This window comes from Ceratotherium simum, chromosome 8, assembly GCF_057802395.1.
Source record: "Ceratotherium simum simum isolate JZ-2026a chromosome 8, ASM5780239v1, whole genome shotgun sequence".
Lineage (NCBI taxonomy): Eukaryota > Metazoa > Chordata > Mammalia > Perissodactyla > Rhinocerotidae > Ceratotherium > Ceratotherium simum.
Window position 1 is genome coordinate 53,829,037 of NC_141907.1, and position 133,532 is coordinate 53,962,568.

The following is a 133,532-nucleotide window of genomic DNA, read 5'->3' on the forward strand; positions in this document are numbered from 1 at the left end:
ACAGGTAACAACATGGATGAATCCTACACTGAATGAAAGAAGCAGCCACAAAAGAATACAGTATGATTCGACTTATATAAAGTTCAAAAACTGTCAAAAGTAAACTGTATTGTTTAGGTACATACATACATGGTAACACTATAAATAAAAACAAAGACATAGTTATTACAAAAGATAGGCTAGTGGTGACTGCTAGAGGGTATGTGTAGGGAAGCTGCTTGTGATCGGGCAGGGACTACACAGGGAGTTTCTGGGCTGCTGTCAATGTTCTATGGATTTGAGAGCTGGTTATACAGTTACCTTAAAATGATTCCTTAAATTGTGTATTTATATTTTATGTACTCTTTTGAATACATATTTTTTGCATATTTATTTCTCAGTTAAAAAAACAAAGCTAGGACATGGCAAGAGAAAAATGAACACAGACAAATTAACTACTGATTACTTACTGTTATCCCCAAGATCTCAACTTCCTGTTTTTGAATTTGTTAAAAGAGTTGAACCCATACCTAGTGATTGTAATCTAAATAATTATATATTTACAATTATAATAATAATCTAAATAATTACATACTTACAATTATAATAAGTTTTTGGTAATATTCATTATGGTTGAAAGAATTATTAGGTCAAGAGATTTTTCCTCAAGATCTCAAGAGAATAATTTTCTTTCTGTCTTCATTTTTTTTGTGTGTGAGGAAGATCAGCCCTGAGCTAACATCCATGCCAATCCTATTTTTACTGAGGAAGACTGGCCCTGGGCTAACATCTGTGCCCATCTTCCTCCACTTTATATGGGACGCCGCCACAGCACGGCCTGACAAGCAGTGCATTGGTGCATGCCCAGGATCCGTGCCACCAGCAGTGGAGCGCACGCACTTAACCGCTACGTCACAGGGCCAGCCCCTGTCTTCATTTTATTAATTATAAAATAGTGGACTCTAAACACTTGTCAATTTTTTTTATGCCTTGTCATGGCACCATCAGGGAGTACCATAATAGAAAAAATATAAAAATAAAGATACACATCTATTTCAAAGTTCTACCTTTGGACAATTTAGAGGAACTTAAAGACGAACTTAACGTAACTGCTTTGAACTCTAAAAAGGAATGGACTTTAGAAATCCCCAACCAACAGTCTGGAATTTACCAGATCTTCTAGGTTTTACATGGTTACCATCACTTCCCCCTAATTGTTTTAATGGAATTTCCAGGAGCCAAAAGCACTTTGAAGTAATGTCCCTCCACATGCAGTGACTTTTATCTCCATGACTGCAAAACTTGAAAATGAGGAAAACACCAAAGCAACATTACTCACAAAATGAACATCAAAATTGGAATATCTGAAGTCAACTATGGAACAGGATTTACAAATATACTGTCAAATTTCTTAATATATTTTTAATCAGTAAAAAATTAATCAGCGGTACCGTACAAAATCAAATCATTAATTTTTGCACCTGGTATTTCAATACCAACAGTGATCTTATGGTACAGAAATAAACAAAACAGACAATGAAAAAAATTGTTGTTAACTTCACCCTGGCTTTCCAGCTTAGTACAACCAAACAGAAGAAATTAACGGCAATAGCCATTACCTACAGAAAAAAAAAGCAATGACAAGTTGGGTTAAGGTTTAATCACAAATGAACTTAATCCTTGTTGATTTTGTTTGTATCTGCTAAAGCACTGATCTGTATAAATAAAAACTGACAGCATGGTTCTAAATTTACCTTCAAAGAGATATGGAGATTTAGATCAAATATAAGCAAGCTATTAGACCACAGCTGAGTATTACTGAAGGGCTACCTGGAAAATACCAGTTACCGTCATAGAATACAAAACAAAGTGAAGGTGAAAGTGGGGAAAAGGCTTCTTAAAGAAAAGTCCTTTTATTATTCCCAGCCTCCAAAGTTTCAAGCCATAGAGCTTTGATACTCCTGGATTCAATTTTAAGTATTCAATTTTAAGTAAAATTAATTTTAAGCATTACATTTGCAATATGCACAATGGGAGAGGTTAGGGTATGGTGAACAAAAACTGCTTATTTCGAAGGTAGCCATTTCCTTCAAACTCATCCTGTCCACTTCTCCCCACCTCCCAATGCACAGATTATCCTTTAATCACACGAATTCACCCTCCACCTCCAAATATATTTTCCCAACTGGATGATACTTTTACAAAAGAATAGAACAATACAGCTGCTTGACAAAGTAATTTAAACTATTTGTAAATGAAATAAAAGGAAGGTTAAGTAGAGTACAAAAAGATACCAAATTGGAGTAATACTGATGTGAATCTAATTTTTAATTTATCAAAGTACCTATTAATGGTCTGAGCAGCAGAGCAGAAGAAAAATAGCTAGAGGGAAATGACTTCCTGTGGTTATAAAATGCCAATTGCTTTAGAATGCATGATAGGCTTAGAAATAAAAGAAACAATTGCTCTTTTCACTGAGTTTACAGTGTTGAGTACACGTCATGTCATTTTAATGTAAGCACTTACATGAACATCTGCAATAGCTCCTATTAGAAAACAGAAAGTTTCTATTAATAAAGACTAAAAAAATAAATTTTTATCTTCATCAACTCCCTTTCTAGGAATACAGAATAAAATAATAAGTTTCTCTTTAAAATAAAATATTAAATTATTTTTTTCTGCCCATTAGGTTGCTGGAAGAAAAAAAATCAAGACTCAACTAGTGATGATTTTCTAATTTCTAGTTTTCATCTACTTCTAAGAACACTACCTTTACAAAATCTTTTAGTTTTATATGCTATGAGAATCAGGTTTAGAGTTCCAAATAAATAAAATAGCCATATTAGGTGTATTGAAGAATCAAATGATTAGCCACATTTATCTGTTCACATTCACAGAATCTCTAAGAGGGTTGCCAGAGTCCATATAATACTGTTAACACTAAGTCCAAGTTAACATGTGTCATCTGACCTACTGCTCATGGCTTACCGATGCTATCAACAAAGATCTTGATTTTGGGGAGACAGTAATATAACAAACTCTGGTTAAACTAGCAGAGGTAATAGGACAGCAAACTGTAACTGTACAATTTACAATGTCTACTCTTCATCTGCTGCTACCATCCCTCTTCTTCCCACTGGTGGTAAATTCAAAGCCTCATCATGAGAGGTGCAAGATGCCAAACACTCTTCGTATAAAAAAATGGGCCTCAAATACTAAACAAAGAAATTCATAAAATAGGATTAAACTTTTTGGATAGTTGCATTTGTTGTTTTCAATTTCTTGATCTTTTATGTCTTCTGGTCATAGACACATTTTTTCCTTCTTTTCATCCAGGGAGGTTAATACACAAATTTGATGTAAGCATTATAAAACGGCATTCCAGTTGAAAGTTCCTTGTGATCGTATCCACATATAAAGCACTAGACAAGTGTATACTATGCTCCAAAATGTTTTGCAATCCTTCAGTGTAGTTTCCTATTTAATATTTAAGGGCTATTTCTCTTAAATTAAGGCTTCCTCAAAGAGAAATCCATAGTATTATGAGGTGATTTTTTTTAGCTTCTGAATTAAGTGTACTCTTTCCAAAATCAAGTAGTCCTGGAGTAACTTTAAGACAACCTCTGTTAATCAGTGTCATGACTAAAGTAGTATCTTACTGGAGGTCCAGGCAAATCTTCATCTCCATCAGTGTCTGGGGCAAATGACACAGTAAGATCCACATATTTCTTTTCAGTAGAGGGTTTCACAAGTTTATGCATTCTAAGAAAAATAAGCAAGGATAAATAACGTGGTAAATTCTGTAAAATGAGAGACTTATTTGCTGACTAATGTTGTCCAGAGAATCTGGACTTGTATTTAGACTTTAAATTCCTTTTTAAATCTAATAATCCATCTGCTTTCATATATTCATTTTTCCTTCCTGAGAGCTCTAAAGTCAAGACACTCAATTACCTAACAGTGAATCAAATTGGACCACTACTAGTGCAGATAAATAATACAGACCACTTATTAAAAGACATAAAAAACCACAAAACCCCCCAAAATGTAAGTAATGCTTTTAAAAAATGAATTCTCCTCCTATACTCCCTATAAAGTTTGGAAGCATCATAAATTCTTCTCAAGCATTTCTCTGTAAAGAGTAGAAAGTAAGCTAGGTTTAAATCTTCAAACGTAAGCTAGAAACATCACAGTAAAAGACATTCTTAAGTTTTACCTTTCCCTTATATCCTATTTAATAAAAAACCACCTAGTTTTTGCTGTTGTCACTGCAACTGTCTTAAATCAAGTCATCATCTATATGTCCCTCAGATTATTGCATTAGCTTCAAGCCAGCTGTCTCTAGTTTTTCTCCTCCCTCCAATCTACTCTGCTGCCAGAATTCTCTTAAAACATAAATTTGATGTTATTCTCCTGCCTAATAACGTTATCTATCATTATCGTGTACCTTTCTTATGCCACGCTCTGAACTACACAGTCATGCGTTGCTTAATGACGGCAATGTGTTCTGAGAAACGTGTCATCAGGCCATTTCCTTGTTGTACGAACATCACAGCGTGTGCTTATACAAACCTAGACAGTATGGCCTACTACACACCTAGGCTATATGGTACTAAACTTATGGGACGACTGTCATATATGCAGTCCATTGTTGACTGAAATGCATTACAGTGCATGACTGTAATCTACTTAATCCTCAATAACAGCTCTTTCCATTTTACAAAGATATTTTCTCCCATATACTACTTTTCATTCTTTCCACCATTCCTTCTCACCACCTCATCCTTGAGTCATTCTAAAATACTTCATATCCCAAATAGATCATGCATGCTCTTTATTATTAGCTGCATGCTTTTGGACAAACTATTGCTTTTGCCTGATATACTCCTTTTTCAAAGGTAGCTACCCTAATTTCAAATGAAATCTACCTTAAGCTGAAGGTTTGAGTTAGTAGTCCCCATAATACCTGTAAAAACATCTATTATAATTATTTAACTACAGTTTAATTATTGATTAATATGTCACTTTCTCTCAGTAGACTATGAACTCCTTGAGCGTAAGGTCTATTTGATAAAGATGATGACAAAATATTAACAGGAGTACCATTTATGGAATACTTCTTATGGGCACACACAATCATCCCTATTTGTGGATTGAAAACCAAGTTTCAAAAAAGTTTAGCAAGTTACTTAGTGTGACAAAACAAGTAAGTAGCTGAGCAAGGATGTGAACCCAAGTCTTTCTGAAGCCAACCTTGTCCAGGCAATTCATAGCTACTCAATAAATATCTGCTAAATAAACAATGTAATAAATGAGAAATATCATTTACAAAACATATCATGCTGGAGGTTTCAAATACTGGCCAACTCTATAAAGTATTTTTGTGAATTATTTGTAGCAAATTTTAAATTCCACTAATCAATACACTTCAGGGCCATACATTCTACTCTCATCTAGGTAGCATACAATCAAGGAATTCTAAATACTACTCTTAATTTATCCAAAAGATACTTAGGGATCCTAATGAAAAAACAAATATAAAGCAATATAACAGTATCAGCTAATATAATAGTAATTTTGTTTTTTAACCTCATTAATTGATAATGACATTTAAAGCTGACGTATCTGTTAAAGCACCACATGAAGTGATTTATTTATTTAGCTGACAAATATTTACTGATGCCTATTATGTGCCAGGCACTGGTCTAGGTGCTTGAAGTATATCAATGACCAGATCAAATAAGATTAATGCCCTTTTGAAGCTTACGGACTAGTAGGGGGAGACCGGTAATACATAATAAACATAAAATATATAGTAGTTATAAGACAGTAGTAAGTTCTATGAAAAAGAGAAAAAGTAGAGCAGAGTAACGGGGATTGGGTGTGCTAGGCTGGGACAGCTGACAGGCTGCGACAGCTGACAGGCTGCAGTATTAAATAGGGCTCAGGGAGCCCTCTTCAGGAAGTGCAAAGACAAGAGGAGAGAGTCAACCAGGTCACCATGTCAGAATGAGTTACAAGCAGAGGGAACAACTAGAGCAAAGGTCCCATGCTGCAGAATGACTGGAGTGTTCAACGCAAAGTAAGGAGGCCAGTATAGCTGGAGTTTTGTGAGCAAGGTGCGAGAAGTATGAAAGGAACTTAGAAGGGTAACTGGGAAGCAGATCATTTAAACCGTGTAGCCCACCGTAAAGACTGGCTCTTCTTGCTCCCCCTCTTCCTTCAGTTCTCTGCTCAAATGCCACCTTATCAGGTATTCCCTATGACAGGCAGAGGGAATACCTAGACTACTCGATATAACATAGCAACTTAACACTCCCTTATTCTGCTTTATTTTCTCCATAGCACTTACCACCATCTGACATACTTGTCTAGTTGTTATGGAAACTCCTCAAGTAGGGCAGGGACTTCACTTTGCTCATTGCTGTATCCCTAAAGCTTACAAAAGTACCTGGCACATAGCAGGCAGTCTTTAAAAAGAATCTGTTGATTAAATGAATGAAAATAACAATTTGGCATCTTTGTTTTATACTTCAGTCTCACAAGCCTGGTCATTATGTATGTGTTTTCACACAAAAGGTGGATATATTTTTACTCGGTATATTGACAAATTCAGGTTTCTAAGCCTATTAGCTGAAAAGCTGACTCTGAACTACGATAAATTCAGAAGGGTATTGTAATATGAATCTCCCTTGAGAGGTAATCTGTTGAGCTTGGTAGATTCACAGTCTTTATTACCGCCATTAGACAGGAGTAAATCACATATTTTTATCTGAACTTCGATAATCTCTGTTTAATTTTCCAGTGTGCATCCAGCTTATGTTTTAATTCTCGTGACTCTTTTGCATAATTCTTGTGACTCTTTTGCATATAATGTTTGATACTTACGTTAACTTCAGTCTTTTTGCATGACCCGGCATTACAGGAACATAAAGCATTTTGACACCCTGCACCACCATTGTTGGCTCAATTCCGTACTTCTCCTAACAGTGAATACCCAAAAGAGAAACAATCAAAGCTCCGTCCAAACATAAAATGCTGGGTGACAATGTTTTACGACCAGTAAAAAGAGAGCAAACAAACCCCTACCAAATAACATTTATAAAAACCTCCAATGAAATTATGTGTTAAAATCTAACAGACTCGGGGCCGGCCCTGTGGCATAGTGGTTAAGTGCGCGCGCTCTGCTGCTGGCAGCCTGGGGTTCGGATCCCAGGCGTGCACCGAAGCACCGCTTGTCAGGCCATGCTGTGGCAGTGTCCCACATAAAGTGGAGGAAGATCGGCACGGATGTTAGCCCAGGGCCAATCTTCCTCAGCAAAAAGAGGAGGATTGGCATGGATGTTAGCTCAGGGCTGACCTTCCTCACAAAAAAAAAAAATCTAACAGACTCAAAGTGACTAATGAACTGAGTAAATAAGTATCTCACTTTAACCGCATTTATGAAATCCAAGAGGGTGAAATCTTCTTTTCCATGTATAGTCCATCTGTCCCAAATTGTAAATGATATTCCATTTCTGTTATAGAAAAATATTCAGAACAAAAAAATTTTATTTTTCTTCCCTTTAGTAATAATAAAAAAACCCACCAGTCCATTATATGTGATTTAGCTAGATATTAATGTGGGGGAAAAAAGGAAAATACAACTTCTGAAATATTCCATAATTTTATTTCCCCATCATACCACACAGGTAAACATTTTTATCAGTACCTTGTTAATCCTTCCAGTGTCTCACTATAAATCAGTATGTCTTAGTGAGAAAGTTTTCTTTCTCTCTTTTTACACAGCTGCATGGGTTTCACTGGGAGGACATTCCAGTCCCCTATTACTGGGCACTTGGGTTGTTTCAATCTTTGGCTCTGATAAACAATGCCAGAATGAATATCTTGTCCATCTATCATTTGAGATGAGTGTAAATGTATCTGCAAATTTGAAATATAGTGCCGTTTTTCCCTTATTATGGGTTATACTATTTTATACTCTCATCAGTAATATATGAGAGTACTTTCCCACACTCTTGCCAAGATAGGTGTTTTAAAATTTTTGATTGTTGCCAATCTGAAAAGTGAAAAATGCGCGTCCAGGGGAATTGTTCTGCTTTGTCACATAGCTTTTGGAATTAGACTCTAAATCTCATGATCCATTAGTCAGACACTAGAGTGCTTTCTAATTCATCTAAGTTATATAAACATAGATGAAACCATAAGAAAGTACACTGCTAAATAGTATGGCAGATTAAGTGTTGTGAGCGTTTTATGGCTAGTCTAGCCAGAAGTGCTTCATGAAGATGGGGTTTTGAACTGGTCTTGAAGTGATGGCAAGGATTTATATATATAGAAGAAAAGGAGAGGGGGAGCTAGTATTTTTCCCCTTTAAAAGGTAAAAATTTTATTTCATTCTCATTATGCAAGAGAAACAGATCTTCGTGCATACCTGATTTCAGTTTTTCTTACTTCAGATGTCTCTGTAAACACTATAACTGGAATGGCTAAGTTAAGGAAACAATTTTTGTAAGCTTCAAATGGATAGCCACCAGCTACTTTGATCATCTCCAATGCAACCTAGAGAAAAGATGATCTGATTATATAAATAGCTTTATTATTCATAACTTTAATTGCATCTATTTAATTTTCCTAAATTCTTCTCAAGCATTTCTCTGTAAAGACTAAAAGCAGCTATTGGATTGGAGTAATATAAATTTCTTGTAAGTTTCTCCACTCTTAGCACATTTAATACTTTTAAACTTTCAACCTGTTTTACATGTGGTGAACCATCGTATTCAAGAAAATATATTAATTTGACCATGTAATCTTCCTACTCTGAAACCAGAACTTAAGAAATTCAACAGTTTAAAATCATTTAATATAGGGGTAGATAATTACACAGTTACTAAGAATAACAGTGGAGGACAGTATAATAACTAGGGCCATCCTAAAGATTCTGAATCATTAAGGAACGATTAAATTTTAAGGAATCTGAATTACTAACAGGAATTACAATTTTTTTAGGCAAAGAACTAAAATCCAATATAATCAAAGAGCAAAGATTAGGGCAGTTCACATTATTTAAGAAACACAGAGTACCAGCTTTGTATGGAGGATACAAAGATGATTAAGAGGATTATTATGTGTAAGAAAAATTAGACTCTATCTTGACAAAGCTTATTTTTTATGTTAAAATATCTGTATACCTGTAAAACCTCAAAATGTAGATTATTGTATTTTCAGAAATATCTTGAAATTTTAAATTGTAAGCTCAATATATCTCTCTCCTTCTCTAAGATCGCTGAGTGACTGGTTGCGGGTAGTATACTGGGGAAGACAGGAAAGAGGTGATAAAAAGAAGGATTTTCATTCAAAGAATAATAAACTCACCAAGCCAGAAACTGCAGCAGTGGATGTTGCTATAGCAGGTATAATTTTACCAGCTATGCGCTTTGTTTTGAAACGGTCAGCTGGTTCAATGCTATACATTTTGGCACGAAGATTTGACGCAGCTGTGATGAAATCTATGTGTCCATTACTATCATCATCTTTTTCAAATGAAAGCACTGCCATCTGAAGGTCACCTGATCATAACAACCAGAAAAACAAAGTTTCCTAGTAAGTGGTAAAGGTTTTACTAGGTAAAAAGCAATGTGGGTTCACTACTCCTAAAGATTCTTTTTTGTTGTATGTGTTTAAACAACTGAAAAATATACGAAAAATCCAGGGAACTGAAGTTATTGAAGGATGTGAAAATGATGGCTTTAATACCTCTAAATTAGAGAAGTTTCTATATTAAAAAAAACTTTCTAAAAAATAGAAAAATAAGAAAGCCATGTACCACATCTGCTCTTAAGTGGTTTACAATAAAAAAGTCAACATTGGGTATTGTTCACAAATTGATTCCATAAATATTACTCTGAAACATTTTGCCTCTAATAACTAAGAATAGGGTCAACTGGTCAAATAAAAATATGTATCTTTTTGAAAGATTTCTAGATCAGTGGTTTCCAAAATCATTCTATAGACCGGTGTAGTTTGACCTGTGACGAAATAAGAAAGTAAAAAACAGCAGTAAGTTTTTTCTAGAACTATAATTATTAAAATAAGATGATAACTTTCTGTTTGCAAATAAATGGTTGGCTAATGTAGCTTGTTTTTTCTGAATTTTACTGGTCTGTGCATAAAATCCCAAAAGTTTGGAAATCACTGATTTATGTTATAAAAAGTGGTGAGCAGGTCTAAAAACATGAGCTAATAGCTCTGTTGTTAAGGAATTAAAAGTTCAGTTTCCCTATATTTAAAACCATTTAGCAAGGATGCATGTAGGTCAGTTCATATTCTATGTGTCATTACGGAGACTAAAAAGCCAAGAAGAAATCTGTCTATGGTTTTTTTATCCTAAAGTGACTTAACTGGGTCTAAGGGTTAGTCTCCACAAGGACTCCACTTTTTTGTTCGTTATCCTAGCCATAAGTTAAAAATGAATCACACAATAGAATCTCAAGGACTAAAACAATCAGAACAAAAACAACAGACTTACATTTCACTGAGGGTAGGGCAATGATGGAGAAAATTATGAATTTAGTCACAGTTAAATGAACAGTGACTTTCATATAATCATGAAATCAACTAATATTATTATTGTTGTTATCATTTAATCCCACAACCTTTTGGGTGTAGATCTTAGTGAAAATAAAAATCCCTCCAGTTCAAAACATCTTTATAAAGATTTCCCCTTACTTGTGGTAGCTTCATTAGATGAAATAGCCTTTTCTAGTTGGAAAACAGCATTCCTCTCATCTTCACTGCTAATAGGAACATGGTCTGGTTTCCTTGCAGTTTCATCTGTTTGAACAACCTTTAAATATATGTAAATATATTCAATAACGTTATCACATCCTACACCTAAGTTTGGTTACTGTATCTGTTTTATCAAATAAGTCACAAAGAGAAAATATTCCCTCCATCTAGTGCAATAAGATTATTAACCATTATGGTCCAATGTATTTTACATCTTCCATTAGTAAGTAATATTATGTTATTTATTTATTTGTTTTCTTTATTATCTATCTCTTCACACCGACATGTAAACTCTATGAGATCAGCAATCTTTATCTCGCTCACTGAGAGAACCTCAGTGAAAACAAACTTGCTCATAGTGAGTGCTAAAAATATTTACTGAATAGTTTATAAGACTTGAGTTCATATAGATCTTTTTAAAATTCTGCACTAAAATAAAGTTAATATTAACCAATAGTTTGTGATTCTCACAAATCTACTTCAAACCAAATTGCATAGCTCTAACTAGTGCAGAGCTGTTTTCTGCCTACAAAGAAACTGAAGAAATTCATAAAATATATAATATGGGCATCCTTTAAATATTTATTGATTGCTGACCAGAAGTTCTTTTCTAAAGAATATGTCTTCCTTCATACAGACGCATGCTTAGGGCAGCACATACAAGTAATTTATGCTTAACAAATTACTTATTAGACATTCCACGAGGGCAGTGAGGTTAATATTCTCAAACTCAGAAACTAGCTATATCATCAGTAATTAAAATACTATTTCTTATTAAAAAACACATCCAACTCATGTTTTTACAGATTAAATATTATTATAAGTATTTAAGAAATATTAAGGAGCAAGGAAGCAGAAACTTTTGTTTGCCAGAATGTCTAGCTGATATTTTTGGTTGTGGCATCTGTTAACTTGAAGTGCCAGACCCTGAAGCTTTGGTATGAGTTGCTTCAGGGAATTGTGAAAAAGCTTATAATTCGTGTTAAAATTAGGATCATGTATTATCCCCACACTTTGATACAGATAGAAGCAATTCAGACCAGAAAACATATTGAAGAGCAATAAAGACTAGTGAATAGTTACTGACGCATGTTTCCTTGGCTTCTGTCTAGCAGTATTGCACATTAGAAACATGGGCTAGGAACTTTCTTTATACAGGAATTCTGTTCATCCTTTCTGAACTTCTATTCTTAATAAGCTACAAGTCATGAAACATTTCATTCAGCAAACCCACCTACACGTACAAAATCTACTGCTTACAAGTTTTTCTTTTCGCTAAAATAAAAATGCAGAGTGGAAGACTGCACACACTACTTCTTTCTTGAATTTTGCAGGGAAGCAGTCATTACTTCACATTTTCCAGTACAGATATAGGGTAAGGGTAACAGAAGGTTGCTTTACGGATGATTTTTAGAAGGCATACAAAAAGGCATACAATGAACATGTGAAAAAGAAAAATACTTACAATTTTCAAACTTTCCTATTTAACTTCTCTAAATTTCATGTTCCATCTTTATTAATACTCCCTATCTCTTTCTCCTTCCAACATATTTGCCTGAAAAAATCCCAACCCTTGTATCCAATTTTCCATCTGTTCTACAGTAGCACCCAAGCATCTAATTGTCTTCTCTACAGCCACATTAAGTGGATTAATATTAAGTGGATCCTCAGTGCTGTCTGGAAATTCTACTACATCTTCTACTTAAGTGACTTTCCCACTCCCCTGAGCCATTATTTCACACCTTCTTTTCTCTGCTCAAACTTCTTTTATCTTCTTCTTCCCCTCACTCAGAGCTATTAAGCTTGCTTGTTATTTCAAATAAGAAAACAACAACCTTTTTTCTCTCTCACACTCCAATTCTAATCCCTTACAAATCCTGTCAGGGCTACTGCAAAATAAACACAGAATCCAACCCCTTATCACAACTTCCCTGTTACCTATTCCTTCTTTTAAACCATCATCATCTCTTGGCTATAGCCTCCTAATAGCTTTTCTTGCTTCCCCTCTTGTGTCCCACATAATCATTCTTAACACAACGAGCCAGAGTCATCCTTGTGAATATATCACATTGTATCCTCTGCTTAAAATCCTCCACTGGTTTCTTATCTCATAATAAAACACAAAGTCCTTATCATAATCCCAACTACCTCTCCAATCTCACCATCTACCACTCTCTTCTTGCATATTCTCCTCCAGAAAAATCGTGACCTTCAAATTCTTTCAAGGCTTTTCTCTGCACTTGTTCCCGCTGCCTGCATTGTTCTTTCACCAGATAATAGCATGGCTCACTGCCTCACTTCTTTCAGGCTTCTGCTCAAATGTTACCTTATCAGAGAGGCTTTCCCCTTTTATCCCATATGAAATGACACCAGCTCCATCACCCTTTATTTCTTTTCTTTGTTTTATTTTTTCTTCTTAGCACTTATGCCTACACTGAAACATTATATAATTACAGTCACGTGCTACATAACATGTTTCGGTCAACAACAGACTGCATATACGACTGTGGTCCCATAAAATTAGTACCATACAGCCTAGGTGTGTAGTAGGCTATAACATCTAGGTTTGTGTAGGTTTACTCTATGATGTTCGCATAAGGACAAAACCACCTAATGATGCATTTCTCAGAAAGCATCCTCGTCGTTAAGGGACACATGCTTTTATATATAAAAGCATGTGTTTTTATATATAAAAGCATGTGTTTTTATGGTCTTCCTCTGGCTCATTAGAATATAACTTCCACAAGAGCAAAAATTTTGTTTTGTTCATTGCAGAACTCTCCAGATTTAGAATGGGACTTGACACAAGTAGAAGTTCAATAACTATTTTTGAATGAAAGAATTTCTAAACATACCTTGTCGGAAGGTTTGAATTCCTGAATCTTTACTTCAGAAAGAATATTCAAGAGGGCATCTGCTGATAAGTCCTGTTTTTTAAAAAAGTAATTTTATTAACAAACATTTTTAAAATTCTGAATTCTAAAGCTAAAAACATCCTATAAAAGGTCCTTTATCATACTAAAATATTTGAATAATTTATCATCTGACTATTTAGTCCACATCCATTTGTGACATTTACCTTTATTTCTATAGGAATGTCAATCATAAATGCTGGGGGAAAGGGGTGGTATGTGTGAAAAAGTACTTATTAGTCAACAAACCTGAAATCTCAGTTCTTTCCACAAATCTTTCAAAAAGTAGTTTTAGGACTGGTTGTGAGTATTAGACTGAGTGCCTTGAGATCAGGGACTGTCTCTTCATTGTTCTACAAAGTTCCCTGCACAGTTATACTCGATAAATATTGACTCAATAAATAAAACAAATAAGTAAACAGAATTAATACCTTCAGAAGCAGGAAAATATTTAAATGGTTCAAGATGAACTTAGATGAATTAAGGCTATCAGATCCATATTCATTATTAAGAAGCTGCTTAGGAAAAACTGAGATACTGCTTTTGAGATCATCTATAATACTTACCACAAAATTACCACTCTTTTCACAAAGAGTACCAAACTGAATGCCACTATTTTTACCAGACATTTATGGTATATTTCACTGTGCATTAACTCCAAAAAGGATTAATCTATAACAGGTATTTTTATCTGGATCCAAAATAGCCAGTGTTAATTATGGATCTGGCTCATATTTCCTCATTCAGCTTGCCTAAAAGTATAGCAACTTATTTAGCGCCAATATGTACTTGTGAAGAAAAAGTCACTAACACAAATCTGCCTCTCAAGTAAAACTGTATTAGATCCCTTAGATGTTAGTCAGTGAACATGACGTCTAAGACAATGCATATGATAAGGGTTAAGAAATGTGAATATGGGGTAGAATTTTCAAATTTCCTGAAAAGCATATAGGTTAATATCACAAAATAAGCCAAATAAACGTTAATAAAGAGAATCTCTAAGGAATACTTTAAAATTGCTATGAAATAGTTTACTTTGGGTTTTCAGAGTAACTATGATAATTAAAGTTAACAGGTTATAAATGTTTTAAAAATAAAGTAAGACTGTTTTTACAAATATTTGTTTCCCTACTTAAATTCAGAAAGAAAAATTTGACTTTCTTCTACTTAGTAATGCTGCAACAAGATTTTAGTTTCTGCTATGTTAGAATGGGCAAAAACAGGACAAAATAAAAGCTTCTATTACAGAATGGTTCTCATAACATATAAACACATTTTGATGATGCAATTATCCGATAAGTGAACTATTCTAGCCTGGTTTTGTATCACTTGCTAGGGCTTGAAGAATATCTTACCTCTTCTGTAAATGGAATGCAATGGACTGTAGCATACAATTTTGCAGCATTCAGAAGGAAACTGAAGTGCCTTTTGAAATTAAAAAATAAAATGAAGTATGAATGCACTGTTTCAAAGATGTTTAATTCTTCAGAAACTATAGCTTTTAAAATGTTGAAGAAAAATAATCACAGAATCTTTGCTACAGAATTATTTTTTTTAAAACTTAAGCAATGAAATTCTGCTCCAGACCCAAGCATTGCAGAAGTATAAAAGAAAAAACACGAGATGCTTATGCTCATAAGCATGAATAGGTAGTGATCATGACTATATTGGGGAGAAAAGCAGCCAGAAGTACAAAAATTAGACTAGTGAAAGAAAATTCATTTTAACTCATAAGAAAATATTACGAATTTTTAGTTTTAAAAAGTGTATATCAGGTTCAAACTAAGCACATTTAGTTTTAAAAAGTGTGTATCAGGTTCAAACTAAGCAAATGAGTTTGTTTAAAAACAAAAAAAGGTAAGTTTTATAGGAGAAGCAGTCAGGATAAGGTGACTGGAAGCCTAAAACAAGCACTAGAGGAGTAACTAAGCATACAGTTATTTGTTGGAAGGAAAGTTAACAAGCTAAATGTTTAGTTAAAATAATACATATAAGTATGTGTGTGTGTATATGTGTGTGTATATAAATAAATGTATTTCTAATATAGATAGGGTATACAGGTATTCATTCAAAGATCAACTCCTTTGAAAATTAATTTGAGATTATTTAGGGAGATAGTAGTAGTAATCATTTTCCCCCTATACAACTAAAATTTCTTATAAACTGGCTTCATTATACAGAAAAACATTTGTTGTCATTTTACTTTTTTATGGAGAAAGTCAAAGAGGCGACACTTTGGTTTCACTCCAAAGAAGATAAAAATAATGTTATTTACCATAGAGAATAAATAAACAGATTGTGTGGAGAGAAGGGTTGTAGCTGGCTTTGTTGGCCAGACTATGTTAACTCTTAGATTAACAGGGATGCAACAATTTATCATTAAAGAACCTGAGATTTTCACCCTGCAATGTAAACCTATACACAGTTAAGAAATTTACCATGAAGGATGCATATAAAACTAAATACAAATACTTACAAAGGTTCATTTAAATCAAATTTTATTGGAGAGGGGGGCCTCTTTGGTGACTGCCAAAACAAACCTAACAAAAAATACCAATATTATTTTCAATGTAGGCAGCCAGTAATAAATTACATTAAACTTTCTTCTCAACACTTGGTTATACTTACTGCCATCTTTTAACCGTGTGTCCAGAGGAAAACAGTGAAGAAGCTGAAGAGCCTAAAAAAAAAATAATTAAAAAAATCACTACTTAATATCATCTGAAGTAAAAAAAAAAAAAAAAAGATCAAAATGCATAAAAAGATATACAGTGAAGTCTCCCAGCTACTCTTGTACTCCATCTGTTCATTCTCCTGTCACTGCCCCCTGTACCTGGAATATCTTGTATTGTTATTCTTCATCAACTCTTATAGTTTTTTTTTTTGGCATCGACAGCAAACACGAATACAGATGATTTCATCCCTTTTTACACAAATGGTGGCATATCTTACAAATTATTCTGCTCCTTTCAAAGAGCTAATTCTTAAAACAAAAATGAAACCAGTAAAAATACACAGCACTTTATATTTTGAAATGATATGATGTTTGAGATTTGCTTCAAATCATCTAGGGGAGAGTATATTGGGTGGGTTTATAGATGAAAACAAGATAATCTAGGAGTTGATAATTGTTAAACCTGAGTGACAGGTACATGAGGATTACAGGGGAGTTCATTATACTATTTTCTTTACATTTCTATGGTTGAGTTTTTCCATAATAAAAACCTACAGAAGATAAGGACGAAAGGAGTTCTTTAGATTTTGAAACACAAGGTCATTGATAATCTTGGTAAGAATAATTTGAACAGCAATGGGGAAAGAAGACACATTTACTGGAAGGGGAAATGGCAGCAGCTGAGTACAGACCACTTTTCCAAGAGGCAGAGTCAAGAAGGAAGTGAAAAGCAAGGATAACTGTAATCAAAAGATGTTTTTAAAAAGATGAACTTACTTTATATTCCAATAGGTACGAGCTTAAAGAGAGGGAGACTAAAGAGAGTGCAGGACACATTCTAGCAACTTTAAGTAATGGAAGCTAAGAGTAATATTTAGTGAGCATTTATGAGCCAGGTTTTGTTCTAATGCTTTACAAGTATTAACTCACTTGACCCTCACCACTGCCCTATGAATTAGGTACCAAATTATTATCCCCATTTTACAAACGAGGAAATAGACACAAAGTGCAATTATCAGATACAGGTGGCGAAGGAAAATTTCCAAAAAAATTTGTGACTGAATTATCTCTATTTTCTCAGTCTCTTGCTTTACTCTGAACAAGTTTCTTTCAGACTACTGATGAAATGTATTCCTTATTCTCTACATGGAACCTCTATCTAAAACCCAATTTTGCACACAGAAAGACAAGGATCAGTTAAATACATAACTAACAACTCAGTGGGTGGAGTGCAAGTGCATTCTTTAATCAATAACATCCAAGGAGAAATTAGTTGTGTGCCCAGCACTTGTTCTCACTTGTCTTACTATTTATTTCTGAAAAGAGTCCCCAAAGATAGAGTAAATATTTCACATTAATGGAATTAATTTGGTAGTAATTAAACGAGCCAAGTCAGACCTTTTCTTAATGTTTTATAATGCCTACTTACCTTATGGTTAAAATATTTTTCAAACTTTAATCTTGCTAATTCTACACACTGGGACCAATTTCTAGGTCTTCTGCTAAGTAACTTAATAACTTGAAAACAGCCTTCTAAACTGTGTCCAGTTTGTATCTTCTAGAATGAGAGAAAACAACAAAACAAAATGAATACATTTCCAACTAAACACACACACATTCCCAGGAAGTATTAGCCAAAGTATGAACTGCCAGCTCATGTGTCTTATGATTTCATTTTTTTCACCTTGAAATCCTTGTACTTTCCTTTCTCCTCTCCCTCTTTCTTTTCTTTTTTGGAAGGAGAACAGGAAAAGATAGCACACGAAATTTTAACTCTAAAGTTTATCTCACAAGTTATCCTCATGTCTTGCAAGCTGTAAGTTCTTAGTACTATACACGTACTTACATATGAAGTGCTATGAATAATATTTTATACTAAAAAGTTGGCATTTTTAGTAGAGGATTAAAGGAAAGGAGGAAAACATCTTTGAAGGTGCCCTCACCATGAGAGTATTAAGTCTGAGAGATTACTGTCCACGTATGAAATTTTCACTAGAACTCAAAGAGATTAAGTCGTTTTACTATCTGTAGCTCTCTTATTAGGCTGAATCATATGAATTGCTGTTTTTTTGCATCAAACATGGTCAAATATTGGCAATTCCATATAGTTCTACCAAACTAAAAAAAAAAAGTCATTTGTGATCTGCTAATTTCAAGATTGCTCATGTAATTACTACGGACAATAAAAATGTTATAATCTCTCCTTAAGGAGCTAAAATAAACCATTTGTAGGCAACTTGAAAATAAGATTACACTGACAGTGTTAAGTTTGTATTAAAATGTATTGATTTGTACCTGTAAGACTTCTTCCGCAGATGGATAGGTTTGCCAAAATTTGTTAAACAATGAAGGCTTGTGGGAAAAGGAACTTTCAAACTGTAAGAGAAAAGAGGAAAAAAGGTTAAAGTTGGAAATATCTTCTTTTCTACTTCAAAGAAAAATTCCTTGATAAAAGATCTTTATTACCTTATCTCTTGCCCATTGTATAGTATGCTCGATAGCAGCTGGAAAGGATTTGAGAGTACAAAACGGTATTTCCTCTTCTGGGGGATCCCGCTAGTTTACAAAATATGACAATAGATAGTTAAGAGAAGCAATGATGATTTTTTTTTTTTATGGTGAGGAAGACTGTCCTTGAGCTAACATCTGTGCCAATCTTCCTCTATTTTGTATATGGGACGCCACCACAGCATGGTTTGACAAGCAGTGTGTAGGTCTGTGCCCAGGATCCAAACCCGCGAACCCCAGACCACCGAAGCGGAGTGCATGAACTTAACCAGTACACCACCAGGCCGGCCCCAAATGATGATTTTCTTACTGACTGAATTTATTTGAACATTTTAAGGCCATTAAAAAATAAATTCAAAAACAATAAATCCAACATTTTTATGTCTTCTTTCTCCTAGGGAATAAGAGGAAAAGTTGATTCTTTTGACACTTAACCTATTTGTTAATAGCAATGTAATAACAAACATGAATTTTGTTATCACTTATCTGAGCACTCATTTGGTACCATGTAGTACTTATGGCAGATCACCATATGTAATTCATTTTTTTACTCGAAGAATTAAGGTAATATTTAAAACTTTATAAAACTCCCTACTTTGAAAAGAAATTCAAGAATCCCCAATATAGTGCTCAGATATCATGAATTTCTCCATGGAGGAAAAAACTGGGGAGAATGGTTATATCCTTGATGCTTTGTTTTTTGCAGAAAATTTGTATTAAATAAATGGCAAATGCCTATGTTGTCTCATGTGAAAAAGTACCACTGAAGAAATTCATGTTCTATTATAGGGTACATTTGGCCTAGGTTTCTTGGTTTACCCAATCTAAAATGACTCACTTTGTCTCTTTTCACTTAGAGATTTATATTTTAGTTTGTTGATCTATGAAATACCATGAAATATTTTATAAGCCAAAGTGGAAAGCCAGAAGAGTATTAAATTCTGGTTTCTGAGTATGAAGTCAGAGAACATAGGAGAAAGTTTGGGAAAGATGTAGTAGAATGACAGAATCAAGGGAACTTTTAGAATTTTATAACATTCCCTACTTTGAAAATCTTCCAATATGACACCCAGTATATCATGATTTTTCTCCATTTAATTTCCTTCAAATTAAAATTATCAATTTTGCCTACTATAATGTTTTTATTATATAAATTTCTGATTTCTTGAGAGTATAAGTGGGAAAACATTTAAAAAAATTAAAAAATTTTACTAAATCAAACATATCCATTAAAATAAAGGAATATTTACACTTATACAAAAATATTCTTCTGTCAACTTTACAACTTGGTTTATCTTTTTGTAAATCCTAAAGCCTACAATTATTTCCTAGGTCAGAGGTTTTCAACCTTGGCAGTACTTCAAAATTACTTGTGGGGGTTTAAAAAAAATTTATATCTATATCATTTATACACAATATATGTATATAGATAGACAGCTTGGTCCCTCCTATGGAGAAACTGATTCTTCAGTAAGATTTTGGGTAGGTCATCAGTTGAAAGGTGGTTAGAAAACTAACCAAGCAGCTCTGAGAAATAAATAGTAAACACAAGAATAAGACTCCAGAAAGACCAGAAACAAAATTTTGATGATTAAAAAAATAAGTTTAGCTATATTTTTAAAACTGTACACGCACACATGTATGGACATCATTGGCAGATCAAAAATAGAAGGATTAGGAAAGTTGAATCAAATTTGTTGACTGATGAAGACAAAAAAATTATGAGATATAAAGAAGAGAGACATTTACTTCAAAAAACTGGTTCACTTACATGACTATTATAGGATTCAGTCAAATGAGGTACAATAACTTCAGTGTGTCCCTTAGTGCCCATTGTTCCAGAATCTAAGAGGGGCCGTAGATTGGCTAAGCAACGACTATTTGAAAAGATAACACATAACAAACATAAAAATGAGCAATAACAATGTAAGCAGAGGACGTCCTACCACTTTCTATTGACCATTTCACACACTGATCACTCCTTGAATGTAATATTTTAGGAAAGAGGTACATTACTACTAAACAATCCATTCATCATTTCCATCCTCTTCCCCCCATAAATTTTGTTGCTCAACCTAATAATCTTTGTCTTTACCTTCTACTACTAGTATCAAATTTGGGGCTTCAACTTGTTTTCTGCTAGGTTAACTCTTAACTGTGTTACCCTTTCTTCTCTTGTTTCCTATTTCTTCTTTGGTTATTTTCTGACTATAAGTTCTATCCCACCGTATCTTCTTAACGTTTTCTTTATCCAAACAATATACCTTCTTCATCAATACTTACAACACCTATATTTTCTACACATGTTAATTTCTTAAAGTTTTTTTTATCTTCCTCTGCCCAAGATTACAAACTTTCCACTATACTCTCAAGTGGCAAATTTTCTTCTGTTAATACATCTGCTCTAGCACCCTAATATTAAAGAGTCATATAAAGTTGTAACAAAGATTTTGTAAGGTATACACATTATAGTCATTCATTCATCTACTTAACAGCTATTTACTGAATGACATCATGGGTTGGGCACTGAGGCTACAGTGATGGGAAAAATAAATGGTCCCTAAATAAATGATTTAGTGAGGAAACAAATATGAAATAAATATGTATACGTCTATCAATAAAAATAAGTGCTATGAAGGAAAAAGTACAGAGTGCTATGAAAGATTACCATAAAAGAGTCTAATTTAGAATTTGGGGGTTAAAGAAAGTCTGTTTGAAGAAAGACATTTAGGCTGAAACTGAAAGGATGAGGAAAAAAACTTAAGTAAGTAAAAGAGTAAGTAGGTAAATTTGGGGCTCAGAGTTTTGGAACAAGATAAATGTAACTTCCTGAGGCTGAAGGAGAGTATGTGCAAGTCCCTGAGGTAAAAAAAAATGCTGGATGCCCTCTAAGAACTGAAAGAAGGAATAAGTGTAGCTGGAATAAAGGGAGCCAGGGGGGAATGGGTAAATTTTAAACTGGGGTGGTGGACAGGAGGCAAATACCCTATTAAAAACATTTAGGCTATGTTAAAGATCTTGAATTTTATTCTAGGTATAATGAGAAATCATCAAAGGGTTTGGGTTTGAGAAGTACTATAATAGCAACACAAAGAATAATCAGAAAATCTGGTAACTTTTCAACAGGTGTGAGAGAAGTGAAAACAAGGCAATTCTTTATGAACCTGAATTTTAAGAACATACCTGTCAACATATCTCCTAGCTTCCACATTATCTAATGCTGTAATAATTATATCTTGTCTAGTATAGAACTCATCACTGTAAATAGCCTCAGTGGCTGGACATACTTTGTTCAAGTGTGCATCTATCTTTAATTGAGGATTTATTTTCAGGGTTGCATCAGCAGCAGTATAGCTTTTAGGTTTCTAAACAAATAAATAAAAAGAGAAGAAATAAATGTTAAAGATAGGCTATGACTGAACCTACACATTCTTACCACTGTAATATATGTATGAGGTGAGAATAATGAGACCAATTTTCATTTTTAATTTGTGGAAATTATATTCACTGTAGTCACACTACATTTAGTAATGCATACTAGTTGGAATAATTTGCACATTATTAATAAAACAACCCCTATTTTACAGATAAGTGCTTTAAAGTTCTTAAAATATTACTTAAAAGTCCAATTAAAAGTACATTTTTTCCCCAGTAATGAGGTTTGAATTGGATAAGTGCCTACAAAAAAAAGAGAACACATTCAGTGAAAATATTAGAAATCCAAATTTTGCAGAAAATGAGCTCTTAACAGGTATGGGAATCTAATGCTTTGGTACTGAAATCTTTTAAAAATATTACTATTACTGGATGGAAATATTTTAAAAATTATTATATATGTTTCAGTTTATAAAAAAGGATATCCTAAATATAATGCACTTAAAGATTAAGTGATCATTATTAAATCATTAGTGTTATCAAAGTTCATTTGGGAATACTGGCTCTGACACTAAATATCTATAGACCATTCTGTTTGAATTCAAGCATCTAGTTTTAGTGGTATTTCTGTCTCTTCTCACATTGCTAGGCTGACAAATTTTTACTTCTCAGCGCTGTTAGTGTATATACAAAGCACAAACTTTGTTAGAACTCCGTAAACTAAGAATAAACAGGCCTTTATAGTTTTTGTATAAATAAAATGTGCAAAGTTAAGTGAATGAATTTTGTGACATATATTTTAGTTCATAAGAGACCCTGTTACTTAGTTCTTTATATTTGGATAAGTGAGGCAATTAGGTTAACTATGCCACCTGCTTTAGTTACTTTTCTCTTCATGACATTCTTAAGCTTAGTTTACTAAGATAATGAATAAGCTGTTGAAAAATAAAGTGAAAAAACACTTCTAAAGTAAAAGCAAATTTGTTTGACTGACTAAACTGCTTCTTTTCCTGACAAATAATTTGCTCTCTATAAAAAAGATTGACAACAAGCATTATTTTACAGTAAAAAGGGATGCTAAATAGTCAAAAAAGATCAAAAGAGCACAAAATTCTAAGTGCTAAATGTTACCCATTTTGCACTAAAGGTCAAAAAGAAAAAGTGCCAAATTTGTGATCTATTAAAATTTCAAATTAGGAAACCTATTTCTATATCTATCTTTAGTTTGTAAAATTAAGTATGTAGACACACTTTGGTGACTACAAAACGAAAAAATACTGCCCATGATTCACAACTCAGATTTTAATATCCAAAATCAACACAAATATCCATTTTTACATTAAAAATAATTTATATTTTTCCCTATTGTCATTCCCATTATTTGATAATTGAGAGATTCTAATAAAATAAAGAACATACCATGCTTGTTTAAGCACCATTTTCTACTTATAAAAAAGAAAACTCTCTTCTTTTTTGTATCACACAATTGATGATTTAAATTTGAAACAGAATAGCAACACACCTGTATGTGATGAGGACGAAATAAGAACTGTCTATTCAAGTTGGATTTTTCTATCAAGTCAGGGTCTGTAACTGTAACCTGATATCACGAAAAGAAAACAGCTGAAATTACATAACATATAAATTAAATCTATTTTGCTTTTCTCAGGATGACTAAAATAACTCCCACAAGTTATTCTAAATTATTTTGGCTGGTAAAGGTTATAAGAATACAAATATTCAAAATGGTAACCAATACTACACTTTTTATACTTATACTTAATTATAATTAATGTTTAGCATAAGAACATATCTTATAGCTGAAGCAAACCAAAACTTTTTCTAATTATAACAAAATAGAGGTTAAAACATCACTATCACATATCATAAACATGTAATGAATTACCTACAGAGGAGCTAGCTCTTCTTTCTAAATTTATATTTATTCCCAATCTCAACTAATTTGGAAACGAGGCTTGCATGTTTCAATTTGAAAGGAACTCTTGCTAAAGCAGAGGTCTACAAACTACAGTGCAGGCAGGCAGCCTGTTTTTGTAAATAAAGTTTTATGGAACACTGTCACACTGTTTAGTTATGTCTATGGCTGTTTTCACGTTAAAATGGCAGAGCTGAGTAGTTGTGAACGAGACTTATGGTCTGCCAAGCCTAAAATAGTTGCAATCTGGCCTTTAATGCAGATCCTCATTTTAAAGGATGCAAGATGAAAGTAAACAGACCCAAGATAATCTGAAAAGTATTCATAATGTATTTGTCACTTAAGCTAGTATTTATAAACAAGATTTGACCAGGAGTAGTATTTCTTAGTGTGTTCCAGTTGTTAGATGTTGACTGGTGGTCACAGACATATTCATTTTCTTTTAGCTGGTATTTCCCTGATTTCTTTTGTTTTCAACGTTTCTATGTAATTATGTGTTAGAGGGTGTCTCTTTTAAATACAAAAAAAAAAAAAAAAAAGCCAAACAAAATGTCTTTTAACAAAAAGCTTAATCAATATACAATTACTGTGATTACTAATATAAGACTTTTTCTTCCATACACCCCAACCAAACTTTTTATCATCTCCCTTTTTTTTGGTCTTCTACTGGATTGATCAAGTTTTCTTGATTCCAATCTCTTCCTCCCTCTAACTGAACTGGTTTAGAAGTTAAACATCTATTTTTATGTGGTTGTACTCAAAATTTTAACACGCACATGTGACTTAAGATCCAAAATTAATTAAAATCTCTATCTTCCTCCTCAACAATTAGAGGATATTTGAACTCTTTCTTCTACTTTCCATGATATCAATGAACATGTTACTTATTTTTAATCATCACACTCCCAAATCAGACAATATTTTAATTATGTTTTAAGAATCAATGCTTATTTAAATCTAATAATGTTGACAAAAGCTTCTACTTCTACTTACTTTACGTATTGCCCACATTATCTAATGGTTCTTTCAGTTAGAACCAAGAAGTGCTAATTTTTCATCATTTTACTTGTCAGATATCTTTACTTCTCTTGAAAGATAATTTAACTGAGTAAGGAAATCTACGTTGATAGTAATTTGCTCTTGCACTATGAAGATATGCTTCCCTATCTTCACATGTGCATTTCTTGCTGATGAGAAGTCTATTAGGTAATCTCTCTTTTTATCTTTGCCTTTGATTTGCTTGGGGACTAGTTTACCTTTTCAATCTGAACACACTTATCTCTTCAACTCTGGAAACTTTTGTCATTATCCTTGGAATATACTGAAATTCTTACTTCACTTTTTATAAAAATTTCAGTGCCTTTTCCCCCTCATATTTCTATTCCTCTTTCTATATCTTTGGTCATTTTTAATATTATTTTAAAGTTTGTTTGCTCTATTTTCTGTAGCACTCCTTTTATTTATAGTTTTTAGAGGGCTAATTATTCTATTTTCCTTGGATGATTCTTCTTCCAGGTGGTACTTTTTTCTAGTGGACTGTCATTTTTAATTGTGAATTGTCTTGAATGGATGTTGATTTTTCTGCATAGTCCTGCATACTCTGGGTAAGTAAGTATCACCATGATGCAGTTTTGCATTTGTTTTAGTTAGAGCTCTGGAGGTCTCAATTATCGTAAGTCTGTTATATTCATTTCTCTGTGTGAATTCTTTATATGATGTAATTTGGGACCCCATACACCAGTGTATGCTCTGAGCTTCAATTTCTCACGAGTAACTTCCCTTCTATTTAATGTTTTGGACATATGTTCAAGATAGAAATACTTGTGATTCATCCCAGCTTTTAGCTCAGGAATTAATTTCTCTCTTGGTTCCCAGAACCTGGGGATTTCTCTTTCCTTCTTTCTAGTTAGTTTGGCTACATACGTAAACACTTAAAAAAAAAAATGTATACAAGACGTCTATGTGTTTGTAGTAGGATAGATATCTGTTCACATTATTTTACCTTGCTTTGTTACCTGAAGTCAGTAGGTTTGTTTACTATAGTTCTATTCCCGACCTTTACATGTTGATATGTATTGTGAATGTCTAAGGAGTTAAAGTATAGTCATGAGTTGCATAACGTTTCGGTCAACAATGGACCGCATATACAACGGTCGTCCCATAAGATTAGTACCATATAGCCTAGGTGTGTAGTAGGCTATACCATGTAGGTTTGTGTAAGCAGAAACTATAATGTTCGCACAACGACAAAATCTCCTAACGACACTTAGAATGTATCCCCATCGTTAAGTGAGGCATGACTGTATTCAGGTGATTCCCAAACTTATGTAACCAAGGATTTTTTCTTTTTAGAAATATCTTTTAAAACCACCTCAACTAACAGTGGTTTGTGGAACACAATTCAGGAAATGCTGGCCAGGAATAATATAAATGTAGAGCATCTGCCTGTAACTGAGAGTAATGAATACCCTTTTTAAATGGAATAATAAGCCAAGTTTAACAAACCATAAAATGTGAGCTATTATATAAACTTAACACATTTAATTACTCATTGTTAGTCATCATGATAAATCACTACTCTGGGAAGCTAGTTTACATCTTAAAGGCAAAACAGCACCAGTGAAATATATTTTTATTTAAACACATGGCATTGCTTCCCAATTAACTCACATTTATAGTCTTAAGAATATGAACTGTACATCGAAGTTCATAGTATTCCCTCTTCTTTTGATAATCACCAATTCTAACTATATCTGAGTACTCTGCAACTTTTTAATGTTAGCTTCTCCCATCTTTAAGATTTATTTAATAATTAGTAAGTACTATCTAACTGAAATAATAACAAGAACATTAATTTGCTTTATAGTTTGCACAGCCCTTTCACATTTGATCTGCACAATTACGTTATGAGATACGTAGTACAGTATGAGATAATATAGTATATTTTCACAGTATTAGAGAAAGAAAATGGGGAGCAGAGAATTAAAGTAAGTTGCCACAATGTCACATAACTTTTGAAAAGTGGTCAGAGTAGAATCAGAATTTTCCAATTTCTAGCTTAATGCTCTATCCTCAAAAATCTGTATTTCAGATCTATGCAGTCAAATACAGTTCAAAAATGGGCAGCAACAGAAATATAAACTTAACTCTCAATGATTTACATCTTACCATTCCCTTCTCTTTGCTTGTGCCAACACCAAGTAGAGCAAAATTTTTTAACATTTCACAGCCTATAGCTCCACATCCTACCTATGAAGAAGAAAAATGAAATGTATCAGATTAAATAAAATTAGAACTTCTACTAAAGAGCAATTTCTTCTTAACTTTCTTCAAATGCTAAGTTATAATAAATACATAGTTTTAAAATAATTTGAACACTGTGACTCATTTTACTTTAAAATATTTAACTGGTTTATGATGCCATTATAAGTCTCAGTTAAAGAAAAAAAAAAAAAGTATAAACCAAATAAGGAAAAGCATATTATTTACAATTCCTTTAAACAGAAGACATTTTAAAACTCCAAACAAAAGCCAAACATTAAGCTCATTTTTTATATTAGAAACAAACTGCACAAAACATGAGTGCAACATTTTAATGAAAAAGATTTCTTGTTTACAGACAATTTTCAAAACTCATTTGATGGCTATAACTATTCTAAGAGTTCTAGATTCCCCATGCACATAAAAGCTCAGCAATGGCTGATGATTTTCAAAACATTATTTTAAAAATGATTACTAAAAATCAGCAATATTTTCATGACTGATTATAATAATAAAAAAAAAATAAGTGGCAGGAAAAGGAGTTTTATGTTATTAGGGAGCGCTTCCCTACCAATGCACTAAGATATTTAAGAAAGCCAAATCCACCTACATATTGCTTCATTTGGTAAGAAAAAAATAACCAATTTTTAACATATTTCTAGAAAATCATTTGATGTTCTCAAAACTATTCCATTTGTATTTTAATTTTAAATGTATTAATTCTTTAAACTAGGGGTTGGTAAACTTTTTCTGTAAAAGGCCAGACAATAAATATTGTCAGTTTTGTAGGCCATATAATCTGTGTCACAACTCATCAACACCACTATTATAGCATGAAAGAAGCCATACACAATACAGAAATAAATGGGCTGGGCTGTGTTCCAGTGAAACTTTATTTACAACAACAGGCAACAGGATGGATTTGGCCTGTTGGCCATAGTTTGCAAACTCCTGTTTTAAAATTTACTGAATGTCTACTATGTTAGGAACTATACTTACTTAGAATTAAATTTGTTTTAATAAATTAACTTGATGATACACAATAGCAGTCTGAATGTACTATTTATTCTCATCATTATTCATACTTACTAAGAAGATACTCAAATTTTGTAGCTTCTGACACAAAGTGTCTCCAATACAGGCTCGTAAGGCATCATATCTATCTCCTCTGAAGAAAATAACACATACCAAGAAAACAGAAAGGCATAAAAAAAATTATTAAGATTAGTTTCATTATTGTTAATACCAATTTAATTTTGTACTTAGAATACTCTTTAAGAGTTTCCTCCAATAGATAAAGAGAAAGAGAAGAGACTCCATAAAGAAATCAGTTTTTCCTTTTTCCATTTGACTTAATATCCTAAGTCCAAGTGACTTAAGTGAAGGTGACTTTAGTTTATCTAGACAAAACAATTTTCTAAGGCAGGGATTTTTAATAAAGATTCTTAAGAGTAGTCTACAGATGGGCTTTGGAGTTGTTAACTCACTTAAATTAAAGGCAGAACTTTGGGTTATGTGTATTTTGAGAAGAATGAATCCATAAGATTTTAAGATTCTCTATCCATAAGCTTTTATCAGATTCTCAAAGAGATTTTTGACCCAAAAAGGTGAAGAGTGACTAATATAGTATTTTATAGCAAAAGTTTTCATCTAACATCAGAATGGTATTTTGAATGCTATCCTCATGATATACAATTCAAAATTTTATATTCATTATTTATAAAGTGGTCAAGAGAGATGGCATTATTATGACACTTAACCTCTAAGTAGAGAAGAAATGATTCCAGAATTAAAAGACTTAGGAGAAAAGATTATCTAAAACAAATGCATGTTTAGACAAAAACTCTTTTAATCTAGTTGCCTCTTATAAACATACAACGAAGGAAAAAAGCAACAGAAATTTCAGTCTTACCGTGGGAGAAATTCTTTTTGTTCAGGTTTGCCTAGGGATTCAACAATATCTTCTGCTTCAATGTATAACTGAAAAATAGAAAGTAAAAACACAACTTATTATGTATAAAACTTAAATTGCTAGAAAAAGTAGTTCTTTTGTAGTTATTTAATAATCATTAAGGAAAACAATGACAAAAATGCCAATTCAGAGTAAAATCATAGATTTAAAAATATAATTTTTTAATACAATATATAATCTATATTCTTTCATTAAAACAATGGTTAAACCTGAAGGAACTGTTAAAAGATACAATTTGATTTATGTCACTTAGCCATCTTAAAGATGATATATTCTAATTTTAATAAACGAAAGGAAATTTCACCTCCAAATCTATTTTTTATAACTACATTGAAAACTCTGGAAGCCCCATTCAATTTCAGCTACATTTGAATAAGTAATTTGATTACTTTTTGATAAGAAAGTACCTAGTCTGTATTTATTTTCCAGCTTGGGTGTATTATATGTCATTTATAACTACATATACTACTGAGGAAATGATCTAGGAAGCCACAACTTCAGCATTTTTAAAAATACCAAACAGAATTAGTTTCAAGTTAATGAAAAAAACAACTGTCTCACTCTCGTTTTCATTTAAGTAACTTATGTGGCTAAATTTGAACATGTCCAAATGGTTACTTATTTAATTATAACACCACACAATCCATACTAATAACATATATTTCCCATGCTGTTTAGTTGTATCTAAACCAGACTTTTACAACTGAACTTGTACTCTGTGTTAAAATAAACCAAATAATTCAGCAACAAAACAGCATTATGTGGGTATTTTTTAAAACCTAAAAAAAGATAAATGTTATATTCAAAATGTTTAAAGTGTTTCCAAAGAGAAAGAACCTGAAGAGTGTCCTTAGATACCCACCCTCTGCCAATTATTCCTTCTTGTAACAGAAAATGAAGGTTTTCATTCCATCTTCTGATGTTTATATAGTTCTCAAACTTACACCATCCCTATGCTTTTTACCTTCAGAAGTTTATATCTAGGAAGGGAATCTGAAGATTCATGATGACAAATGATTTCATGGAACAGTTCGAGTCCTGAGAGCCCATGAATGCTAAGCTAACAGTACTGGAAACTAAGTATAAAGATAGAAAATTCATTTCCTCACTTTCACAAATGAAAAAACTACATCCTGGAATGCAAATCGGCATTATATCCCAATAGCCTCAACAAATGATCTTGTTTCAGTTTCAATTACAGAACTAAGTTCTGGTGGCATATCGCAACTCTCTCAGGTATCAAAAAACATTTTAAGGTTGCTTTTATGATATATTAATCATACATTATGATTCATAACAGACATTCATTGTATGGGTGGATAATTCAACCTTAAATATAAAAAATTATTAAAATATAGAACTAACCCACTGGCACAAAGGAGAAAACTTTCCTGTCACAGCTTTCAATACTTCTTGGCTGGCAACACCTCCTACTACTGCAGCAAGTGGGGCTAAAAAGCCTTGAGCAGTCCAAGAGAGCCAACGCACAATGTCAACATTTATTTCAGGCTGAAACACAAGCCATGAAAGACAGTAATATTAACAGTATTCACATAGGACACTCAAAATTTCAATGACAATGTGAGAATTATTATAGCTTAACTTCTAAAAAAGCTACTCAATTTTCTTACCAACTAGTTTTTAAGTCCTAAAAAAGTCCCAATTCATAATAAAAGACTCAGTTGCATGACAGTTACTTTAAGCAATATTTCTCTTTACCAGTACTTGCCTATTTTCGCTTTTTGACTCTGTATGTTACACTAGGGCACCACTTAGAATTAACTGGAATATCTACCATTTACATTTTTTGTTAAAGAACAGTTCTGTGATGTCAGTCAATATTTAAAAATACCAGGATTAAAAAAAAAATGTTTTAATGAAAACTATGGAAAAACCTTGAACCTAGGTAAATGAAAATAAAAATAAAATGATCCATAAAAAATGATAAGGAACTATCTGTTTGTGCTCGAAGTGGTAAATAAAAAGCGCAAGTGTGAAAAACAATGAGACAAAACATTGTTTAAAAAGGCAGTCAGAGGCTGGCCCAGTGGCGTAGTAGTTAAGTTGATGCGTTCCACTTCAGTGGCCCGGGGTTCACTGGTTCAGATCCTGGGCACAGAGCTACTCACTGCTCATCAAGCCATGCTGAGGTGGCGTCCCATATAGAAGAGCTACAAGTCTACAACTATGATATACAACTATGTACTGGGGCTTTGGGGAGAAAAAAGATAAAAAAAAGAGGCAGATTGACAACAGATGTTAGTGCAGGACCAATCTTCCTTAAAAAAAAAAAAGCAGTAAAAAAAAAAAAGAGTAATGACTGACAAATAATAATGTACACCAGAAATTTCAGTGTTATGACCTCAATAAAATAATTAAAAAAAAAGAGTAATGGCACCTTTGCATACTAATCTAAGAGCCAATTATCACAAAGTTCTCATTATTATACTTAAAAACTGAAATGATATTTCTCAAAATAAGATTTATTAGTATTTCTAAGGAAATATTGGAGAACTGGATCTTGGAGCTATTGTTTCAGCACAATGTCTTATTTGTAACAAAGATCTCTTCATGAGCTGTGGCTTCTCTTTCTCTTCCTATTCTTTCAACATCAGTAACCTTAATCTTATACTCCTGAAATCCTTGTAAAATAACAGTACTTATGCATTTCGGGGGAAAAGGGAAAGATTTTATTACATTCTCAAAGATATCTGTGATACAAAAAAAGGGTACTATCTATTCACTATTCCACCCACTCCATTTCAATTTTCTGTACCTCATTATTTTTCAACTATTTAGCACTAACCTCAATTCAGATAGATTATGATTTTAAGCTGTGTCATTTTTGAACGCAGAGACTTTGTTGGTAGTGATAATATTAAAAACAATGATGAGATGCTAATAAAAGCAGGCAATTTGATTGAGCACCTACTGTGTGAGTTGTATATTAAGTCCTCATGTAATCTTCAAAATAATTCTAGGAAATATAATTCCTACCATACAAATTAGAAAACTGAAACTTTGAAAGATTAAGTAACTTACTCAAGGTTTTACAGCTAGTAAGTGGGGAGGCCAGGATCTGATCCTGAAAAGTCCAACTCCAAAGCTCTATTCTTACCATTAGGTTACACTATCTCCTAAGATTCTATTATTTTTTAATAAATAAACAAATATGCAAATCTGGGGTATTTTTGGTTGCCCTAGGATAATGATGATGGCCTAAATCTGAATTTCCCTACATAATCTCCAAAAAAAGATACATATCCAAAAGGAGAAATAAACCAGTGGCAGGACTCTTCAGCACTACCAGAAAACAGAGAATATTACAAAGTTTAAATTACCTGTAAATAGAGAAATAAATACAAAACTCCAACAGATCTATTTCTGGACTTCACCTTGCTGCAAACCTGCAGAAAGCAGGAAGCGTGTGACCAAAGAAAAGAGAATGAAAGGCCTAATGATGACAAAATCATCCTGAGAAAACAAAGTCCCACACTACGTGCAAAAAATCTTTTTTTAAAAAAAATTTTTTTATTTGTTTATTTTTCCCCCAAAGCCCCAGTAGATAGTTGTATGTCATAGCTGCACATCCTTCTAGTTGCTCTATGTGGGACGCGGCCTCAGCATGGCCGGAGAAGCAGTGCATTGGTGCACGCCTGGGATCCGAACCCGGGCCGCCCGTTAACGGAGCGCCCGCACTTAACCGCTAAGCCACGGGGCCGGCCCCAGTGCAAAAAATCTTGAATACAGGTATGAAATCTGGCAGATCTCAGCAGTGACTATGGCAAAAGAACTTCTCTGGGAGATAATGATGTAAATAGAAAGGGGGAGATATCCTTTGACAGACAAAGCTAAAGACAAAGTAAGAGGGAAGTTAAGGATTTGGCAGAAATCACAGAGATCCACAAGACACATTAACACCTATCCACCAAAAGAAATCATCCACTGAAGAAACTCCTTTTCAGTATCCTGAGAGAAGAGGGGTTCTAGAAGTAGAAATCTAAAACAGCACCCAAAACCTTACTCTGTCCAAAAAATAATCAGAAGAATCAGTTCACCATACAAAGTTAATATAAGAAGGAAACAGAAAATTAGAATCAAAACATTTTAGCTATTGAAAATTTCTCCTCTAAAATAATCACAAGGCAGAGGACATTTGACTGAGTGAATTAAATATCCTTAACAAACATTTGGAAATATGGGAAAACAAACACAAAAACCCCACCTTGAATCTGAAATTTAATAACTAAGAAGCAAAATAATCCATTCCACATCCCCCAAAAGGGAAGAAATAAATAAATAAAAGAAAATCTGAATCTACATATCAAAATGGGCTCATGGTGACCCTGGGAAAACTGACTGAATGATCAACCCTGAGATATAACCAGGTAAAACTATTAGATTTCAGGGATGAAAATACACAGAAGAAAAAATATACAGGGACTCAAGGCAAAACGATCAGATTACTCATAAGAGTAAGAAAATTAAGCTGGCATCATATTTTTCAACAATAAGACACAAAGCAAAATATCACCAAAGAAGGTAAGAGCCTAAAATTTTACATCCAGCCAAGCTGCCTTTGAAGTATAAGGGCTTCAAAAAAATTTAAAACATTTAAGAACTCAGGGAATATCATAATTCTAAGTTCTTTCTGAGGAATATACTAGAGACCAAACCTGATTTTGAGACTTACTATAAAGCTACAGTAATCAAGATAGGATAGTACTAGCAAAACGGCAGAAACAACTAATAGAAGATAATGGCAAGTTCACAAATAGCTCTACACCTATGCGGTCAATAAATTGTTGACAAAGATGCCAAGAAACCTGAATAAGGAAAGAACTGTCTTTTCAACAAATAGGCTAGAATTACTGGATATTCATTTACAAAAAAATTAACCTTGATTTATACCTGGTGTAAAAAAATGAACTCACAAAAGTACAAAACTGTACACAATAAATTCAAAATGTATAGTCATGGACACTTGATCTATACTTCGCATGGTATACAAAAATGAACTCACAAAAATATAAAACTTCTAGAAGAAAACATTGGAGAAAAGCTTTGTGATCTTGAGTTAAAAAAAGACATAAACCACAAAAAGAAAAATTATAAATTGAACTTTATCAAAATTAAAAACTTCTGCTCTTCAAAGACAGTGTAATGAATGCAAATGAAAAGACAATCCAGAGACTGGAAAAGAATATTTGTAAAACATGTATCTGATAAAGGACTCATATGCAGAACATGTAAAGAACTCTCTCAATCAAAAAGACAAGCTAATTAAAAAACAAGCAAAAATGTGAAAAGACAGTTTATCAAAGAAGAGATATGAATGGCAAATAAGCACGTGAAAACATACTCAAATTCATAGCCATTAATGAAATGCAAATTAGAACCACAATGAGATACCAATATGCACACTTTAAGATGGCTAAAATCAGATAATACAAAGTGCTGAAGAGAATGCAGAGCAACTGAAACTCTCAAACATTTCAGTTGCAAATGGTACGGCTACTCTGCAAAACAATTTGGCAGTTTCTAATAAAATTAAACATATACAGTCATGCACTGTATAACGACATTTCAGTCAAAGACGAACTGTACATATGTTGGTGGTCCCATAAGATTAGTATCTTATAGCCTAGGGGTATAGTAGGCTATACCATCTAGGTTTGTGTAAGTACACTCTATGATGTTTGTACAATGACGAAATCGCCTAATGACCATTTCTCAGAACATATCCCTGATGTTAAGGGACACATATCTGTACCTATGACTCTGTAATACACTACTAGATGTCTACCCAAGAGAAATGAAAACATATGTCCACCCTAAAATCTGTATGTATATGTTTGTAGCAGCTTTACTCATAACTGCCCAAACTGGAAACAATCCAAATGCCCATCAACTGGTGCAGGGACAAACAAACTGTGCCACATCTATGCAATGGAATACTACTCAGCAATAAAATGGAATGAATATGCAATGACATGGATGAAACTCAAATCCACTATATTTAGTAAAAGAAGCCAGACTCAAAAGGCTACATACTGCATGATTCCATTTATATGACATTCCGAAAAAGGCAAAACTGTAGTGGTTGCCATGGTTTGGTTGGTGGAAAGGGAGATGATTATAAAGAAGCATGAGAGAATGTTTTGGCATTATGGAAATGTTTTGTATGTTGATTGTAGTGATACATACATGACTGTATACTTAAGAGTTCATCATGTGCAGCTGAATTAATTGTGTACAGAATTTTGTGTAACTAACTGTACACCTAAAAAGGGTGAAATTTACTTTAGTTTTATCTCAATAAACCCTAATCACGTCCTTCCTTCTAATTATAGACCTCAACAATCTATTTCTAGCTTTTCATACTTTTCTATAACTACTAAATATGCAATAAAAGGTCTTTCATTTATGGCTAGTGATTCACTGTTTTCAGTATTTATTATTTCCTTTGTTTTAATTATATAAAATATGAGATCATATTATTCTTACTACTAATATTAAGACTTTCATTTCTCCCTCATTTTTACAAAATAAGATCAAAAACAATAAAATGTTCAAATAATTGCACAAACACTGCTATCTTGATATTTGCTAAAATGAAACTGTTGGCTGGCAGGCACTGGTACCATAACATAAAAAAAAACCATCTCTAGGTAAGTATGCCCAAATATGACATGCAGAATTGAGAGATATGAATATATAATGTATGAAAGAGATAATTTACAAAAAATTTACAACTTTAAATAGTGAGTTTTAGTGGGTTAACAAAACAAGTTTTGTTTTGTAAGTCAGAGAATAATAAAGAAGAATAATACTAATACTAAAAATATAGCAGCAGCAGCAGCAAGTCGTAATTACTATATGCCACATACTGTTCTAAGTACTTTACAAAATTAAATCATATAATGTTCACAACAACCCTATGAAGTAGGTTAACCCCATTTTACACATTTATAAACTAAACCAGAATGAAGTCAAGTAACTTGCCTACTGTCACAGAGTCAATAAGTAGGAAAGTGAAGATTTGAAGGATAAGAGAATATCAATATATAGAACATTTATATGTTACAAATCTTTTGATGGTCATAACTCTGAGTATTCACCTTCTCTTCCAAGGTTTCACTTATTGATGTTGCTAGTTTCAATAGTTCTTCTGAATCTTTTTGCCCTCTAGGATTCAAAACAAAGGACGCCAGTTTTAATTTTCTCAATTGCTATAAACAGTAGGTCATATTCAAAACTAAAATCTAAGAAATATTTAAAAAATCTAGAGTTTTTTCAACAGGTAGCACAAAGTGCTTCATTGACTTGAAGGTAATAGGCTTATTAAACACATGACTTCAAAATCATGCTCACCTAAGGACAGTATATAAATAAGGTTTAGTTTTAAATACACCAGGCAAAAACCTTTTGCAATAGTACTGACTTAGACTAGAAGGTAAAAAATTACATAATGGATTCATAACTCAATAATTCTCAGATTTTTTGTCTTAAGAAGTTGTACCTTTTGAAGACTTCAAAATGGGAAAATTCTTATTTAGTATAATTCCATTTTTCTAAATTGATCTCTCCACTCCCACCAGAAAAAAGACCAGAAGGTCAGAATAAATGTTTATCCAGTTTGGTGTCTCTAATAGTGTTGCAATTATAATGGGCTTAGTTACTTTCAAAAATTTTTAATCTATAATTTCTGAAATACTTCTCTTATAATAGGAAAAAAGTTATTCTAAACAAAGAACATTACCCAATATTTGGCTTGCGACTATAGCTCTCCTGAAACTGGTCCAAGGCAAGCATAGCTGTGTGAATCTGTAAAGGTGCCTATTTAGAACATTAAAAATTGGTTAATATTTATTGAGTGCTTAATATGTACCAGGCAGAGTGCTAATGCTTTTAAAACATTATTTAGTTTAATCCTTACAATAAATGTATTAGGTTAATACCATTATCTCTATTTAACAGATGAGGAAGCTGAGGGTTAGAGAAGTTCAATGACTTGACTTCAAGACCATAAAGCCGTATTTAAGCAACAGATTCAAGTTTCAATCCCAGGTAGTATGACTACTTTTTACTAGGTTATCCACAAGAAACTTAAGAGTAATATCGACTAAACAACAGCAACAAAATATTCGTATAAGATCACCCAGTCCGTTTCCTTACCAACATTTACAAATTTGGAAACTGTTAATATGATTCTTTCCTTATCACAAACACATTCACTGCCACAAAATTATGTCCAGTGATTTAAAAACATAGAATATATGCTTCCAAGGTTTTTTTGAAAGAAATATGTATTATATAAAACTCTACAGGGTTCAGAAAATCTTTTAATAAGATCACCTTTGCATAAATAATTGAAATAGTCTTTTAACCATCAAAGCTAGCAAATCATTATAAAAGTAAAAGCTCTTCCTATTATTCTAACACTTTTCACGATATAAATTCCTGTTTTTAATCCTTAAGTGTCAACTTTATATATGCGAATACAACCTTTATTAAAAATTTCTGACAGAAAAGTAGGGGCTGGCTCAGAGGCATAGTGGTTAAGTTCACGTGCTCTGCTTCGGTGGCCCAGGTTCCTGGGTTCTGATCCCGGGCGCGGATCTATGCACCGCTCATCAAGCCATGCTGTGGTGGCATCCCATATAAAAAATAGAGGAAGATGGGCACAGGTGTTAGCTCAGAGCTAATCTTCCTCAGCAAAAAGAGGAAGATTGGCAATGGATGTTAGCTCAGGGTCGATCTTCCTCACACACACACAAAAAATCTGACAGAAAAGTATATACATGGTTACTCCATTTTAACTTTTCACTTATTAATCCCCATCCCTGATTATGCTGCCTCTCTCAAACCTATGAAGTGTTTATTTACCTCAGGTTTGCTAAAATCCGCAATAAGGCACTTCGGGTGTTTTATCTGTCTCTCCAATGGTTCCTAACAGAAAAAACAAAAACCCCCCCAAAGTATTACTTCAGAGCAAGTGAGTGATTACTTGACAAAATACACTGTTATATGTCAGAGCACTAAAAGCAATGGATCTCTCCCAAAGGTCTGAAATAAGTAAGGTTGGGCTAATATGTTTTAACTGAAATATAAAATAGCTACCATTTCCCCTGTTATTCCTTGTCTTATTACCACACTTTATTTCTTTAATATTAAATGTAATAAACTGCTCCATATAGAAAATTTGGGAAAAATTGGTGAAAACATTTGTATACTCGAAAAAAATTTATTGTTTTAATCAAAAAGCTACCATATTTTCCAGATGTCAAGTTATCTAGAATTGTTACGCCTGACAAGACTTGAATAAATACTCAAAGTTAAAATTTTCTATGTGGAGAAAAGAATACACAAAGGCCAAAAAATGAACAAACAAAAACTCAACCAACAAACAATGCCCCCCTCCAAAAACACCAAAAACCCCAAACACCCACCCAATCTGAAATTTACTTGAGGCGTAAATTATCTAACTAAAGTTCGAACAGTGGCAAGAGAAAGTAATGTAGGGGCAGATTTGACTAGCTGTAGTATTTTAATCTATTGTTTTGTTCTAACTTTGGCTTGGACAAAGCCTTGCAGAGGATTAGAGTTAATAATAGCTCTGGAAAAGAAAAGGCAATCATGTTAAAATCTTGAGAACTTGCAAGAAAAAACAGAGATGTATTAGACAGCCTACAGTGAGAAGTGGCGTAAGGATTTAAGTAGCAGGAGACTTCTTATTCCCTGATACAAGTAGCCTCCACATTCTCTCTATTCAGATACTTACATTTTCCTTTCAATGCCAGTTTACAGGAATTATTTTACCCTTCCAATATATACACTGTTTCTTGAAATTTAAAAAATCAAAATTTAAAAACCTGGATTAACAAGTATGATGAATAAAAGAAATATTCTTTTACTTTAAAAATGTAAATAATTGAATAATAAAACAAACATACACTATTTCAGTGTTTGTTAAATCTTTCAAATACATATTAGTTTTATCTTTTGTCTTAGAAAGTAATTGTAAGAAGTATGATTAACTCTTTAAGTATATGCATATGGTATTCTAGCTGTAAATTTTTTCGTGGATACCAGTTTATTTACTTAGACTGATGCAATTTCCATCAAAGTGGGTGCAAATTAAAAAACAAAATCTGTTTGGACTTTAAATTAATTGTTTGGTTAACTGAGTATTTATTTATTACTTTTTCTCTTCTGCCATCTTCTTCTCTAAAGAAATATTTTTTAAGCAGAAAAAAAATACTTACAAAGCAAAATGTTTTAGGAGTCTTAACTTGGACAGCTATGCCTCCATGTAAATAAGGTTCCAGTTCTGTAGTATCACCAATGCTAAAAGAAAATGGTGATACCACTAAAAGAAAAAAAATAAGAAAACCATTATATAATGATATAGGTATTTAAATTTGAAGATTTACTGTCATAAGGATGTTAATTTTCCCTACTTTGCAAAATTAAGAAAATCCCATTATAAATCTTTTCGGGGATGGAGGTGGGAAGTGTGGGGAGCTAGACAGATTATTTTGCCAAGGTGAACTTTAGAACTTTAACAAAAATAGCCAAAAAAACTCAGAAGGGGAAAATAATGAGAAGTGTTTATTATTAGACATCAAAATATTTTATAAAGTCTCAAAAAATAACCTATTCATACTAATTATATACAATTAATAATAATTAATATAGTGTGGTACTGGCTCATGAATAGACAGGCAGACAAACGGAACAGATTAGAGAATTCAGAAATAGACCCACATGGGATACAATTAAGGTGGCACCTCAAACCAGTGAGGAAAAGATAAGATCATTCAATAAATCTTTTGGGAAAGAAACCATCTGAGAAAGTATCTATTTCAAATGGATAAAATCTTAAATGTCAAAAAAGATGCCAAAAAAATTATTAGACAAAAGCATGGGAGGAAAAAAAATCCTTTAAAACTTTGCAGTGAAGAAGGCTTTTCTAATCATAACTCAAAATAAAAGCTACAGAGGAAAAAAATGAAAAATTTGACTATATATCTATATAAAAAAAATGCACAGTAAAAACCCATCACAAGCAAAGTCAAAAGAAAAATGCCCAACTAGAAAAAATGTTTGCAACTCATATAAAAACCCTGGCAAATATGTCCTACATAGTAGTAGTTCCAAGGAATGGTGAAGAAAATGATCAACAACTCAACAGGGTTGAAGGGTGAAGGAGGTCAAAAGGTACAAACTTTGAATAAAAAGTAAGTCATAAGGATGTAATGTACAGCATGGTGACTATAGTTAATAATACTGTATTGCATATTCGAAAATTACTAAGAGAGTAGATCTTAAAAGTTCTCATCACAAGAAAAAAAATTATAACGACGTGTGGTGATAGATGTTAACCAGACTTATTGTGGTGATCATATCACAATACAAACATATAGCGAACCATTATGTTGTAAATCTGAAACTGATATAATGTCATACATCAATTATAACTCAAAAGAAAAAAAAGATCAATAACTCAACAGGAAAATGGTCAAAGGATCGCTGATTCACATTAAAGGAGAAACAGCGCTATAAACGTAAGATACTTAATCTCATGTAAAATGCAAATTAAAATTATATTGTCATACCATTTTCCTTCATAGCATGAACTACTATATGGTTGTAAAAGAATAACAAAAAGGATGTTCTGCAATTACCGCTGTAAAAAAATCTAGATATTTTGTTTAATGAAAAGGCAAAGGGCAACATGATGCAAGGGCAACATGACGCATAATATGTTGCCCTGTATGTAAAAAAGCAAAAGGAAACCTTGGAAGGACATACAAATAAGAACAGTGGATAAGTGAGAACTGAGGGGGAGCCACAGGTGGGCAGTAAACTTTTCACTATAAACATTTACCCTTTATTATTTTTGAACCATTTGCTTATTTAAAAAATTAAATAAACAGCAAGCCTTTCTTCCCACAAGCCTTATATACTAAGTAAAGAGAAAAAGTCAGGGGCTGGCCCAGTGGCGCAAGTGTTTGGTGCGCACACTCCACTGCGGTGGCCCGGGATTCGCCGGTTCGGATCCTGGGTGCGCACCAATGCACCCCTTGCTAAATCATGCTGTGGCGGTGTCCCATATAAAGTAGAGGAGATGGGCACAGATGTTAGCCCAAGGCCAGTCTTCCTCAGCAAAAAAAGAGGAGGATTGGCATTGGATGTTAGCTCAGGGCTGGTCCTCATCACAAAAAGAAAAAAAAAAAAAAACATAAAAAAAAAAAAGAGAAAAAGTCAGTAAACATCAAACTTAGCTGCTGCTACCTCTGGAGAGGGGGGGAAATTTACTCATTTTTTACTCTATTTGAACATACATATATATATTTAAAATAAGCATGTATTATTTTAGCTATTTAAAAATATTTTTCAAATAACAGAAAATTACCTTTGAGCAGTAAGTGCCAATTAATAAATGTTAACAAATAAAAAGTTTCATAAACAGCCACTCTATTTAAATATTGTCTCCTTGCCCAAAGAATTTTTGGTACAAAATGTGGGTTTTTATTTTCATTCCCTGATATCCAGTGGCTCCTCCTTTTACATGTAGCCTCAAGATTCTGATCCATCACCACAATCCACCATTGCATGGACCCCAAAATAACAAATGATAATCCCAAATGATTAGTTAAGTCAATTTTTGCAAAAACAGATACAAATTCTTCAATATCAATGATCTGAACCTGTATTTTAGATACTTAGATGCAGTCTGGGAAACAAAATCCAATAGCTTTTTTACCAAAGATACAAAGATATAGATCCAAAGTTGTTTTTATATTAAGAGTTCCTAACAGGGACTGATTTTTCCTCTCCTAAGGATCCATTTTGCAGTCATTTAAAAAAAAGTAATTCCTTTTATTAGTCTATACACTAATCACATAATTACACTTTCAAATGCCCTAAAGATAAAAGTGAATCACTCTCGCCTGAACAGGTGTAAACATGCTGTCTTTGAGTTACAGGATGTCTAGCATTGTCTTTAATTCTTTGAAACATGGCTGGAGGAAAATCACAAATATGCAGACTAATGCTGCTGTAAATTCATTATCTTCAACTTCAGATGGGCCCTAAATGATGCCTGATATCTCTTTTTTAAAATGAGTTTAAAAAGTCTCCTCAAACCTCTAGCCTCGGCACCTTTCCTCACCTAAAAAACCAGACTCCTTCAACTTCTTGCCAACGAACCCACAAACTTGCCTGCAATAACATCCATTCATTCCTTTTATCCAAGCCACTGAAGAACAACATATATCTCCACTTGAATACTTCATAGCTACCTTACTCAACAAGCCTAAACCATATTCATTATCTTAGCTCCAAAACCTGTGCCCTTTCTTGCATTCCCTAAGGGAATAAACAAGTTGCCCAAGTCAGAATCTTTGCTCACCTCCTATATGAGACAGCAAAGTTTCCTCCCAAATGTGTTAAGACTCTTGTTACCTCAACTCCCACTGCCAGCTGCCATATTATATCTTTCAGTTCCTTGAATTCTGTGTTGACTCTTACTGTTTGTCTCTGCACAGAATATTCTTTTAACTACCTTCCTAAGCCAACGCGATCTTCAAATTCCAATCAAGACATCCTGTCCCCACTGCTGCTGTCCCAAAACTTGGATAGGTTTCCTTGCTAAGTTTGGAGCTCCCAGAATGCCTGTACTCCCTTCATATCATCACTGTTTAATGCTGACATCTCCTCATTTGGATTGAATGTTTCGAGGCCAAGAGTTGGACCATGTCTGTCTGAGCTGATGTTGTGTTCTCAACACTGAGTATAGTGTCTATACTATAAATGTGCTGAATAATGAATAAGCATAAATGAATTAATAAAACACATCAACTTACCAGTTATTTGTTGTGTAGATCCATTTAAGCCTGTCATTCCATTAATTTCTCGAAATGTTAGGAATTGTCCTGTCTCAAGTTTGTGAGGATGATTTTCAAGGCAAGTCACAATGCCAGGATTAGCCTACAAATAAGAGTTATCTGCTAAAAAAGAAGTTTCACGTATTCTTTTTTTATACAAATTCCAAATCTCACACAAAAAGGACCAACCTCAAAACAATCAAAATCCAAGCCACTCTTCTCCTTCCTTAGCAAAAGCAAGCCTCTGTCACAAAGTAGTGATCAACTTACTATTTTTTTATTTTGAATGTTGAAAATATAATTTCTATGCTTGGGGGAGATGTTTAGAGATTCCACATAGGAGTTCAGATACTTCATACATTCAAAGATTCTTGTGACTTATGAAAAACATTCAAAGTTATCCAATATAAGTTTTAAAGTCATGTTATAAAAAACACCATGTGCATAAAAGATGACAGTCTAGCTTGAAGATCAAAAAAATGTAAGAAAGGAGGATGGAGATTTAAAGCCAGGAAACTGGTAGTTTAAAGGTTGCCTAACACTTTAAAGTAAAGAAATACCGTATAGCCCAGCTTATCAGAATAAACTTGGCTTATCTTTACCAAAGCGGATGGAAGAGATAGGTCAAAGGCTCTGAAATTTCCTAATTGCATATAAGCCTACACACTGCTCGAATAAGGTGATGATAATTTAATCTACATAAAACCTAATGGAATTATCATTCTCTTTCTTTCATAATTGTGTAGATTCTAATAATTCTTTTGCTGCTTAATGATTTGGATGAGAATAATAAAATTATGATCAGAAACGTAGATAAAATTAGTGTAATATGAGTTTGCTAATATATCAAGAAGAATAGAATTCATAAGGACTTCATTCAGGAGAAGTAATTTGCAGATAAGTTAAATGGGAACATTTATGATATTTTCTAATTCATTATGGAAAACCTCCATATTTCCTGCACTATTTAATAACTAAAAAGAAAATACCAATGCAATACAAGAATTCATATTATCCCTTGGAGTTTATTCTAACTGTATGACATTCTTAGGGACAAACTAAAAACAATTAGAGAAGGTAAGAGGTTGAATAATAAACCATTCTGTAAGTAGAAAGATACACAGAATGATTTTCCAATGAATTCTCCTTAAAAAGGGGTAAGAAAGGCAATATTACATTGGGTTTAAAAATAAAGCATAAAGATAGAAGCACAAATACTATTAGGTTAAAGTATATTATCATTCTCTTCTACTTGGCTTCTTTTGAGGTTTAATGAAAACTGATTGTAAAGAGTACACATAAAGTTAACGATTTAGGCCCAAAAGAAAGAGTAGTAAAAACAGATCATAATGATTTCTCCAATTCTTTTAGGAATAAAAAAAATTAAGCTTACATGATATCAAGAGACTGTGGTTAGACAATTCAGACTTTTTGACTTGAAGGTTAATTCTTAAATTTATTTTCCTTCTCCAAATAATGTTTTAGAAATATAACAAATTAGAAAAGCTTTTGTCTATGATGACTTAAGTGTGAATCTTCCTGGAGTCAGAGTGACTTACAACATACTTAGTACATCTATGATCTGACATAATAAAAAGTTCAGTAAACAGTGAATCACAATTCATGTCCCAAGGGAACATGATATAGACCAAAATTAAAATTAAAATTTATGACATAAGCAAATGTTGATCTATCAAATTATTAATGTTAGAAGGAATCCAGAATACTTTTAACTACTTAATATTCGAACGTCAATTTAGTTTTAATATAATGCAATCAAGAAATTAACAAAATATTCTCTCATGAATTACCTTAAGATATCATAAAACAATGAAAAATACTGCATATTACAATATTTTGCTAATACCGCCTTTTAAAAATAGTATTCACATCAACTTAAAAAAAATCAATCATATACACATATACAATAGTATAAATATAGAATCATACTTGCGTTATATTTGAAATGAAAATTTCTTTTGGTTCTTCTCCTGTTGTATCTAAAACTTCAAATTTATCACCAAAATCACAAAACAACCGTGACCAAATTCCATGTATATCTGCACTGATGAACTGTGAAATGATAAGAACAAGTTTAAGCTCATCAAATAGCTCATCTATTTATATAAAGAAAAAAAAAGGCTCAACTATCTTAGGCCCTTTCATGACAATTTCATTTATAATTAAGTATATCCTTTGGGATATAAAGTGAATAATGAATAAGATAAATTATTTGTCTGTAAATTGGTTTAGGAATCACAGATTTTGGGAGCTGGGATTGGATATCTAGTGTTACAAATTAGAACCAACATCAGCACATCATCATTATCCATTCTATGATTTTTAAATAAAAATTCCTGCCTTGCCCTAAAAATCAAGCATAGTGTATAAGAAACAGATATCTTGGTTTAATGGTCTAGCAGTGAATTCTTACTTTTTATATTAGAAGAGAAGAATGGAGTATCCATTCACCAAAAGCAGTAGAGTTAATGGAAAACAGAACAAAACTAAAAGTTGACAGTAGAGTCAAAAGAAAAGGGGCTGAGGAACTGACAGTGTACATCAAAGTCAGGAAAGGTAAAAATCAGATTCTTAAACAGAATCACAAACATTTTATTAAAAGCGATTTTTATAATACACTCTTTCCATTCTAAGGATCTGTAAAGAAAATGGTTTGTGCTCAAAATTACTTTTAGAGCTATTGATAATACAAGAAAAATTCTTATTTGTTAATACATATAATCTTGTATAAAGTGGTATTTTTCTAGGAAAAATTAAAATCTATTGATATTTGGGTATAAGAATGTAGCTCATTAAAACAACTTATACCATCTATTATATGAAGTAGTGAAATGACTAATAGAAGACTACCTCCTACTTGATCACGTCCTGTCTTTACTATTAAAGTAGGTATAGATACTATTTTTTATAAGACAAAAACTGAGCAGAAATTTAGTTTTTTTTAAGCTTAAAAGCTGTAAACTCGAGGACAATTCCTTTCTCTTCAAAACACTTTAAAGTAAGAATATATGTATCAATTACGTAAACAAAGATTTTAGTTTATAACCTAGTATAATTATTTCGTAAAACTTCTGCGCCGTTTTAAGTTTACTGACTATTCTGTCTTTCATCTGCTTAAATTATCCACCATAGCACAAATGTTCTACAGAGTGCAAATATGCTATATAAATACCAAAATCCAAAAATTTTCAGCACACCTATTTTATATAGTATGAGTATGGCTTGCTGCCTATCTCAAGGGAACAAATAGCTTTTTCCTTTTTCCAAAGAAACAAATGACCCCACAAAGGAGGTGGAGTTAGTAATATGTATTCAATTGCAGGGGAAGGATTTTTTCCCTCTAAACCTCTTTCCAGTCTTCCCAATGTAATACTACTCACCTAATTAATCTGGACAAAAATCTAGGAGTCATTCTTTCCTTCATAACTCACATTCATCCATTCTCAAGCTCTGTTAGCCTTTTTTACAAAAGATACTTCTAATTCAATGATTTCTCACAATCTCTATTCCTACCTCTCTTGAATAAGGCACCAGCATCTCTCACCTGGACTACTTCCTTGGCCCCTAATCAGTCTAGCTGCCTCTACTCTACTCTTATAATGAAACAATTTTCTTTCTTTTTGGTTTTGTGATTCTTTCACGTTCTTAAAAATTACTAAGGACTCAAAGAGTTTTTGTTTATGTGGGTTATACTATTGTTATTTACTGTTAGAAATTAAAACCGAGAAAAATTAAAAAAAAAAAGAATACATATACACATGTTCCATTAGCTGTCAGAGCAACGATATCACCACACATCACGTAGACTCTGGAAACTCCACAGTGCCCAGTAAGAGAATCAGAGTGAAAAAGGCAAATAATATTTCAGTAATATTAGGAACAGAGAGTTCAGAGACTCCACGAAAGGGTCTCCTTGGACCACACTTTGAAAATTGCTGCTATAGTCAATTCTTTTTTTTTTGTCAGCTTTTTTTTTTTTTGGTGAGGGAGATCAGCCCTGAGCTAACATCCGTGCTAATCCTCCTCTTTTTGCTGAGGAAGACCAGCTCTGAGCTAATATCTATTGCCAATCCTCCTCTTTTTTTTTTTTTCTTTCTTCCCCAAAGCCCCAGTAGATAGTTGTATGTCTATAGTCAATTCTCATTACAGCACAGCCAGAGTGATCTTTTAAAAACATAAATCAGATCAAAACTCACAGGCTTAAAACTCAATATCCTCAAAGATCTATAAGATTTGGCCCTCTACCTACTTCTCCAAACCTAATCTGTGGTATCTTTTACTCCCACTATCCTCTCCTCTTTACCCAAACTCCATTCTGGTCCTGCTTGGTTCTTGCTGTTCCTCAAACACACCAAGTTGATTTTTACACTTGCAAGTCTACACTTGCTGTTCTCTGTGCTTTGAACGCTCTTCCCCAGATCTTTATACAGCTGGCTCTTTCTTGGTATTCAGGGCTCTATTCAAATGTCATCTCCTCAGAGAGGACTTCTCTGACCTTCAATCTAAGAGAAACAACACTGGCCACCCGCATCCCAACATCATGCAGACATTATATTCTATTCTTTACCTAGCTTTTTTCTTCATAGGACTTGACACTATTTGAAAACACATCATGTATTTATCTGCTTGCTTACTGTGTACCTTCCCTACTAGAAGGTAATCTTCTTGAATAGGAAAATCTGTATGTCCTATTCACTAACGTATTCCTAGTACCCAGAATTGTATCTGGTACATACTAGATGTTCAATGACTATTTGTTTAAAAAAAAAACAAAACCAGTGAACCTCTTGAAAACCACCATCATACCATATTTAAATTTAGATGATGAACTCAATGTTTATCACCCTTTCCCTTCCTAATCTTAATTTTTCCTTAGTTGGCAATTTGCCTATAAACCAGATTTAGATCTTAGTTTTAAAAAATGGAAATGAATTATGCCAAATTAAAAAGAACAATACTATTGTGACTGCCCGAATGTAAAAAGAGCTTCTTACATAACCCACTGAAAAGCTACAAATTCTAACAGTGAAAGTGTTCTTCCTTTGGTTAACTACATGTCATTATTAAGTGATACTATTACCTTAATTGGAGGGTGCTGAGAACGGCAAAAGTCATTGATCTTCTTCTGCAATGCAAGTTTGATCTCAGTCAATATTACACACTGTTGAGAAAAATACAAGAAATTAAAGACTGGAAAAACCAAAATTATTCTGGTAATATGCAACTTCTAAATCAGAAGCATACAGTTTGCATTATACTAAAAATACATTGTTCTCTTTGTAAAAAAATACTACCCTACTGTAATCCATTCTAAGGTTAATACCTTCATAAGTACAGAACAGCAAAGTAAAAATAACATATACAGGGGAAAATACGCCCACATTAAACTCAATTACCAAAACAGGTTTCACAATTAGAAGCAAAACTTAATATCCTTCCTATGTGGTCTTTACGTACTCCAAATGATTGGAAATTTTATCTGTTACTGCCTTGGAAATACTAACCTAGTCACCAGAATATTAATTTAATGCTAGCTCAAAGGGGCACCAATTACATATATATTTTTTATATTTATTTCTTTTATGTATGTATGTATGTATGTATGTATGTATTTATCTTTTGTGAGGAAGATCAGCCCTGAGCTAACATCCATGCCAGTCCTCCTCTTGCTGAGGAAGACTGGCCCTGTGCTAACATCTGTGCCCATCTTACTCCACTTTATGTGGGACGCCACCACAGCACGGCCTGACAAGCAGTGTGATGGTGCGTGCTGGGATCCGAACACCGGTCGCCAGCAGCGGAGCACGTGCACTTAACCGCTGTGCCACCGGGCTGGCCCCGGGGTAACAATCATATTTTTAAAGAGGTACATTAGTTGGCTTAGTTTTCCTTTACTTCTGAGATTCAACAGACACAATATAACAAACTTTTGCTTTATGACTATGTCATTAGTGAAACCACCAAGTATTGTTATTTAAGATAGCAAATTATAATTTTCAATGTTTACTTCATTTGATTTTTATATGATCACCCTGTGAGATAAGTAAAAAAGGTTTTATAATCAGATTTTATCATAAGTAACTTAGACTCATATAGGTCAAATACTTTCTTAAAGTTACACATCTATCAAGTGGCAAGAGCAGAGCTAGACTCTTAGTCTAGAGCTTTTTTTGCTGCTAGTTTCCATGAATTGGATAACTTCGTTTCACTGCAAATATCCAAGTGTGAATTTAGTTTTATTTATCTAGCTCAGAATATGATGTGATTCCTGTAGGCAGATATACTCTCATAGGTCTGTCACTATATACATCTCACTGAATGCAAGGCTCTGACCATTTTTACCTGAGCTATTTCTCAGGATTGTATTTGCCTTGTGCAAACTTGAGGAATGAAGTAATGTCTTCCTCTGGGAGCAGGAGCAAGCTTATCTACTGCTTGCTATACAACAGCAGGTTCCCAAAGCTCAGCGTTGCTCTCCTCTAACGGAATCCACTAAATGTGCAGGCATCCACTGAGCTCTCTATATTGCACTAGTGGGATTTAGAGAGGAGGCAAAAGCAAACGAGGCAAATATGGTGCTCACACTTCTTATCATGCTCTGAGTAATAAAGTCCTTAGTCTCTGACCCAGAAATCTCATTTTTTTCTGCCAATATCCATGAAATAGTAACAGGTTAACTTATTAGCTTGTAAATGGGGTAAAATCAAATCCTAGACCCCACACATACTGAATCTCATTGAGTTTTAATTTTTAAGACTATATTTTCACTTCTAAAAGTTCTATTTGGTTATTTATCACATCTGCCTGATTGTTTGCAATAGTGTCCTATTTTCATATTGTATATTTAATCCCTTCTTTTAAGATTTAGTCAGTTTGACCTTTTATATTTTATAGTCACTATCCAATAATTCTATTATCTGAAATTCTTGGGGGTTAAATTCTATTGTTTGTTATATCCACTGACTCTTGATTATGCTGAACTTCTTTTTGCTGTCTTGTTGTTTGGTATTGTGAGCTTGTAACCACAGACCAGTTTAAACTGGCCCCATCTTATCAATGACAATGCTCAAGTTAGCCTGCAGGGGCATTTAGCCAAAACTGCAAGTCATGTAGCCAGAGGATGCGCAGAGGAGAAAATTTTGACCTGAAATAACACCTGGAACCAAAGACTCTCTCCCCATGAAACCAAAGGACTAGGACATGACCAGAACTCGAAAACTGGACTCTCTTCAGAAGCAAGGGGTCTGCTGTCCAGGAAGACCTGGTGTTAAAAGCCCCTTTCCACACTTTACCATAAATGATCTTGTTTAAAGTACTTCCAATCGAAACCTGTCAATCAGTGCTTCCACACACCAGCCTGCCCTCCCAAATCTCTTAAATTGTACCCCAAAGCCTGGATCAGGGAGACAGATTTGAGAGCCTTGTCTCCTGTCTCCTTGCCAGCTGACCCCACAACCAAGCCTTTTTTTTTCTCAAAAGCCAGTGCCACAGTATTGGCTTCTATGCACATCAAGCAGCGGGCCCCTGCCCGGTAACAAACATCTTCAGAGGAGTTTTATTTTTGGAATATCCTGTAGCCTAGTTGAGGGTATATTTCTCTACATCTGCAGAACTTTGTTTCTGTTTGGTATTCTGTGGTATATCACCAGCTTAGTACTACTTTTTATGTTAAGTTCTCAGCTTGGGAAATTTTAGACTACAAATGATCATAAAGTTGATCTCCAAATTTCTGTGAGGACAGGCCTATGGTTATGAATTCCCAGGGAAGATCTTCATTTTTTCATTCAGAGCTCAAGAGAAAACAAGACAAGCTTCTTGTTCTGATGGACAAAGATTGTTCTCAGCCACCCTTTCACTGAGGGTGTAGCTCTCTGAGGTTGCGGCTTTACAAAGAGGAGGTAGGTCTCAATTCCACTTCTCTCTCTCACGTAGACCTATTTTGTATCTTCTGTTTCTGGGTGACCATTAATTCCCAAGAAACGTGATTACTGAAACAGGCAACCCCTGTCCCTGAAAGTGTCCCATAGCCAATAGTTCACTGGTCTTTTTGCTACTTATTCATTTTTGGCCTCTGAGCACTTCCTTTACATTATTTTGAGCTCAGGCAGTCATTTAAAAGGAAGACTATTGGGGCCGGCCCCGTCGCGTAGCAGTTAAGTGTGTGCGCTCTGCTCCTGGCGGCCTGGGTTCGGATCCCTGGGTTCGGATCCTGGGCGCACACCGATGCACCGCTTGTCAGGCCATGCTGTGGCAGTGTCCCATATAAAGTAGAAGGAGGGGGGCGCAAATGTTAGCCCAAGGCCAATCTTCCTCAGCAAAAAGCGGAGGATTGGCATGGATGTTAGCTCAGGGCTGATCTTCCTCACAAAAAAAACAAAATAAAAGGAAGACTATTAAGCAATTGTATTGTAGGAAGTATATTAAGCATCTTTGTTTTTTTTGTTGTTGTTAGTGCCACTGGGTCGATTACAACTCCTAGCAACCCTGTGTATAGCAGAGCAAAACTCTGCTTGGTCTTTTTGCGCCATCCTCTCACCTTCTGGTGGAATATCAGACAACGCTCTGCTGCTATTCATTGGGTTTTCATGGCCAATTTTTTTAGAAGTGGGTGGCCAAGTCCTTCTTCCTAGTCTGTCTTAGTCTGGAAGTGCCACTGTAACCTGTCCACCATGGGTGATTCCGTTGGTATTTGAAATACCTGTGGTATAGCTTTCAGCATCACACCAACACAAAGCTGCCACATTATGATAACAGAGATGGGTGGCGTGGCTCCCCGACCGGGAAATGAACCTGGGCCTGGGTGGTGCGCCCCGAATGTTAACCACTAGACCATTGGGGCTAGCTAAGCATCTTTGTAGCAGGATGAATTTCAAGTTATCCAGTCCAGAATGGAAGTCTACACTAATTTTTAAATGGGTATGATGTGATTATAATAAGAAATACATATTTTGGTGGCCATATAAGGTTCCTGGCACATAGCTCCTAAAACTCTGGTAATTTCCTATATAAGAGCTACAGGGGCATCTTTTGTTATAATATTTAGTTTTGTCCCAGTTCCTGAAATGGCTCGAGGGATAAAGGTGAAATGGATGTCTTTTGTTATTCCTAACAAGCTCCTTTCAGCCACACTTGAGTTTATGTTTTGGAATGCCCCTAAGGATGGGAGCTGGTTGCCAGGGGATCAGTTTATGTTAAGGAGGTGACTTTTGGAAAGCCCTTAAGGATGAGAGCTGGTTGCCAGGGGAACCAATCTTGTAACTTGAGGGTCAGAACTTTCAGCCCCTTTCTCCTAGACCTCCAGGGAGGGGAGAGGGGTTAGAGACTGACTTAAACACTAATGGCCACTGATTTAATCATTTGTGCTTGCATAATGAAGACTCCAGAAAAATCCCTAAACTAGGGGCTCAGAGAGCTTCTGAGTTTGTGAACATGTGGAGGTGCTGGGAAGGCGGAATACCTGGAGAGGGTTTGGAAGCTCTGTGCCCCTTCTCCCATACCTTACCCTATGCACCTCTTTCATCTGGCTGTTCCTGAGATATATCCTTTTATAATAAACCAGTAATCTAGTAAGTAAACTTTTCCTGAGTTCTTTGAGCTGTTCTGGCAAATTAATTGAACCTGAGGAGGGGGTTGTGGGAACCTTTGATTTACAGCCAGTCCTCAGAAGCACAGGTAACAACCTGGACTTGCAACTGGCATTGGGAAGGGGAGAAGGGGAGCAGTTCTTGTGGGACTGAGCCCTTAACCTGTGGGATCTGAAGCTATCTCCAGGTATACAGTGTCAGAACTGAATTGAATTGTAGGATACTCAGCTAGGTGTCCACAGCATTGAACGCTTGGTGTGAGGGAAAAAGCCACACAAATATGATCACACAAGTGCCAGAAATATGGAGAATACAAAAGAAACACAGGAGTGTTTTTCCTAAACAATAGGCAACACCTTAATTTCTTCACAGGGAAAATCTGGGTCAATCTAGTCACTTTCAGAACATCCAAGGTGCTCACAACTTTTGTTGTTGTTATTTATGGTTACCTAAGGTAGACTGAATTGTTGATCAATATTTATTTACTCCTCTATAATTGAATTCTATATGTCACCCTTTGCCCGTGGCCTTAGGACAACAAGAGTGTACTTTCCTGCTCCTTGACTTCGGGCTTGACCATGTGACTTGCTTTGGCCAATGGAATATTAACAAAAATAACACTAACAGAAGCTTGAAATGTGCTTGGATGGCTGGACTTGCCCCTTTGTGTTTCTGCTATTGCCATGAGATCATATCCTAGGTAGCCTCCTAGTCCCAGAAGAGAGAACCATGGAGAGATCAGACTCTGGAGTTCAAGGTCAACCTAGAACATCTGATCTCCAACTGACATGTAGATGCATGAGAAAGAAAGAAAATGCATGTCACTATAAACCATTGAGTTTTAGGTAGTTTTTTATGCACGTTATTGTGAAAATAGCTGACTGATATAACTGCTCTGTGAGTAGTTCTTAGGCCCTTTCCCTAAAACGGAGCATTTGAAAGGTATTATTCTAAAGGAAGTCTTTTAATCCAAATTTTTTGGTTCTGCTCAACAGACTAGGTTAAATTAATTATACCATATTAATACTTAATGATTTGCCTTGGAATCTGTCAATAACGTCTACTATAAAATGGGGTACCAACCTGGTATTTATCTAAGAAGGAGAGATCCGTGGTTTCATTTAAAGGAATAGAAGATGATGTGACATGAACATATGGATTTAGTTCTGCAATACGTTGAAGCACAGCTTCCGCCCTAAAAAAATAAATAAATGACTTTTACTATTCTTTCATTCAATACACTCAATACACTCAAACTTGAACACTTTGATGACAACAGAGGAACTTGAATCTTATAAAATTTCAATGGAAAGTTAATAAACTATAGAGTAAGAGAAAAACTAAGATTTATCTTTATAGATAACTATACACTCTTGAGATGTAGCACACTATCGTATTCCATAGCAAGCCAAATAATCTCAAAGTGTACCCTTATGGTTCCAAGATCTAAGCTCCTTAAGCCTTTTAACGATAAAGATCTCCTTTAACAATCTTAAAGAAATTCATTCCTAGGTAGCAATGTGAGTGTATTAAAAATATGAGCAATAAATAATTAAATAAGTATATGTCAATACTTATTTATCTATGGTAACATGAATTTATGGGGATGAGTTAAACAACTTGAATGAACTGGTGTTCTGGGTAGAGAAAATATTCTAAGTAATGGCAAGAGAAAAAAAACTCTTATGATAATACATCAAAATATCTTATCTTCACCTGTTTCTCATATTAACAACATCATCTTCACAGACAAAGAAGTTGGTTCCTAGATCCCATGCTTGGCATTTTTCTGTATCATGAATTGTAAGTGCCTTCAAAAAAGAGGAAAATATCTGTTAAAAGTCAGGAGTAAGACAAGGATGCTCACTATCTCCAATACTATTTATACTGTATAGGAAGTATTATCCTGTGTAATCAGACAACAGAAAGTAATTAAAGTCTTAAGAATTGGAGAGGATATAAAGTTAGATCCATTCACAGATGATATGACTATATACATCCGGAAACCAAGAAAAATTAATGGAAAAATACTTTAAACAGTTATGAGAATTTAAATTTAGGAAAGTAGCATGGTATATAAATCAACATAAAAAAATCAAAAAAATTCACATAACCAAATATTTCCAAATGCTCCATGTTCAAAGTAAAAAAGACAATTGACTAACTGGAAAGAAAATTTGTAACTTATATTACAGGCCACAAATCTTATAGAAAAAGGGGCAAAGTATATGAACACGAAATATACTGAAAAAGAAATGCATATGGCCCTTTAAAATATTTAAGCATGTTCAATCTTGCTCAAGAATAAAATACCTTTTCTCATTCATCAGAATGGCATAAATCCAAAAGTTTGACAATATATTCTATCGGTGAGAGTGAGGTGAATCAGGCATTCTCATACATTATTGGTAGGAATGCGAAGTGGCACATTCCTTTCCAACCTCAACGGAAAGGAATTTGGCAGTCTCTAGTAAAGTAACATGTGCATTTATCCTTTGACACAGCAATCCCACTTTTAAGAATCTATCCAAAAGACACACTGAGAAAAATACAAAGACTTATATATAAGAGCATGGCAGCACTATTTGTAATAGCAAAAGGCTGGAAATAACCAAAATGTCCACCAATGAGGAACTGGGTAAAATAATATATGATATATCCACACAATGTATCTCCATGCAGTTATAAACAAAGAATGAAATATATATATATTTATCACTATGGAGTAATCCCAGGATAAGCTGTTAGGTGATAAAAAGCAAAGTGGAGAAAAATATGGCACTTTATCTAAGAAAGGCAGGTGGGGATAAATATGTACACACACACGTATACAGATGTGCATGTTTGTACATATGCATTTGCTTATATTTAAAAACAGTGAGAAAAAGGGAGTGACATAATAAAGGAAAGAATACCATAGAGAGAAGCTAGACTTACCTGAATATACTGTGTTTTATAAATTTGACTTTGAATTATATAAGTCTCACAAAACAGTAAAACTAAATTAAATTAAAAAAGAAATCCCTAAAAATCTAAAGCCAATGAATAAATGGACCAAAGTATTGATTAAATTTGTTGCATAGCTATCCAGAGGAATGATTTAAAGTAACTTAAAAAAGCAGTTAATTTGTCTGCCAAATCCAGATGGGATATATCCTAAGAATAAAAAAAATCTTAAACTGTTTTAAATAACCATATTGCTAATAATAATATTGGAATTATTCTGAAATAATATTGGCATTATTCTGAAACTATGTCATAGACAGGTAGAACATAATATAGGATAAGCAAATAAGTAATTAGGTTCATGTCATTAAGACCCCAACCCTTATAGTAAGAGAAGACATACAAAGATAAAATCAAAAGAAGTAAATACTCTATAATCTTAACTTGAAACTAAGAAATTTCAGTGGTTACTCATGATGAATGTTCTAGCTCTGCTCCCTGAAAAGATTTTATAATCAGTGACAAAGACTACTAGGGTTGTATCAAAAAGGACTCAAGAACTTGAGGAAGATCCCAACAAGCAAAGATGAAACAATTTGAGCATCAATGAGAATAACAACTACAATGGATCAAAACACATCAAATATGTTTAAATCCATGAATTTATCATGATGTTCATGTATATACACACACTACACAAGTTCACTGGTCACTGTTGGGGGATGATAGGAAACCACTGATTTTGAAAATGGTAAATAAAGGGGGGAAAAAATCAAGTATTTATCCTGCCTTTCATACAAATACAAACTACACTTCAGTGAAAACAAATAAGTGATGAATGGAAAATTTTCTTTCCTAAGTATTATTCTGATATTAAATGAAGAAGAAATGATGGAATTAGAATATCACTGCCCCTAATAAAATAATGAATTTAGGCAATGATCATTAATAGCTAGTAATAATCACAAAAAAGGGACAACAGAATATTATTTCCTCCTGATAGGAGAACACAGTATCACGTGTGCAACAGTAGTGCCAAAAGAATCAAATCTGAATCTGATTCTCTGGATATGACTACCAGTTTACAGGAAATACAGGGGTAGAGGTACATGAGATAAATGACCCGGTTTCTTTTAACAAGTAAATTGCAAGAAAAAAAAAAAAATCAAGGAAGGGAAATACCTAAATTAAAAGAAACCAAGTTCAGTAAATACACTTTACTTGGATCTTGATTAGAACAAAACAAATTAAAAAAATTTCATAAGACAATTGGGAAAATTTGAACTCTAACTAGATATTGGATGATAGGCAGGCTTCTAAAATGGCCCCAGTGACTCCCACTTCCTGCTATTCAGGCCTTTGTGTGATCCCCTCCCCTTGAGTATGTAAGCTGGACCTAGTGACTTGCTTTTAATAAATACAGCATAGGTGATGGAATGTCACTTCTGAGATTAGGTTACAAAAGACTGTGATTTGTCTTGCTGCATAGTCCATTTCTTGTCTTCTTGTTAGCTTACTCTGATGAAGCAAGCTACCATACTGTGAGTTGCCCTATGGAGAAGGACTCATGGCAAGGAACTGAGCGTGACCTCTGACCAACAGCTAGCAAGGGACTGAGGTGGGAATGTGAAGAAGTGGCAGAACCTTGCCACTGAAGCCTGTCAATAACTACATGAGCAAGCTTGGGAAGCAGATCTTTCCCCTAGCCTCGAGACGACTGCAAGCCCTGCCACTATCTTGATTGGAGCCTTGTAAAAAACCTTCAAACAGAGGAACCAACTAAGTTGTGCCCAATTCCTGACCCACAGAAACTGAGATAAGTGCTGTTTAAGTTGCTAAGTGTTGGGGTAATTTGTTTTGCAGCAACAGATAACTATTACAATGATATTAAGGAACTCTTATATTTTTAGGTGTGAAAATGGTATTGTGGTTATGTTTTCAAAAGCCACTCTTATCTTTTAGAGTTATATACTAAAATATTTAAAGGTGATATAATAGGATGTCTGAGACATCAACATAATTTGGCGTTTGGAGGGCAGTGGGGAATGGGAAGGAGATACATGAAAGAAATTTGTCTATGGGCAGATAATTGCAGCTGCATGATGGGTACATAGGGCTTTGTTAAAACTATTCTATTTTTGCATAATTTTGAAATTTTCTGTAATAAAAAGTTTTTTAAAAAGAGGAAAGTAGAGCATTAAAACAATTTTGCTACTAAATAAGGAAGCAATAATTAGGCCAAAGTGTAAATTTACCACTACTAATGAGCAAAAAAAAAAAAAAGAGTTCATGACCAACCATTCTTCTTACCTTCTTACCAAGGACATTACTACTTACCTTAATCCCTGCAAGAACAAGATTCTTTGCTATAGAGGAGAAAAAAGGAATAGCTTAAAATCAGGAATGTATATTAGATATGTCTTCATGGAATTTGGTCATATTTCTGACTGGATAATTTTAACTTTTTTACTATTTAAGAAATACAAGTTCTTTAAAAAATATAGATAAACAAAAAGGAAAAAAAATAACTTTCCCATAATTATACCACACTGAGATAATCACTTAAAATTTTACTGTATTCTTCCAGACATATTGTTATGAATATATGTGTGCTTTATCATAACGAGTTAATGGATATATAGAGAATGATCACTAATGGCTATTAACATCACAAAAAAAAGAAGCATGAGAGTCATTACTGTTCCTTGTGGAAGAACACAACAGTATCATGAAACAGTCTTGCCAAAAAAATCAAAACTGAATCTGGTCAAGGTTTTGGATCTAATTTCCTTTATAGGAAATAACACAGGGGAAGGAGTTACATTCTTTAAATTATGTTGTTCAAAAGCATCATATAAAATTATGAATAAAAACACTGCTTACCAATTTCCAAACCAAGACCACCCATACCACTTAAGAAAACATGAGACTTGGCCATCTTCTGCATCGCTGTGTCTCCAAGAACGTACCTCTGTCGACTACATGTAAAACATAATGAAAAATAATAATTATTTCATCAAAATTATATATCCCTTTGAAGTTGTTCGCAAACTAATAGCCTGGCAACTAGATCCTGCCCACAGACTTGTTTTGGATCACTTAAATAGTGTTTAAAATTTCTGAATTAATTGCCAAATACATGACTTATTTTGAAAAATTAGAAGATTTAGCACCATGGTCCACATTCCCTCATGGCAACAGAAAGATGGAGTTAAGTAGGAGCTGCCCTGTTTAGACAGGTAGGACTATGTGCTCTAGACTTGCCACAGTTCCCACCCTGTTCTTCTCATTTATTACTTCAGGGGCCACTACAGGCATTTGAGTTTGCTATCTCCACTTTAATCCTTTCATTGTAAGCAGGATTTCTGAGGCAAAAAATTGGTTCCCTTGTCGGAGTTTAGATGACTTAAAATTAAGCAGTTTTCAAACATTATTTTAAATATAAAAGCTGATAAAGTACATAAAGGACCTGGTTAAATCATCCGTCCTAATAGCCACAGGTAGCATCAGGATGAGAATCTAAAAAAATGCACATTGGCAATTTTAAAAAGTCAGATATAGTAATAAAGCCAATAGTAAGAGTTTATTTGAAATAACAGTGATAAACTTGATGCTAAACCAGTTTTTGAAGATAATGGACATTTCAATAGATTCTTATGAAAATCATTTGAAAGATGAGTTCAGTATAAACAACAAATAATTCTAGAACCCTTTGGGTTGTAAGTATTTCTTTTGGAATTCACACACATACACATACATACACAAGCTGGTTTAATGTATATTTGTTTAATATATAGATGTTTAATTCCCATATTTCAGCTATTCATATTCAATATAAAAGAAGCCTGAAAAGAGATTTCTGTCTAGTTTGTCTGTTTTGGAACTTTATATAAATGGGATCATTTTGAATGTCTTCTTCTGTGTCTTGGTCTTTCTGAATGAAGTTATACATAATGAGATTTATTCATATCAATGCATGTAGCTGTTCATTAATTTTCATTTCTGTTGTATTCTACTGTACTATACTATTCTATTCTAATAATGTACCATAATTTAGCTGTTTTACAGTTTTGGACAGTTACCAATTATGGGACTACGAGCATTCTTGTCTCCTGGTATACATATGCAGTAGTTTCTACAGTGCATATATTTAGGAGAGGAAATGCAGGGTTAACTTTATTAGATAATGCCAAACTGTTTTCCAAAGTGGATGTACCAATTTACTCTCCTCCTGGAAGTGTATCAAAGTCCTTGCAGTTTTACATCCTTAATGTGCAGGAAAAAGTTAACATAACAGGCCTGATCTTTAGCTTGTTTACAGGGCTAGACCTTGGCTGGTCGTCTGTGAACTTGGCTTTTGAAACATTTCCTATGCTAATAAATTCTATCCTTCTATTTTCTTTTTTCCTAGTTTCCTGAAATAAAAACTCATTAATTCTCAGGTTTCCTTTTCTAAAATACAGTCAGGTGTCACCAGGTGATTTCGTCATTGTGCAAACATCATAGAGTGTACTTAGACAAACCTAGATAGTACAGTCTACTATACACCTAGGCTATATGGTATAGCCTATTGCTCCTAGGCTACGAACCTATACAGCATATGTTACTGTACTGAATACTGTAGGCAACTGTAACACAATGGTAAGTATTTGAGTATCTAAACATATCTAAACATAGAAAAGGTACAGTAAAAAGACACTATTAAAGACAAAAATGGTACACCTGTATAGGGCACTTACCATGAACGGAGCTTGCAAGACTGAAAGTTGCTCTGGGTGAGTCAGCAAGTGAGTGGTGAGAAAATGTCAAGGCCTAGGACATTACTGTACACCACTACAGACTTTGTTTTATAAATACTGTACACTTAAGCTACACTAAATTTATAGAAAAAGATTTTCCTTTCAATAATTAAATTAACCTTGGCTTACTGTAACTTTTTTACTTTATAAACTTTTTAATTTTTTTTAACTTTTTGACTCTTTTGTAACAACACTTAGCTCAAAACACAAACACGTCCTATAGCAGTTATGATGGCTATGATATCACTAGGCAATAGGAATTTTTCAGCTCCATTATAATCTTAGGGAACCACCGTCGTATATGGGGTCTGTCGTATACGGGGTCTGTCGTTGATGAAAACATTGTTATGTGGCACTTGACCTGCATGCATGTAAAACTTTCACTGATTTTAAACGGCATTCCAAATTTTGATACATAGTATCATTATCATTTTCCAATTTTAATTATGATTCTTTTTTGACTTATGGGTTAAACTAAAGTGTATTTTTAAATTTCTAATTTTATGAGGAATTTTTTAGTTATCTTTTGTGACTTCTAGCTTAAATGCATTACAAATAGACATCACAGTCTATATGAGTTCACTCTAATATCTGAGGATTTCCTTGGTCAATTTTACAAATGCTCCGTGTGTTCTTGAAAAGAATGTGTACTTTACAATTGTTAGATACAACATTCTTTATATGTGCATTCGATTAATTTTAATAATCAGGTTGATGAAATCTATACCTGGTCTGCTTTTTCTGTCTGCTTGTTCCTTGATTACTAAAAGCAACATTTAACGGCCCTCCCCCGCCCCAACTGGAAATGTGTCTGTTCTCTTTCTATATCAGTACCTGAATAGTGCTGACATATAAGAATATTAGCTAACACTTACTGTGTGTTTATTATGCACCACACATTGTTTTAGAGTTTTACTTGTATTAACTCATTTAATCCTCACAAAAATTCTTTAAGTTCTGTTATTATTCCCACTTTTACAGAGACGAAAACTTAAGCACAGGGAAATTAAGTAACTTATAAATAGTGGAGGCAGGATTCGACCCAGGCAGTTTGGCCTTAGTATTCACACTCTTAATCACTGTGCTACACTGCATGTAGATTAAGACAGTCAACTCATTCTAACAAGGTTTACAGGAGGAAAAAAACAAATCAGTTCCCCGACCTAACTCTTCCCTACCCAGATTCCCACTCCCCAAGGACTACCACTCTCAATTCTTTTAGTTATTTCTCCTACTATTTACCTCCTTATTTCTCAATAACATGTTTATACTTTTATTTCTTGGTTTTTCAGTTTTACATATTACCTATTAACTTCCTACTAAGAAAGATGCATGATTTTTCTGAAGTACAAATCTGGTCAAATTATTCTCCTGCTTTAAAAACTCCAATGGTTTCCTATTTCCCTGATGATTAAGTCTAGATTCAAATATCAGTCATATAGCTGTTCATAATCTAGTCTCTGCTTAGCTCTCTAGTCTCCCCTCCATCAAACTCCATGTTCTAGGTGTACTAAAGGTTTTCAGTTTCCTAAATGTGGTATGTTCTCTTCGGCCACTAGATATTTTTCTGGAGTATTCCTCTCCCGGAATATTTTATGCCTAGTAACTCCTACTTGGCCTCAGGTCTCAGCTTATATATTACTTTCCCCCACGATGCTTTCCCTGATATCCCTAACCTTTCTCAAGACAGTGTTGGATCATCTTTTACGTGCATCCATAACATCCTACATTCAATATATTTTAACACTTACAACTGTATTTTCACTATTTGTCTATTCTTCCCAGGATATTGCAGATCCCTTAATACAGGACCTTTGCCTTATTTACCACTATATCCTCAGTCACTCACATAGCCTGGCACATTATAGACACACATAAACAAATTGCTAAATTAATGAAAGAAATGAACTGGCACACAAAAGCAAGGACAATACTTTTATGATCTGATCTACTAAAGCAGAAGACTTGAATTCTTTTTTCTATGTTTACAGTCACAAGAACTACAGTAAAAAATATGTTTTTCATCTCAGACCTGTTCTCATTAATTATTTTTAAGACTACTTAGGCAAAGAATGAATAGCCATGACATAAATGTGGTTACAAACTACAAAGAACATAGAGACAAAAGAATAAAATTAAGATATATGAACCAAGGTTTTCCAAAGAATCATATAAACTCAGACAGATTTTGAAGAGTTATCTAAATCACCTATCCTTTCAATGTCTGGCTACCAAACGGAATGGTACTAATTAAGTGCCTACGTTATGCTAGGCAACGTCAGGTACTCTGCAGTCGACACTTAAATTCTACAAAGTTCATATTGTTAGAAAGTAGTAGAGATGGGATTTAAAGAGCCAAGAGTATAACTTCAAGTCCAGCATTGCTACATTACAGCTCACTCCATTAAGTGGACATGAAACATATCAGTGAATGTATCCAGTAAAAGGAAATTACCAAGGCAATATACTCTACTTTTAGAGAGCTCTATTTATTAAAGATTCTCCCTGTCATAAAGGTACAATATCTCCCTACATTTTCACCCACTAGTCCTAATTTTACCTCCTCGGGGCAACAGGGAACTCGTCTAATCATTCCTCTTTGATGTGACAGCCCTCCAAACATCTGAAGATGGTATTCATGTTCCAGAGTCTTCTTTCTCTGGGCTAAAGATCTCCAATTCCTTAAACAATTCCAAACATGACATCATTTTTAGTTCCCCTCAACATTCTAATCACTTTCTTCTGGATATACTTGAATTATCTTTGTCATGCATTCCTAAATTTATTAAAATATCTATTTCAAGCCAGGCACTGGCACTGTTTTGGGAGCAACAACCTCAGAGGGTACTATGAGTATTAAATTAAATTAGATAAAATAATTAGCAGAATGCCTGTGACATGTTACTGGGACAGAGAGATAAATAAAATAATCTATTATTAAGTATTATATACAGAAGTTTACCAGAAACTAAGAGAATGTGAAATACAGAAGAGGAAGTGATTATCTCTATCAGTGGAGGTCATGGAAAGCTTCACAAATGAGGTTCATCCAAGCTGAATTCTGAAAACTTCATAGGAGTTAAAAAATTAATCAAAAAAAGAAAAGCATTCTATGCCAGGAAAAAGAAACACATGAAAAAGAATGGCATATAAGAGATATATAATGTATATGTAAGACTTCCACCTCTGGCCATGGTAAAGTAACAGAAACCAGATTTACCCATCTCCTGCTTTAAATAATTGAAAACTAGACAAAAAAATGAAATAACACATTTCAGACACTGGACAACATGCAACTCAGAAAAGTAATCTCAGAGAAGAAAAACAAATGAGGTGAGCCCTAGTTACTGCCTGGAGAGTTTTCAGGCTGCAGTGCAGGAAGAAAAACTCAGTCAGAGCCTGGTGGTCTACCTGAATTGAAGACACGGGGCTGTGAATTCAAGGAAGATAGAATTTATGAGCAGAGAGATGAACAGAGAGAGCACCAGAGATCTGAAGAGGGTTCTCCATGAGTCTTCAGCTGAGCAAGATCAGCACATGCATATGAGGAAACAAGAAGCCAGGTAAAGAAACACCTGAAAAGGGCAGGTGAAAAGAGTCACTGTTGTTTAAACAGGCCAGAAATAGTTTGTGTTCCTCTCCGGCCAAGTGGAAAACTTTATAATACAGAGGGCACTGGACAGAATACTCAAAAAGGTATTACATCGACAGTGGGGAAAAATTAGCCCCAGACTTAAGTCTCCTCTGGTCTTACCTAACAAAGGTTAAAAGCAAGCCTTGAGAAAATAAAATTGTTTCCAGCTAAGTTAACTGTGTCCCTGAACAAACCTGAAGAATATTTAAAGGAATTCAAAATTATCCAGCATCCAAAAAGGTAAAACGCACAATGTCTGGCATACATTCAAAAATTACCAGGTATGCAAAAGAGTAGCAAAATATAACTCATAATGAATAGAAAAATCAACAATAGAATAGACTTAGAATGACAGAGATGATAAAATCTGTAGACAAAGACATTAAAACAATTACAAATAGAATCCATATGCTCAAGAACATAGAGGAAAGCATGAGTAGCAAAATTTCTAGAGATGAAAAATACAAAATCTAAGATAAAAAATACACTGGATGGAATTAACAATAGATGCAACACTGCAGATAGAGCAAAAGAAACTTTCCAAAATAAAACACAGAGATGAAAAAAATAAGATTGAAAAAAATACAGAGTTAAGTGAGCTGTGGGACAACTTCACTTGGTCTAATACACATGAACTTATAGTCCCTAAAGGAGATTAGAGAAAGGGGGAGAGAAAAATATATTTGAAGAACTAATGGCTAAAAATTTTTCCAGGAATACAATAAACTCACAGAGCATGATGTGAACAAACTCAAGAACAAGAAATATGAAGAAAACTACAAGAGACTATCATAATTGCTTAAAACCAGGATTGAAGAGAAAATATTAAAAGCAACTGGAGAAAATAGAGCATATTACTTACAGAGGAAATAAGAATGACAGTTGACTTTCTGTACAAAGCAGTACAAATCAGAAGACAATGGCACAACATTTTTAAAGTACTGAAAGGAAAAATCTGTCAACCTAGACCCTATACTCAATTTCAAAAAAAGGAAGTAAAGATTTTTTCAGACATATGAAAGTTGAAAGAATTCATTGCTGGCAGACCTTCACTATAGTAAAACCTCAGGCAGAAGGAAAATGATACCAGATGGAAATCTGAATTTACATAAAGGAACAGAGGATACCACAAATGACAAATATATAGATAAATACAAAGACATTTTTTCTTATTTTCATAATCTCTTTTAAAGATAACTGACTGTTTAAGCCAAAAACAATAATGTATTGTGAGTTTATAACATATCTAGAAGTAAAATGTAAGACAACAACACTGAAATCCTGGGAAGAAATAGAAGAATACTGCTGTAACGTTCTCATACCATACAGGAAGCGATACAATATTATCTGAATACACACTGTGATACATTAAAGATGTATACTATAAACCATAAAGTAATCTGAACCATAATCACTGAAAAAGGCGAAAGAAAGAACTATAGTAATATGCCAACAAAGGAGATAAAATATAATAAAAAATGCTTGATTATTCAAAAAAGGACAAAAAAATAGAAAACCAATAACAGCACAATTAGACTATTAGAAAACAAATAGCAAAATGGTATCAATGTTTCACATTAAATATAAATGCTGTAAACACTCCAATTAAAAGACAGAGACTGTCAGATTGAAGAAAAAGAAAAACCCAATTATATTCTATCTACAAGGAGCCCAATTTAAATACAAAAATAAGTAAAAGTAAAATGGTGGAAAAAGATATACCATGCTATCAATAATCAAGAGAAAACTGGAGTGGCTATATTAATATCAGACAAATAGATTTCAGAGCAAAGAAAATTTCCAGGATAAAGAGGGCCATTTCATAATGATAAAAGGGTCAATACATCAAGAGGACATAATTCTAAATGTTTATGCATTAATAACAGAGCTTCAAAGCACATGAAGCAAAAACTGACAGAACTGAAATAAGAAATATACAAACACAAAATTACAGACAACACCCCACTCTCAATAATTGGTAAGAGTTGAAAGAAAAGTCAGCAACAATATAGATCACTTGAACAATACTATCAATTGATTTGACCTAATTGACATTGATAGGACAATTCAGTAAATAACAGAATACACATTCTTTTCAAATGCACACAGGACAATGACCAAGATAGACCATATTCTGCACCAAAAAACTGAAAGAAAAAATTTAAATCAGACAAAGTATGTCCACTGATAACAATGTAATTAAATTAGAGATCAACAACAGAAAGATCTCTGAAAAATCTCTCAATGTTTAGAAACACTTCTAAATGACCCATGAGTCAAAGATATCAAAAGAAAATTATACAGTTTTCTGAACTGAATGAAAACGAAGGCATATGTGTGAGATACACATACAGCAGTGTTTAGAGGGAAATTTTTAGCATGAAATGGGTATATTAACAAAGAAGAAAGGCCTCAAGAATCAATGATTTCAACTTCCACTTTAAGAAATTAGAAAAAGGAAAGCAAATTAAACTCTAAGTAAGCAGAAGAAAATACCCCAAAAATATAATAACAGAAATACTGAGATACAAAACAGAAACATAGAAAATCAATTAAACTAAAGGCTCGTTCTTTGAGAAGACAATAAAATTAAACTTCTAGCCAGAACAATCAGGAAAAAAGAGAAGACAGAAAAATTACCAATATCAGAAATGAGCAAGGGAACATATTTCAGATCCTACAGACATTGAAAAGAATATTCAGAGAATATTACAAATAACTTTGTGCCACTAAATTCAACCACTAAGATAAAGGAACATTTTCCTTAAAAGAGACAAACTACCAAAGCTCACTCAAAGAAATATATTATCTGAATATCCCTATATGTATTAGATATTGAATTTGCAGTTAAAAACTTTCCCACAAAGAAAATTCCAAAGACATATAGCTTCATTGTAAATTCTACCAAAAACTTAAGGAAGATATAACACCAATTCTACACAAACTTTCTAGAAACTTGAAGAAGAAATACCTCCCAGCTCATTCTATGAGGTCAGCATTACTCTAATACCAAAACCAGACAAAATTATTCAATTAAAAATACTCCAGGGCTAGCCCGGTGGCACAGCGGTTAAGTTCATCCATTCCACTTCGGTGGCCCAGGGTTTGCGGGTTCAGATCCTGGCATGGACCTACTCACTGCTCATCAAGCCATGCTGAGGCAGCATCCCACACAGAAGAGCCACAACTCTACAACTATGATACATAATTACGTACTGGGGCTTTGGGGACAAAAGAAAGGAAGACTGGCCACAGATGTTAGTACAGGGCCAAAATTCCTCAAAAAAAAAAAAAAATATACTCCACACCCAACATTGCTCACACACATTATGCAAAAATTCTTAACGGAATTTGTATATATAGAGCTATATATATAGATCTATATACATGTAAAAATACATCATGACCAAATGGATTTTATCCTAGAAATGGAATGCGAGAGTGGTATAATACTCTAAAAGCCATCACTGTAATTCATTACATTAAAAGACTGAAAAAGAAAAACCATACAATCACCTCAATGAATGCAGAAAAGTGCTGGACAAACCTGATATCCATTTCTGATTTTAAAAAACAACAAAACAAAACTCTAAACATACTAGTAATAGAAGGGAATTCCCTCAACCTAATAAAGAGCATCTATGAAAAACCTACAGCTAAGCTCATACTCCACCACGGAAGAATGAATGTTTTCCCATTAAAGATCAGGAAGTAAGTGAGAATTTCCACCTTCACCACTTCCATTAGACATTGTACTGGAGGTTCCAGTCAGTGTAATAAGGCAACACAAAGAAACAAAAGGCATCCAGATTGGAAAAGAGGAAGTAAAACTTCTTTCTTTTCAAACAACGTGACTGTGTAAAAAACCCTATGCAATTTACAATAAAATTTATTAGAACTAATAAGTGAGTTTAGCAAGATTTCAGGATAAGAAGTCAATATGCAAAAATCAACTGTGCTCCAATTTAAGACTAATGAATAATTGGAAATTGAAATTTAAAAACTACCATTTACGGGCTGGCCTGGTGGCGTAGTGGTTAAGCGTGTGCTCCGCTGTGGTGGCCCAGGGTTCGGATCCTGGTGCGCACCGACGCACCGCTTGTCAGGCCATGCTGTGGCGGCGTCCCATATAAAGTAGAGGAAGATGGGCATGGATGTGAGCCCAGGGCCAGTCTTCCTCAGCAAAAAAAGAGGAGGATTGGCAGATGTTAGCTCAGGGCTGATCTTCCTCACAAAAAATAAATAAATAAATAAATAAAAATTACCACTTACAATAATATAAAAAATGCAAATTACTTAAGGATAAATTTGATAAAAGTTGTGCAAGATCTTTGCACTGGTAATTGCATAACACTACTAAGAGAGAGTAAAGAAATAAACTGACAGACACACCATGTTAATGGATCTTAAAATTCAATAATGTTAAAATGTCAATACTCCCAAAATTGAACTACAGATTCAACACAATCTCAAACAAAATTCCAGGAGGATTTTTTTAAGAACTGACAAACTGATTTTAAAATATAGGTGGAAATTCAAAGGAACTAGAAGAGCCAAACCAATTTTGCAAAAGATCAAAGTTGGAAGAATTACACTCCCAGATTTCAAGATTTATGATAAAACTACAGTAATCAAAGACAGTGTGGTATTGGTGTAAAGACGGACATAACAGATCACTGAAATACAAGAGTCCAGAAATAAAGTCACAGCTATTTAGTCAATTGAATTCTGCCAAAGGAACCCAGGGAATTCAATGGGGATGGATAATCTTCAATAAATGGCACTGAAACATTGGAGAGCTATACGGAAAAAAATAAACCTTGACCCTCACATCATATACAAAAATTAACTTGAAATAGATCATAGACCTAAATTTAAGAGTTAATACTATGAAACTTCAAGAAGATAACATCCGAGAAAATCTTAGTGTACTTGAGTTTTGCAAACACTTTTTAAATAGGTCAAAAAAAGCATGGATTATATATTAAAAAAATTGTATCTTATCAGATTTAAAAATTTTGCTCTCCAAAAGACATTGTTATAAAAAGAAAATGACAAGCCACAAACTAGGAGAAAATATTTGCAAATATATATCTAACAAAGAGCTTGTAAATAGAGTATATAAAAAACCCAATAAGACAAACAACCTAACAAAAAAATAGGCAAAAGATTTAGAGCTATTTCTTTCACCAAAGAAGATAGATGGCAAATAGGCTCATGAAAAGATGCTCAAGATCATTAGATATTACGGAAATGAGAATTAAAACCACAATGTAATACCACTATATACACACTAGAATGTCTAAAATTAAAAACACTGACTACACCAGGCATTGAGTGAACACTCAGGGCAACTCAAACTCTCATGGACTTCTGGTGGGAATGTAACATGGTACAACTTTGGAAAACACTTTGGCGTTTCTTACAAAGTTAAAAATAAACCTACCATAGAACCCAGCTGTTCATTTCTAGGTATTTATCCAAGAGTAAATGAAAGCATATGTCTACTCTAGAACTTGTATATAAATTCTCATGGCAGCCTTATTTGTAACAGTCAAAACCTGGAAACAGGGGCCGGCCCCGTGGCGTAGCGCTTAAGTGCGTGCGCTTCGTTGCTGGTGGCCCAGGTTCGGATCCCGGGCGCGCACTGACGCACCACTTGTCAGGCCGTGCTGTGGTGGCATCCCGTATAAAGTAGAGGAAGACAGGCACAGATGTTAGCCCAGGGACAGTCTTCCTCAGCAAGAGGAAGAGGATTGGCATGGATGTTAGCTCAGGGCTGATCTTCCTCACATTAAAAAACAAACAAACAAACAAACCTGGAAATAATCCAAATGCCCATCAACAGTTAATCAATAGTTAAATAAATTATAGTATATTCATACAACACACTACAACTCAACAAAAAGGAACAAATTACTGGTACAATATAGATGAATCTCAAAGTCATTATGCTGAATGAAAGAAGTCAGACTCCTCAAAAGTGTATATGCTGTATGATTCCATTTATATAAAATTCTAAAAAGTAAAAACTATTCTACAGTGATGAAAAGCACATCAGTGGTTGCCTGGAGAAATGGGGATTGGAGAAGGGAAGAAGGGATTACAAATGGCACAAAGAAAATGTTTGGGTGTGATGGATATGTACATTATCTAAATTGTGGTGATGATTTCATGAGTATATACACATGTCAAAACACATCAAATTGTACACATTAAATATTTACAGTTTATTATACATCAATTATACCTTAATAAAATTGTGAAAAAAATATGTATTTATGTTGAGAGACACTCCTTCAAGAGTATTTCACACTCCTACATGTCTCTGTAGATATGCCCAGAAGGCCAAGGTCCTGACCTCTCTTTACTTGGGCCTTTCCTCAGGGTTCTGTTTGCAGCACATAATCTTGAGGGATGACGCAAATCTCTCTCCAAGACAAAGAGCAGGTTTGCTTACTGCTTGCCATAAAATGGTGGGTCCCCCAAATTCAGTGTTCCTCAGCTGTGATGTAAACATGTCGTGTACACAGGATCCATCTGGGCCCATGGCATCACCCCCAGAGGACTTGGGAGCAAGGGGAACTGACACCATGCTCATGTCTATGCTGCTTGCTGTGTCATAAGTAATGAAATCCTTTGTCTCTGACCCAGAAGTTTCAAATCTTTTGTCAGCATCCACTAAATAATAATAGGCTAGCTTTTAGCTTATAAGTAGGATAAAATCAAATCCTAGACCTGATAATATATACATAAGGTTTCACAAGGGTAAGGAATAGGATGTTGGAGGGTAAAATGGTGAGGAGTGACATGGAGACTAAAGAAAGATATGGCCATAACTCATGGTAAATAACAACCAGAAACGACTGAGCTCTTAGGCACTATTCTTCATGATTAATTTGCAATTTGTACCAATTTTTCGCATTAAATATTTGTTTAATAGATGAATATATAAAAAATGAATGAAAAAAGATTAGACTTAAGAAGTTAAGTAACTAGATTAAGATCACACATTCATAAATGGTGGAAGATGATTCAAATTCACATCTAATACCAAAATTTATACTCAGCCACTATGTTATGCTGTATCCAAAAAGGGGTTTAAATACATATTATACAGTTTGGCCTCACCAATGTAAATGATAGGGAACCATTTAAGGATTTTAAACTGAGAAGCAATGGGCGCTGAGATAAATTTCAAAAATATCACTATGGACAAAATATGGAAGATGGATTAGAGACAAGAGTAGCTCTAAAGAGATTGTGTAAGAGAATATTTTAATAGTTCAATTGAGAGATGCCAAATGCAGGGAGAGAGAATGAGAGAGTTGGAATTAAGAGTTGTTTAGAAAAAAGTGAAAGGATTAAAAAAAATTAATTGTATTTGGAGGATGACAAACAGGGGAAAAATCTAAGATGACACCAAGGTTTCTAGCTTAGCTTACTGAGTGGGTGTGGTAGCATTTAATTAAGCTTAGGAATGGAAGGAGCAAAGAAGGAAAAGGGATCCAACAGTGTTGAGTGCTACTTTATGCCAAAAAGTATTTTATATTAAGTTTTTTCATAAAATCTTTAAGACTAAGACATTATTCTTAAGATACATTATTATTCTCATTGACACATGAGAAATATGAGGAGCAGAAAGATCAAATAACTAGTTCCAGTTCATATATATACCGGGATTGGGATGTGAACATTCACCTCTATCTCCAAAGACCATGTTCCTTCTACTGTACCATAATGTTTCTCTAAGAAGTAGACATTTGCTGAACATCTACCTGGTTTACATTTAAAGTACTCTGTATGCATTTAAAAACAAAGGTCTTGAGCTTGGAAGGAGAGAGTTGAAGAAAGAGACTCAAGTATCACTAGCAAACAGTGATAGCTAAAATCATGGGAATGGATGATATGAACTGGAGTATGAACTGAGAGAAAAATCCTAAAGTTGGAACCTGGAAGTCAAGGTGCATGCAAATCAAGAGCAGCCTAAGAAAAAACTCTTGAGACGAAAGAGTCAGAGGAGTAGAAGCAAATCCAAAAAGACTGGTATCTCAAAAGCCAGAGGAAAAAGTTTACTCTAGTATTGCACCAGAATAAACACAGGTTTTGATACCATTACGGTTGTATTACATCCAGATACCTAAGAATGCCCTGATTCTGCTTTGATATTCACCCCTTCTTCATACAATGATCTCTACACAGAAACCTATATGCAAGGAACATAGAAAAACACATGTCAAAGTACCAATTTACTATTATCTGAATCAGCCCTAATTACCTCCAAAGAAGAGTTCTTTGGTAAAAGAAGTTAGAAAACCAAGGCTGGAGTCCCAAATTGGAACTCATTCATTTCTTCAGCTAAATCTTGGGATCAGCAGGCTCAGGCACGCCCTCAGAGGGAAAGAAAGAAATGGCCAGATCTATAGAATTGGCTCGAGTCTAACTAACTCAACAATTTACAGGCAATAAAGGTACAAAAATAAATAAAAACGTGGCTCAGAATGCCGTTAGAAACAGTCCTCCCAAAAAACTTTAGATTCCGAGAAAAATTTCAGATTTAGTTGATCGGTAACTATGAGATGAATTAAGATTGAGCAGTAATAGGAAAAAAGTAAAATGTATTCAGAAGACACTTTGTTCAACTAGGTATTGAAATTGCCCTAAAAATATTTCCTACCTAAATATATATACAAATATTAGAAACTTATTAGTTAATATTCAAGATTTATAGATTTTAGAGAGTTTTAGTTTTGTAGGAAAGCCTAATGGTTTATAAGTAATTATAACCTTAGACTTAGTTATTCACATCTGAGAAAAACCTGTATACCCAATAAATATTAACCACATTTCAATTATAGTATCTAGGAGGAAATAAACAATATTTAAAGTATTGATTTTACAAATATCAACAAATATAACATGCCAAAAAGTTACACTTAATTTTTTGGTAAAAATGAACTTATGTGTACCTGGCCTGTTAAAAAGATGCTCATTTGCTCAAAATATCCCAATTTCAGAGAAAAGAGAAATCCTCTGTTTTTCTATCCTTCCAACAGTTAGAATTTTCCAGATATAAAAGACTTACTATAGTAGCCTCAAGTCAGACTCCAGCAGAGGGGAATGTTGCACCTTGCCCTAATATTGGTTTTGCCTCAGGATGAAATGTGTAAACATTCTCTTAATATCAACATCTCCTAATGTTACTACCATAGGCAACTTTTTCAGACTTTTCTATCTTATCTTTTGATTTTTCTAGTTTTGGTTCCTGCCCAGCCACTGAACTGCCAACTACCTAGCGTTCCAGACCACAGGTCAATCTGAACCTTCTGTCTTGTTCTAGACATTCAATAATCATTTAATGAGAATCTTCTAAGAATTAGACACTGTGTCACGGTCCCTTTGAGAAATTCATAGCCTGACAGAGTTGACATACATGTAAAAAAAATACTATGAGACAATGTGATGACTACTTTAACAGCAAGGAGAATAATGTGCTTTAGGACTGAGCAGAAAGGATTAGAAGTAACTCAGGTAACATATCAGAATAGATATCTGAGTGAGTCTTAAAAGGTAAACAGAAAGTGCTTTTGAGGCACAAAAGGGTGCTCTAAGAAAAGATAAATGAGGTGTAAAAGTATAAACTATGTTTGGTAAGAAAGTAGTCCAGTATGGCCAGTGTATTCAGAGGAAAAGGCAAGTTGGGCCAACAAATGGCATTGGAAAAATTGGAATTCCACCATGCAAAAGATGAACAGATGAAATTGGACCTTTATCTTACACCATACACAAAATCAACTCAAAATGGATTAAGGACCTAAACATAAGACCTGAAATTATAAAACTCCTAGAAGAAAACACAGGGGATATATTTACAAAATTCTGCATAGGCCTAGGGTATCTTCAAATAGACTACTCCATTACTTGAGAACAATGAATTGGGAAAATAAGTTTCAGTTTCCATGAGGTTCTTACCTGTATAATGCATCATCAATCTCCACGGATTCTGTTGACATGACGGGCAAATTTGTATTTGTACTGAAAAAACAAAATAACTTATAAGGACAAGAATAGTTATTCAATATTCACATTCTGTAATGTTAACAGTCAGTTATACATGAAATTAGATTCAGTAGTTACTAAAGGAGGTTTTACAAACCAGATATATATTTTATTCACCACTTTACTTAGATTTTAAAAATAGGTCAAATTTAAATTCACTGATTGCCTACTCTGTCTGTGTGTATGGGAAAATTAGAGCCCATGGTTGTTTTATTCTCAGGTGTTGTTTTATCATTGCTACATATATTCTGATGGATCTGTATTTTAGCAATTTTGTTGGAGTGTCTCATAAAACTGTTTAATATACATACTCTCTCTAGATAATCTCATTCAACCCACGGAATTTACCATAAACTGATAATATCTAAACTTACTGCTCCATGTTTGATTTATTCACTGACCTTCACATTTTACACATCTGACAAAACAATATCTCTACTCTAATGTCTAATTGGTATCACAAACATAACAAGGCCCAAAGAGAAGTTAATTCTCCCTGCTTGATCAATTTTTCCCCAGTCTTTCCCAATTCAGTTTCTGGTACCACAATTTATTCACTTGCTCAGACCAAAATCTAGGGATCTTCTTGCTTAACTTGTTCTCTCATTTTCTCCATCTGAGTCCTGTTAGCTCTACCTTCAAAAATGAGATATGAGATTTCATATCTCATCACTTCTTACTATTTCAATCAGTACAATCTCAGGCCAAACCATGATCATATTTCATCAAAACTACTTCAAAGGCCTCCTAACTAGTCTTTCCCTTTCTACTATTACCCCTTCCCTTCAGTTTGTTCTCCACATAACAGCCTAAATCTTTTAGAATGTAGTCAGAAAAATCTTCCCCAACTTAGAACCATCCTTTTAGTGGATTTCTTGACTCTTAGAATAAAATTCAAACACCTTGCCATGCCTAAAAGGGCCTATGTGTTCTGTCTCCCAATTACCTCTCCAATCGCAACTCCCACCCCTCTCCCTCTTGCGGACTATATTCAGCCACACTGGCCTACTTGCTGTTCCTTAAAAAGCCAAGCATGCTATCACTTCAAAGTTTTTACACTTGCTATTTCCTCTGCTCAGAATGTTCTTCCTTCAGATCTCTGAATAGCTGATTCCTATCATTTAAGCCTCTTAAAATATTGCCTCACAAATATTACACAGGCCATTCCTGATTCACTCTATCAACAAAATGGCTCTCCTTCTTAGGTCACTCCCTAACCCCATATCCTGCTGAATTTTCTTCAAATCACTTATCATAACTGTTTATTGTCTGTTTTCCCCTATAGAATGTATGATCTGCTAAGAATTCACTACTGCATTCCAAATACCTAAAACAGTACCTAGCATTTACTACTACTAAGAGAGAACACTGTGCCACTCATTGTTTTAAGTGCTTTAGATGTACTAACTCAGTTAGCCCATATAACAACTTTATGAGATAGGCACTATTACCATCTCCACTGAAAAAACTAAGGCTGACAAAGGTTAACTTAAATAACCTGCCCAAGGTCACAGAGCAGGTAAATGGCAGAGCCAGGATAGGAAGCTAGGCAGTCTAGCTCTTGACCATCACGCTAAATTGCCTACTGCCTCTCATAGTAGGCATAAAAAAAGCATTCAAGGGCCGGCTCCGTGGCTTGGCGGTTAAGTGTGCGCGCTCTGATGCTGGCGGCCCGGGTTCGGATCCCGGGGGCGCCCCGAGGCACCACTTCTCCATCCAACGTGAGGCCGAGTCCCACGTACAGCAACTAGAAGGATGTGAACCTATGACATACAGCTATCTACTGGGGCTTTGGGGGGAAAAAACTGAATAAATAAAATCTTTAAAAAAAAAAAAAAAAAAAGCATTCAACATCTGTGAATGAATTTTAAAAACTAAAAAAAAAAGTTAAACATACTAATGTGACAAGATATGGTAATACATCATTTACTGCAGCTCATCTCAATTTTTTCACAGCACAGTACACAAACAAAAATCATAATAGGATAAACACTGGAAAACAGATGGTTCCTGGGCAGAAGGAACCAGCCTGGGGCATTTGGGCCTGAGCCACGGTGACAGCCTAGATCAATATCATCTTGGCAAAAGTGTAATCCATTCCAGGTTCTGGGAAGCTCTAATTATCAATTACAGGATTCTAAAAACAATGTGATAGTACGATACTCAGTTTTGGAATCCAATTTTCTATGCCTGGTATTGACATATAAACCAAAGGATCTGTAAATATAGTTAAGCAAAATGTTATCATTTATATTCCCAAACATTGATTGGTATCAGCAAATGATACCAGCTTCTAGCTAACTAAATGGATAACTATTAGAAATATTCCTGCTTGCAATTACGAGAGCAAACCAGAAGACAGCTGTGTTCTAAGAGATCACTTATCTAAAAAAAAAAATACATACAGAATATATCGTGTTTTGGCATTGTAACAAAATGTGAAAATAAAATTTTATTATACAGTTTTTCTTATCTTTAGTACACTTTCACTAGCTGTCTTCCTTCCATGGAGGGCAACAGTCTAGTGGGTAAAGCTCTTAAGTAAAAATGAGAAGAGCTATATTCTAACCAGCTGTCACTTAATGATATGACTGGCACTTACTTTTCACAAAGTTCTGCCTTACTGGAATGTTTCAAGAATCATTTCTATAATAAAGTCTACCTGGCAATCAAAACTGCCTTAAGTAAGGGGAGGTTTTGCTTGTATTACATAATATTCCACAAGTAAATTTGGCAGTGTTGGCAATGGCAGGCAATACCATGGTTCCAAAAGGATCCCTTCAGTCTGACTGGCGAAAAATCTACAGGTTTATGGACAGTTTCACATTAACTCAAAATCATATATCCATCATTTCTATCTTTGGAATATCCTACTCTAGTAGGGGGTAGGATTTAACCATCCACTTTATTAATTATGAGATCGAAACAAGAACTACATGAACATTTCCCCCCTATTTTGCAAGAGTGGAAAAGACATGCAAAACCTTAATACCAACTAGAAAATAAGAATGGGTAACTCATGGAGTGTTTTTTCCCTGGATTTTTTTTTTTTTTTTTTTTTTACTGTAGTCAACGGAGGCCTCAGGGTGTCCTGACTGCACTGATTCATCATGACCAACCTCCCTCTGGTAATAGTTTTCAGAGAAAGATCTCAGTGGAGGATCGCGCATAGAGGAGCTCCTGGCTTTCATTTACCGGAAGGAGGAGGGAAGAAGGTGCTGGGCACTAGGGCTGGGAAGCTCAGACCAAATCACCGGGCCAGAAGTCTTGGCCAAAGGCGCCCCGCCCCCTCCCCGCCCCCCACACACGTCCGGTAACTGGGAGGAAGGAGGACGGCAGACCCCAACCGGAACCGAGACAGCGCTGAAGAAGCGAGAAGTGGACTTTCTCCTCAGCCAAGCCGGGAGCCGCAGACGCCGAAGCCCACGCCGCCACACCCACCCCGCGCGCCCCTCTTGCCTCCCGGGGCTGGCTCTGCTCGGCCCCGCGGCCGCTCGCGCTCCCTGCCCGCCCGCGGGGATAAAAGCAGAAAGCTGGCGCCGGGTCTTGCCCGCCACTCCTCGCGTCTTCTCGCCCACACTCGTCTTCTCACCTGCTGGCGCCCCAGGAAGAACAGGACGCCTCTTCCGCCCGAGGTGCGACCACCGGCTGGGACGCTTCCATCGCTTCCTCAGACGCCGCCGCCGCCGCCGCCGGCTACGGGCAGGGAGGGAAGGGGGCGGGACCGTAGGGGTCAAGGGGCTCGAGGTGACGTCACCGGCGGGGGCGGGCCTGGGGAGCGTGCAGCACGGCCGCGCCTTCCCGTCAACCCCAGGGCGTCCCGAGTTCCGGGCGTCCCAGTTTCCGGTTTGGGTGTGGCCGCTGGGTGGGCTTTGCTGCAGGTGGGTCGGTGAGCGGCACTGCTGCGACCCAATCCGGCGGACGTAAATGGAACCAAAACACTGAAGATACGCGTCACTTCTGGCTCTACGACCAAGCGCAGAGGATTCCCGTCGCCGGCGAAATGATAGGGGTGCAGTAGCAAAATCTGTACGGGTTTTTATAGCAAGAAGAGGAAACCCCTTCATTTTATAAATAAAAACCCCAAGGTTAGCAACAGATAGCTCCCGATTTCCAGTCTGGGATTCTATTTTAAGACGTTATACGTTTAACAAATAATTTTGGACGTCTGCTACATGTCAGGTACTGTCACAGATATAATAGAATCATGTAATTTTTAGAGCTATAAATGACATTATGTCATTCGGTTTGTCCCCTTCACTTTGTTGGTGAGGGAAAGGAACTTCCAGTGTAAGTGACTTGGTCAAGGTCACAGAGCTAGTCACTGTCAGATTAAGTACCAGAACACATGCATAAGGACGTCTCATCTAATTCTCTTACCTTTGACTGCCCTTTCACCTTTCTTACAAAGAGCAAGAATTAGTGGGACACAATAACATTAAGATTTATCTTTCATTCAAAATAACAGTATATATATGAAGAAACATCTGTAGGATTTTAACAGATGACATATACTTTGGCTTTATATCATCTTCTGCAATGTATGATATTTTTACTTAGAGTTTCTTCCTTTCTACTGTGGAAAGAGTCCCGGCAAAACTGAATTATCCTTTGTGCTTCTCTATTCTCTTTTCAAAATTGTGTAATTGAAACTTCATGCTGCTCGCCTGTGGCATCATTCAGATTTCTCAATCCAGTTGTGTGCCTTTTCTACATAACCTTTACCGTGAAGTCTTTTTTTTTTTTTTTTTTTTTTGTGAGGAAGATCAGCCCTGAGCTAATATCTGTGCTAATCCTCCTCTTTTTGCGGAGGAGGACGGGCTCTGAGCTAACATCTATTGCCAATCCTCCTCCTTTTTTCCCCCAAAGCCCCAGTAGATAGTTGTATGTCATAGTTGCACATCCTTTTAGTTGCTGTATGTGGGACGCGGCCTCAGCATGGCCAGAGAAGCGATGCGTCGGTGCACGCCCGGGATCCGAACCCAGGCCGCCAGTAGCGGAACGTGTGCGCTTAACCGCTAAGCCACGGGGCTGCCCCTCTATATAACCTTTAAAATGAACTCAGTCTATGTGCCATTCTGACAAGGTTCTGCTCTAGCGCTAGGTGTATTCCCTGTCTTTTCTCTTTTGTCTAAGTTAATAAACATAAATATCTTTGGCTGGCCCACACCACAGAAAATGCCAATTTCTCTATTTCCCTTCCCCATTGCTTTCCTTCCTAAATTTTTATTGGATGTCTATTAAACTTTAGGACCTAATGACTAGACAATGGTCAGGTGATAGAGATACAGTTATCCCTGATTTCATCAATCTCATTTCAGGAAGCCAGAAAATGGAAAATAATTTTTAAAAAAAGCAGAAATTAAATATGATGAAGAAAATAAAAAAGGATAAAGAGATAGAAAGAGACTTGGAGAGGAGCAGGGAGACAATTTTAGATAGAGTAGTCAAGGATGGCCTCTTTGAGGAAGTGACATTAGAGCCAAACCTAAATGATGTGAACCCTGCAAGTATCTAGCAGAAGAATAATCTAGACAGAGGGACAAGCAAGTGTAAACTTCTTTTATTTTCTTTTTTAGCATTTATCACCTTCTGGTGTATATTTATTTGTTTACTGATATATTACCTCTCAGCCTTTAAAAGAGACTGGGCTTTCCTGGAGAAAGATTCAAAGTGTGAGGGGGAATTTGATGTCCGAGACATTCTCAGTTGCTGGTTTTGAAGAGGAAAGAGGCAACATAGAAAGGAATGGGAATGGCATCGAGGAGCTGAGAGTGGCTTCCAGCTAACAGCCAACAAGGAAATGGGGACCTTGGCCTACTGTTGCAAGGGACTAAATTTGATCAGCAACCTATGAGCTTGGAAGAAGCCCCCAAGCTCCAGATCAGAACACAGTCAGCTGATACCTTGATTTCAACTTTGTGAGGCCCTGGGCAGAGAACCCAGCTGTGTGTGCCCCTACTTCTGACCTGTAGAACTGTGAGCTAATTTCTGTTGTTTTTAGCCACTACGTTTATGGTAATTTTTTATGCAGCAATAGAAAACGAATATACTGCATTTCATCTAAGACCTACATTTCTTCACATTTTAACATCTCTAAAATTGGAATGTAGTTTTTCTTTTTTTATGAATACAGAAAATAATGGTGCTCTTAGAATTGAGGTCATCTTAGAGTTGATGAAATATAGTTTGAATTATTTCAAACATGCATTATATCGGGTACCCAGATTTAACAGATTTTAGTGTTTTGTCACATTTGCAAAATGGGAAAGAAAACTGGAATATTATTAGACGTGACAGTGAAGCTTTTTGCCAAGATAAAGTGGAATAACATATTTAGGATGCTCAGGGGAAAAAGAATGGGCTAAGGATTTTATATCCAGCAAAACCAACTCTCATGTACAAAGGGTATAAACTGTGATCAACACTTGATACAATGTCAACATTTAATGAGACTATCGTTCTTATGAGCCTTTCCTGAAGAATTACTAGAGAATGAGCATTAGAAAACCAAAATGACTGCTAGAGAAACGTTGATCTAAGGATTAGTTCAGGTTCTTTACAGAAAATCATGATCTGTTGTGCATATTGGCTTTTGTGTTCCTTCTAGTTTATTCTTTATTACTAATTCTCCTAAGTTCTGTCACCTCATTTCTGAGTTTTTCTAATTTTTCCCCCAGCTTTATTGAGGTATAACTGATAAATAAAATTGTAAGATATTTAAAGTTGATAAAAGAAAGAGATAACGATGTGGCTGGAGTCGATGTGATGGTTACCATGACCACTTCAAGGCTGAACTATGAGCAGAAATAAAAAATTACATTTTAACTTGGACTGTCACCAGATGGCCAGAGAACAATCCAGTAGTCTTTCCCTGCAGTTAGGACATTTAGAAAGCCCCAGGCACAAGATACACTGTAGCTGGAATGGGCAACCAATCAGATCTGGACTCAGCCTCAACCTTGCACACTGCACTTTTTGCTTTTGAAAACCAGCCACCCCAAAACCGACGAGGGGGCTCACCTATCAACTTGCTGGTTGAAGTGTACTTCCCTGTTTTGCAAACCTTTAATAAAGCCTCTCTTTTCTTTAAAAGTTATCTTTGCCTCGTAAAGCTGCTCATTTCAGTTAACAAAGTGTACGATGTGAGGATTTGACATACGTATACATTGTGAAATGATTTCTCCCATTGAATTAATTGAGCTGCTCTAATTCAGAATCATGTTGTTCTGTCAGATCTTGTATCATTTTCTTTTTTTAAAAATTATTTTATTGAGGTCATATTGGTCTATAAAATTGTATAAATTTCAGGTGTACATTATTATATTTCAGCTTCTGTATAGACTGCTTCATGTTCACCACCAATAGTCAATAGTCTGGTTTTTATCCGTCACCATACATACATGCTCCTTTACCCCTTTTGCTCCCCCCCCCCACTGCCCGTGGGGTAATCACTGATCTGTTCTCCTTATCTATGTGTTTATCTTCCACATATGAGTGAAATCATACAGTATTTGTCTTTCTCTATCTGATTTATTTCACTTAAGATAATACCCTGAAGGTCCATCCATGTTGTCACAGATGGCACAATTTTGTCTTTTTAATGGCTGAGTAGTATTCCATTGTATATATGTACCACATCATCTTCATCTATTCATCCCTTGATGGGCACTTGGATTGCTTCCAAGTCTTGGCTATTGTGAACAATACTACAGCGAACATAGTGGTGCATTTATCTTTTTGAATTAGTGATTTCATGTTCTTTGGATACATACCCATTAGTGGATCATATGGTATTTCTATTTTTAATTTTTTGAGTTATTTCCATACTGTTTTCCATAGTGGCTGCACCAGTTTGCATTCCCACCAGCAGTATATAGGGTTCCCTTTTCTCCACATCCTTTCCAACACTGGTTATTTCTTGTCTTTTTAATAGTAGCCATTCTGACGGGCTTGAGGTGATATCTCATTGTAGTTTTGATTTCCATTTCCCTAATAATTAGTGATGTTGAAAATCTTTTCATGTGCCTGTTGGCCATCTGTATATCTTCTTTGGAAAAATGTTGGTTCAGATCCTTTGCCTATTTTTTGATTGGGTTTTTCCTTTCTTTGTTGTGGAGTTGTAAGAGTTCTTTATATATTTTGGAAATTAACCCCTTGTCAGATAAATGATTTGTAAATATTTTCTGCCGGTTGCTGGGTTGTCTTTTTGTTTTGTTGATAGTTTCATTTGCTGTGCAGAAGCTTTTTAGTCTTATGTAGTCCCATTTGTTTATTTTTCCTTTTGTTTCCCTTACCTGAGGAGACATGGTACTCAAAAAGATACTGCCTGTGTTTTCTTCTAGGAGTTTTATGGTTTCAGGTCTTACACTCAAGTCTTTAATCCATCTTGAGTTAATTTTTATGTATGGTGTAAGATAATGGTCTACTTTCATTCTTTTGCACGTGGCTGTCCAGTTTTCCCAACACCATTTATTGAAGAGACTTTCCTTTCTCCATTGTATGTTCTTGGCTCCTTTGTCAAAGATTAGCAGTCCATAGATTCATGGTTTTATTTCTGGGCTCTCAATTCTGTTCCATTGATCTGTGTGTCTGTTTTTGTGCCAGTACCATGCTGTTTTGATTACTATAGCTTGGCAGCATATTTTGAAGTCAGGGAGTGTAATACCACCAGCTTTGTTATTTTTTCTCAGGATTGCTTTGTCTATTCAGGGTCTTTTGTTGTTCCATATAAATTTTAAGATTCTGTGCTCTATTTCTTTGAAGAATGTCATTGGGATTCTAATTGGGATTGTATTGAATCTGTAGATTGCTTTAGGTAATATGGACATTTTAACTATGTTTATTCTTCCAATCCTTGAGCATGGAATATCTTTCCATTTCTTTATATCTTCATCAATTCCTTTCAATAATGTCTTATAGTTTTCAGGGTATGGGTCTCTCACCTCCTTGGTTAAAGTTATTCCTAGCTATTTTATTCTTTTTGTTGCAATCGTAAATGGCATTGTATTCTTGATTTCTCTATCTGCTAGGTCGTTATTAGTGTAGAGAAATGCAACTGACTTTTATATGTTGGTTTTGTAATCTGCAACCTTACCGCATTCATTAATTATTAGAATAGTTTTTTGGTGGATTCTTTAGGGTTTTCTGTATATAGAATCATGTCATCGACAAGTAGCAACAGTTTTACTTCTTCCTTTCCAATTTGGATGCTGTTTATTTCTTTTTCTTGCCAAATTGCTCTGGCTAAAACTTCCAGTACTATGTTGAAAGGGTGGCAAGAGTGGGCATCCTTGTCTTGTTCCTGTTCTCAGAGGAATAACTTTCACTTTTTCACTGTGAGTATGATGTTGGCTGTGGGTTTGTCATATATGGCCTTTATTATGTTGAGGTACTTTCCTTCTATACCTGTTTTATTTCATGTTTAATGGATGTTGGATCTTGTCAAGTGCTTTCTTTGTGTCTTTTGAGATGATCATGTGATTTTTATTCCTCATTTTGTTAATGTGTTGTATGACATTGATTGATTTGCAGATGTTGAACCATCCCTGCCTCTCTGAAATAAATCCAAGTTGATCATGGTATATGATCCCTGTAATGTATTATTGTATTCTATTTCCTAATATTTTGTTGAGGATTTTTGCATCTATGTTCGTCAGTGATATTGGCCTGTAATTTTAGTTTTTTGTGTTGTTTTTGTGTGGTTTTGGTGTCACGGTAATGTTGGCCTCATAAAATGAATTAGGAAGTGTCCTGTCCTCTTCAATTTTTTGGAAAAGTTTGAGAAGGATAGGTATTAAATCTTCTTTGAATGTTTGGTAGAATTTCCCAGAGAAGCCGTCTGGTCTTGGACTTTTGTTTTTTGAGAGGTTTTTGCTTACTGTTTCAATCTCTTTACTTGTGATTGGTCTATTCAGATTTCCTATTTCGTCTTTTTTTTTTTTTAATTAATTAATTAATTTATTTATTTATTTTCCCCCAAAGCCCCAGTAGATAGTTGTATGTCATAGTTGCACAGCCTTCTAGTTGCTGTATGTGGGACATGGCCCCAGCATAGCTGGAGAAGCGGTGCGTCACTGCGCGCCCAGGATCTGAACCCGGGCCTCCAGCAGCAGAGCATGCGCACCTAACGGCTAAGCCACGGGGCCGGCCCTCTCTATTTCTTCTTGATTCAGTTTTGGGAGGTTGTGTGATTCCAAGAATTTATCCATTTTTTTCTAAGTTAACTTAGAAACCAATTGGTTGGTGTATAGCTCTTCATGGTATTCTCTTATAATCCTTTGTATTTCTGTGGTGTCCATTGTGATTTCTCCTCTTTAATTTCTGATTTTATTTATTTGAGCCTTCTCTCTTTTTTTCTTAGTGAGTCGAGCTAAGGGTTTGTCAATTTGATATTTTCAAATAACCAGCTCTTTGTTTCATTGATGTTTTTCTGTTTTTTTTTTTAGTCTCTATTTCATTTATTTCTGCTTTGATTTTTATTATTTCCTTCCTTCTATTGACTTTGGGCTTTGTTTGTTCTTCTTTTTCTAGTTCCTTTAGATATAGTGTTAGATTGTTTATTTGAGATTTTTCTTGTTTGTTAAAGTAGGCCTTAATTGCTATAAACTTCACTCTTAGTACCGCTTTTGCTGCATCCCATAAGTTTTGGTATGTTGTGTTTTCATTTTCTTTTGTCTCTAGGTGCTTTTTTTTTTATTTCTCCTTTGATCTTTTCATTGATCCCATAGTTTTCAGTAGCTTGTTGTGTAGTTTCCACATATTTGTGACATTTCCATCTTTTTTCTTGTAGTTGATTTCTAGTTTCATACCACAGTGGTCAGAAAAGATACTTGATATGATTTCAGTCTTCTTAAATGTATTGTGACTTGCTTTGTTTCCCAACATATGCTCTATCTTTGAGAATGTTCCATGTGCACTTGAGAAGAATGTGTATTCTGCTGTTTTAGAATGGAATGTTCTCTATATAATAAGTCCATCTGATCTAGTGTTTCATATAAGGCTACTGTTTGCTTGTTGACTTTCTGTCTGAATGATCTATCCATTGATGTTAAGTGGGGTGTTAAAGTTCCCTACTATTATTGTGTTGCTGTCAATGTGTCCCTTTAGGTCTGTTAATAGTTGCTTTATATACTTTGGTGCTCTTGTGTTAGGAGCATATATATTAATAAGTGTTATGTCTTCTTGGTGGAATGTCCCTCTTATTGTTATATAATGTCCATCTTTGTCTCTTATTACATTTTTTTGTTTTGAAGTCTGTTTTGTCTGATATAAGTATAGCTACATCCGCTTTCTTTTGCTTACTATTTGCTCGGAGTATCATCTTCCATCCCTTCACTCTGAGCCTTTTTGTCTTCAGAGCTGAGATGTGTTTCCTGGAGGCAGCATATTGTTGGATCTTGTTTTTTAATCCATCCAGTTACTCTGTGTCTTTTGATTGGTGAATTCAATCCATTTACATTTAGAGTGATTATTGATATATGAAGGCTTAATACTGCCATTTTATCTTTTGTTTTCTGGTTGTTCTATATTTCCATTGTTTCTTTTTCCTTGTATTTCTGTCTGCCGTTTCAGCTAGGTCGCTTTCTGTGATGTTTTTCTCAGTTTTCTCTTTACTTATGGTTTCTGACTCTGCTCTGATTTTTTGTTTAGTGGTTACCCTGAAGTTTGTATAAAAGATATTGTAGATGAGATATTTCTTTTTCTCATGGTCCCTTATCTCTTTTAGCCTGTGCAGGTTCTCTCCTTTTCATCTTACCCTTTTATGTTTTTGTTGTCACAATTATTCTTTTTTGTGTTGTGAATCTGTGACCAACTTGAAGTGATTATAGTTATTTTTGCTGCTTTCTTTCCCTTTATCCTTAATGTTATAATTAAGTATTTACTAACCTATTCAGATATAGAGCTGCAATTTTCTGATTCTGTCTAACACCTTGCTTAAAGCTTTGTAAAACATTGCCTGTTTGTTTCAGGTAGGAGGACTCCTTTCAACATTTCTTATAAGGCAGGTCTAGTGGCAATGAGCTCCCTCAGCTTTTGTTTGTCTGGGAAAGCTTTTATTTCTCCATCATATCTGAAGGATAGTTTTGCTGGAGAGAGTATTCTTGGCTGATAGGTTTTGTCTTTCAGTATTTTGAATATATCATTCCACTCTCTCCTAACCTGTAGAGTTTCTGTTGAGAAATCTGCTGAAAGCTTGATGGGGGTTCCTTTTTAGGTTATTTTCTTCTCTTTGTCTACCCTTAATGTTCATTCTTTGTCATTGAATTTCGACAGTTTTAATATTATATGCCTTGGAGAAGGTCTTTTTGCATTGAGATAGTTACGAGTTCTATTAGCTTCATGTATATCCATTGTATATCCAGTTCCTTCCCCAGGTTTGGGAAGTTCTCTGCTATTATTTCTTTGAATAAACTCTCTGCTCTTTTTTTCCTCTCTTCTCCTTCTGGGATACTTATTACCCTTGTGTTACATTTCCTAATTGAGTCAGGTATTTCTTGTAGAATTTCTTTTTTCCTTTTTTTTTTTTTTTTTTTTTTGCTGAGGCAGATTCACCTTCAGCTAACATCTGTTGCCAATCTTCCTCTTTTTTTTTGCTTGAGGAAGATTAGCCCTGAACTAACATCTATTCCAGTCTTCCTCTAGTTTGTCTGTGGGTCACCACCACAGCATGGCTGAAAAGTGGTGTAGGTCTGCGCCCGGGATCTGAGTCCATGAACCCGGGCCGCCAAAGTGGAGTGCGCCAAACTTAACCACTATGCCATAGGGCTGGCCCCTAGAATTTCTTCATTTTTAAAAAATCTTGGTTCTCTTTCCTCTTCCGCCTGAATCATATTTAGATTTCTATCTTCAAGCTCACTAATTCTCTGTTCCATATGGTCTGCTCTATTTTTAATGCTTCCCACTTTATTTTTCGTTTCATTAATTGTGTTCTTCATCTCTAGAATTTCTGTTTGGTTTTCTTTTTGTAGAGTTTCAGTGTCTTTGGTGAAGTACTCCTTCTGTTCCTTAATTGTATTCCTGAGCTCACTGGAGTGTCTTTCTGAGTTTTCTTGTAACTATTTGAGTTTCTTAATGACAGCTATTTTGAATTCTCTGTCAATTAGATTGTAATCTTCTGTGACTTCAAGTTTGGTTTCTGGAGAGTTGTCATTTTCTTTCTGTTGCACCATGTTACTGTAGTTCTCCATGGTACTTGATGAGTCGATCCTCTACCAGCTCATTTGTGGTAGGAACCACCTTTCTTATTTGGGTAAAGCTTTGGTTACTTTGGTTCTGAGCTGCTTCTGGTTGTATTTGAGAGCCTACACTTTCCACCCTCCACTGCCTCTGCTAGAGGTGTTGTCAGTGCCCTCTTTGTGCCACTTGTGCCTCTGAGGTTACTGGTGCCTTGCTGCTTATGATGTTGCTGAAATCTCAGGTGTTGCCAGCAGAGTCACCAGGCTGTGAGCACTTCTGTTGCTTCCAGGGTCACCTGGGTCTCGTGTTCTCCCACTTGCTCTTCCTGGGCTTGCATGCTGCTGCCCTGTACACCACCCTTGCTGCTGCTCCCAGGTTGTCTGGGGATGCTGGCTGCACTGCCACCAGGGCTGCTGGGTTCATGGGTGTTGTGTCACTGCTGGGGGCTCAGGGAGTTGTATGCAGCCCCTGCTGCTGGTAAATCTGATTTTGGGGGTGCTGCCACTGGGGGCCGGACCATCAGTTCTGCTGTGGTTCCTGAAGCCTCTGGTCACAGTTTCCACCTGCCACCATTGGGAGGGGCGAGGACTAAACAGGGAGAGATTGTTGTTGCTGCTCGCTCACACAGCGTCTGGTCTCTGACACAATCTTGTATGTTTTGAAAACTCACTCAGGGTGCCCCACCCCAGCTGGGAAAATCCAAGTTTTATATACTGTCTCCAGTGTTGGATAGACTGTACCACTACCTGGGGGCGGGGAGAGGGCTGGGTCACTGGCTCCACTCTGTATCCTAAATTCTCAGGGTGTGTGCACCACTTGCTGGTGTCTGCCCCTGTAGTCTCTGTTCACAGGCATATGCACTGGTGTGAGGATCTGTGCCTTGGATTGTTGCTGCTGGGGGAAAAGGATGCTACTCTCCTAGTTCCACTGACTCCTGGGGGTCCAGTCCACCCACCCCTATGGATCTCTTAGGTGTCCTGTTATGCTGTGTGGAGAGTCCGTTGTTGGTCAATGGATGCCTGATTAGTTATAAATTAAAGGGGAGAGACAAAGGGAATAACTTACTCCTCCATAAGGCTGATGTCACTCTCTTGTTTCATTCTTTTTTTTTGTGAGGAAGATCAGCCCTGAGCTAACATCCATGCTAATCCTCCTCATTTTTTGCTGAGGAAGACTGGCTCTGAGCCAACATCTATTGCCAATCCTCCTCCTTTCTTTTTGCCCCCCCAAAGCCCCAGTAGATAGTTGTGTCATAGTTGCACAGCCTTCTAGTTGCTGTATGTGGGACGTGGCCTCAGCATGGCCGGAGAAGTGGTGCGTCAGTGTGCGCCCGGGATCCGAACCTGGGTCGCCAGTAGCGGAGCGCGCGAACTTAACCGCTAAGCCATGGGGCCGGCCCTCTTGTTTCGTTTTCTTAATGTTATTTAGCTAGCTTAAAATAGTAACTTACAATTTTTATCTATTTTGTGGCACATATTTCGGGCATGCTTTCATTGTCTGTAATGATGATGTTATGCTCCTTATTCTCTCTCTCTTTTTTTTTTTTGTGAGGAAGATCAGCCATGAGCTAACATCCATGCCAATCCTCCTCTTTCTGCTGAGGAAGACTGGCCCTGAGCTAACATCTGTGCTGATCTTCCTCCACTTTGTGTGGGACACCGCCACAGCATGGCCTGACAAGCAGTGTGTCAGTGTGCGCCCGGGATCCGAACCCGGGCCACCAGCAGTGGAGCATGCACACTTAACTGCCACGCCATGGGGCTGGCCCCCTTATTCTCTTTTTTTGAAATAACTTTGTATAGGATTTGAACTTGATACTTTTTTGTCCCTTATTTTTATGTGAAATTAATGTTCCTGAACTTTTAGTATGAGGCAGGCTTCCTAGTTCAATAAGCCTAAGTCCTTCAGAAAAAAAACTATATTTCATGAAAGTCAGGTTTCTGGCTCATTGCAAAGAGAGAGTCCATGTTCCAGAAGAATCATGGAGTGCCTCACCCAAGAAAGGAAAAGATAGATTTATTATAGGAATTTGAGGAAGTGTGGAGTTTAGAAGAAATTAAAATGAAGTAGTGTTTTCATAGGCTCAAAAGAAAGTAGGGCTGTATGTAAGGTGTCTACATTAGGTCTGGACTGCAACGTGGACCCAGGGTGCTGTTTTCTTGGAAACTCCAAAGTTAAAATAGATGTGGAATGTGTCCATAAACCCCTTTTTTGAAGTTCTGCCCCTGGGTTGGAAGTTAAGGCTGTTTCTCTATGTCAAAGTGACTTAGATCTTCTAGCCAAGAGTAAGATATTTCAATCTTAGTGAAAGAATTTCAAAGAGCAGGATTTTTTGACAATCTATGATTTTAGAGAAAAGGGTTCTCTGCGAGTAAAAAAAGCAGTAATTACTCTACCTGAGGTTTTTTTTGTGACCATTTACAGCATGTTCTTGAGATAAATATTATTTTCTGTTAACTTTATTTTTTTCTTTTTTTTTTATATAAATTTTTTGTTTATTGCAGTAACATTGGTTTATAACATTGTAAAAATTTCAGGTGTACATCATTGTACTTCAATTTCTGCATGGACTACATCATGTTCACCACCAAAATACCAATTACAACCCATCACCACACATGTACTGAATTATCCCTTTCACCCTCCTCCCTCCCCCCTTCCCCTCTGGTAACCACCAATCCAATCTCTGTCCCTATGTGTTTCTTTATTGTTGTTATTATCTACTACTTAATGAAGGAAATCATACGGTATTTGACCTTCTCCCTCTGACTTATTTCACTTTGCATTATACCCTCAATGTCCATCCATGTTGTCACAAATGCCTGGATTTCATCGTTTCTTATGGCTGAGTAGTATTCCATTGTGTATATATACCACAGCTTCTTTATCCATTCGTCCCTTGATGGGCACTTAGGTTGCTTCCAAGTCTTGGCTGTTGTGAATAACGCTGCAATGAACACAGGGGTGCATGTACCTTTGCAAATTGGTGTTTTCAAGTTCTTTGGATAAATACCCAACAGTGGAATAGCTGGATCATATGGTAGTTCTATGCTTGATTTTTTGAGGAATCTCCATACTGTTTTCCATAGTGGCTGCACCAGTTTGCACTCCCACCAGCAGTGTATGAGAGTTCCCTTCTCTCCACATCCTCTCCAACACATGTTGTTTCCTGTCTTGTTAATTATAGCCATTCTGACGGGCGTGAGGTGATAACTCATTGTAGTTTTGATTTGCATTTCCCTGATAGTTAGTGATTTTGAACATCTTTTCCTGTGTCTGTTGGCCATCTGTATATCTTCTTTGGAGAAATGTCTGTTCAGGTCTTTTGCCCATTTTTTAATTGGGTTGGTAGTTTTTTTGTTGTTGAGATGCATGAGTTCTTTATATATTTTGGAGATTAAGCCCTTATCAGATGTATGGTTTGCAAATATCTTCTCCCAATTGTTAGGTTGTCTTTTCGTTTTGTTGATGGTTTCCTTTGCTGTGCAGAAGCTTTTTAGTTTGATGTAGTCCCATTTGTTTATTTTTTCTATTGTTTCTCTTACCCGGTCAGACGTGGTGTTTGAAAAGATGTTGCTAAGACCGATGTCGAAGAGCGTACTGCCTATGTTTTCTTCTAGAAGTTTCATAGTTTCAGGTCTTACATTCAAGTCTTTAATCCATTTGGAGTTAATTTTTGTGCATGGTGTAAGGTAAGGGTCTACTTTCATATTTTTGCATGTGGCTGTCCAGTTTTCCCAACACCATTTGTTGAAGAGACTTTCTTTTCCCCATTGTATGTTCTTGGCTCCTTTGTCAAAGATTAGCTGTCCATAGATGTGTGGGTTTATTTCTGGGCTTTCGATTCTATTCCATTGATCTGTGTGTCTGTTTTTGTGCCAGTACCATGCTGTTTTGGTTACTATAGCTTTGTAGTATATTTTGAAATCAGGGAGTGTGATACCTCCAGCTTTGTTCTTTTTTCTCAGGATTCCTTTAGCTATTCGGGGTCTTTTGTTGTTCCATATAAATTTTAGGATTCTTTGTTCTATTTCTGTGAAAAATGTTGTTGGAACTTTGATAGGGATTGCATTGAATCTATAGATGGCTTTAGGAAGTATGGACATCTTAACTATGTTAATTCTTCCAATCCAAGAGCACGGAATATCTTTCCATTTCTTTGTGTCTTCTTCAATTTCTTTCAGAAATGTTTTATAGTTTTCGGTGTACAGATCTTTCACCTCTTTGGTTAAGTTTATTCCTAGGTATTTTATTCTTTTTGTTGCAATTGTAAATGGGATGGTATTCTTAATTTCTCTTTCTGCTATTTCGTTGTTAGTGTACAGAAATGCAACTGATTTTTGTATGTTGATTTTGTATCCTGCAACTTTACCATATTCGTTTATTACTTCTAAAAGTTTTCTGGTGGATTCTTTAGGGTTTTCTATATATAAAATCATGTCATCTGCAAATAGTGACAGTTTCACTTCTTCCTTTCCAATTTGGGTCCCTTTTATTTCTTTCTCTTGCCTGATTGCTCTGGCTAGGACTTCCAATACTATGTTAAATAGGAGTGGTGAGAGTGGGCATCCTTGTCTGGTTCCTGTTCTTAGAGGGATAGCTTTCAGTTTTTCACCATTGAGGATGATATTAGCTGTGGGTTTGTCATATATGGTCTTTATTATGTTGAGGTACTTTCCTTCTATACCCATTTTATTCAGAGTTTTTATCATAAATGGATGCTGTATCTTGTCAAATGCTTTCTCTGCATCTATTGAGATGATCATGTGATTTTTGTTCTTCATTTTATTAATGTGGTGTATTACGTTGATTGATTTGCGAATGTTAAACCATCCCTGCATACCTGGAATGAATCCCACTTGATCATGGTGTATAATCTTTTTAACGTATTGTTGTATGCGATTTGCTAGTATTTTGTTGAGGATTTTCGCATCGATGTTCATCAGTGATATTGGCCTGTAATTTTCTTTTTTTGTGTTGTCCTTGTCTGGTTTTGGTATCAGGGTAATGTCGGCTTCGTAGAATGAGTTAGGGAGCTTTCCCCCTCCTCAATTTTTTGGAAGAGTTTGAGAAGGATAGGTATTAAGTCTTCTTTGAATGTTTGGTAGAATTCCCCAGGGAAGCCGTCTGGTCCTGGACTTTTATTTTTGGGGAGGTTTTTGATTACTGTTTCGATCTCCTTACTGGTGATTGGTCTATTCAAATTCTCTACTTCTTCTTGATCCAGTTTTGGAAGGTTGTATGATTCTAAGAATTTATCCATTTCTTCCAGATTGTCGAATTGGTTGGCATATAGCTTTTCATAGTATTCTCTTATAATCGTTTGTATTTCTGAGGTGTCTATTGTAATTTCTCCTCTTTCATTTCTGATTTTACTTATTTGTGCCTTCTCTCTTTTTTTCTTGGTGAGTCTAGCTAAAGATTTGTCAATTTTTTTGATCTTTTCAAAGAACCAGCTCTTGGTTTTATTAATTTTTTCTATTGTTTTTTTGGTCTCTATTTCATTAATTTCTGCTCTGATTTTTATTATTTCCCTTCTTCTACTGATTTTGGGCTTTGTTTGTTCTTCTTTTTCCAATTCCTTTAGGTGCATTGTTAGATTGTTTATTTGAGATTTTTCTTGTTTGTTGAGATAGGCCTGTATCGCTATAAACTTCCCTCTTAGAATAAAATAAAATCAGATAAAGCCAACTATAAAGTTAACAGAAAATAATATTTATTTTAATATTTTAATATCTGATTTTATTTTCTATACCTGATGAATGGCAAAGCAGATTTTTACTTTCTTAGTTTGAAGAGCTCCCTTTTCTGTTGCTTTTGTGTTATGTTAAAAATATGGTGGCTTGATTTCTGTGATTTCCTGGCTCTCTTCCCTTCTACACTTTGATCTGGACTGTTTCTTTCCTTCATTTCTGTTGTCCCTGTGCTGCATGGATGTATATGGTCATGTTACAAACTTCCAGTTATAAAGCAAATACATCCTGGGGATGTAATATACAGCATGATGACTATAGTTAATAATTCTGTATTGTATATTTGAAAGTTGCTAAGAGAGTAGATCTTAAAAGTTCTCATCACAAGAAAAAATTTTGTAACTATGTGTGGTGATGGATGTTAACTAGAGTTATTGTGGTGATCATTTTGCAATATATATAAATATTGAATCATTATGTTGTATACTTGAAACTAATATGATATTATGTGTCAATTATATCTCAGAAAAAATGGAAATAAAAAAAGAAGATGGCAAACCTGAAAGTTCCTAAGTGGGGCTTCAAATCCTGGTGGCTTTCTAGGCAATATACTGTAAATGCATCTGAATCTGCCCTAACTGGGGGATTGGGCTCAGTGTACCTTTATGAAACAGAACATTCAGAGCCTTATTCCAAAGATCCAAATTCAGCTACAGTCACTGTTCACCATCAAACTTAGCTGCCTTCTAAACTATGCTATAGCATTTTATACCTTTTTTCTTGATCGAAACAGTGTTCAGATCACCTTCCTTCTTATCTTTGGCTTGCTTTCTCATCTTTGGTCTGATAGCCAGATCCTCTAGCCCAGTGGATGCCAAACTTCAGCACACATCAAAATCACCTGGCCTGCCTGTTAAAGCACAGATTGGCATCTGATTGTTGGACCCCACACTAGCATTTCTGCTTCACTATGCCAGGATGGGGACTGAGAATTTATATTTCTAACAAATTCCCTGGTGATGTGTGTGATGCTAGACATCAGACCACACCTTGTCCTGCTCTGACCTGCTGCTTCTGATTCGTGCTTTGGGATACCTCTAAACCTTTTTCAAGTAGGGCTTTCCTTATTGAATTCTGGGCTGTGCTGATGTTTACATTACTCTTTTGTTTCTATTGCTTGGTATATTTGCAGTCCCATTCCCCCTGGCTCTGATCTATGGTTTTAAACTCTCGATCCTGCCTTTAGACCTGCCCTATATTTACCATTGCAAAGATTACATGTTTGGTTAACTCAGAGCAAGCATTAGTAATCTCTGCTACAGCCAATGTTTATGGTTGGTTTTCCCAGCAAAGATAGCTGGGATATATGTGGACAAAGGGAGGTAGATATGGAGATAGAAAACAAGTTGGTATGGAATTCTGTCATATAGATATTCAAGTCATGATAAAATCTGAGGGAAGCAGTGATGGAGGATACAATCCGGTTGATGATGTGGTTGAGGTTATTGTATATTGGGTGCTTGATATCAAGGTTTTTACACAAATATTATAGATAATCCCGTTACCTCATATAAAAGCACAATCAGAGTACTTCAGAGTAGATGAAATTGAAGACCTTAGCTACAGCTAAGAAAAATTAAGAAGCTGGGTAAATGGAGAACTCTGTTCCTATAATCAACTGTCAGCAGGAAGGCAAAATAAAAACTGGCTTTACCACCCGCCAGCAGAAATCCAAGAAAGCCTGAAGACCTGTACTTAGGTCAGCTACCTTCTGAATCCTATCCAACAGTAGGTCAATGATTTCATTTTCAATGGTGTAGTGCCTAGAGTCACAGCTATTTGCAACACCTTCTTTGCCAATGATGGCATCCTAGGGTGAACTTCATCACCTACAATTGGTTCCAGGACTACAAACATTCTTGTGAGGGGCATATTGACAACACCAGTCTCATTGAAGAAGGTGTTGAAGGAGACATTTTTCTCTTACAGTGCTCTTATCGCTTGCTTTAGGTGGGAGGCTGGATTTTATATTCTAGTAGAGCTCCTAGAAGGAATTTCTAATCTGGACAATAGCCTCAACTAATGTGGTTAGGGATTCTTTAATGCAGGGTGGTAGAAATAGAAAGCAAAGGTGTGGGAATAGATACTGAATCCAGGTTATCATCTCCAATAAAGTAAGAATAGAGGTATCTGTTTTTGATAATCAGTGAAATAATTTTAGAATGCTGAGAGATAAACACTACTCAAAAGAGTTTTCCTACAGATTCTTTATTATCAACTAAAGATAATATTAAGTAATAATAATAGTAACAAGTTACCTGCATGAATCCTCAGCCCTCTGCTGGTGAGATTTCATGTTTATTCCCTAGTCTTGAGCAATTCAGGATAAAGGGGATAGGCAAGAAATAGATTTGCCCACCATCAAGTTTCATGGATAAATCAGCTAATTGCTTCAAAGAGATGATCCTATCATTTTTAATACTTCCACTGGACAGAAATGATGGTCATTGATGACAACTAATCACAACTTCTCTTTAGTCATTCACGTTGCTAAAAGGAAGTTTGACAGACATCGTATCCCTTCTTTCTTGTTAAGAGATCTTCCTTCTTTCTTGCTAACAGAATCTCAATTTTGTTCAGATATGAGGCTGCCGTGAGCTTCATGGGAGTCTGAATTTCTCACTAACCCTAGATACTGAGTTATGGTTGGTCTAAAATAGTCATAGTCCCAATCTCCTTGCAGCAAACTGGTTTAGGCATTGCCATGTTAGGCAATTCAGGATAATAAGAAGTGATGGGTAGTCTTATAGTTGGGTTCCTGAAGAAGAGTCTCCCTGTTGATAAGAACAGACACATCAAGGAATCTTCCATTTTGTGTCTTTAGACTTGTTCTGTGAGGAGGTGAGCCTTGCAGCTGTTACAGGTTTTTCCTGACCATAATGAACAAACTTCAGATCAAAAACTGATGTAGTGAATATGCCAATATCCTAAATCCACTGGACTTCTGAATCAACTAACCTTTGGATTGATTGTTATGTGAAATAGTGTCTTTTTAAGCCATTTTTAATTGTGTTTCCCATTCTTGTAGCTTAAAGCATCCTATTTGATAAAGGTAATATTTCCCTCTATTACCTAATAGAATCATTAAGGAAACCAACTTGTATTATTTCTGCACACACAGAGATATAACAAAGAATTTTACAGAGCTTTACTTATTTCATTTCTCTTAGCATATATATGTAAATATATATACAAAATTATAAATATATATAAGTATGTATTATACACACACACATACACGTACATATATATATTTCCTTGAACTGTAGTATAGGTCTTGCTATGTCACTCTTTCGTAACAATGATGATATTATAGTAATTCCATCTTTTCCCAGAAGGAGTGATATTACAATGGCAGTGTCCCAAAGCTTCTCAACCTAAAGCCAGGATCGATCACTCAGAGTTCCTCTAGAACACCAAGGTAAGAAATTTGGATTTTGTTTTAAGTGTGATGAGGATTCATTAAGGCTTAGAAAAGTGAGTGACATTTTAATTTTTTTTTTTGGTGAGGAAGATTAGCGCTGAGCTAACATCTGTTGTCAATCCTCCTCTTTGTCTGAGAAAGATTGGCCCTGGGCTAATATCCATGCCTATCTTCCTCTACTTTATATGTTGGACACCTGCCACAGCATGGCTTGATAAGCAATGCATAGGTCCGTGCCTGGTTCAAATCTGCGAACCCCAGGCCGCTGAAGTGGAGCACGCGAACTTAACCACTATGCTACCAGGCTGACTCCTTAATTATATTTTTAAAAGAGCATTCTGTCTGTTTTGTGGAGAATGGATTATGGGAGAGAAAGAGAACTTGAGTGAGAGGATTGTGGCTCTAATCAGGTTGAGAGAGATGGTGATAGATTAGACTAGGTCAGTGACAATGGAGATGGAGGAAAAAGGACAGATTTGGAAAATATTTTGCACATCTAATCAACTGGGCTTGTTGATGGATTGGATGTAAGATACCAGAGAGAGGTAAATTAAGGATGAATCCTGGGTTTTGGCTTGAACAAACTGAGCAGATGTTGGTGCCTTCACTGAGATGGGAAGAATACATGAGAAAGTGATTTAGGGAAGAAATAAATAGTTCATTATAACATTATAAAGACATATTGAGTTTAAGATACCTACTGGATGTGTATATGGAGAAATCGAGTAGAAATTTGGATCTATGGGTACATAGCTCATGAGAGAAGTCTGAGCTGAATATATAAATTTAATTATACATGCACACACAGACACAGACACAGACACACACACAGACACAGACACACACACAGTGGATTGGATGATATCTCTAAGGGGGAGAGGATAAAGCCCATGTAAATATTAGATAGAAGAGAAGGAGCAAAAAATGAAACTGAGAATGAACTGCTAATGAGGTAGGAGGAAAACCAGGAGGGAATGGTTTCACAGAGCTAAGAAGAATGTCTCATGTAGAAAGTGAACTGGTGGTGTAGAATTTCATCACTGTCCAGGCCCACTCAAGTATTGATGCTGGGCTTTCTCCTCAAGTTTTTAAGAAATTACCACCCTCCCTTTTCAAGAGAATTAAAAATATACTAGACTGATGAAAGTGGGATTTCCATACTGAATAATTATTCTGATGGGGAGCTCAGCACTATTTTAGGACAATGACTGTTTTCATGAATAATCAAAGGATGATGTGCAGATGTCTGAAAATGGAAGGACATCACTGGATAGTGATAAGAAAAACTCACAGGCTCTTCAATGAGGGCAACATGATTTACTCACTTGAAGGGAGAGGGATGGTCTTCAAACATTGATTTAGCTTTCATGTAGCTTCCTGGAGCTTGACAGTCTTCTAACCCACCTCCTTGTCATGTGGTCTCTCCCAGGTCAAGCCTTCTCTTTTATTTCCCCTGCCTCCAGTATTCTCCCAGATATGGCCCAGTGTCCTCCACCTGAGCTCCTTACAGAGAGAATGGACAATTATGTGATTATTGATGAACATTACAGTAAATCAAGAACAGAGAAATCACCATTAGTTTTGATAGTAGGGTGATCTTTGGTGACCTTGACAAGAGTTTTGATGGAGTAGTAAGGATAGAATCCAAGTTAACAGGTGTTGAGGATTTAAAAGGAAGTAAGGAAGAGGAGTTAGGTGTGGACAACTCTTGAGTTTTCTGTGAAGGACAGTAGAGAGGTGGATTGTGAGAGGTGAAACTGAAATTAATATATAGTTGAGAATTTTTAGAGATGCTTGGTAATAAGGCATTTTTATATGCCAATGGAGATGATTTTGTAGAAAGGTGGAGATTGATGGTGTAGGAGAGAAAGGGGATTATCTGAAGAAGTTATGTCCTTGAAAGATGAGGGAGAATGGTATCCAGAGCACAAGAAGAGGGATTGGCCTTTAAGAGGAGCAGGGACAAGTCTTCCATTGTAATACAAAATACAGAGAACAGGATGTCATTTAGGAAGGTTTATGGATTTAGTAGTGAGAAGTTGAGAGAGCTGTCTTCTGATGGATCTTTGTCAGTTTCTGCATTTCTATTTCTTTGGAATCTATTTTTTATTGAATTTGAGAGGCTATTCTGATGGTGGTTGTATTTTGTCAAATAGCTGGTCACGGGATCGTTATCTGCAATGGACAAGGAAAGACATTTTGGAGCTAGTTCTGGGAACTGCATCTCTTGGGACAGGCAGTTGTTGTAGAGGAACCAGCTGTTGGTAAAGATGGAAAGTGCAGCCTAGAAGTAGAACACATCCAGTGTGTTTAGTGATAGATAATGGGAAGTTCAGGAGAGCAAATAATAATGGGGAAAGTAATGGCTGACAGTACAGCAAGATACATCCTATCAGGTTGCTAGAGGATATAATTAGAAATCTATAAAAGCAAGCAGCATTAGACATTTTCGTACACAAGCTGATATATAGTTCGCAGCAGGGATGCCTGAAATCAGAGAGCATTTCCTCCCTAATTAAAGCTGGTTTAGGAGCAGATTTCAGTTCTAAGGGTAATAGAGAGGAGGCATTCAAATGGCAAGAGTAAGGTGGGACCCCATTCTAGGAAGTCTGCCTTTCTGGAGAGATCATTGTGATAGTGAATTTGGCAAGAAAACAAGGTTTGAATCATTTTACCAGGACCAGTGTATAAGTTGGGAAAGTGGGAGGTGGTCTTAGAAATAATGCAGGGGCTTAGTTCCTATCAGAGGAATTCATGTTTTCTGGGGCCTGAAGTTTTCACAATTTTGAGAGCTCTCGATAATACATAATTGGGTATAAAAGAAAATATTTTGTTAGAATAAGAAAAGAAATCACCATAAATTACAAAAAGCTGACAAATACCATAAACATCACAAAATCTACAAAAATAATGTGATAATTTTAATCATTAATCACCTGACGTAACTCTAAAGCACTTTTTTTCCTAAATTATTTTGGCTGCATACTTTCTGAAGAACAGATGTTGAGGATTAAAAGGGAAGTAAGGAAGAGGAGTTAGGTGTGGACAACTCTTGAGAAGTTTTCTGTGAAGGAGAGAAATGGATTGTGGGTGGTGAAACTGAAATTGAATGTATAGCTGAGGAGGACTTTTTTAAAGATGCGTGATGATAAAGCATTTTTCTATGCCAATGGAGATGATTTAGTAGAAAGGGGGAGATAACAATGTTTTATAATGTAATTTTTTATTTATTGATAGTTTTAAAAGGTTTCTTTCAACCTCACGATTCTTTATTAGTAATGACATCCTAACATACAACTGGATATATTGGGATGCATAAAACAGATGTAATTGCTGTTTTTAGTACTGCTATGGCTTTGTGACCTATAAGCGCAGGCAGGAAATCTGGTAAATTGTATATTTCCAGTCAAAAATAAAAAAAATGTAGGGGAGTTTATAATTGTATATGCTGCGTTGTTGAGTATATTTCTGGAAGGAGAATATTTCCATTTTCACTAGGATTTGATGAGGAGCCAGTCTTTTCCTTACAATTTTATGTGCTAAGTATATTAGTTTTCTATTGTTGCGCAATAAATTACCACAAACATAGTGACTTAACACAGATTTCTCTCACAGCTTCTGTGGTTATGGAGTCCAGGCAGGAGACTGGGTCTTCCCTTCAGGGTCTCAATAGGCTGTAATCAAGATGTTGGCCAGGCTGTGCCCTTATCTGGAGACTTGACTAAGGAAGAATCCACTTCCAAGCTTATTCAGGTTGTTGGCAGAATTCATTTCCTTGCACCTGTGTGACCGAGGGCCCTAGCTTCGTCCTGGCTGTCCACTGGAGGCTGTCCACTCAGGTCCTAGAGGCTGCCCACAATTCCCTGCCATATACCGTCTGCAAAGGTAGCTCACAACATGGCTGTTTGCTTCTTCAAGGGCAGCAGGAGAATTTCTGGCTCCAGTCAGCTAATATGTAGTCTTATGTAACGTGAGGTAAATCATGGGAGTGGCATCCCATCACCTTTGCCTTATAATGTAACCTAATTAAAAGAGTGATATCCTATTACCTTTGCCATAGGTAAAGCATGGTTGGAAGCAAGTCAGGTTCCATTTGCACTCAGAGAGGGGATTATACAAGGGCATGACTTATTGGGAGTCACTTTAGGGTGTACATGCTAAGGATTGGAAGAATTTCCATAGACCAGCTTCTCTACGTTTTATACCCTGCTTTCCCTCCACTACCCACATAGTTCTGCTGCCACATGTCTAGACACATCCATATCATGATATGACCTTTGGACCTACACTTTCCTGTCATTGTACCGGGTAAGTCAGTATGGAGGGTAACAATATTTTAGCTAGTACTGTGCCTAGAAGCTTTCTGTGATGGTTAGCGTGATTTAACTAAACATGCAAGTGAGTAAGACCCATATAATATCCCTCTAGATTCAATGTAAATATATTCCTAATTCAACTTGCCCTTGGCTGGATCTCAAAGATATTCATGGCTATTTCAACACCACCTCATCTGAGAGAGAAAGTGTGGTAGAGGGGAAGTAAAAGTGGAGATAGTCTTAGCTAATCGCAATTATAATGTCTTATTTTCATGAATTTTCTAAAAATGTATGACCGTTGAAGACTTCTTTTCCAGGGCTTTGGGAGGGGGCTGAATAAGTGAGGAGCTTTGAAGTTAAGTTTCATTTGTTTCATGGGAAATTCACTTCAGGTTACCACATATTTAACTATAACTTATTTGACAATTATTCTCTGAACCTGAAGTGATAGCCAGAATTTTAAAAACTTATGCAAATTTCTTACCCAATGGACTAGTTATAAAAACAGACAAACAAGAAGCAGAAACCAAGAGTTCCCAAGAAAGTCGATAATTGGGCAGCAGCTACCCTCTGTGCATCGGATGCAGATTCCAACTACTCGACTTTAAAATGTTTGGATTTAGATTGTGAAAAACAATAAAATCTGTTCTTTCCCCTTCAGGCTACATATGTTGTGCAATTACTGTGTTCCAAGAACTGCATTTAGTCTTTATGCTTTGTATTTCAGTTGTGTGCTCTTTAAACTCTCTGGTATTCATAGTCTCAATTTTATTTTGAGAACTTAGTTAGTGATTGTGGCAGGTACTGCTGGCTCCTGACCCCCAAAATATGCCCCTTCCGCTTTCACAAAAAAAAAAAAGAGAGAGAGAGAGAGGGAAAAGAACTACAATTTTTTTCAGTTACAGGTGGCTAAATGTTCAGGGAAATTGAGCCCCGCCTCCACAAGATAAAGCATACCCTTAAGATATTTAGGGTAATCCCCTTCTCCTTTGCTAGTGATTAGTTTAGAAGTAGTCATGTGTTCCATTTCTAGCCAGTTTAAGAGGAAGTGCTGCAGGTTCTAAAAAAGAGAGATGCACAGTGAAAAGCCACAGTTTCTTTCTGCCTTTGAGACTTCTAGTTGGTGACAACTAATCGCCAAGGAAAGCCTAGTGGAAGCAAAGAAAATGACTCAAAGCTCTGAATTAACCAACTCTGCATACTTACTTTTGGACTTCCTGTAGCATGAAATGAAAAGAATGCCACTTCTACTCTGACATGTCTAGTACTTACGGCAGAAATCATTCCAGCAGAAACAGTGATGCATAAAACGAAAGGTATACAAACACACACACATATAACATTCTGTGTTTTTTTTTCTCATTACAAAAGCAATATATGTTCCTTTTGGAAATTTGGAATTGTAGGAATTCACAAGAAAGAAAATGAAGAAAATTATCATTCAGATAACTATATCAACATTTTTGCATATATCTATTGTTGCTATGCATGCACTTTATATATTATGTAACTTTTAAAATTAGACTAATTGTTTTAAACTTGAGTTTTTAACTTAATAACCATAAGAATTAAATTGAAGATTTAAATTAATCTTAGTTAAAGATTCAACTGAACTTTATTTTATTTGGTTTCCTATGGACACAATTTATAGTAATTAGACAAGCTCAAGGAATTGGTTCAACATTGAAAACTAGATTAAAGGCAAAATAGAAATTCTAAATATATTTTACCTGCCCACAAATATTATCTCTTTGTGGCTACCAAGTTCTTTCTGAGACCAGGTCACTTTAAGGAAGTTCCTAACTCATTTACACTGATTTATGCTCCCTGGAAGATAATGTTTGTGGTACCTTCCATAGTATTTATTTATTTTATTATTATTACTGTTTTTTTTTTAGCTGTTTCCTCTGTTTTTTAGGCTGAAATTGAATTAGTGCAGTCTTTGTTCAAATCATTGTCATTCTTTCGTGTCATTTCTTTACTAAATTGAATTGCAAGAAGAAATACAATTTTTAACCAGTTTTATATGCTAAATAAAGGAGGTGACAACCAAGATAGAATCTTAATGATCTGATATATTGGATTCACTCTGCAGAATATATCCTCTTTTACAAAGAAGCCTCATCTTTTGTTATGATTGGAAATAGAGTAAATGACTGTAATATCAAATATTAAATACCCTCTGTAGAGTGATATATCTTTAAGTTAAAAGTCACATTTGCCTTTTGGGCTATGAATTTTAGTTTAAATCCATATCCATATTATAATTTATGGACTACAATACTCATATAATATACGTATTTTTGCAAAGTTTTTATTACATGTGGAGCCTTAAGAGAGTTTCTAAGTTTGAAAATGGTGTCATCAACTTGAAACAATCCAGATTCAATGTTAACATTTTTATACATGTTATATGAACAAATGAATACATTCTGATACATTTTCATTGTAATAAACTTATTTATAAATATACAGACTCAATCAGGGATTCTTAACCTTTTTTGTGACATGGGTGCCTTTGGCAGTCTGGTTTGGCCTGTAAACCCCTTTCAGGATAATGTTTTAAAATGCATAAAATAATACAAATAGGAATAAAAGAAAAACAGTTTCATTAAAATATAGTTTTGTGCATGAACCAGAGGTTAAAGAGCCCTGCATCAAGATTTTGAATAGCCCTTTAGTTAATGTATCAAAAAATACTTGAGACCATAACAATTTCTTGAACATGTAAGAGCCAAGCTGAGATACATTCATAAAACACATATTTAATAAAGCCCTTACATTATATCTTGTATATGTACACTATTTTTGTCTTTAAATTTAGAAATAAGAACTGTTAGTTTAGGAATAAGTATATGATACAGTTACTTGGAGAAGATCGATTTTGTTCTGACATCTATATTCTTGTGTTGCCTAACAAAACTGTAAAATCTCGTTATCAATATACATGCTTTAAAGTTAACTTTGAGCATTTTAGCACATTATAAATTTTGAGCTTTGCCCAATCCAACTGTAGAGTTGGGAGCATGGATTGGTTAATTAAAGGTATGAGTTTAGTAAAAAAGAAGATATGGATCAAAGAGTAGAAGGAAGGAGCTCAACGGTGACAGAAATAGGACCAATGGAGACAGAACTGGAAAATAATGTAGAGTATGGAAAAAAAACACCACGTGGTACAACACTAAAAACCTAAAAGTATGAGAAGAGAAAAATAAGGAAAGGAAAGACCTATCGTTAGTCTAATTAGCAATTTACTTTCCACAATTCCACTTGGCTTGGAACATTGGGAAATTATATTTCATCTTTTGTATGGCACTATGTATCTCATATGAATATAATGCTATTTTACCTATTTTTTAAAAAAACAAGTTAAATAATGGTTGAATTTCTTTTACATCCCTTATATATAATTTTCTCATTTAATGGATATAATAGTCCTGTTATTTTTTATCCTTTCCCCTTTTTCATGGCATGGTAAAAACAGGCTTGAATTAAAAGAGGTATTGGTGGGCCGGCACTGTGGCTTAGCGGTTGGGTGAGCGCGCTCCACTACTGGCGGCCCGGGTTCGGATCCCCGGCGTGCACCGACGCACAGCTTCTCCAGCCATGCTGAGGCTGCATCCCACATACAGCAACTAGAAGGATGTGCAACTATGACATACAACTATCTACTGGGGCTTTGGGGAAAAAAAAAGGAGGATTGGCAATAGATGTTAGCTCAGAGCCGGTCTTTCTCAGCAAAAAGAGGAGGATTAGCATGGATGTTAGCTCAGGGCTGATCTTCCTCTCACACACACACACACACACACACACACACACACTCTCTCACACAAAAAGAGGTATTGGGCTGACAAATTTTGGAAACCATGCCACTTAATGTGAGTATCAGTAGGTGTTAGTTACACATTTACAGAGTTTTCCTTTTCCTTTTTTCAATGCTTTGCTGTCTTCTTTCACCTGTATATATTGAAACTGTAGTTTTCAGAGTTCCTCTTATGTATCAAATATCTTTTTTTTTTTTTTTGAAATAATTTTTTTTTTTTAAATTTTTTGTTTATTGCAGTAACATTGGTTTATAACATTGTAAAAATTTCAGGTGTACATCATTGTACTTCTATTTCTGCATGGACTACATCATGTTCACCACCAAAATACTAATTACAACCCATCACCACACACATGTACCGAATTATCCCTTTCACCCTCCTCCCTCCCCCCTTCCCCTCTGGTAACCACCAATCCAATCTCTGTCCCTATGTGTTTCTTTATTGTTGTTATTATCTACTACTCAAATATCTTTTCACCTGTGTATTTGCTTGTTTTCTTATTTATTTTTCTCAGTGATTTGTGGATTACGGCTTTAGTAAAATCAGAAGATAGAAAAAATCTCTCATATTAAAACAGAGTATATTATGTGTAAAACCTAATCAATATAAATCTTTTCTTGATTGTATTTAAAAGCAACGTTATTATTACTACAGTTAATTACCACAAACTCCATAGACTGTACAGCCGACAGGAATGTTCTAACCCCCTGTCCAAATTCTAACCCTTCTAAAACTCCCCTTTATATGCAGGCATTTCACAACCTTACCATGTAAGGAATGGAATGAAGGAGAACTACTTATGTCTTGTCAGGTTGGTGGAGTGGATGGTGGGTTGGTTGCTGAATATTCCAAACATCAGAATGCTTTTGAAGCCAAAGAAAAAATTAGATTTATTGCATCCTTTTTTTTTTTTTTAACCACAGGAGGGAAACTGATTTTACTGACAGGGGGAATACTGTCTCTGTGCCTATGTATTATTGTAGCATAAGATTGTAATTGCTGCTAAGCTCCTTGGAAAAAACCCTCCAAGGCATGCCTAGGTCAAGACTGTGTTGTGGTTTCTCAGCCTTACTTTTTGGAATCTCTTTGCCTTAGGCCATGGCTACTTTAAATATTTATACATTATTATACATGGAGAAAGTGATAAGAAACCCGTATAATGTGTTATAGGAGCTCAGAAGTTGGCAGATTAATTTAGAAGCTTATGATTGTGGGGAAATATTTCATTATTTTTCCTGAAGTTTTTTTTTAAGTTGTATTTGAGTCTCTGACAATGTGATTTCTAAAAGAATAAAAATGATAATATAACCTTAAACTCTGCTTTGTTTCAAATACGCTGCAGCCTTTGTGTTTATCATTCCTATATGGGGAAATTCATTACCTTGCTCTTCCTTACATGAAGAAGTAAGTCTGTCTGTACTCTATCAATTACAGAGAGAAATATCCATATATAAGTGGATCAAGGCATGGATTTAAAAAAGCAAAGAGAAAGAAGAAGTGATTTACTGGATCTGACACCCTGTTTAACATTTCAGGATCAAACCAATACCAAATTCCTAGGGCATAGTAGGGAGTCCAGCAGACAGTAAATGAAGTGGCAAATGCAACCGTCATCTTTAGGGTCCTCAGCCGAGCTCTTGGTATATTGTTCTTGGATTGATTCAGTTGTAGTTCTATTAGAGACAGAAAAGAGTAGGTGTTTAAACACCAGTTTTGTTACAAAACCAAAATGGACAAAAAAGAAGGGAGAATCACTAATTCAAACTAAAAAAATATAATCAGAGCAAATTTCCAATGTTTTTAATAATAATTTGTTTGAACAGCATGTTTATATTCCAAGTTTTCTACCATGTCACATAATAAGTAGAAAAGATTAAAGATATAGTACTCTTAAAGTTAAGTTTCCACCAAAGTAATTTGGATTTGAAATATGGAGATACTCAAACTCTTAAAATATAAATTTAAGAGAGTAGACTGAGGTTTACCTGAGCTGAATTCTGAGTTTACACAGAACTCCTGCATACTCACTATCTGAATATCTCTGACAGTAAGGTAATGAGAATCGTGCATGGTTGAAAGTGTGCTGCCCAAAATTATCTTTCTCAATCATGTGCTTTTGTCTGTGATATCCAAAAACATTTCACTTTTCATATTAATACATCCTTTAAAGTTCACAGGTTGTTTCCCTTGTGAGGAAATTCCCTGGAATTTAATGAAATTGCTGACTTTAATAGGCTGCCTACGTGAAGTTTACGACTTAGTTCTTAAAAGTAAAAAGCTGCAGTTTTAAAGTACTCAAAATCCGTTCTTGTTTTTCATAATCCAGAACTGCTATTTTAAAATAAAAAAATACTGTTCACATACTATGTTTTTTTGAGGGAGAGATAATGCTATTCAGAAATAGTCATTTTGCAACTTATTCATTTATCATCAAAGAGTGGAAATATGGAGGAAAACATTTACATGCATGATGTTTTAATATAAAATTAAATTTTCACTAGAAATGTTAAATAATTTATTGAATACAGACTGGTTATGGATTTTTTGTCATACAAACCTAATTACCATTTACTGTGTGCCTTGCTGTGGGCCTTGTTCTTTTCACACATTATTTCATCTAATCCTCAATATCTGTAAACATTAGTAACATAAGTAATAAAGCAATCAATAGCAATGAACACACTTCAAAAAGCATCTTGGGGGGCCAGCCTGGCGGCGTAGCGCTTGGGTTTGCGCGTTCTGCTTCGACGGCCTGGGTTTGCCAGTTCGGATCCTGGGTGTGACCTACTCACTGCTCATCAAGCCTGCTCAGGCGGCATCCCACATAGAAGAACTAGGAGGAGCTACAACTAAGATATACAAATATGTACTGGGGCTTTGGGGAGAAAAAAGAAAAAGAGGAAGACTGGCAACAGATGTTAGCTCAGGGCCAATCTTCCTCAAAAAAAAAAAACAAACATCTTGGCTTAGCACAGTGGCTGAATCTCAAAAAATATTGAACCTCTTACAACATACTGTGCTTCTACCTCTTTTGAAATATTATCACATTTCATTATTGGTTTACTGTTTACTCTCTGACTTTTCTGCTAGACTATAGACTCCATGAAAGCAGGATAGTTATTAGGCTGTTTTATTCACCATGGTATCCACATCTATTCTATCAATCACCCTAATCTATCTATTTCCAGCAGTATTGAGAAGTCAGTACATATTGCCTGAATAAATAAGAGATTAAATGACTAAATTTGTGTTAGTAATATTTAACTGTTGCTCCTTGCCTCTGCTTTTTTGTTTTTCTGCTTCTGCGTGGCTCACATTTCTTCAGATTAATCCCTATTTGGGATCTATCTCCTTATTCTCCATGTGCTCTTCTTAGATATCCCTTATAGAGCTGAATTTCTCTAGGATAAGATTTTGAAGGCAAATTGTTTTTGCAGTATACTTTTTAGGAAATACTAAATACCATTTTGTGCTGGCAGGTGGAAACTGCCCAAGTATCTATTATAAAGCATCAGTGTAATTATTTCCTTTTGAAAATATCTCTTGAGAGTAATCACACCATAATAATTAAGATGATTTTCCTATTAAGTTGTATCAGGTATAACTTATGCACTATGCTGTTGATAACATTCTTTAGGATGTCATGGCAACATAACCATGTTTACATTGTAAATTCACAAATTTTAGTTTTTGAGAATGCACCAGATTACTGAAGCAAAAAAGGCACAACCACATCTGTGAAGCTTCAGATGAAATTGTCAATTACATATTCAATAATATTTTGCATACCCAACACACACACACACACACACACACACAAATGTGCATAGTTATGTTGTGTGGATATAGGGGATTTGGATGTGAAACAGAGCAGCTTAACTTTAATACATCTACTGGCTACTATTTAACAAGTTGTACTTGCCTATATTCTAGAAATCAGGTATTGGGTATAGTATTGTGATGGGCCCTGCAGGAACAATTTGCAAATATTTATACTAGGTAAATGGGGTAATTGTCCTTTCATCTTTAATTCCCTGGTGCAAATTTAGAACATTATGAGATGCTAAATTACAGTATCTGTAAATTGGGGGTAATAAAGGTGTAATAAAGGTATTACCTCATGGGGTGATTGTGAATATTAAATGAATTAATATATGTAAACTGCTTAGAACGATATCTGGCACATAGTGAGGCTCTGCTTTGAGTATTGCTGTGTAAAAACTGTTTACCCACAATTAACACCAAATCTAAGGAATACGCACTGTGGGGATCCTGATGAAGGACCTGTGTCAGGGTGAAGATGATCTTTGCATTACAGATCAGCATGATGAGAAGAGGGATGATGAAGAGGCAGCTGAAGGTGAAAAAGTTATAAAAGGCTTGATGCCACCATTGTGGAAAACTGCAGTGTGTTACACATTGAGAGAAACCTCCTGTCTGTCCAGAGCTGTCTGCCAAATGGATCATCCTGAAGATGTATAACTATGGGAGAAAATAAAAAAATAAAAAAATTTTTACTTTTTTTCTAACAGTATTTGCATGTTTTCTTGAAAGTGTTCTCTTCTGTAATCTGCTAGCCTTCTAACATGTTGTTGACCAAAGCAACTGCTAAGCTCCTTGATATTATCCTTTAGGCATTTCTATGAAAAGTTTAATTGGATCTTTACTTAAAATGTGTTTGGGTAATGTAAATGAATCTCTAGGATTTTGGATTTTTTTGAACTTATTTCAATCTTGCAGAACAATCATCAACCAAAGATTTAAACCTTGTATGTATTTCAATTTCAGATACAATTGTGCTGACAACTTCTTGAAATGATTTAGTTTGTTGTTATATCTGTAGCACCTAAAACTATATCTGGTATTTAGAATGTGCACCCAAATTATATATTTAAATTTTATTTTTAAGACAGAAAACCTCAATAAAATGGTCAAAGGACATGAACAGACAGTTCACAAAAAAGATATAACAGTAGCCATTAAGCACATGAAAAGATGTTCAGCCTCACTCATAATAAGAGAAAAGCCAGTTAAGGTGACAATGAAATGCGATTTTTCACTATCAAAATTAGCAAAAATTAAAAAGAATAGCAACACATTCTCATGCATGGCTGTGGGGAAACAGAGGCTCCCATACATTGCTAATGGGAATGCAAATTGGTGCAACCATTATGGAGGAGAATTTGGCAATTACTAGCATAACTGCATATGCATTTACCTTTGTTTTTTTTTCCCATTATGTAGGTAACTTTATTTTATTTTATTTAAAAAAAATTTTTTTTTATTGCAGTAACATTGGTTTATAACATTGTATAAATTTCAGGTGTACATCATTATACTTCTATTTCTGCACAGATTACATCATGTTCACCACCCAAATACTAATTACAACCCATCACCACCCACATGTGCCGAATTATCCCTTTCGCCCTTCTCCCTCCCCTCTTCCCCTCTGGTAACCACCAATCCAATCTCTGTCTCTATGTGTTTGTTTATTGTTGTTATTATCTACTACTTTATGAAGGAAATCATATGGTATTTGACCTTCTCCCTCTGACTTATTTCACTTTGCATAATACCCTCAATGTCCATCCATGTTGTCACAAATGGCTGGATTTCATCATTTCTTATGGCTGAGTAGTATTACATTGTGTATATATACGATTTCTTTATTTTTTTAAATTTTGTTTATTTATTTATTTTCCCCCAAAGCCCCAGTAGACAGTTGTATGTCATAGCTGCACATCCTTCTAGTTGCTGTATGTGGGACGCTGCCTCAGCATGGCTGGAGAAGCGGTGTGTGGGTGCGCGCCCGGGATCCGAACCCGGGCCACCAGCAGCGGAGCGCGCGCACGTAACTGCTAAGCCATGGGGCCGGCCCTGCATTTACCTTTGACCCGGCAATCCAACATCTAGGAGTTTACCCTGAAGATACACCCCTACCTCCATTGTATGAATATACATATGCATAAGGTTATTCTGCATTGTTTCAGTTGAAACACTGCATTGTTTGCAGTTGAAAAACATTGACAGTAATTCAATCTACGAATTCATAGAACAGTACCTGAGTAAACTGTGGTAGACCACACAATGGAGTGCTATATAGCTTTAAAAAAAGAGTAGGGAAAATCTCTCTCTCTGTGTGTGTGTATATATTTGTGTGTTTGTGTTTATGTGTATACGTATATTTATTTTCCAGCTGTCTGCTGAGACAGCCTAGGAACATCCTAGTAGCAATGAGCACATCCAACACTCTGGTACCCAGATATTGTTTTCTGAATACCATTCTCTACCAAAAAGGACCAGAGCTCATTGGAGAAGTGAGTGATCCCAAGGCTGGGACAGGCAAAGTATAGTATGTGCTTGGAACAGTTTGTGCCAAAAAGTTGGGAAGTGCTCAAAGAAGGATGGAGCATGTCAAAAGAACCCAGGAGCGAAGCTTGAAAGAGCTCCTGCTGGCTAAATCTGGGCTAGTTTAAGCATGAAAATTAAAAACAAACAAAAAAACTGATAAAAACGAATGATAAACTATTGAATAAAGTAAGAATCCATGAATCCATGCTAATATAAATTACAAAACAAGAACAACAAATAAATGGGGAGTGAAAAAAGCTCTTTGATACTGTAGAAAGCCAGCTAATAAATGTAAAAGGAATAATGGAAGTAGTAATTACCATTTGTAATCACTATAATAATAAGTGATTCAGACAAGAATCATCAATGGATGGTAAAAATATGGGTGAAAGTTTGAGGAGTATAGAATATTTACATCATCTCAAAGTATCTACCTGCAGGATACTTATTCATTATAAAGAGTAAAATAGTAGCTTTACAGTAGAGAAATAGCCAAATAATTGTTAACATTGACAGTAATGGGACCAATTGACAGCTTCTATTTCCTTGTATAATGCAGTGAGAGCTCAGCATCACTTTAGTATTTCTGCTAAAAGTGTTTAACCTGAATGAGAAAACATCAGCAAACTCAAATTGAAGGACAGTCTATAAAATAACTGGCCTGCACTCTTCCAAAATATGAGTGTCATGAAACACAAAGACAGACTGAGGAACAGTTCCGGTTTAAAGGAGACTAAAGAGACATGGCAACTGAATCCACCACATAATCTTAGATTTTCTTTTGTTAAACAGGACATTATTGGGACAACTGATGAGATATGAATAAGGTATATAGATTAAGAAATAGTATTGTACCCATGCTAATTTCCTGATTTTGATACTTGTACTGTGGTTATGTGTGAGAAAAAAACACATAGAAGTATAGAACGAGATATCATGTTGGAACTTTCTTTTAAACAATTCAGAAAAAGTGTATATAAGAGAGAGAATAAAGCAAATAAGGAAAAGTAGTAAAATATTTTTTTGGGAATCTGAGGGAAAAGTATCACAGCAATCTTGGTACGATTCTTACTAACTTTCTCCAAGTGTATAATTATGTTTAAAAAAAAAAGACAGTAATTGAATCAAATGTTAAGGAAATGTTGCAAGTTGTTTTCAAAAGCAAGTTCTAGTGGATATTTATTCATTCTTTCCCCATTCATCAAGCACTCTTCATACCCAGTCATTGCCAAGCTTTTCCACTGAGAAACTTCATTTTACTATGAAACATTATTAAAATGAAAAGGTGAGTGCCCAAGCACTTTAAAACTGATAGCAAGTAAATTCAAACAAAAATGTTACTGAATTTCTTTTTTTTTAAATCTATACACTTTTATTCCTTTTTTTTATTGTGGTATAATTGATATGTTACATTAGTTTCATGTGTACAACATATTGATTCGATATTTGTATGTATTGTGAAATGATTACCACAATAAGTCTAGTTAACATCCATCACCACACATAGTTACAATTTTTTTTCTTGTGGTGAGAGCTTTTAAAATCTACTCTCTTAGCAACTTTCAAGTATGTAATTGTCTTGACATGAGTACAGCCATGTTTGGCCGCTCCATTGACCTACAGCCACCAGCACAAAAAAGAAATACAAGGCTGCTTTCTGTGTGGTGGGAACTGGCCTTTTCCCGGGAACTGGCCTTTCTCCCATGGAGAGAGTTGCAAGTTGTAACATTTCAAGGCTCTTGGAGCGTCGTAGCCCGGAATGGACTGGCCATCTGTGCCGGGCTGAGACGATAACCAGAGAGAACAATGCACGTACACAACTACTGGGCTGGGACGTTAGCCAGGGGGCTCAGTGCACGTACGCCACTGATAACCATTTTGTGCATGGGAACACTAAATGCTTGCTCTGCAAACTCTGTAGTTGCTTACTCTGAAAATTACTGATGGTATAAAAACTGCTGGAAACTGAGCCCTAGAGAGAGTTCCACCTGTGGAAGGGACACCTTGCCCAGGACGTGTGATCCTTGCCCAGCCGCGTCGATTGACAGGGCTCTCCCGGCAGTGGGGCGTGGATAGTGTGAGTAATTGATTTGATATGAAGTAATTGATTTGATATGAAATAATTGATTTGATGTGTTCTCTTTTCAGTCAACCTGGTGTTTCTCTTTCCGGTTGATTTGTGTCATTTCTCTTCAGCCGATGTGGGTGTTTTCCCTTTCCAGTCGGGCTGATGTTTTTTCCCTCTTAATATTTGACCTATTTGGATCTGTTTGCAGACTATCGCCTTTACTATCCTCTATATAATAAAATATACCTTCAGTCCATTTGTTTAGAGTAGAAAGTGTCTTTTACATCTCCGATCAAATCCCCGAACCTCTCATAACAGTAATACAGTGGTAGTAACTATAGTCACCATGCTGTATGTTACATCCACAGGACTTACGTATTTTATAACTGGAAGTTTGTAACTTGTGACCACCTTCACCCATTTTGTCCACGCCCTACCCCTGCCTCTGGCAACCACCAATCTGTTCTCTGTTATCTATGAGGTTGTGTTTTTAGAGATTCTGCATATAAGTGAGGTCATACAGTATTTGTCTTTCTCTGTCTGACTTATTTCATTTAGCTCAATGCCCTCAAGTTCTATCCATGTTGTCACAAATGGCAAGATTTACTTCTTTTTTATGGCTGAATAATATTCCATTTTATAAATATACTACACTTTCTTTATCCATTCATCCATCACTGGACACTTAGGTTGTTTCCATATCTTGGCTATTATAGATAATGCTGCAATGACTGTGGGGGTGCAGATATCTTTTAGAGTTAGTGTTTTTATTTTCTTTGGATAAATACCCAGAAGTGGAATTACTGGATCATATGATAGTTCTATTTTAAACTTTTTTCTATTTTATTGAGGTCATAATAGTTTATAACATTGTGAAATTTCAGGTGTACATTATTGTTTGTCAGTCACCATATATATGTGCCCCTTTACCCCTTATGCCCACCCGCAACTCCCTTCTCCTCTGGTAATCTGTACTTTTTGTCCATGTGTTTGCTTATCTTCCACATATGAATGAAATCGTATGGTATTTGTCTTTCTCCGTCTGACTTACTTCGCTTAGCATAATAACCTTTAAGTCCATCCATGTTGTTGCAAATGGCAAGATTTCATTTTTTTATGGCTGAGTAGTATTCCATTGTATACATACACCATGTCTTCTTTATCCCTTCATCTGTCTATGGGCATTTAGGTTGTTTCCAAGTCTTGGCTAATTGGAATAATGCTGCAGTGAACATAGGAGTGCATATATCTTTTCTAATTAGTGCTTCATGTTCTTTGTATAAATACCCAGAAGTGGAATAGCTGGATTATATCGTAGTTCTATTTTTAATTTTTTGAAGAGCCTCCATACTGTTTTCTGTAGTGGTTACACCAATTTACATTCCTACCAACAGTACACAAGGGTTCCCTTTTCACTATATCCTTGCTAACACTTGTTATTTGTTGTTTTTTTGATTATAGCTATTCTAACGTGTGTGAGGTGATGTCTCATTGTGGTTTTGATTTGCATTTCCCTGCTGATTAGTGATGCTGAGCACCTTTTCATGGACCTGTTGGTCATCTATATGTCTTCTTTGGAAATTGTTCAGATCCTCTACCCATTTTTGAATTGGATTTTTGTTTTTGTTTTTGTTTTTGAGTTATTTTGCTAATGAGTTCTTTATATATTTTGGATATTAACCCCTTAGTGGATATATGATTTGCAAATATCTTTTTCCATTCAGTTGGTTGCCTTTTCATTTTGTTGATAGTTTCCTTTGCTGTGCAGAAACTTTTTAGTTTGGTGTAGTTCTCTTGTTTATTTTTGCTTTTGTTGCCAGGATTTCTTTTATTTAAGCCAATGAGGGACAGTATTCTTTTTTTAAAGTTTTGATTGAATTTTAATTTAATTTAATTAATTTAACAGGCCCTGGGTTTCTTTCCTTTTTGGGGTGATGGAGTGGGAGTGGAATATGCCTTTTTTTTTTAAAAAAAAAACAACAAACTATATTTCCTTTCTTTGCTTGTAGGGTAGAAAAAATTTAATAAAAAAATATATAATACATAATATGAATAAAAATGTAATAAAATTATAAGTAAATATAGAATATAATGTTTCTTTTATTTGTAATTAAAATATTTATTTTCAGTTTCAGATCCTTTTCCAGCTTAAGGGCAAAAAAGAATTTTTAAATTAATCCACTAGAGGGTGCCGAATGATCATTTCATCACTCTTAAAAGTCAAGAAACTCAAAAGTGCTTTCAGCTAATTCCATCTATTGATCCAGACCAACTTTTTCCACATTACAAAGTGGAAACTGTTTCAGTTTTCTATACTTCTTTGCAACCTGACCTTATTTAAAGTTCAATTTTGAATTTGACTCAACACCCAGATGTTGTGAGTTGAAGTCTCTGGAAGGGTTATTTCACATAGAAACTGAGAATTTTATATTTTAAAAAAAATCTTAACTACTTTTGTCTCTACTTCCCCAGTGGGACTTGTAACCAGATGACCTGAGTTTGACTTTCTGCTCTGCACTGGGCCACATTTTCACTTTAATATTTCATGTTTTTCAGTCATAATGATGAAACTTTCAATAAAAGTGACTTTGAAATATAGTACTATGATTTGAGTTTGGTTATCATCCTTATTTAGTTAATGAATGCTCATTTTTAAAGCAACTCCTAGGTCAAAAAACTAACTAGGGGCTCTCTGTTGTAAAACATGAACCAGAGATATCTTGCTATCAGGGAATTAAATATTTGGTGGGAGAGATAGAGCATGTATGTGACACCTGTAGGACAAGATAGACTGTGATAAGCTCTAAATGAAAGGAATAAAGTGTTATGGAAATTCAGTTTACTTGCCCATAAACTAATCTGTTTTAGGCTTGGCTCATTTTATTTTGTGCTCCAAGGCCATGTTCGTTACAATGATTAATATAGGGATCCACTTTACTTCTTTTGTCCTTGGATCATATTTCTTTAATTTCCTTATGTTTCTCCTTTCTCGTCCCTGGCCCCAGTTCTCACCAGTGTTTGCTTTATTTTGCCATAAACAATAGTAATCTGTTTTCCTTCTTTATAGTCAGTTGCAGATGCTCATTCCTTCTTAGAAAATTATTTTTAACCCTCACCTTATCCCATACTAATTACACCACTACCTAATCTTTTCCAAAGGTAATTATCTGTAAATGATATGCTTTAGTTTTCTTATCTATAAAATGGAGTTATTAATAGTATCCACCTCTAGGGGCTGTCATGACAATTACGTGAGTTAATACTTGCAAACCACTTAGAGTAGTGCCTGGCACACAGTTAGCACTATATAAATCATATCCAGTATTATTAGAAAAATTTTGAGGCACACAACTTGTAAATATGTATCCATATATATTTATTTGTATATTTATAAATGAATACCATGTACTTTTTTCCTGATATCTCTTAACCATCTATTCTCACCTTAAGATTTTCCTTTTCCAACCTTCTACAGGAACAAAGGAAATAGACAATATTGCATAATGTGGTGTAGTGTAGTTGTTAAAAGCTCTGGGTATGGAGTTAACTGGAGGTACTGACACCTCTACTTACTAGACGGTAATCTTGGGCATGTTATGTAACATTCTTAACCTTAGTTTCTTCATGATAAAATAAGGATAATAATTTTATCTAATTTATAGGGTTGTTGGGAGCCTTACATGAGATAATGCATGCAAAAGCATTTGCACAATTCCTGGCACATATTTATGTCCTGAGTAACTATTATTTACATCATCATCGTCATTATTGTTATTTCTGCTATTAGCATGCTATTACTATGTTCCGGTATAGTTCTTGGCATATTGTATATGCATCATGAGTATTTATTGAATTTAAGTTGCTTGTCAAGTTCAGAAGTGCATTCTAGCCCTGTAAATTCTTTGTGTGTCAAGGCAAGCCTCCAGACATCTTCAGACCACACATCTTTACACCAAAGACTAAAGGGTGGCTCATATATCTTGCCTGCAGGCCTGGGTTAACTATAGAATTTAAAAGCTGTCAATATGTGATGGTCCATATTAACACAGATAAGCTAGTGGTATGAACTGTTTCTGCAAATAATCTGCTACTCTGAAATTCTTGTGGTCTTAGATGACTGTCATTGGAAACTGTGATTTTTAGTTAGATATGGGCACACCTAATTCAGGAAATGTTTTCTTCTCAACATGCACTTACCTGCCAAACCACAGATGATCTTAAATCAGATCTCCTTTCAAGTCATGTTTGTTACCCTTTTCTTTTCTTTTTTTTTCTCCCTCTCCTTCTCCCTCTCCCTTTCCCCTTTCCTTCCTTCCTTCCTCCCTCCCTCCCTTCCTTCTTTCCTATCCTACTTTAGGAAACAATACCTCTGAGACTTGAATTATTATGCTCTGGCATTTATAGCTTTTAGAGTGAGTAGAATAGCTTGGTGACTAGGGAGTAGACTGGTCAAATTTACTTATCAGTCAGAATGAATGTTATAATTTTGAGAAATTTTAAATAATCAACCTTTATATAAGTAATTCTCTTTACTGTTGCTTAAAGAATCATTTTATTTTTGTAGTCATATTTCCCTGTTATTTTCTCTCCTGACTTCAAAAACCCTGCTATGAAAGAAAGAATGGAGGCAGGAGTAGAGAAAGGAATGAACATTAACTGAGTGTTTAAGTGTAAAGTCTTGTGCTAAATAGTTTTATATATCTTATTCTGTATAATTTATTCTTTACAATTACCCTTTTAAACTTAGTTGAGTAATTTACTCAGAACCATGTAGGTGGTGCAAGATAACATTGAGATTTGAAACCAGCTTTGCTTAAATCCAATAGCCATGCCATTTCTACTATCCCGTTGCCTTTCAAACTTTGTTGCAGGGAAGTCTGAGGTCTTCAGAGACTATGACTGGGGCTATTGAATGGTCAAGTAGAGGACTGGGCCTCCCTTATCGCTATTCAACCAGAGCAGTTTCACTTATATCTGTTTCATTTATTAGGGCTCCACATAGAATTTTGTTAAAAAAAAATTCCATTACTAACAAAACGTTTGAAAGTTCAGCTACACTATGCTGAAACTTCTGAAAATGTATCCCCAAACCATCATAGAACTCTGAGGTTAGTCATCAGGAAGGTGGAAACCGAGGTGGCCAATCTGAAATTAGGTCACTCTGAGCTCTAGCAAAATGTCATAAATTCTTTGATTCCCAAGCCTGAGTTGTGACAACTAGCTTGTTAGTTTTTTTTTTTTTAAATGTAGGTATGAATTACTCAAGTAATAGAAAATCAATATATGCATCAAAGGGTAAAGATTAAGGTCGTCCTTTCAAAGTAAGTTAGCCACAACAGGATGCGCCTTTGTCAATGGGCTTATCTGTAGAGCTTAGTGAAGCAAGAGGGACACTCAGCGTGTGTCACAGTCTAGAAATAAAAAGCTTTCTCTATCTCTTGTCTTCCCCATCAAACATAGGTAACATAAGTCATGGGATTGAAATCTCTTTTATGTAGAGAGATGGCAGAGAGCTATAATAAAAGAAAAACTGGACTTTAAGAAGACATGAGTCCAACAGACCAAGTGACATTGTGAAAGCCAGTGGATCCCTTTGAACCAGTGGTTTTCAAATTGCAGGTCGTGACCATCAATTAGTTGCCATCAACATTAAAAAATGAAATGGAATAGAGTGGAATGTTTATTTCATGAAAACTTTTCTCAGTTATGGGTGTGTAAGAGAAAGAGACACAGACAGACAGACTCTATGCAGTGTGTATTTCTTACTTTGGGTTATTACCAAAAAGGTTTGAATGCCTTTGCTTTCAAAATTTCTCTTGTACATTCTCTTATACATGAAATGAGGATAATAACAAGGCTTTCTATGTACCACATAGAGTCAATGTATCAAGTAAGATTACATATGTGAGGTTTTTCAGGAAACTTCAGCAAAGTGCTTTATAAATTTAAAGTGCTACTGAAAGTAAAGATGAGTTATTTGTTTTACAAAATAAAATAGCACCATCATTTTCTGTGGCACACGTACACGTAAATCTCTGCTGCAGAGTAATATGTTTGAGGTCAGGCTATTTACCTGGAATTCCTAAGCAATTCAAAGTTAATTTCATATTTTCTTTTTACTGCATCAAGATAGATAAGTATTTGGCATTATCTTTCTATTATTGATGTGATAGTCTTAGATGAAAATAATTGAATTAATAAATCAATATTTTATTTATAGTCTCTGAGAGGGTCCTTTAAAGGAGAGTGAAATTGTGGGTTTGCATTTCAGTTATTATCACAAATTGACCTATTTCTACTTCTGTTTAGACTTTCATCTACATGTATCCCAAATTACCAGCTACTTGCCAAATAGCTGTACATATACAAAAATCATATATATCCAGCATCATGTCCTAAGGCGAATGTTTTTAGCTCTTTTCATAGCCTGCCTTCCTTCCCCCTTCAAACAAATAGACAAGCAGACCAACAAACAACTCCTGTTCTCAACCTACCTCTCTGTTTCAATGGTTTTACTATTAAAACTCTTTGGCTAAGGGTATTGGAGCTTTATTTTACTCCGCTCTGTTATTAACCTCCTGAGTCCAATTTGTTGCCAAGCTTTGTTTTTTGTTTGAAATTCTCCCTTACAATCAATTCCCTCTGACACCACCCTAGCCTCCAACCTAATTACCTTGTTGCCAGATGATCTGAAAGGCTTCTTTGTCTCTCTTCACTCTATTTGCGTCTATGTAAATTTTCTTAAAATATTTTTGTTAGAAAAATCATTTTAGTAATTTACAACATGATGACTATAGCTAACACTGCTGTGTGATGTGTAGGAAAGTTGTTAAGAGGGTAAATCCTGAGAGTTCCATCACAAGAAGAAAAATTTTTTTCTTCTTTCTTTTCTTTCTCATCTCATCTATGATGATGGATGTTAGTTGAACCCATTGTAATAATCATTTCACAGTATGTGTAAATCAAACCATCATGCTGTATGCCTTAAATTTATACAGTGATCTATGCCAATTATTTCTCCATAAAACTGGAAAAAAGAAACAAAAACAAAAAAAATCATTTTACTCCTTGTACAGGACTCACAAAGGCTATATGGCTCCCCCATTGATTTCAGAATTTCGCCTGGCTATCAATGTCTTCTATAATGTAAATCCATTATACCCCTCATTCATTGATTCATTTATCCAAACTTGTTTTTTTAGTAAAAGGTAGAAGATTTATTTGATCTAAAGAGAAACCAGAGTATCCAATTATTTTAAATTTCTGTTTTTGCTAGTTATTAGGTACTGTGAATATTAATGAAGATAAGCACAACAGAGTCCCCACTGTTTAAGAGTGTATTCCTTAATGGCAAAGACAGGCAAACAAACGTGTAACCACAATGTTTTATGACAAATAAGAAGTACACTATGAGGTCAATGGAAAGGGAGTAACCACCAACTCTGATTTCCTGCTGGTCCCAACTCTCGGTCTTTCGCTTCAGCCAAACAAGTGGCCTGTGAAAATTAATCACACTTTTCAACCTTTGCTGAAAAATGTATGTGTCTTTGACTTATTTTTTCCATCCAAATACCATTCATCTTTAAAAATTCAGCTTATCCTACCTTTACCCTGAAACCTTCATTACCCATTTCAACTCATACTCTTCTCTCCCTCTTCTTATACTTGTAATAGGTTTAAAAATTTTTTAGTAAATAGTTGTATTAGTTTTATACAAGCTTTGTCTCCACAACTGAATTACATACATTTTCTTTTCTTTCTTTCTTTCTTTTTTTTTTGGTGAGGACGATTAGCTCTAAACTAACATCCGTTGCCAATCTTCCTCTTTTTGCTGAAGATTAGCCCTGAGCTAACATATGTGCCCATCTTCCTCTATTTTGTATATGGGATGCTGCCACAGCATGGCTTAATGAGTGATGTGGTGTGTAGGTTCGCACCTGGGATCCGAACCTGCGAACCCCAGGCCACCAAAGTGGAGCGAGTGAATTTCACCACTATGCCACTGGGCCAGCCCCCTGAATTACATTTTCTTTGAGGGCTGTTTCTTGGTTTCATCAGTACCAGGCTCAGTGTTAGGAACCAAACTTGTGTTTATCATCTCTAAGAAAACCAGTCAACAAGAAGCACTTTAAAGAAACAAAATGGAAAATTTCAGGGCTTAATCTTTAGCTAAATAACCTCATTTCAAGTGACATGTTTGTTAAACCTATTTTTGTATATTCAGTCACTGTGAGAATAATTGTACTGTACTTTTCTCCAGAGAAATCAAAGCATTTTATTTTTTCCCATTTTTCCTGCCATACAACACACACTCAATTTATCTAATTTCCAAAAAGTTTAAGTGATGAATTGGTGGGAAAATTTAGTTACCCAGCTTTCTAGTCTCTTGCACTATTTAGTGAATTCTGCATGGCAGATTTTCTTTTCTTTTTTAACCACCTGGCCAGTTTAGAATGTCTAGATAAATTTCCACTTGTAGTGGCAAGTTTTTGGAGGATCCCGGTTAACTCTGACTTGACTTCTTGACACATCCTCATACCCTGGGTTCATCATACAGTACATTTACAAGCAGAGAGACAAGTTGATTATCTGTTATTAAAGGATCTTTGCTATTTGTAAGAATGTGTCCTTCAGAGATATGACGTTGAAAAAGACAGATTCTGCAGGTCAGTTAACCAAGTTGCCTCTACTGAGACAATCTGGACAGATGTCTGCCTTCTGTAAGAGAGGGCCTTTGCCTATACCAACAGTCTTAGAGTTTTGCTAACAGCTTGTTACAGTCTAAATTACCTCCAGAAAAGCAAGTCAACCTCAGGGAAAGAGTCAAATTTCCAAAAGTCCAAGATTTTTCACTTTTTCTTTTTATTCAGTCCCACCCAGCTGCAAACTACAGAACAACATACTAATCGTGAATAATTCTCTCTAAGCTGCAATGACAGAATTCTTAAAGTTTTTACTCAAGAAATCCCAAATAAGGTAAGTTATAAATACTTTCTACCCATGCAAATTTCATAGTTCCTAAAGATTCTCTCCATTTACCATGTCAACCTGAGCAAAAAGAAAAATGGATGGAAAAATAAGATGTCAAATAAAAGGTCAAATTTGAGAACAGCTACATTTTTGGGGAGCATTTCCTATGTGCCAGAGATTATGCTAGACACTTTAATACATTATTCATTTAATCATCACAAAAGCTGCATAAAGTAGGCATTACTTCCATTTTATAAATGAAGGAACTGAAACCCAGAGAGGTTAAGAAATTTGCCCAAGGTAGCAGAGCCAGGATTAAACTCCACTCTCTGACTTCCAGAGCCCAAGCTCTTAAAGATAATACAATACTGCCTTTGACATACAATAATACAATACAGTACTCAAGTTTAGATAGGAAATGTGTGATTGCCATATCCTAGCAAGTTCATGATAATGTTTTACCTGTGGTCCAGCAAAGATACTACTGAGAAGCCAGGCCAAGCCAATCATGGACTGTCCAAGCTTGCTGTTGCTTTTCACAGCTAGGGGCCTTGTGATGGCCAGGGAGCGGTCCAGGCTGATCACTACCATCATGAAGGCTGGGGCATACATGGAGAAAAGCTTCAGATAGCTGAGGACTTTGCAGAGGAGCTCTCCAGCATACCATTGGACTGTAATGTTCCACATTCCATCCAGTGGCATGACGATCAGTGTCTCCAACAGATTGGCTAAGGTCAGATGTTTTAAAAGCACCTTCATCCTCGAGAGCTTTTTCCCATTCTCTTTCTTCTGAGTCCACTTCTGAAGTTTCAACAAAAAAGAAGCATTAAAGGTTGTGGAGAGTAGAAAAAGGAAGAAAGTAACTGTCACTCGGATCTTTCCAGATAAGGTCAGGGTAGGGAGGTTGGCCTGCATCAGCGGGCTGCTGCTGTTGTCAGCTGAGCAGTGATTTTGATTCTGTTCAGGAGAGGCATTGTTTGCCATACTTCCCCACTGATAGAGCTTCAAGACTTGTGTTTCTGTCACTTATGTTTTATTGTAATTGAACCCAAAGTCCCGTTTTATTTCTGCCTTCTTTGGATGAAAACATCACAGGTTTAGATTATGTCAAATTTTGTCCCGGAGATAGTTTATATTTAGTATGAAAGATCAAGGTGAACTTGTTTTGTGGGTTTATAATCCAACAGAGTGCTCAAACAGAGCATGTCAAACACATTCTGAGGGCCAAATGTAACTGTAGTACCCCAGCAGATGGCCTGGTTTTCACAACATTTTTCCTAAGTGGAGAAGGACACTGGAAGCTCAATTGTGAATTTAAAATTCACTCATGTTATTATTCAAATAATTTTAATGAAGAGATTTTCTAAGAACTATTAAGTGTTTGTATTCTGTCCAACAGATGCAAAATGAAAATGAAAAAAATGTGGAAAAAGTTAAAATCTGTTTAAATCAGATAATTGAGTTAAAATCTTAATCCAGTTAAAATCTGTTGTTTTAAGAAATTAATACATTTCTCAAAACACATTTGTTTTCTTTTTCAATCATACACTGAGATTTCAAACGCTAGAAAAATATGTTGATTTAAAACCATCCTTCATAAAACACCAAATCAATACCTTAACAGTTAGAATCAATTTGATCTAATACAAATTGGGCTGCATTCAAATTTATCAAATTATCTTAATGGTCAGATTATCCATGCTTAAGTTAGAGTAAAAATGGTTAACATTTTTTTATTATTGCCTTGCTTTTATGATTGTCTCAATATTGTACTTGCCATTATTGCACATTATTGCATAGGTATTGGAGAGATTACTATATAACTATATAACTAGGTATTGGAGAGAAGACTACATAAACGCTGTATCCATATTTATGTATGTTTATATATAATGTGAATATTTGTTTATATTACTTTATACATTATATGACCATTTCACATTGGGGCCACTTAGAAACTATCTCTGCATCGCTGGTTTAACTTTCATGGTAAGTGCTTGATGCTGTTGTTTACCAATACTGGCATGACTGACATTGGAATTTATTAAATCACCAGTTTAATTTCTCTTATGTCAACTAGGTTGCTTCTGTGGCATCCAAAGCAAGAATAATGTTAAGAGTAAAGGTGGCTCTTTTGACTTAGATGGTCCTTTCTTGTTAGTTCGTTTATTTGTTTATTCTGTCTTTTATTCATTTATTTAATAAATAGTTACTAAATACCTGCTATATATATTCTCTTAGCTTTTGCAGGTGGTAAATAGTACATATGGCGTCATCCAGGCCCTGAAGGAGCTTATTTTGTACTATAGAAGATTAGATAAGAATATCGCCTATGTCTTATGTGCCTCCTCAGATTCCCTCTGTGCTGGCTGCCTCCTGGATCTTGAGCAGCTTAGACCAGCTCCTTACCGGGGCTCCCTCTTTGCTGTCACCATATGCCCAGAATTACTGGCTTTCTTTCACTACTTCTAGACTTGGATGAAATATTATGCTGCAGGACATTGAATCTGGCTTTCTTAGTGACTTTCTGAAAGGTCATATTTTCTAATGGAGTATTTTGGTTCTGAAATGGGTTGTTTTACAATAATTAGTGGGAGGAATAAATGAGTTAGAAATCATGAGAAGTATGCCTTTTATAAAAATGTATCACATGTATTTTTAAGCACAAATATAGCATAAATACACACGATTCTCATTATTTGTGGTGGTTATATTCTATAAAGTTGCCATGAACACTGAATTAGTGAATACTGAACCATTGCTCCTATGAACTAAAACACCATTTGCATTACACAGGTTCATTTGCCAACATCCTTGTAAAACAAGCTAGACTCCTCAACGTTGAAACCTGCTCTTCCACATAACCTTTTTCGTGTATAACACTTAACATATATTTAAAAAATTCTTTCAAAGTTTCGTAATCTGCAGAACCTGCGAGCTTAAAATTTTTCACACCATATTGCCTTTTGAAATGTGCAAACCAGTTACCATAAATTTCTTTGGTGTTCAGCCTCACAGCAATGTTATCTACTGTATTAAAAAAAAAATCAGTTCTTATCTCATGAATCCATAAATTTCACCAATTTTCCATCTTTTCTATGTCTTCATCATGCGCCGTCTAGAGCAGCCTCATGTACAAATAGGCAAATTTCCTTTTTCTTTTTCTGGATGTGTCATATTATTAATTATTAACATTGAAGTCATAGCCCCCAGCACTATAACTTATGTCTGAACAAGGCTCATCTAACACACATATTTTCTCCCTAAGGCACATCACAGCCTCCTAGTGCTTAGGAACACTGCAGAGCACTTCAGCACTAGGGGCCTTTTTAAACAGTGAAATCACCAACAACATTTACAAAAATGTGAAAAATATGGCACTAAATATACCACTAAAAGGATGCTTGCTTATAGCATCATAGCTGAAATGAGAAGGCACACCATCGCCTTGTTTGACCTCAGCTGGGAAATTGCATGTTGGGCAACTCAAATTTTTCCCCACTCTGTGCATGCACATGTCTGGGATAATCATAAAAGCACTGTGAATATTGATTTTGGGGTTAATCAATTTTAGCAAATAGGTGGATTTGTAAATAATAATAATTGACTATAAATAAGAATCAATAAGTAAGATCAGATAAGTTAAAGAAAAATTAAAATTCTCATTAGAGCTTCCAAATAAGTTAAACTATATTACAAACGTAAAATGTTCCTAACATTGAAAAAAACAGTTTTAAGCCAGAAGTTCACAATAAATTGAAAGAAATACTATTTGTTGAGCCCTTAGCTATTGAGATTTTTAGGCGAGAGGGCAAAATTATATAGACTATTAAAGAAAGGCATTTTTTAACATCTGAGATTTGTGACTGTAAAACTTGTACCTATTGCATTGCTATAATAGGTTCCTTATAACAGTTTATTATTCTGAAAAACTCAAAAGGCTTTGCATATACATCATGTCGGTTAATCTGATCAGGGCCATATACCTGAAACAAAAGAAAACAAGGTAACCATTGGATAGATTTTAGAAACCTGAAAAGCTATTATATGTGGGCTGGCAACTAAAAGAAAAAAGGAAAAAAATGTTTCATGGTAAAATCTGATTATACTGAAGTATATTTTGTCCTTTGCCTCTACATTCAGGGAAAGAAAAAAATTGGAGCATGAATCCTTTATTATTAGTTTCTATCCTTTCCTTTTCTTTTTTTTCTATTCCTTTCCCTTTCCCAGATTCAGTTTGATTGCAACTTCTCCCAAAATGTATCAGTTTATTAAAGTAGGAAAAAAAGTAAAGAAAGACAGCAAAGGAGAGAGAGAAAGAAAGAGAGAGAGAGGGAGGGAGGGAGAGAGGGAGGGAATAAGGAAAAAAAGAAGGTAGAAAGGAAGGAAGGAAAAGGGAATTTAGGAGATAGGCAATTAAATGATTGGGGGATGGGGAGGGCATTCTCAGCAGCTGGAGCAGCATGCTCAAATACAATGTTAGAAAGTTCAACGTGACTGGAAAAGGGTGTGTGTGAGCAGGAGTGGCAAAAGATGAGGCAGCCATCAGGTCAGGAAAATCTGTATTACATGCAAAGGAGTTTGGGCTTTACCTATAAATAGTGCCTTGAAGGATGGAGTAGTATGGTGCAGATATGGCTGAGTTCATGCTTTTGAAAGATCATTGTGTAACACTCGAGAATGCATAGAAGGAGTCTGGGGAACAGTGGGCAGATCAAAATTTGAGGTAGTTAATCTATTTAGAAAACACTTGCTGCCAACACAACATGGAAAGTATGGTGGTAGCATAAAATGAAGAGAGATAAATTTTGTTTTATATATTATGCAGAAGATATAGTTAATAGGACTTGATTAATTAGTTCTTGTTTTCGAGAGAGTAGAAAAAATAAAGAATTAGTCCTTAATTTCCATCTTGGAAAATGAGTTGGATGGACTGTCTACTAAGGTTGGAATACTGGAGAGATAGCAGTTTTAGACATATTGAGTTTGAGATGCCTATAAATTAGCCCAAAGGAAATTTTTAGTAGGCACTTGGTTATACAGGTGTGAAGTTCCAAGAGATATATCTGGTTGGAGATATAAATCAGTAGAATATTTGTATATTGCTTGTGGTTGAAGCCATGGAAATGGATGAGATTACCTAGGGAGAGTGTAAACAATAAGAAAAGACAAATGCCCAGGAAAGAGCTCTGTGAACACAATCATTTAAGGAGCACATAGAGACTGGGGAGCATTGTAAAGTAATGAGGAGACCAGAAGAGGGTAATGTAATGGAAGTAATAGGAGGAGAGAATTTCAGGAGGGAGGAAGTGATTCACACATCAAATATCTCAGAGATGGGATAAGGCCTAAAAAGAGTTAATAAGATTTGGTAATTAGTAGCTCACTGATGATTTGCCTAGAGTAGCTTTAAAAAAGTCCTTTAGTGAGAATGGCCATTTGAAGAGCATATGAGATTTGAGGAAGTGGACATAAAAAAGAAAAAAGGATTTTAAAAATAGATATGTAAGTCTTGAGGACGTTTAGAGATTTAGGGATGGGCCGAGTAGAGAGGGAGAGCAAGTCAAGGGATTAGGGCAGATGTAGCAGAAAGACAAGGGATCAGATCCCTTAGGGGAGCTGATTATGCAGTCAGGCACTAAGGAGTTTAGGGTTGATAGGGAGGGAAGTGGATCTGTGAAAGAGTTGGAGGTGGGATAGGTTCAAATAGAAGAGGGGGGTCAAGAATAGAGAATCTTGATGGAATGAAAACAAGTTGTAATGGAGTAACGGAGTCATAAACCTAGGAGGATGTAGATAGAAATTTGAATTTAAGATTCCAGATGTGAAGATGTTCTAACAAAAAGGTACAGTTGTGGCCATGAAAGTGGATAGGTGAAATGGAAGCGAATGAAGTTTGATGCATTTAAGTAGCTCAAAGAACCTTGAATCTAGGCTGTTGGATGGGTCAACCATTTGGATTTTGAAGGTGCTCATAGATTCTGGTGATAATGATACTATTAACAATATTTAACATTTATTGGGTACTTACTATGTGTCAGGTACTTTTCTAAACATGTTACATGTATAAACACATTTAATGCTTACAACAACCCTAGAGGTTGGTACTATTGTTATCTTCATCTTATGGTTGAGGAAAGTGAAACATAGAGAGCAGTTTATACATCTGATCCATTTTAGAGTTGGGATTACACCTCAGGCAGTGTGTCTCCAAAACTCCTGTTCTTAACTGCTGTGCTATATTACCTTTCTGGTAGGAGTGGGGTGGAAAGGAAGACTGAGCCAGAAGTCAGAGTCCTTAGTGAATGAAGGGCCCTGTTAATTAGGTCCTTTTTGTTGTAAAAAAGGGAGACTGTCTTAGATAATGGAGGTCTATTTCATGATACACAAGGCCTACAAAACCATCAGGAACCCAGGCAGCTCTGGGGATGAGCAACTCCGAAACTCTGTTTCATGACCTGAGTTTGTCCTCAAGCATGATATATTTGCTTCTCTATGTATTGTCCTCTCCATCCTCTTCTTGAACCTAGCTGGCCAGCTCTTTCTTTGCAAGTCCAAGTTTTGAGGGGAAAGAGGGATGGTGGTTTAGAAGTGACACACAGGAGCAAGAAATAGATTTTTAACACCTCTTTACCAACAAGAAGGAAAGAATAGAAGGTGGCAGGTCTTCCAACGGAGAAGTATTTGAATGAGAAGTCTTTGGGAGAAAATTTTGTTTCTGGTAGGGAGAAAAGATAGAAGCAGCACAGTATCAGAGAAAAGAAATATATTTTTTTCTCTCTGTTTTTCAAAACATGACTGACTTTGTTTAACCGAGAATGATAGTTTCTGTGACAACTATGAAGTGAGTAAAAGGGAAGCATTTTCATTCAAGTTTAATTGGAAGGATTTGAGGAAGGAATGTGGACTATTAATTATGAGGAAGTGTTTACACAAAATTGCTGTGGAGACAAAGAACAAATTCTAAAAGCTATTCAAATTTTTCTAAGCCATGTTAAATTAAATATAGCTTTTAAAATAGAAGATTCACCTTCATTTTCTAAGAGTGCATCTTATTTGGAGAATCACAACATGAGACATTATTACAATTCTTGTTTTAGGATAGCTGTGTCAGAGGCAAATGATAGAAAATCATGGTTAAAATTTATGTAACATATTGGAGATCAAATTAATGAAAAATATATATAACATAAATCATCGATATCATGAAATGAATGAAAACGCAGAAGCATAATGATCATGTTTATTTGTCAAAATTGATATATTCACTAAATACTGAAAGTAGTAATCTTTTACTTTTGTTTTAATTATAATTAAAAATATGTAACTAAATACAAATTAACAATACAAGAATGATCATTTTTATTTCAATAATTCAGTCAATCAAACATTTATTGGCCATTATGTCCTAGGCACTGTACTTGTGGTTACCAAAGAAAGGCTACTCAAAGCTCATTATACTTAATATTTCCAAACATATTTCATAATTATTTCATAATTTGTTGATATAGTTTTATTCACATAAACTTCATGTGTGCTGCTAGTTATTAAAAATAGTACAATTTTAATTTTATTCTTTTGCAGACAATCTTCTGTTGACACACTTAGCATTTCCATTTCATAATGTAATTCAATTCTAAAATACAACACATCTTAATCCCATCTTCTTCAGAAGGGGAAGTTTGAAAACTAGATCTCCAATAATTGTATTAATTGAGAATTTATGATGCAAACGTATAATAATGTAAATAAAATTTAAAAATACAATTTAGAAAATATATGTGATTATTGGTATTATCCATTTCTATTCAAATTAAGTTTCAGTAAGATTGTGTTCCCATGAAATTGATTGATATCCTATGCTCACTATTATTTCATTTGTATTCCTTCTTTTTCTACTTTTAAAATTGTTTCTGTAAATTTTCTGATGTTTCTGAGTGGTTCATTTACTTTTATAATTCCTTGATGCTCCTTTCAATAAGTGTTTATAAAAAATCATCAGTATTGCTTGCTTTCAATTCTGTGTGCCCCACACAATCTAGTATGTTAAGGTTTAATATTTTTCTTAGCAAAAGAATTAAATAGATTTCCAACCTCTAATTTTATTCTATGTTAAAGTAATGTATAGCAACAAGGCAGAAGTACCTTAAAGTGCCACTGAAGTCAGCTTAGAAATAATTAGTATAATGTAACAAATATTTAAATATGTAGTATTTTTTCTGGGAAAATAGTAAAGAAGTGTTTTAAGAATTGATTTTACTACCTATGCTACTTCTAGAGAGAGCATAGGAAATGCTCCAGACAGCCCATAATATCTTGGAGTTTCCATTTTTTTAATAAGTAAAAATTTTAAGAAATGTTGTTTGAAATATATGGGAAGGTAAGAAATTTACCTCGTAGAAAAAGAATTAATTTGAATTTATATTAATTTGAAATTATATTAAATTATATATTTATATTAAATTAAATTTGAGTTTATATTATATTATATTTAATATTTATATTAAAATTAATTTATTTATATTACAGTGAAGGGTTAAAAGAGAATATAAAAAGGCTATCCTTTTTTATGGCACTTGAAAATGTATGTAGTATGGTTCTTTTTTTAACAAGAGGATCCTTGAAAATGAAGAGAGAATAAACTCTCTAGAAAGGTTTTGTTTTTGTTTTATATTGTTTCCTTGGTGAAAAGTCTTGTTGGTTAAAAATCATTGAGGAAGCCAGTCTTTTGCACTTAAACTGTGAGATCTTTTGAGGGGAAGTAAACTATGCCAAAAAGAGTCCAAACAATGCTAAATGCATTTTCCAGCAGCATAAACAAAGGTAGTATGCTCAGCAAAAGAGCCCTGCAAAGCAGCAGTCTGAGTAAAAATGAGAGAAATCAGAGATCCAAGTGAAAATGTTAATCTGTAGTAAGGCTAGCAAATTCTCATAAAACTGGTTTAACTAGATATGTATTGAATTACCTAACAAATGAGTCTATAAACCACAGCTAAGTACAAACAATCACAAAGACACTGAAAGAGATGCCAGATAACTCAGGTGGTAGCACTCACAAAGGCATGGGGTTTCAACAGGCAAAAGAAGAAACCAACTGAGAAGTAAACCTTAAGTTCATTAAAATATTACTAGCTTATCAGTAAGGAGGGATTGATGGAAAAAGTACACTTCAACATATAGGACTTACTTTTAGTGTTCTCTGTATAATATCTAACTTGCCTATTTGATAAACTTGGTAGTAATTTATATTCAGTGTATTGAGTTTTTACTATTATTTCAAAGTTCTCATCATGAACTCTTGCCAGATACTATTTACAGCAGAAATCCCTGAGTCTGAAGAGACCCGGTAGTTAGGTCAGTGGTGCCCAGGTGAGGAGGCGCCATCATAACTGACATTACCTACTGTATTGTCTCTCTTGTAGAGAGGGAAAGGTGGTCTGTCATCATATGGTATATCATTATGCAGCTTACTTCACTTAAACCCACTCTGTTTGGGAGTGGCATAGTTCCTAAATGTGTTAACTTAACATTTGTCTTCATGTCACATTATTTTCAAAACTAAAAATTAAGTATTTGTGCTTTTTTCCCCACAGGAATTTTATACGCTTTTTATACACAAAGAAATCACGTGCGAAGGAGTATTGGTGGCTTAAATCTTTAGTCCATCTTGCTTTTTTCCAAGATATTTCCAGAATATGCATAGCATGACATTGCTTTATGAAAAATCTGTAATTAAGACAATAAACACATGGAAATATAGAATCTCTGTTGTGAGGTAATATAATTTTGGATAATGTCATATTGATTCAGAAGATAGCACATTTTGCATTGGATAATAGATAACTTATTTTTTTATCTATCAACATTTTTTTTTTTTTTTTTTGAAATGCCTCTTTCTGACCTAAGGGGCTCTCAATCAAGGTCCCCATTTCCTCTACCAGAGTGGTACGCTGATCCAAGCTGACCCAATCATAGGCATCCTCAGGACTTTTTGTACTGGAGCCCTTGGGCAGGAGGGCTCTGTTTTTGTGGAACTGTTAGCTTAGCACCAAGGAAAATCTAAGTCTAGAGCCTATCAGTATGTCTTTACCCCCTTAAGGGGTAGCATCTGGACATGAATGAAGACAGATGAGAGGAAAGTTAAAATGTGGCTAGAGATCAAGACATTCAGCCCCTAGATCTAGCCTCAGGTCTGCCGTGTGAAGATACCTAGATTTTTAGTTAGATGAGTCAATAAATTTCTTCTTTTCACTTAAACTAGTGTTAATTGAGTTTCTTTCACTTGCAACCAAAGTTGCAATATGCATATCTGACCAACATGCATATAGTTTTTTGTTTATACTTAATTTCTAGAAGATTAAAAAATAGAAATGCTAATTCTTATAAATGTATAACTCAAGATATATCAAAATATTTTAAAACCAATCAAATAATAAAGCTACTGTATTAATTCATCCATAAAGTTTATGACAAATATTACATTTTAGGATACTATGCTAGGTAGATTCTTAGTTATAACCATGTTACATAACAGAACATAGTAGTTTAAAGTATGGGCTCTGGATCCAATTGTCTTGTGTTGAATCCCAGCTTAGCCAATTATAAGCTCTCTGATCTTGACTTCAGTTTCCTTATCTATAAGATTAAGATTACGCAGGGACCATCCTCACAGGGTTGTTGGGAGGGTTCAATGTAATAATACACATGAACTGTGCCTGGCACGTAGAAAGTGGTCTACAAATATTAGCTACTATTATTAATGCAATTACTTTTTGGATCCATGAAAAAATTTTTTATCATATGAAGGCTATTAGTGGTAGCTGTAGTGTCAACGATAAAAAAGAGAAGGGTAAACTGCTATAGAAATACTGGTGGACTGCAGTATTTTTGCAGTGGGAAAGTGTTTTTGTTATCTGATGAGATGATCTTCTAGGTAAAAGCCAACTGCTCTGCTTATTTGGCAAGTTGGCATGAGGCATACAGTGCATTTATAGACATCTGTGCCCTCAGCTAGCATGTTTCTGTATGGGCAAAAGGAAAGTGAAGTGGAAGCAAAATTTCCATATTATTTATTCTGGTTGATAATTTGTATTGTTGAGGAATTTTAAGAGTTTGGAGATACGTTATAGGGCATTATTTGCAGTCTATTCAAGACTACATAGTGTCTGAGGATAATTTTACTATTATGTGTGTATATGAGAGAAACTTCTGGCCTCACTTTCATATGAAAGAGAAATACGGACAAATTAACAAGCATTGGGAGAAATTCAATGCACTTCAGGGGATTATCTTGCTGTT

The 133,532-nt window shown here is 35.1% G+C and overlaps 2 protein-coding genes across 3 annotated transcripts; both read right to left on the reverse strand.

The window, feature by feature from the left end:
• Positions 1–1,381: 1,381 nt before the first annotated feature.
• UBA6 (ubiquitin like modifier activating enzyme 6) lies at positions 1,382–78,063 on the reverse strand. 2 transcript variants are annotated; one of them, XM_004419108.2, is made up of 33 exons: positions 77,936–78,063; positions 74,257–74,319; positions 58,735–58,829; positions 58,189–58,217; positions 54,622–54,716; positions 53,989–54,100; positions 48,402–48,482; positions 45,251–45,373; positions 43,280–43,403; positions 39,674–39,777; positions 38,295–38,357; positions 37,168–37,244; positions 36,527–36,593; positions 30,771–30,914; positions 29,346–29,413; positions 28,523–28,601; positions 27,341–27,421; positions 23,759–23,836; positions 22,045–22,226; positions 20,633–20,738; positions 18,820–18,909; positions 18,649–18,729; positions 17,783–17,911; positions 16,308–16,359; positions 16,156–16,219; positions 15,035–15,104; positions 13,623–13,694; positions 10,708–10,825; positions 9,355–9,548; positions 8,414–8,541; positions 7,409–7,496; positions 6,868–6,962; positions 1,382–3,741 (listed from the first exon to the last, which is right to left on the reverse strand). In XM_004419108.2, the coding sequence occupies exons 1-33, from the start codon at positions 78,004–78,006 to the stop codon at positions 3,606–3,608; spliced, it is 3,159 nt and encodes a 1,052-aa protein (XP_004419165.2). In that variant the 5' UTR covers positions 78,007–78,063; the 3' UTR covers positions 1,382–3,605. The 2 variants fall into 2 exon arrangements, with proteins under 2 accessions (XP_004419165.2, XP_087290520.1); XM_087434394.1 differs by lacking the exon at positions 30,771–30,914.
• Positions 78,064–106,270: 28,207 nt separating this feature from the next.
• On the reverse strand, positions 106,271–123,218 carry GNRHR (gonadotropin releasing hormone receptor). The gene is made up of 3 exons (XM_004419109.3): positions 122,697–123,218; positions 109,105–109,324; positions 106,271–106,515 (listed from the first exon to the last, which is right to left on the reverse strand). The coding sequence occupies exons 1-3, from the start codon at positions 123,216–123,218 to the stop codon at positions 106,271–106,273; spliced, it is 987 nt and encodes a 328-aa protein (XP_004419166.1).
• Between the last annotated feature and the right edge of the window lie 10,314 nt (positions 123,219–133,532).

Excerpts from the sequence above, each read along its gene's own strand:
- UBA6 (XM_004419108.2), bottom strand. The coding sequence starts at position 78,006 with ATGGAAGCGTCCCAGCCGGTGGTCGCACCTCGGGCGGAAGAGGCGTCC. Across the intron at positions 23,837-27,340 it reads CAAGCAAAGAGAAGGGAATG|GTTACAGTTACAGACCCTGA; the intron begins GTAAGATGTAAA and ends TCGTGATATCAG. Across the intron at positions 13,695-15,034 it reads GCATTCCATTTACAGAAGAG|GACTTATCAGCAGATGCCCT; the intron begins GTAAGATATTCT and ends TTTAAAAAACAG.
- GNRHR (XM_004419109.3), bottom strand. The coding sequence starts at position 123,218 with ATGGCAAACAATGCCTCTCCTGAACAGAATCAAAATCACTGCTCAGCT. Across the intron at positions 109,325-122,696 it reads GTATCTTTGCTGGACCACAG|TTATACATCTTCAGGATGAT; the intron begins GTAAAACATTAT and ends TTTCTCCCATAG. Across the intron at positions 106,516-109,104 it reads CCTTCATCAGGATCCCCACA|AACTACAACTGAATCAATCC; the intron begins GTGCGTATTCCT and ends TGTCTCTAATAG.